The sequence below is a fragment of the Eulemur rufifrons genome, chromosome 7, assembly GCF_041146395.1.
Source record: "Eulemur rufifrons isolate Redbay chromosome 7, OSU_ERuf_1, whole genome shotgun sequence".
NCBI lineage: Eukaryota > Metazoa > Chordata > Mammalia > Primates > Lemuridae > Eulemur > Eulemur rufifrons.
The window spans coordinates 127632730-127776908 of NC_090989.1; the positions used below are offsets into that span (position 1 = coordinate 127632730).

At 36.4% G+C, this 144179-nt stretch overlaps 1 protein-coding gene across 3 annotated transcripts; it reads right to left on the reverse strand.

The window, feature by feature from the left end:
- Window positions 1-26011: 26011 nt before the first annotated feature.
- On the reverse strand, window positions 26012-100129 carry SATB1 (SATB homeobox 1). 3 transcript variants are annotated; one of them, XM_069473282.1, is made up of 12 exons: window positions 100044-100129; window positions 97189-97423; window positions 93324-93500; window positions 92425-92551; window positions 91555-91678; window positions 73551-73662; window positions 70756-71210; window positions 63009-63221; window positions 55034-55189; window positions 29472-29675; window positions 28793-28888; window positions 26012-27175 (listed from the first exon to the last, which is right to left on the reverse strand). In XM_069473282.1, the coding sequence occupies exons 2-12, from the start codon at window positions 97397-97399 to the stop codon at window positions 26663-26665; spliced, it is 2388 nt and encodes a 795-aa protein (XP_069329383.1). In that variant the 5' UTR covers window positions 97400-97423; window positions 100044-100129; the 3' UTR covers window positions 26012-26662. The 3 variants fall into 3 exon arrangements, with proteins under 3 accessions (XP_069329383.1, XP_069329385.1, XP_069329384.1); XM_069473284.1 differs by lacking the exon at window positions 28793-28888; XM_069473283.1 differs by lacking the exon at window positions 28793-28888 and having other exon boundaries at window positions 26012-27178.
- Between the last annotated feature and the right edge of the window lie 44050 nt (window positions 100130-144179).

Below are 144179 nucleotides of genomic sequence, written 5' to 3' on the forward strand. Positions count from 1 at the left end.
GTTCTCCTGGACAGAGTTGGAACCCATTCTACTAAGTGAAGTATCCCAAGAATGGAAAAATAAGCACCACATGTACTCACCATCAGATTGGTTTCACTGGTCATCACCTAAGAGTACATTTAGGAATAACATTAATCAGGGGTCGGGCAGATGTGGCGGGGGGGAGAGGATGGGTGTATACATACATAATGAGTGCGATGCGCACTGTCTAGGAGATGGACACGCTTGAAGCTCTGATTCGGGGCAGGGGGGGCATGGGCAATATACATAACCTAAACTTTTGTACCCCCATAATATGCTGAAATAAAAAAAAAGAATGCCCCCACCTAGTTCCTTGGTAGATAACAAAATCATTGACCTTTTTGAGCTTTCACTCTGTATCAGATATTGCACAAGACTTTATATGACTTACCGTGTTTGTTCTTCCATCAAATCGATGGTACAGGTATTATAATTATTCCTGCTTACAGAAGAGAGATCTGGGACAGAGAGGCCACTTACAAAAAAATAAAAAATAAATAAAAAATAAAGATTCAAACACGTAGTTGATGAATGATAAGCTTATGGAAGCCATCCGTACAACTGTTCATCTTCAAACCAAACCTGATGAGAGGTTTTGAGGAAGCATGCCTTTGTTGTAGTATAATTAAACAAGCAACTACAGGAGTCAGTATCTTAATATCAAATTAGAGAAATTGACAATTACTGCTGCTCATAAAATAATATATTTTGGTGCTATAATCATAATATAAGTTTATATTGAAGAAAATTCCCAGTAAGGAGTAAAATTACTTTTAGGCTATGTTTTAATTTTTTGAGTATTTCTTTTAGCATGGCCACTTACAAAAACCAGAGTAAAAATCATATGAGTTACCACAGTTCATTGATACATTGATTTAATACATGAAATCAGCTTTGGATTGTCACTACTTTTTAATCTTAGAAATATTTCAGCTCTACTGATTGGGACTTCACAATTTATTTGAAAGACTGTATCATATCTGATTACTTAAAGAGACTTTTTGCAATATAATTTGACCAATATTATTAAAGTTTTTAATTGAATGTGGCTGCTCACCCATCAGTGTTCCCATTCTTTCATAGAATCCATGTTTTGAAACTGGAAATGTCAAAGGTCATATTTTTGTTGCAGCTCTCAATCTGAAGGCCTAGGCCTATCACTTAAATTCCTGTCATTTGGAACAAAAATGAAAGGTACTGGTGCCTTTTTGCTATGTGGAATTAAGAAGGAATTCATTGCTCAGTAAAGATAGAAGAGTCTACGTTGTCAACAGGTAATGCTTTCGGTAAATACCCAAGATATAGCTATTTCAATATAAATGCTCCAGATGGCTTCATCCCAGTTTCCCACCCCTCCACACTCTCCATTGTTACTTATACAAGTCTTTTTATACACACTAATATACACATTTATACCTCCAAGGGCTGATGCTTTTTGATAATCGTGAAGGAGTATTTTTCTGACTTGACTTGGGATCCAGAGGGCAACTGGTGGGAATAACTCTCACTCCCAAGCCACCACCAGTATCAGGTGGCATTCACTGATATTCATGGGAATTTTCCTTTTGTGACTATTAGAAAATGGGCAAATTGTTTGAGGGAAGAATTCACAAAATGTGGAGAGGAGTGAGTACTCTGGCAGAGATTATGAAGCACTAAGACCTGCCTAGCTCTCAGGGGCTGGGTTTGGGTCTGTCTGGTGGAGTATCTGAGGACCACATGGCTCCTTTCATGAGTAACTTCATGAAGCTCTGGACAGAAGCAAATGTGCTTTACGGTATAGGTGACAAAGTGTGTCATGGAGTTAGGGCAAGAGTCATTTTCCCTTTCTTTGCAAAGTCTGTCATGACACGTCAAAAGACTGGTCATGGAGCATAGAAGTTGGACTTTTTCAAAGTCATCTACACTGGCAATGGCAAGAATGAAATTTGAGAGTGGTTCTTTGAGAGATGGGAAGCTCCCTGTGCAAAGTGGGTAGGAGGAGAAACAGGGTCAATAGTTATGCATAGCAAATAACCTAGTTTGTCAGCACATATGGGGGATCAAGGCAAAATATTTACCAACCTGTACAGCATGACACCATGACAGCCAATTAGACTAGAAGCCAGCTGTAAATAACTGATGTCCCCAGTATGTGCCAGATAAAGTTCAGCCTTTTGGAGATTCCCAGAAACAGAGATTTTGACAAAGAGGAGGGTTCTAGTCTGGGCAGACAGGGGCACGGATGAGAACTTTGAGTTCTTGAAAACTCATTTGCATATACAAACTGATGAGGTCATATTAGCATGACATATGGATCAAGTCTTAAGCTAAAAGAAATACAGACTTAACTTTGGGAATATTGTGTGCCATTCTGATGATTAGGGAAGGAATACTTTTGTCTTTTTTTAACAAGCAGAAATAACCCTTAACCCATATCATTTAGGTAGCAGTGCTTTGGGCTTAGACATTACTAATGGAGTGCCCCTAGATAACATTAGTATGTGAGCTGGTAGAATAGTTAATAAAGAACTATATGTGAGACCAAGAATGTATTCCTTTATAATATAGTGGGATTTCATCAACCAATACTGGTAAGCATACCAGGTATTTTGTAGAGTTTCAGAATCAAAATTAAAGCATTATAGAACTAAGAAAAACCCGTTCTTTCACTAGAACCATTCCTTTCCTTGTGAGTTATGGTCTATTGCAGAAATGTAATAGTGTTATTTTAGGACATGTAGAAATAACACCAAAAAATGGAATTTTTTCTTCAAAGTGTTCCCGGTGTAGTTTCTCAATAGCAGTGTTTTGTTTTCCATGGCACAAAACTTATTAACAATTTGCATGCATCTACATTTATGCAGGCATTGATTTGCTACCATCTTCTCCAGGGCTCTGAGTTTCCAGGCCTCATTCAGTCAATATATTTCCCAAGGTTTGTCACTCCATCTGCTACACTTCATTTTTCTCTAAGGTCAAAGGGGGCTTCCATTTGTACTATTGACTCAACAGAAGGATATTATCATGTAGAATATGTTCATGAAATTGTCAATAGCTGAGAATTTTTGGTAGCAGTGAGAGCCGATTTTAGCCAAAATAGTAAATATGCTACTTACTATAGAATAAAGAGATTTTGGTAGAAGTTCTATTTCTGGAAATGTATTTAAAATTCTGGTCTGAATTCTATCACAAATTAGCTGCAAATGTTAAGTCTTAATTAATCTCTCTGGGCCTCAGTTTCCTGATAGAGAAATTGATCTAAATAGTGTTTTGTAAAGCACAAATTATGTGAAACGCAAATCCTACGAGATGCTCCTTTTCAAAAGGAGCCTCCAATCAAATAGGTTTAGAAAATATCAACACTCATTCTTCAAGTCTATGTGACCATTATCACAAATCAACAAACTTATTTAATCATGAAATCCTTTTTCCAGGTTAACACTTATTAAAATTTAGATAAAACACCTTAAGAAAGGATGTATTAAATGCTCCATATGACTATTTCCAGTTATGAGAATTCTTTTAAAATAATATTTTTAGGCTTTATAAAAATTATTACTAAACAAGAAAATCAGAAAGCAAAATTATAATTAACCTAAGACTTCAATAAATAAATATTTATATGAACCAATAGTAAAGGAAGAAACAACATATATTAGGATTAGGCTTTTATCTTTCAAAATAACTTTTTGTCAATACATTATTTTTATAATTAAAATAACTTTGTACAGAAATTAAATTTTTCTCTATGTGTCTGGCAAATAATGTCATTCTAGCAAATAATGTCATTCTGTTAATTTCTAGAATACTCTATCAAGCTTTTGGCTATGTTTAGTGGAGTGTAGCTAACATAAGTAAATAGACATTTCAAACTTTCGGTGACTGTTGCTTCAAGACATAGCCATTACCCTATGGGAGCATGAAAACATTACAAACACACACATGCTTGTGTGTGTGTCTTGCACTTGTACCAACTTCCTTGGGGTGCTTGGTCAAACCATTCAACCACTGTGTGGCTTTGTCCACTGAACTAGAAAAGAACACTACTGATCTTATCATGGTAACCCATATTCATACTCCGTCCTGCCTGCCATGGCCAGATTGATTTGTACACCCACATGGATGTACTGATACAATTTTTCTGGTTCCCCTTTGCTTAGCAAACTTTAGACAGAGAGATGGGTTTTAGATTGTGCCTTCAGATACAATTTGTTGAAAATGAAAAGAGTTTATATTGGCTTAATTTCCGTTTTAAATGATGTCAACATAGTTCTCTGACTAAAACTTTAGCTGTTTGATGAGTTGTTCTTTGGAAGAGCCCTAATCTCTATGATTAAAAAAGCTAAAAGAAGACTATTGTCCCAATGAACCAAGCAGAGGTTTTCCTCTCTAAAGTAATAATTCTTCATTGATCCAAATAAAATTTATGTCAGGATACAAATTAGATCCCAAACATCAGAATAATATAAAGCAAGAGTTTAAATGTCCTATTTTGTGTCCATTGCATCTGAGAAGAGAAATTTCTTTCATTCTGGTGGTGAGCCCAGTGTGATAATAAGAGGAAGTGCTGTCTTTTTTTGTCTCTTCCATTAGGATAATTCAATCAGTATGGTCACCATTGGCAATACCTTTTGCCTCCAAAACATTTTTCTTCCCCTACTGTCTTTGATAGCCAGAAAGCTTTACCTTCTGCCAGAGGGACCACGTCTGGGAGTCTGTCTACCATTTTTTATACTAATTTTGAGCTTGTTTCAGAAATGTCTTCAACCTGTTGACTGCATGTTTTCATCACACCCAGTTCCAAAAAGTTCCAGCATCCTGTTAACCCTTTTTTTATATTTCAGGGTATTGACTGGAGGATATTGATTTCCTTGTTATCCCTAGATTAGTGGAACCTCCTGCTGCTTGAAAAGCATCTGAGTTTAAAAAATAACAACAATAAAAATAAAGGAGAGAAGACAAAAACAGACAAAGAAAAAGAAAGAAAGAAGGGAAAGGAAGGAGGGAAGGAAGGAAGGAGGGAAGGAAGGAAAGAGGGAAGGAAGGAAGGAGGGAAGGAAGGAAGGAGGGAAGGAAGGAAAGAAGGAAGGAAGGAAGGAGGGAAGGAAGGAAGGAGGGAAGGAAGGAAGGAAAAAGACAGTAACAGTTGTGGGCCAGATAGCTGGTAGCGGTGGTAAAGAAAAGTAGTTGTCTATTTTTAAAAATCAACAGTAATGATACAAAGTTGACATAAATTAAAATGCACCCATTTTAAGTGGAACAATTTCCATTTATATCAGTTTACCCACCACGACAACTGATAGAACACTTCCATCACCCCAAAACATTCCCTCCTGCCCCCTTCTAGCCAATCCTGCCCACGCCTGCCCCAGGCAACCACTAACCTGCTTTGTGTCACTGTAGATTCATTTTGTTTCTTGTATAATTACATATAAATGGAATCATACAGTGTATACTCTTTTGGATCTGGCTTCTTTTATTCAGTGTGATGTTTTATGATTCATCCACACTGTAATGTAGATCTGTAACTCATCCACTTTTGTGCTGAGTAGTATTCCACAGTATGGATATGCCAAACTTGTTTACCCTTCACCAGGTGATGGTCATTTAGGTTGCTTACAGTTTGGGGAAATCATAATTAAAGCTGCTATGAACATTTGGGTTATAAGTCTTTGTGTGGACATATGTTTTCATTTCTCTTAGGTGAATACCTAGGAGTAAAGTGACTGGATCACATGCTCCCTGCTTTTCAAAAGCCAGTGACTGTTCTCTAAATCATTGTTTCTTCTGTTTTATGTTGTCTATTGAGCTGATCAGCACCCCCAAAAGGTACCTGCCAGCACAACGTAAATAGGACGGCCTGAAGAAAGGGGAAAGGAGGCAAAGCAGTTTATCCCATTGTGCAGATGGTGCCGGACCCACCTCACCAGGAGAAAGCCCCAGAACACCCCAAGCAGTCTGTTGATCTCAGCTATGCTTTCATTGGCACAACAATCCCATCTCTTGTTCATGTTTTCATACTATCTTAGCTCCCAAATTTTGTCCTTGAGGGGCAAAAAGATTTCTTCTGGATTTACAGGCTTCTCATAGTCCTGGCATTTTTAATCTCCTAAAGAGAATGCTCTATTTTTTCTAGACATCGCCTTAATCACCAAAGATCTTATGTAAAAACATTTCCACTCTCTTTGGTGATTTTAGTGCGAAAAAATGTCATTCATATACTACATCAAGGTAAGTTGATAAAAAAATTAGAAATAAATGTATGATATTTCATTACTTATACTACATAGTTTTAAATTAAAGAAGTGGGGGAAGCTCTAAACATCAGTTAGTGGCCGGGCATGGTGGCTCACTCCTATAATCCTAGCACTCTGGGAGGCCAAGGCAGGAGGATCGCTTGAGCTCAGGAGTTCGAAACCAGCCTGAGCAAGAGCAAGACCCCATCTCTACTAAAAATAGAAAAAATTAGCCAGGCGTGGTGGCGAGTGCCTGTAGTCCCAGATACTTGGGAGGCTGAGGCAGGAGGATTGCTTGAGGTCAGGAGTTTGAAACCAGTCTCAGCAAGAGTGAGACCCCCTTCTCTACTAAAAATAGAAGGAAATTAGCCAGGCAATTAAAAATAGAAAAAAATTAACCAGGTGTGGTGGCTCAAGCCTGTAGTCCCAGCTACTCGGGAGGCTGAAGCAGGAGGTTCTCTTGAGCCTGGGAGTTTGAGGTTGCTGTGAGCTAGGCTGACGCCACGGCACTCTAGCCTGGGCAACAAAGCAAGACTCTGTCTCAAAATAAATAAATAAACAAATAAAATAAGCATCAGTTAGTGATAATGTTTCATGTACAGATTTTAAATACACATAACAAACTATGACATCTGTTTTCTGGAAGGTAAGATATTAATTTGATCAATAATGAGATATTGGGGGTTAATATTTTTACTTTAATTATGAAGAACTAGTAAGTTAGTTTAGTTCCAGTGCTTCTAACATTTCCAGGCTTTGGTGGTGATGGTGGCTGTGGGGAGGTGAGGAGGCAGGTGATGAAATACTGGCCTTTACCACTACTTTGAAAATCTCCCCTCACATGAATAGAGAATATTGACCTTTTTATCTCATTTGAAAACATTTGACATTAAGTGAAAGTAAATGTGTCTTTTTGGAAGAGTCCCAGGAACAAGAGTAGAAATTTCATAAATACTCAGGGACGTGCAGTATTCTTAATGTTTGAATTTGCAGATTGTAGCTATGTGAGTTCAAATTCATAAGCATTTGAAGGTCTACAAGTCATCGATTATTAGTTAGTCAATGTAGGAAGAGCCACAGAATATAAGTTTTATATACTGTAATCAGGAGAGGGCAGCTCTACATAAGGACTTTGCCTCCCTTAACCCTTTTAAAATTACATTTAAAATTTTTATTCTTTAAATTATCACACAGAAAAATGACTTTTGTTCTTTTTTAATATGCGGTGTATGGATTTAACACATGTACAGGTTCCTGTGTTCACCACCATGGTGAAGACACAGCAGTTCCCTGTTCTCAGAAATCGTCCTTGTGCTGTTCCTTTGTCACCACATCTACCCCACACACTTCCACGGAACCGCTGGTCTGTTTGCCATCCCTACAGTTTAGCCTTTTCAGAATGTCATGTGTAGTCAATTCTTGTTATTTTCAGTAGTTACCTTCTATGAAGTTGCTGTGAGCACTGAATTAGTAAATACTGAACCACTGTACCAGGGAAAAACAGAGTTAGGTTCCAGTGAGCCTCTGGTCACAACATATTCATCAACTGATCACTACATAATCTTGTTTTATATGTTTTTCTGTTTAGATACTTTATTCAGTATATAATCGTCCCGTGGTGTCTGGGGGGATTGGTCCCCGGACTTCCCTCAGATACCAAAATCCGTGGACTCTCAAGTCCCTAATATAAAATGGCTATTATTTGCATATAACCTATGCATATTCTTCAATATACTTTAAATCATCTATAGATTACTTATGATACCTACTACAATGTAAATGCTATGTAAGTAGTTGTATTCTTGAGGGAATAATGGCAAAAAGTCTGGACATGTTTAGTGCACGTGCAATTTTTTCTGAATATTTTTGATCTGTGGTTGGTTGAAACCATGGATTTGGAACCCATGGATACAAAGGGCCGACTGTATATAGTTGATTCATTAACATTGAACTCAAGCCAGTAGCACTGCAACTCATGCCTGGATGAAGCTTATCTAACATACGTATTTTCTCTGTAAGGCACATCACAGCCTTCTTGCATTTAGGAACACTAGACACCATTTCAGCACTATGCTTCAGGGCCAATTTAAACAGCAAAATCACCAACAGAATGCATGAAAACGTGAAAATCTTGGCACTAAATATGCTTTGAAAAGGGCACTTGTTCAAGATATGAGAGCTGAAACAAGAAAGCAGAATATTGTCTTATTCTACCTCAGCTAGCAATGTGCTCTCCGCACATGTCCACAAATGACCTTGCTAATACCCCAAGTATTTATTTTGGGGTTACAAATAACTTTAGCAAGTAGGTGAATTTGCAAATAAAGAATTCATGAATAATGAGGATCAACTGTAAATAGACTCATACAGAATGTAACCTTTTTGAGACTGGCTTTATTCACTCAGTATAATGCTTTTGTGATACACTCAACTTGTTTTATTTATCAAAATTTCATTCTTTTTAATTATTTAATAGTAGTCTCTTGTATGAATTTACTAGTTTGAAGGACATCTGGATTGTTTCCAGTTTTTGACAATTATGAATAGAGCACCTATAAACATCTGTGTACAGATTTTTGTGTGGACATAAATTTTCATTTCATTAAGGTAGATATTTAGTAGTAGTACTGTCAGATCAGAAGGTGTGCATATATTTAAATATATAAGAAACTGACAGCCACTTTTGCAAAGTGACTGTATCATTTTGCATTTCCACCATCAATGTATCAGAGTTCCAGTTGCTCCTCTCCAGCACTTGATATTTTCAGTATATTTTATATTTGCTATTTTAATGGAGGTAGCACCGTGTCTCATTGTGATTTCAATTAGTATTTCCCTGATGGAGAATGATGTTGAACTTCCTTTCAACATGCTGGTGTACTATTTCTTGAAGTGTCTGTTCATATCTTTTGCTCTTTTTAAAAAATTGGGTTGCTTATTTTCTTGTTGAGTTTTGAGCATTCATATATTCTGGATACAAATCTTTTGTTGAATATGTGCTTTATGAATATTTTCAATCAATCTGTAGCTTGTCTTTTCTGAACAGTATCTTTTGTAGAAAAAAATTTTTAATTTTAATTTTATTTTTTAACCATTATAAGGATTGTTTAAATTTTAAAAAAAATTTTTCCTATGTCCAATTTATTATTTTTCTTTTATGGTTTGTGGTTTTGGTACCATCCTCATTGCCACCATTGGGTTTCTTATTGCCAAAACCAAGATCACATAGATTTTCTCTTCTTTTTTTCCTAACACTTGTATAATTTTACATGTTCCATTTTGGATTAATTTTATAAAAGGTGTGAGGTTTAGGTTGAGGTTAATATTTTTTGCCTATGGATATTTAATTGTTCCAACACCATTTTTTGAAAAGGGTATATTTTCTTCATTGAATTGCTTTTATACATTTATCAAAAATCAGTTGATCATATTTGTGCAAGTCTACTATTTATGACATCTTTGATTTCTTTAATTAGTGTTTTATAGTTTTTAGTATATGAATCCTGAACATATTTTGATAAATATGCACCTAAGTATTTTATTTTTTGAAGCAATTGTAAATAGTATCATTTTTTAAAATTTCAGTTTCCAATTTTACATTGTTATTTGCAGAAATATGATTGATTTTTGTTTGTTGACCTTTATACCTGTGACCTTGCTAATTTTACTTACTTTTCCTAGAAGTTTGAAGCAGATTCCTTAGAGTTTTCTACATAAAAATCGTATCTGCAAGTAGGGATAGTTTAACCTTTTCATTCCCAAACTGTTTGCCTTTTTTTTTTTTCTTGCCCTATTACAAAAAATAGGGGTGGTGAGAGTGGACATCCTTGCTTTTTTCCTGATCTTAAATGGAAAGCGTTCAGCCTTTCCACATTTCCATATGAGTTGCAAGGTTTTTTGGTAGACGCCCTTTATTAGGTTGAGTAAGTACTTCTATTTCTAGTTTGCTGACAGTAGAATTTTTTCAAATGTTTTTCTGCATTGATACGATCATATGAGTTTTCTTCTTTTGATTGCTAATATAGTAGATTGCATTTTTTAAGTCCCAAATGTTGAACCAGTGTTGCATTATCTGGACAAACCTCACTTGTTTATAATGTATTATTCTTTTTATATGCTGCTGAATTCCATTTGCTCTTTTTTTTTTTTTTTGAGGATTTTTGTGTCTGTGTTTTTTAGAGAGATACTTGTTCTTAGTTTTCTTTTAATGTCTTCAGTTTTATATGAGGATAATGCTAGCCTCCTAAAAGGAGTGAGAAGTATCTCCTCCTCTTCCATTTTGTGAAAATGGTTGTGTAGATTTAGTATTATTTATTTTTTAAATGTTTGGTAGAATTCACCAATGAAATCACTTGAGCCTAGAGATTTCCTTTTAGAATTTTTTTAAAACCCTGAATTAATTTCTTTAGTAGTTACAGGGCTATTCAGGTTACCCTATTCATGTTAGGGTGAGTTTTGGTAGCTTGTGGATTTTGAAAAGTTAGTCCACTTCTTTATAGTTTTTGAATTTATGTGTTCAGAGTTGTTGATAGCATTCCTTTATTATCCTTTTACCATCTGCTGGGTCTGTACTAATATTCCCTCTTTTGTTCCTGATATGCTTAATTTGTTTTTTTTTTTTCCTTTGTCATTTTTGCTAAAGGTTTATCAATTTTATTGATATTTTCAAAGAATATGCTTTTGGTTTTATTTTTCTATTTTTTTGTTTTTATTTTTTATTTCTGTTCATTATTTTCTTCCTCAGTTCAGCTGGGTTTATTTTGTTCTACTTTTTCTACTATAGTTAACTTAGGTTATTTCTTTGAAACTTTCTTCTTTTCTAATTTAAGTGTTTAATGCTATACATTTTTTTCTAAGCACTGCTTTATCTGCAGTGTATTAATTTTTGTTCACGTCAAAATATTTTCTAATGTCCTTTGAGATTTCCTCACTCACCCACGGACACTTTATATGTTGTTTAACTCTTTTTCAGAGACTTTCCTATTATCTTTCTGTTGCTGGTTCTATAGTTTAATTCTATTATGTCTGAAGACATACTCCGTATAATTTTGATTCTCTTAAATTTAGGCCTTCTTAACTTTTCAACTTGTCACCTAACTAGCAATCTCTACTCCAGCAAAACAAATGTTCTGAATGTGGAAATATACACTGGAATAGATTAAAATCAGGTCAATATGATACTTAAGTCCCACTGGTAAAGATGCTTTCCCAGCATATGTTTGTAATTAAAGTGAGCTTGTTTTGTATGCTTATCTTCAATTGAAATATTTGAATGAAAATTTTCAAATATAAGAGGCTTATTGTTTGAAGAGTCATATGGATGATGCACTTTGGTTTGTGAATAGAATTTCCATTCTGCCCTACCTTCAACCTATTACATAATAGAAAGGGAAAAGGAACTTCATAATAACATTTTAGAAACAAATCATGTGAAACCATCTGAGGAATAAAGGTTTGTGGTGAATGTCCTGGAGAGATATTTTTTCTCTGTATTATGGTGGTATTTTCCTCACATAGGCTTTTGTACTGGTGATTTATTTGGCATCAGCTTTAAGATGTCCTTGCAAGTTCTCTATACTGTTCCAAAACCCATGCAGTTGTTGGGGACAATAGAATAGAATGAAAGATATAGAGATATGTGTGGGTGGGAATTCAGTCTGGAAATTAGTAGACTCTCATATACATTTTTTCTAGAATGAGAAAATAATCTTTCTCCAATGTCCTACACATACCCTGTCAATAGACTATTTCTTCAGGGGCTGAGGCATCCCAAAGCATAGCTCTTAAATTTCAGTTTAAATGAATCTCCTGACATTTCGTTGATATGAGAGTCACCATCAGAGATTTAGGAATCTACATTTCTAAGAAGCACCAAGGGCATTCTCCTCTGGACTACACTATGAAAGGCATGGCTTAATCAACATGTGGATTATTAATACTCCTACGTAGTGGTTATCTGGAATATGTTCTGTTAGCCTGTCCCACCCCAATCACATTTCTAGTATTTCTTGTTGAAGTTGGCAACTCTTTGTCAACAAAGTTATATTAGGAATAACTACCGTAGTGATAGAGATTTAATAAACCCAGAGGCATCTCACCACCAGTAAAGGTAGAAATCAGCGGATAAATACCCACGCCTTTCCATCTCTAGAAGGGCAATTCTGGTCTTCATTCTACATGGCTACCAAGTGTCTTCAGTGAGATTCAGCCCAGGTTTCTTCCCCATGCAAGGAAAGAGAGCTTCGTCCTTTCTGGGTATACCTTAGTAGTGTTTCATGGCTGTTTTCAAGGTAATCTCAGTCTATAGTCAGAATTTTGACTATAACGTGTCTCGGTGCAGATTTCTTTGGGTTTATTGTGTTTATGTTTTGCTCAGCTTATTGAATCTGTACTTTTATGTCTTTTGCTAAATCTGGGAAGTTTTCAGCCATTATTTCTTTAAGTACTTTTTCAGCCTTCCCTTCTTTGCCTTTTTTCTAGGACACAGATGACATGCTTTTATTATAGTCTCACAGATCTCTGAAGCTTTGTTTGTTGATTTGTTTTGAGGGTAGTGTTTTTCTCCCTGTTGCTCAGAATTGGTGACATATATTGTTCTATCTTCCCATACATTGATTTTTTCCCTCTTTTGTTTTCTCTAGTCTGCTATTGGACCCATCTGCTCAGTTTTTTTCTATTTCAGTTTTTGTACTTTTCAGTTCTAAAATTTCCATTTAGTTCTTGTTTATATCTTCTATTCCTTTGCTGAGACTTTCCATTTCTTCATTCGTTTTAAACATGTCTATAATTGCTCACTGAAGCCATTTTTGTGACTGCTTCAAAATCTTTGTTGGATAATTCTAACAGGTCTGTAATCTCAATGTTCATATATATCAACTGCCTTTTTCATGCTTAATATTAGTATGTTTATTTTATAAAGATGGTCTTTTCAAAAGCAATACATAATTTCTTTTCTATTTCAATCTTTTTTCTAAAAGTTGGTAGATAAAGTAAATATATCCTGTATGTCTTGATTTCATTGTGGAATATAGCAATGGTCTATATATTTTTCAATCGAAAACATTGTTCATTGTTTCCCACAGTTGTGAAAACTTTATCTCCTGGCAAGTTATATTAACTAAATAAATAATACTTAGGTTTTTAAAAGAATGTAATGGACTTTATTTTGTAGAGCAGTTTTAGGTTCACAGCAAAATTGAGTGGAAGGTACAGAGCTTTTCCATATACCTTGCCCTCATTATCACTCATGCACAGCCTCATCATTATCAACTCCCCCATGAGAGTGGTACACTTGATGGACCTACACTGACACATTGTCACCATCCAGAGTCCATCGTTTATATTAGAGTTTATTCTAGATCTTGCACATTTTATGGGTTTGGACAAATTTATAATGACACGTATCCACCATTACGGTATCATATGGAGTAGTTTTACTGCCCTAGGAATCCTCTGCGCTCCACTGATTCATCCTTCCCTCTCCCTTAACCCCTATTGATTTCCTTTTTATATCAGTTTGAGATTTTCCTGGGTTTAAGTGTGATTATCTTTGTTTCATTTTGAAAAGCAAATATTTTTAGTAGTATGTTATGAGACTTTGGATCTTATTTAAATCCTGTATTTTAGCTATCATTTTTTGACACTGGCTCTGGGAAGGGAAGTGGGGATGCCATCTTTTTACTATTAAGTGGAGGTAGGAGTCCTAGTTCCCCATGACGACTCCAGTGATATTTCCCTGGCTGGTTGTCAGTGGCCTCCGCTGACAGCATTGGTGGCATGGCTTTGTCACAACTAAGTAGTGATGTAAGTCTTGACTGTCCACTAGGCCTCCTCTGACACCACCCTCTGGGAATGCTGGAGAACCTTGTTATGGTCTGTTGAGGGTAGTAATCTAGGCTCTCCACTCAGCTTTCCCACGCTGCGTAGGAATAGGGCCACAGTTTTTCTGTGGTGTTTGGCTGAAGTAGAGGAGTGATTGTCTAAAGGTTTTCTGTCTTGCTAGGCTGTCCCTTCTTTCCCTTAAGCTAGAGAGAATAGGATTTGGGGCACTTTTTGTGTTTGTAGCCATTGGTATTTCTGGATTTCTGGCCTCTTTGGCTTCAAGTCTGGGATATATGAGGCACAAAGAAAACTCAGGGATCTTACCACTATGTTTTTCCTTGTGTCCTGAGGTCCTTACCTGGTCTGCCTCCTTCTTGCCCACTTTCAGAGATTAGTGTTTGTTTTTATATAATGTCCAGAGTTTTTACTTATACTTAGCAGGAGGAATAAAGAAAAGTATGTCTACTCCATTTTCTCAGAAGTGGAAGTCTCAAAAATTTTTGAGAATGTAAAGAAATTCTAAGACCAAAATGTTTGAGAACTGCTGGTCAAATTCAAGGGTTATTACTTTTTAGATTTCATAAATATGTAAAACAAAATAAAATAAAAGATTTTTTTTTGCCAGACAGAGTCTTGCTCTGTTATCCAGGCTAGAGTGCAACGGTGTCATCATAGCTCACTGCAACCTCAGACTCCTCGGCTAAGTGATCCTCCTGCCTCAGCCTCCCGAGTAGCTGGGACCACAGACATGTGCCACCAGGCCTGGCTAAGTTTTCTATTTTTTTGTAGAGACGGGGTCTCACTGTGTTGCTCAGGTCGGTCATAAAATAAAATATTTTTAAAGGTGGTGTCAAAAAGGTTACTTTCTACTTATTGCACCACATAAAGACAGTAGAAAATAAGGTCTTCTCATAATTTATTACCATTTTTTCACAAAAGAGGAATTTCACCACAAAAAGAAAGAAACCAAAAATCTCAGAGGAAGTTGCTGTCCTTTCAAATGTACAAATTTAGTATTGTAAAATATTTTACCTCCATTTAAAAAAATGTTTTTCTTACCTTTTTCTGGTCCAGTGAAAACTCAACTTTATATAAACACCCATGAAAAGACAAGCATGTGAGAACTCCTAGTTTACCTTTCTGGCAATGGGGATTTTAAACTAACACTATGTTCTCCCATAGAAAGGAGAATGTAAAATTTTGTTACATGGAATACTTTCCAGATTCACTTTGTAGGGCTTGTAGAGAAAGGTATCTTTTCATATTTGATCTGTAAAATCAAGTTGCTTGTTCTGTGCAGGGCACTGCACCACATATGCTCGGATTCTGGAATGATTGTCTACTATGGTGTTATGACAGGTCCATGAGGAGGACTATAAGGGCATAAGTTTCTTGCTATATTTGCATAAAACTTCACTTTTTTTCTTTCTTATGTTTTCCCCATATTTTTTACCCAGAGGCTATTGTGATGGGTGTATTTTTAGCAATAAATAAATAAATATATATAAAAATAAGTAAAATTCAAATAAATATTGGGTCCAATCCAGACAGAATTAGGCAGTGCAGCTGCTTTCCTCTAGACACACTGACAACATTACTCAGTCTCTGCAGGTTTCGTGAGCGACAGAGTTAAGCAAGACGAGAGCAGAGCCCTTTGTTCCTCCTTGGTTTACCAGGGGTCAGGAAAACATTTCTCCAGAACATGGCACCCAACCAATGGGTCGGAAAAAAATAGCCTTTCTCAAATAGTGGAGGTGCTCTGTGTAAGAAGAAATCATTTAAATCTTCATGGTCTTGGTTTACTTCAATGGAACTCTCTCTAGATGGAATCATTTCCCGAAGGGCCATCAAGCCAAGTGCCAATTAAATCTCAAATCCTCAAAGGAAAAGCTTACAGTTGTCAGTGGCATGTCCTTCTCAGGGTGGAAATAAAACAGCTCTAGCTTTCTGCTGGGCCAGGAAGCATTGATTGCAGGAGAGAGCAAATGCTCTCACAGTCTAATCAATCTCACAGAGCAGATGGATACGGCAATTAGTGCAAAAACAATTTTGCCAAGAATATTAACACTTCTAGAGTTTATCAAGAAGGGGTGAAGTTTCTACTCAATAATTTTCTAAATTTATAGAATATTTACTGGTGAGCAACAGGGTGTAGGATCTCTGGTCTTACGCTCTTGGGTAGGCCAAGGTAATTAATAGAAACAAAAGAATTGGATTCTTTATGCACATCAAGTGAAATGTAGAGTTAAGAATGAAAGAGTTTTCTGGTTAATACATGCTCCAACTCTTCTGAAAAATACTGAAATGATTATTTTGTTTTGATACAAGCTATCTAGAAAGTTGCTTTCATTCTTTACCTTTACAAACCTAGGCACAGTTTAATGATCTAGGGTAGAGGTTGACAAACATTTTCTATAAAGGACCAGAGGGTAAATATTTTAGGCTTGGTGGGTCATATGGTCTCTTTTACAATCACTCTCACTTTACTGCTGAAGCACAAAAGCAGCCATAGAGGATATGTAAATGGATGGGCATGGCTGTGTTCCAACAGAACTATGTTTACAAAACAGGTGGCAGGCCAGATTTGGCCCAGGAACCAGAGCTTGCTGATCCCTGATCTAGGGCACTCCTATTATCATTCTATCTCCTCTAACGTTATATAGTTGACCCTGAACAACTTGGGTTTGGACTGTGTAGGTCCACTTATATCTGGATTTTTCCAATATATTGGACACATAGCTTAGAATTATTAATATCAAAAAAATTAAGAAAAATTTAAGTATTTATGAATGAATAAAATATATGTAGAGGCTAGTCTATTTTATCATTTATTACCATAAAATACACACAAATCTATTATAAAAAGTTAAAATGTATCAAAGTTTACACACACAAACACAGGCTATACATGGTGCCATTAACAGTCTAGAGAAATGTAAACAAAGATGCAGTATTATCATAACTGCATAAAATTAACTACAGTACCTACTGTACTACTGTAATAATTTTATAGCCACCTCCTGTTGCTATTGTGGTTACCTCAAGTGTTGCGAGTATCCGAGTATCCACTTAAAATGCCCACCATGTGACACTAATCATCTCCACTGGGGCAGTTTGTCTCTCCAGTAAATTGCATATCACAGTTAAAGGTGATCTCTCAGGATTCTCATGATTTTTCATCAGGTTTACCGCAATACCGTAAACCTTGAATAACATCATGGGAGCCATACAAAGTGCCACTAGTGATGGTGGAAGTGCTTCCAAGAAGCAGGGAAAAATCATGACATTACAAGAAAAAGGTGAATTGCTTAATATGTGCTGTAGATTGAGGTCTGCAGACGTGGCTGCTCACCATTTTAGGCAGACGATTCCTCTTGTAAACAGATGATGTAAACTTATGGTATCAATAAATACAGTGCTGTAAATGTATTTTCTCTTCCTTATGATTTTCTTAATAACATTTGCTTTTCTCTAGCTTACTTTATTGTAAGAGTACCACATATAATACATACAACATTCAAAATATGTGTCAATTGACTGTGAAGTTCATTGTTCAATGATCAATGATCAACTATTTATAGAAATACATATTTTTTCCAAAATTAGGACATTTATTGGAAGCATCAAACTTATAACTAGGTAGTTTCTTAAGAATCATTAAAAGAAGTCAGTTTTCCATGTGGTTCCCAGAGTTATTTTTACTCATAATATGGACATATGCAGAAAGTATGCTTCCCCTCTGAGTAATCTCACTAGCCAAAGTCTAGGAAGATTAGGAAGTCTAGAAGATAGAAATCTTCTCCTCAACATATCCTTTCTCTTCCTGTGTCCCTCTTCCTTCTTCTAGTTCTCTTCTCCTACTCCCTTAATTTTATTCTTTTGTACAATTTTCTTCGTACTCCTTTTTCCATATTTGAATTTCAATTTGGTCAAACAGGATTTTGTAGACTAGGCTGACAACCTAATCAGGAGCTGGGTGTTAAAGCCATGTCCTTTGTGCCGAGTAAGGACAGAGTAGTGAGTGCCAGTGCAAAACTTATGACTGCATTTTGAGAGGTGAAAGATGTATCCACGGGGACCAGTTACATAATCTCTGTGTGCCTTGTTTTTATCATCAATAATATTGTGATAATAATGTATCTACCTTACATGGTTGTGATACAGATTAAGGTTGTATTGTAATAGTCTTAGAACAGTGCTGGCATTAACTTAAGGAACAAAGCAATGATATCTGCTCTATTTCTAGTCAACATTGTACTGAGCATCGTAGAAAATAAAATAAATGAAAGAAAGAAGATATTTAGATAGGAAAGAAGAAATAAAACTGTCTTTATTCATAGATAACATGATTGTCTATGTAGAAAATATAATGATGGAATCTACAATAAAGCTAATAGAACTATTGAATGAATTTAGATTAGGTTGCAGAATAAAAAGATCAATATAAAAAAATTCAATTGTGTTCCTACATACTAGGAACAAACAGTTGGAAATCAAAAATTTAAAAAATACCATTTGCAATGGAACAAAAATACAGAATAATTTAGTATTGATAGCAATATTAAATAAATTTGACAAAGATGTGCTAGAACTATACATGGAAACTGTAAAACATTGCCATGTGAAATTAAAGAAGAGCCAAATAAATGGAGAAATGTATTGTGGATCCAAAGATGCAATATTGTTAATATGCCAGTTCTCCCCAAAATGATCCATGGAGTTTAAGCAACCTCAAGCAAAATTCAGCAGATTTTTTTATTTTTTAGAAATTGACAAGCTGAATCTAAAATTCATAGGGAAATGGACATATCTAGAATTACCCAAACAAATCTCAAGAAGAATAAATTTAGAAGATTTAGACTACTTAATCTAATACTCATTATAAAGTAGATCAGTGGTTTTATGAGGACGGAGATAGAAAAGGATGGGAAGGAAAGGAAGGAGGGATTATTACAAAAGAGCACAAGCAAACTATTGGGATGACGGATATGTTTATTATATTCCTGGTTGTGTGTGTGGGTATTTGTGTGTATACACAAATACTTCATATATATTTTTGACATGTATATGTCAGAACATCAAATTGTATAATTTAAATATATAAAGTTTATTTTATGTTAACCATATCTTGGTAATTTCAGTAGGCACCTCTAATAAATTGTATAGGATCTCATGTATGCATTTCTGTGTGTCAAGCTTACTTTTTAATTTGTGTTATTTTCTTTTATTTTTTTCAGAATATTACAGGGGTACACATGTTTAACTCACATATATTGCCTTTGCCCCACCAGAATCAGAGGTTCAAGTGCATCCATCCCCCAGATGGGGTGCACCATACCGATTAGGTGTGAATATAATCATCCCCCTCCTCCCGACCTGCCCAACACCCGATGAATGTTACTACTATATGTGCACATAAGTGTTGATCAGTTAATACCAATTTGATGGTGAGTACATGTGGTAGTTGTTTTCCATTCTTGTGATACTTCATCTCTCTAATCATCAGGGAAATGCAAATCAAAACCACAATAAGATATCACTTAATTCCAGTGAGAATGGCTCTTATCAAAAAGTCCCAACACAATAAATGTTGGCATGGATGTGAAGATTTAGGAAAACTCATACACTGCTGGTGGGACTGCAAACTAGTATAGCCTCCATGGAAAGTAATATGGAGATACCTCAAAGAGCTACAAGCAGAACTATCATTTGATCCAGCAATCCCATTACGGGGAATCTACCCAAACGAAAAAAAGACATTCTATAAAAAAGACATCCACACTAGAATGTTTATAGCAGCACAATTCACAATTGCAAAGATGTGGAAACAACCCAAGTGCCCATCAATACATAAGTGGGTTAATAAAATGTGGTATATGTATACCATGGAGTTCTACTCAGCCACAAAAAACAATGGTGCTATAGCACCTCTTGCATTATCCTGGATAGAGCTGGAGCCCATTCTACTGAGTGAATTTGTGTTATTTTCTATACAAATTTTGCATTAATTTTATTTTACTTTTCTTTCCTACCCTATGTTATTGTGGTATATATGAAAGTCTTAGCAAATTCTTTTTTAAAAAATATGTACAATGGTATATTTCAACAGGACCATGAGATGTGATATTTTAAATGTTAACAAAAGCCTATTTACCTATGTCAATTTAAAATGCACCACTAAGAGGATTGTCTGTGGGATCATCCCATACTGTACTTTCAACATTTCTTTTACATTGTCTGATCTCATTCATTCATTCATTCATTTGCCAAACATATATTTCTGTGGCAGGATTTGAATAATACAAGTACATGATATTGAATGTACTTGATTTTATATGTTTGATTATAACAGTAGTTTAAGCATTACATGAAAAATTTTAGTCACTAGATAGAAAGTCCTACTGATGTTAGATGTAGAGTTTCATCTCTATAACATTATTTTCTTCTTAGATGCTCAGTAGAATAATTTATTTTCAAAATCATCCTGACACATCCTGACATTTGAGTGGTTTGATTTTATTTGATGTATTACACTTTTAAAAAACATAGGATGAATGCCAAATGCCTCTATGAACTTCTGTATATATAGCACAGAATTATTAATTAAATTTAGCTCTTCATTTGAAAAATAAGTTTACTGGACTGTATCAAGTGGAGTGTGAATTAATCTAATGTAGTTTGAAATATAGGCATTACCAAATCCAGTTAACTTTTATTATGTTTTTTCTATTTCTTGAAGCATGCACCCCTGTTTAGAGATTTTTTTTTCCTCCCCAGGCTAAAAAGATTTCTGTCCTTTTAAATTTAGCCCTCTTGGGCATGTTGCAAATATTCTACCTTGCTATGTTTTTCTATTGTAGTGGAGCCAATGCTTCATTTTCTCTGCTTCTCACCTGTTTCTGTCTATTTATTTGTGTATAAGATGTCAAAGGAAAATGAAAAGTAACACCTCAAAATACCACCTTGAAAAAGAAAATGCCAACAAATTCTTTTCTGCACCTGAAGCTTTTAATTCTTTAATCCACCATGGAATGTTGCTTAATTACATATTTTATTATGCATAACTGAAAATTATGTACTTTAGTTTCAACAATGATATGAAAGCATGTATTGTTTATAAATAGAGGCTGGTTTGTCTCTATTTTTTATATTACAAATATTTGTGGAATTCTCACATGTTCTCTTTCTAAAACTTGGCTATTTGAAAATGCTCAGAGAGCTCTGAGAAAAATTTCAAGTTTTAATGTTTTCTCTAGAAATCATAAAATTCAATACTTTGAAAAAACAAGATGTCACAACATCATCATGGGCAAAAACCATTAAACAGTTTGAATAATTTTATCGAAGTTCTACCTTAATTTTAATGAGTTTCATAAAATATTTAATGGAAAAATGTTACAATTGTTGAAATGGGTGATACACCCTTGTGAGTTCGTGATCTTTCCTTTTTCGTGTATTTGAAAATTTTCATAATAAACTGTTTTTTACAAAATATTTGGTGTGTATAGATCTTATACCTGGACAGTAGAATTTTGAGGTTATTTCATGATCAAATGTTCCATGGACTTGATTTCAAGATGATTACTTAGTAATCAACTTTTTCATATTAGCAAAATATACATTACAATGTATTTCTGAAAACGTTGAACTGCAATTAGGCTTTTTGAGGGTTTGTTTTTTGCATTTGAGAAAGCTTTTATTAAGGAGAAAATAGAGAAAGAAATGTGTAGATAGAAGACCTGGGTTTGATACTAATGTGGCCACCTAGCTGAATAAATCAGTTAACCTATTTGAAAGTGGGAATGTCAGTGCCTGCCTCAAGCCGTCGTAGAGGAGTGGAAAGGTTTAAACAAGATATATCTGTGGCATTCTACAAATGTTTTTGTTATATTTAAATAACATGTTTGAGGGCAATGCTAGGAAGGGGCCTCTGAAGGAGAAAGCCTTTGTGCTAGGTTTAGCAAAACAAATGTTTAGAAATTAAATTTGGAAACAAGGGTGAAGTGAAACCTGTCCCCATATTAAGATGCTGTCCCGGGGGTTTGTACTCTGGAGAAATGCTCCTTTTGCATTACATTGTCACATACTCAAAGAATTAATGGACATATTTTAATATTTGAACATTCTTCAACATTCTCATCAAGGAGGTATTGTTGGTTCTTTTGTGAGTGGGAAATCAGAACAGCACGTGGGACATCATTTTCAGGGGCGGGGGGGTGGATGTAAGGACATGAATTAAAGACTCAGTCACCATAATGAAAACTTATTTGCATACCACAAAAAGTATTTCAGATTGAACTCAGAGTAAAAAATGTTAATATTTAACTTGGTACAAAATATGTCACTTTTAGAGTTTGTGTGTACGTTGCAAGGCAACAAATATACTGTTGTGCCACATTCCCTCATCAACCACTGTCAGAGAGAACAGGGCCCAAGTCAAGTGCTTTTGATCACAGTGGGTATATCAGCAGCTGAAAATAATTTGACAAGAAAAGGTGACTTAGTACCCAACCTTGGTACAAGACAAGAAGTTGTAACTGCATTTTGGTATTGTTCTTTTGATAAATTTTGAGACATATATGTTCCACATAAGTAGGGTAATGTAAGAAAGTCTTAAAAATGTTGCTCATCTTTTAAACATTAATTTCAAACTATTTTTATTTAACATTTGTTAAACAGGTATGGTATTCTGGACATACACCTTCCATCACATTTCTTTAATTAGGGTACTTTATATTTTATTAAAAATGTGCATATTAATAGATTGTAGTTTAGCCTTTGTCAAAAGACATGCAAGTATTTAGTATTTACATTAAAAGGATTGCCTCAGAAGAAACACTGAATCCATCATATGCCCCCTTAAAAAGTAAAAATTATTTATTTATAAGGTAGACTATAGTATAGATATTTTCTGATATTTTAGATATAATTAGTATTTTTGGACCTCCATTGGTTTTCACACTATCATGCAAATTTCCAACTTTCTTTAACACAGTAGCCCTAGTTCTATGAACTGTATTATAGGAAATACACATTTGAATTACTCCTTTTTGAAAATATCAACAGGCAGCTCAGAATATCTCATTTATTGAGAATATTGTGACAATCAAGGATCTTAATCAGCCAGATGCTAACAATTGGGAATAGGGCAGAATTTAATAGTGGAATGTATAGGATTCTCATTTTAGTCAATCTTGAACCATTTGAAAATGTTTTCTAGTCAAGCTATGTATCTTTAGATAAACACATATATAGATATCACTACTTTGGGAAAAAAAAACCTACTTCTTTTAAGCTCAGAATTTCTTAGTACTAAATGCTAATCAATAAACATTTTATACATACTATGTACAGACTTTGTTATCAAGTGCCACACAACTAGGGCACACATATTAGTTACCTTGGTTTTCAAAGGTTATGTGTCAACTCTGCATATTGTGTGGCAAAGAGATACTATCAACATTATTTTTTGCATAATGTGCAAGTGTTATATGGCCACAGAGTGTAATGCAAATTAGTGGCAAAGTGCTGAGTGAAGGAATCCATGTCAGATTCAGATGCACAAGGTTGACTATTACCCGTAAACTACCTGACTCTGCTAAGGTCTTAACAGCACAAAGCGCTATGTCATGCCCAGCTTTTAAGTCTCTGAAATACTTGGACACAACGGAGCTTTTTACAGGAATTTTACCATAGCCACAGGCAATAAGAGGAGGACAGGCATGAGCAATAAATGACTTTGGGGGAGTGATATGGAAGATCACCTGGGCAAGTCTTTCAAAAACGTGCTATCTTTCCTGAAAACAGTTTTGCTCACTCCATCACATATGCTGGGGTTAGGGCAAGAGGGGTTAAAATATCAAATTACCAAACCATGCTGGCTTTAACAAGTTAAAAGATCTAAATGAGAATTCTGTTGACATTGTTGTTGGTTTCCAACACACATTTATCGTTTCATCAAAAACATTATTTCAAAAGAATTTAGGAGGTTATTAGGAATGAAAAATCTTTTTTGCAACCCAATTTCTCCTTCCAAAAAAATTACTAAATTTCATACCTATTTGACACCTTATGTTAAGTGTTAGGCTGGTTAAAAAAAAAGACATTAATTCTACACTCTGCTGTACCTAGTCTTTTCCCTGAGTCTTGGGGAAAAGGAAGAGGAAGATACTTTTTATTTTAACTTAATGGTATACTAGTTTCTATTTTATTTTCTATTTTTTTAATACATGAAATCTGGTTTCTATTTTCTTACTTCAAATTCCTTTGGCTGAAATAATTACTTTTTTGAACTCTAGCGAGCAAGAACATTTAAAAAATTGTTTCCTAGTTTAATAGAAAGAATTGGGAACTTTTTCAATACAATTTTAAGTTTGCAACAAACCAGCTGCCTTCAGAGCAGCTCAGCTATGCTTCAAAAGTAAATGCAACTTTAAAGCTTTATTGGGAGTTTTCAATGATCCCATTTCAATTTCTTAAGCAAAAGTTCAATACTAAAGCTGCCCCATTGCCTACCAATGAGCTCATGGGGCCTGAGGAAAGGGTAGGCAGAAAGAAAAAAAACAATTACAGAAACACATCTTAAGGAACCCAGATACTCACCCCTATTAACATCTACGAAAACTTACAAAGAGGAAGCAAAAGATAAAGTGAATAAAATACCAAAAAAAAAATAAAATAAAATAAAATAAAATAATCCAAAACTGCAACATTGGCCTCAATCCTTTCTGTGATCAGTAGCACACTTCATTTTATATCCAGGTGTTTATTAAGTTTCATGTTGCAAGAATTCTGAAAACTGTGTTTAAATTCCAGGTGTGTTTTCTTCATGTAGTCTTTAAAAGTTATACACAACCAAATGAGCTCAGAGTTATTAACTTATTCCATCTATAACTTGTTAAAAAAAAACGATGCTTACTAGGGGGTTTTTATACAGAAGGTTCATTTTCTCCCTACTTATTTTCTGTTACTATTAATGGCCTTTAAAAATATTTGTACATTAGCCTAACAAAAAGTGTTGCCAAAATTGAAGTATTGTGAAATAAATGCAGATGAATCCATTCTAAGCATGTAACTGCTAGAGACTGGATTTATGTTGTTGTTGGAGTCTTTTGACCATCCTATCTCTGTTTATTAAGGAAAACGTTAACCAAAAACAGGTTATCTTCACTGTGAAATTTCATACCTATTTAAAAATGAGCATGTGTTTGTGAATTAAATTTACAGTGTTAAGTGACTTTTCAGTTGCTCTTTTTAAAATCAGCAAAATATCATCAAGTTAAGCATTAACATGCACCTACACGAGAGGGCCATCCTTCGACTCTTCTTTAAAGTTATTTCACATAAGCAGACAAACCCTACTATGTCATACCATACAAACAATTTTAATTGTGTAGTTACAGTCAATAACCACTCCTAATCAGAACATTTCTGCATAAAGAAAATTGTGATACACTTATAAAAACAGCCAGCTGTAACAAAATAGCTGGTGTTTTCATAGCCATAAACTCATAAAAAAGAAATACACCTTTATACAGAAATTTTATACAGATGTAGCTTTAAAATTGATTGTAAACCAAAGGAAGACACATTGCAAACATCAATTATTTTCACATTAATTGCATAATTTTCTAAGGTGATCTATTAGTTTTATTTACCTAAGCTTATTTGCATGATAGTAAAAATTGCATACAACAATAAGAGTGAAGCTTATAGTATGAATTGCTTGGATAACATAGAGCACTTTTTATAGGCAACTGTGTAAAGCACATTTTCTCTATTTAAAACTTTTAAGACACTTTGTTTTACTGCCCATCAAAATACATTTATAAATAGAAAAGAATCAGTATGGTAACAAGAGAAGCAATATTACATTTAACGGAAACTTCCAAAAAATTAATTACAACATGATGCTGCTGGATCTACAAATAAATAATGAGGACTAAATTGTGTTTCACATTTTCTTTTCCATTTTTTTTTTAAAAAAATCATGTAACAATGAGAATGAAAAAAAATTACAGTGAACTTTTATTTCCAAAATAAAAACAAATTTGAATTACGGCAGTGCCATATAATACAAGGCATTTGTTGGCATATGTCATCTTTAAACTGCATTCCACAGTCTATAGTTCTTTTGTAACATACAATAGAGTAACAAACTCTTTTTTTCTTTTTTTTTTTTTAAAATAAGGGGCAAGTTTCCAAAGATCAGTGTGGAGTGCTACAGAAATAATTAAAGGAGAGGAAATCATAATCACAGAAATTATAATGCTTGTTTGAGGCTCCAGAATAATAATAATTAAAAAAAAAATCACTGGTTTCATGCTTACGGGGTACACACCTTGGTGCATCCCGTGAACACAAATTTTAATACCAAACAATCCTCGATGCTTCACCTGGGGCTGCCAAGCAGTTTGTAAAACAGAGTAAAACATTTAGTGCAGTCTGTATTATCCTTTCCCAACTTTTCTGTTTGTGCAAGTTTCTGAAGATTCATTGGCCAAACAATGAACAACAAAGGTTTTCTGAGAGAATACAAGGTGGACTTTTCATTTTGTTAGTAAATACCAGTGGCACTGTTGAATGAAAATAATACTTTTATCTCAGTCTTTCAAATCAGCATTAATGTCTGTATTTCCTTCCACTGACAGCTCCTCTTCTAGTTTTACCGAAAAAAGGGTGTTAGCATTTTTATCTTGGACACTCTCTTCTAAATCCTTAAGCAACTCCTCTTCTTTATACTCTGCCACATCCACCTCCAAACCGGAGTTGTCCTTCAGTTTGCCATGGTGCTTGAGATAGTACCGCTGGTTCTGAAAGAACTTGATGATGGTGTACTTGGGAAGGTCAAGCTGGGCGGACAGAGTCTGGATGGCCTCTTCGTCCGGGTACAGGCCTACATCTTGTATGAAACTCTGAAGGATTCCCAGGGCTTCCACGGAAATTTTTGTTCGTGGCCGGGTCTTCTGCCGGTTCTCCTCGTCTGACTCTGCGGACGAGGCCACGGTGGGTTGCCGTGGGGGGAGCCGGGGGCCAGCCTGTGGCTGCTGCGGTGGCTGTGGCGGTGGCGGCGCCTGCTGCTGCTGCTGCTGCTGCTGCTGTTGCTGCTGCTGCTGCTGCTGCAAAGAAACAAGCAGACAATCAGAGCTCGGCTTTCTCGGAGTGCCACACAAAGCCGTCTAGAATTAGAACACATGTGGTTACGAATCCCACATATAGCTTCTGGGATGGGGACAGAGATGCAGAAGGAAAAGCCAGGCCAGCTAAAAGGCCCGCAGCATTTAGAAAAAAATCAAAATGATATGAACTAGGGAGCTATGAATTAAGATAGCTTTGGGGGGCTACTGTGCTTACTTATCAGGGATCAGTGGAGGAAGAGAGAACTCAGCGCTCTGAAAACGTAAGCCATAAACTTCACCAAAAGGACACGCATCAAAAGCGAAGACAGCAAATCAAATTATGATGTAAATAATTAACAAAGATTTAAAACGAAGATTGAGAAGCAGAGATTTCAAAGACATTTTAGAAAGGTGAGCCACAGAGCAGTGGGGAAAGAAATCTGCGTTCTGCTCCCTTTCGTCGGATGGCTAAAACATGGACCAAGAATAGAACATAAGTGTCTGCTCTTACTCAGTTTTATCTCTTATAGTCCGGAGGATTTTTGAGATTTTTACATTTGTGAATTTTCTATCAAACACTTCCAATTTAATACACACATATTTTTTTTTTTTTTTTTTTACCAAACTGCACTAGGCTGACACTGCAAGTTTTTTTCTTACCCAAAAATAAAGGTTCAATCCACTATATGACGGCTAGTGAATTGTTTTCTCTACAGCAAACTCAGATGTGATTAGGATTTAAATTTAGTGTATACAGACATTTTTTCATAATTAGTATCTGTATATGTGCTGTAATTTCCATACACAATTATACATAACAAATGTGTGACACAGGCACATACTGTATACTTGATATCCATAATTCTTACCAGCAGAGCAAATCAACCTAAGTCGCAAAATATTAGAACACTTATACTGTGCCTAAGCATTTCCTTTTATCCCCCTAAGAAGCAATTTTATTAAAAATAATTTACATTTTCAAACAAGTACTATTTTTTATTACTTAACATATATCTTTCTCTTTCTTGTTTTTGCTAAACAGTGAGTTTTTCAGGCTTTCACGATTATTTTAGTGCTTGATATCCTAAAGGGATGCTCTTTGTCAATTTGTTTTATCTTTAATACACACTCGATGATGTTTTTGTCCTGGTGGATGAATAACTCTATTATTGTTTTTAGCTATATATATATATATTTTTTCATGTTAATATCAAGATATAATGCAGGTGATGCAATAAAGGTAGAATTTTAGGACTCTGGAAGGCAACGGCATTTTACTTGCAAGGAGAAAGCTAAAAACATCCCCTTAGATTTAACAGAAATAAGTTATACAGCACAAGTTCACTTCCTAAGCAGTCGAGGCCATAAGAACACCAATAAACCACCTGATCCCAGAATTTTCCAATCTAAATTCACAGGGGAGTTCTTTCAGGAGATGCACAGTGACATGACAAACCAATTCAAGGCTGAATCTGATGGCCAGTGGTCTTTGGCCACAGCCAAGGTTAGTACGTCCTTTCCAAGTCTGAAAATCCTGACCCAGGGAGCTGGTCTTTACGCCACCCCCTCTGTGTCTCCCTTTCTTGCTGGCATAGGTAACTTGTGCCCGCTCACCTGAGGAGCAGCACCGAGCCATGGTGCAGGGGTCGGCAGGCCTGGTAAGAAAACGCCTCTAGACTCTCCTTTCCCAAGGGTGGTGGGAGAGGGGCTCTAAAGGAAAGACAAACAGATATGACTCACCCCTAACCTGCGTTCCGTGAGGGTGTGGGGAGACAGCTACAAGGCGAAGGAAGGGCCACCAAGGAGTATATAGCAAGATTCCAAACAGGCATCCCTCCCCTCCACTTTTTGGACAGAAACCAAGGCGTAAAATTGTGATTCTACAAACTTCCTCTACAGCAACAGCAGTAATTCTTTTCCTCAGGGGGCAGTAAGGTATTAATTAAAAAATAGGTGGGATTTTAAATTCTGAATTTTAAAAAACACACAAAAATGTTAAGCTCTCACACACAAAACCCAATACTAACAAAGACACACTTACCAAGCAAGAAATGTAAAAAGGGGGTTCCTGTCACCCTGGGAGCAGGGACATGAGAGGAGAGGAACAATGCATACTCTGGAAAAGGTATGTTGATTTTCCTTTTATCCCCCTGAGCAAGATGGCAGTGTATTGTTATCTCTTGCTAAAAAGCCTATGTTTAGACTGGCAGGAAGAAGAGAAACGCTAATTTCTCTGCTAAGTTTAAAGCTTTATTTACTTATTGCTATATTGAATTGGCCAAGGTAAACGAACCTGAATCTGCTCTGCTGGAACATGGATAATGTGGGGCGGCCTGTCGCCATGGTGATGCACCGCGTTGCTCTCCTGTTCATAAATGGCATCACGTTCTGGCTGAGGAAGACTGAGGAACCTTCGGATCATGGAGAGGTTCTCCCACAGGGTCCTGTTTTCTGGAGAAGGATCTTCTTTCCAGCGTAACAGCTCGCACAACCATCCCTTAGAGATAAGGGCATAATAGGTCAGTTCCTGGCTATTAGGGTGGCTGGCATTTTCCATTAGGAGCCAAAAAGGAAAGACCCTATGAATTAACTTTTTCATAAACTCAAAGCACTCCAATCTGCTTTAAATAATTTTTTTTTAACCTGTTAAGAGAGGATAGCTGTGGCTGTTGAGGAGGCAGCCTCCATTTCTAATAAATGTTCTGATTTGCATCTTAAAGGAGGGCCTTATTTTTCAGACTCCAAGGGCCAGAGAACATTTATCATGGACTTTGCAATATATGAAATAGAAGAAAAACAAAGTTGAGTGTGCTTCTAGTCTTACCTAACTTTCTTGTCTGATGAGTGGCCATCGGAGGGTACTGAAGGTACTTAAGAAGTAGGACAGATTTTAGAAATACATTTTTTTCTTTCCTAAGCTTAAAATTTTTGTATCAGGAAGAACACTATGTGTGAGTATTTCAGTACGTGTGTGTATGAAACAGACAGGACATGTTCAGTTGTGTCAGCAAGAACGTTGTCCAGTATAAGGTACAATAATAAGAATGAGCATTAGAAGAATTCTCTAGGAGAGAATATTCCAAAAAAAAAAAAAAAAAAAGATTCTGGAGTCCTATTTTTCTGCATACTGCAGTGTGAGCACATGATTTGTCAGGCAAGAATTTTAATAGGTTTCCTGTATTAAGAGGCAAAGAAATGTCCTCCCCAGGCCCAGTTTTTGACCCTGGTATTATCTATCAAGAACTGAGTGGTCCATTGGAGTACATTCTCTAGCCATCATCTCAAACCTTCATCTTGGCTGCCATGATGGACACTATTAAGCAACAGGGTGGGGAGGAAGAGTGAGGGTGTCCCACTCAGACTCCCCCAGCCAAGGCAGCCGCCTCTCAGCTGTTCTCTGCTCTGGAGAAATGTCTGGGAGCCATCTTACCTGGAGATACTTAAAAGGTTATACCACCTCCTCACTGACCCCCTCACTCCAGGTGGCCAGTGATTGGCTAACCCAGGGGTACAAAGTCCCTGCTCCCTTTTCTCAAAGTGGACAACTGACTCTACCCTTCAATTTACTCTCTAGAGAAGGTTATTGCCATTCTTCTTACTCCCTTGCTCATCAATCTAGGGCTAGACTTCACCTGAAGCCACATTCTTACCAGACCCCTTCCTTTACCCCACCCTCCCCCACTCCTTCCAGGGAGACCTGATTCCCCATCTTAGGCTCTGCTATTACGGGTCCTGACCTAAGACAAAGGGGTTTCTTGGAAATTTCAAGCAAATAGGTTGGATAGGAATGAAAATAGTACAGTTTCTTTATTATTTGATTTTTAGATCTAGCCAAGGAGGGTTTTGTCATGTTATTGGGGGTAAAACCGGAGGATGGCATGACTTTCTTTCTTTTCTCAAACTGAATCATTAGACAGAAAGTTGTTCTTCTGATTGCCATATACAGTGAAAAGAAGCGAGGCCTGGTCTCCCCAAAATGGCCTAGTGGAGATATTTTAAAAGAAAAGATAAAGAACTGATACATTAGCTTCCCGAGACCTACCTATTAACCAGCCAACGGTGAACTGCTGCTAAATCTCATGAGATCTACTCATTTTTCTGAGAGTTTTGATTCTCTACTCAGTAGGTCTTTTAATTAAGCAGATATATACATGGGATGGCCATGTAATCGTGCACTCGTTCGATGCCACTCAATACATAATTCAAGGTTGAGAGTAGGCAATAAACTGAAGATTTACCTGAAAGAATATTTGCTAAATAAAACATAATCATCATTGTGACTACTGTGTCACTGAACATGCTTCTAACCATGGCAATTCTATGCTTATTTCCAAAATACTATAATATAGCATATTTCAGCTGTATTTATGTGACTATAATATTAACTGTAAACCAGTATTGAGTATTTGAAGTATTTCAGACCCACTTGCATATGGTGCCCTGGGGATGTTGACTTATCTCTTACTGGTAAATATTTACTATCTGGATTAAGCCATAAAAATATTATACTTTTTCCTACATCTAAGCTATTTCTTTACATTTTACCTCTAAATTTTGTTGCCATGTAGGTTTTAAATATGTATATTTCTATAGGCTTGAATATTAACTGTGGCTAAAATTACTTTCCCTCTCCCCTTGTCTGCCTCCTTCAGCTATAGCAATTGACAGGACACCTATTCTTCAACACGGCAAATCACACAATTTTATTTACCTTTCAAGAGAAGCCAAGAGGTTCATAAAGAACAGAGCAGAAAACATTTTAAACTTAATGAGTATTCTACTATTGCAATAAGTGCTAAACATTGAGCATTTAAGGATTTTTTTTTTTTTAGAAATAAATGCTTGTAACTAAAAATTGCTAAAAGTTAAATTAAGAATGATTCATGTAAGAAAAGCTTCTTGGAGAGCACTGGAAAACTCCAGTGATTTTTCACATCCTTTAGAAACTTTTTAAAGTAATGCAGAGATCAGTTAGCACTTGGATATATGTGAAAAAACATGTGGATCACAGATGTTCTTTGGAAAAGAAAATCATTAGTTCTTTTAAAATGGCTAATAATGATAGCTAATTCCCAAACAATCACACTCATGCTGGTTTAACAAATATTTCAGAAAGAGCCCTGACTCATTCAACAAATATTTTGCTCATATTGTCACTTCTGTGTCTCTAGACTTACGAGATGGATCTTTATTTTTATTAATTGCCCATGACTAACATAACATTTCCAGTAGTTTGCTATTAACCTCTGCCCTTAAATAATACTTCTAATTCCTTATCTAAAAATAATTTGATGAATTATAAGTTGAAGCATGCCTCCGCTAGCCTTTCAAGAGACACGATGATTTTAAGAGACTGAAATCAGATGCTTCTTAGAAAAATATTTAACGGTGCAGCTGGGAACTGTTAGCTCTACAAGGGTATTTCAAAAAAACAAAAAGGGGGGGGAGGTACTGCTTTTCTTGATGTGCTTATCTCTTAAGAAATAATGGAAAACAGACACTTTGACATGTTAGTTCTTTGTCGGTGTAGAGACAAATTGGCTCATTCCCAATTTACACTGGCAAAAATAAGATTAATTTATTCTAATACTATTTAAATACCTTGGAATATTTTGACTACCTCAAATCCTATTGATTGTGACTCTATTAATGATGACAGTAATCTGATCTCTGTTTTGCAAAACGTGACTAAAGAAGCCAAATGCTTTCTAATTCCCCAATACCTCTTTCCAGGTCAGTTTTCCAGAAGTGATATTGTTTGAGCAAATAAACTTGGGAAGACAATGAATATGTCAGAGTATTTTCAATATTTGACAAATAAAAATAATCATTCCCCAAAGTGCTGTACTGGCTTTTAAATGATAACCGTATAGATTTACTTGGGAAAAGAGAGATGAGGAATGAAATGCAGTGTTTTGTTGCAAAATGTGAACATAATTACGTTTTTAAGAGAGGTCCCTGGGACTTGATATATTATAGGACCATAGGGCAGGAATAGGGAACTACTCTCAAATTAAATTAGATCACAACTGTTTTGAACAGAAGAGGGGACGAACAGCCTTAAAATAATGAGACCGATCCATCCTCAGAAAACTAAAATGGTACAAGGAACAACCTAAACTTTAAATGTAGTAAATTTGCCAAGCAACATTACGCTGCATATAAAAAGGGCAAAATATAAACAGTAGCCACATGTAAATAAATTAGTAAAACTTTCAGGATGTTACTACTTTTCAAACTGACAAAGTTTAATTTGACACCTTCTGTTCTAAACCCTTTGTTTCTATTCAAAATCACGCCTTGAGCTGTTGCTATCAATCACAGCGCTCCCCTATTACTTAAAAAAACTGGCATGGACCCTGAATAAGCTGAAAATGCCATGCAGATGAATTCTGAGATAATATGTTCAAACCTGTTATATACAACACAAATCCTGTAAAGTTATGTATTGTAAACCTACATTTATTGAGAACTAAAAGTCTTAAATCCATCTGCCACAAAGGAAATACTGTTATGTACTTTATAGTAACCAAGAACCATCTGCAAATGTCTTGCTACCGTAAGCAAGAAAATGGTGCAAAAGATGCTAAACCTAAGATGCATGAAATAAATAACATTCTTTTGACTGGTTTTGGTTAGAGATCTATTAAAGAAATGTAAGATTGGAGGGAGGAAAAAAAAAAAAAAAAACAGGAAAAGAGAAAACGCAGAACAACTGCCAAACCAGTACTGCAAAAAAAGCAAAACAAACTCAATGACAACACAATGGCAATTTATTATGGTCCATGAAACACATGACTGTATGCTCATTTTAAAGGAAAAATTAGCAGTTCTAAACTCAATATTCTAATGATGTGCTTCACTGACAGAATCTTGTTGTACCACATTTAAATAAAAATCCTGGCACCTTCATCTCTCAGCTGCTAATTTCCAACCAAACTCAATCTCTGATTTCCACTCCACTCTTTTTAGAACAGTTAATTCAAGTCAATTCACTTCGAACATTTTAACAGATAAGGGGTACACAATGATTTTAATTGAGTCAGGAAAGGAACCTCCTTTCACGAATGAATTTATTGTACCTATAAAGTCTCCCACACGTAAAAAGAGAATTCTTACGAGCCAGGTCTGTGATAAAGCTGGGGGTACGTAATGGAACTAGTTTTCCAGAAGAAAACAGACTTCAGTATTCTCTGAGAAAAAAAGTCATTTAATGCAATATACATATATGTATATATTATCATTACGTACATATACATTTTAAAACTAAGAGCTATAAAAAGAGAAAGAAAATGACAAATAATTCTTGCTGCAACTAAGAAGGAAAAATACATTTTAAAAAAATAGAATGGTAATTTGAGTTCTAAAAAGCAAAACATTTTATAGACTGTATTTATTCCCCCTCACCCTCATCTCTTATGTGTTATTTGCAGGAGTATTTTGTTCCAATCTCTGGGGCATATAGTATAATAATATATAATATTAAAAGAAATCAATCTAAATAGGAAAGTATTTGATACAAACATTTTAGTGGAAAGCATGAATTACATTCTAGCAAGTAATAGGAAGAAGGATTAAGTACATAATCCATTAAATAGTACTTCTAACAAAAAATTCAGTATTGCAGACTGAACTACACCAGGCATTTTGAATGAGTACATTTTCAACAACTAACTATAAAGCTAGCAATTTATCATTCAGCAAATAATTTTCTACTTTTAAAAGAATTCGTAAGTATTACTTATGCTAATGAAGACAGTTTTTAATCTGCCCACAAACATGCTAACAGAGGGCATTTTTTTTTTATTTACAAAGCTGTCGGCACTCAAGGGTAATTTCATATCAGTGTTCCATAAGCCGGGGGAAAATGGGTTCTAATTGTCAGAGCTACTGAATCCCTCACCTTTAGCGTAAAGGTTTAAAGATATCACAAAAGATGCAAAGTGACTAATGATGTTTTAAACCACCTCTTTTTCTGTGTGGAAAAAAAAAAAAAACTCACCCATTTAGGATTAGAGAAGGGTTCCATTTTCATACCTTTTATGCTTTATACACACACTGCCACAAATGTATTTAAAACATATTACTTTTTAGGGAGCCCTAACGCAGAGACATTCAAGACCTAATGGAGATACAACACCACTTCTAGGTGTGAGGCCTGAATGCTTCACATACCAACTTCCAACCGTTTTTTCATGAACAATCATAACACTCTGAATAGTGAGAAACAAAACAGTGGCAAAGCAATACTGAAAGCATTTTAAATTATTTACTAGGTTAAAAGGGTGAAATGATACTTTAAATACATCAAATTTCATCATCTAGGCCATTTCTTGGTGGCAAAGTGGTATTGATCTTTCCAAATGCTTAAAATTAACTATTTTCCAGAAGGTCATTATTTGATTAAAGGCATTAAAGTTGAGGGCAAGAAGTGATGCACTTTTTCTTCTTCCTCATTCAAATCATCATATAATTTAATAAAAACCATCCCATCATGTCCTGTAATAAAAACGCTTGTCTTAAGATATTGTTCTTTACCTAACATATTAACCTTTAAATGTTATGAAGTTCTTTAGAAGAAAAACCTTTGCTAAAGCAGATTGTTCTATAACATAATGAGAGGCCCCCACCATTAACATTAATAAAGATACATGTTCTCCTCTATGGAATTAGTAGGAAATGCATTAATCTTTCCCCCAGCTTAATAACATCTACTTTGTGCAAAGTGAAGGGAATCTCAGCAGACACTATGAGTAACTTTTCCTGTTAACATTGTTCTTATTAAAGAAAACATGAAAAATAAATTCAAACAGAGATGTATTAGTAAATGCATTTTCCATTCTAAAAGTAGCACATTACATATACTTCATTCAAAGATAGGTTTGAAAAAGAAATATATTTTTAGAGGCATTTGTGTTTGTGTATATATCTCACAATATATTTATTGTCAAGGTGTGTTTTCTGATACTAGTATTTGCTGCAAAGAAAAGCAATCATAATTATGTTTTAAACGGTTGTATTTTTAAAATCCAAAACTGTTACTGTTTTTAAATTCTCTCCAGACCCTCCATCTTAGTGAAAAATTTGTGGGTTTCCATTTTGGGGTAATAATAGGACATAAAATGGATATCAAGATATTTTTCACTTGAGTAAATTTCTGCCACTTTGTCATTACAGGCTAAACATCTCTAGCAGAGTTTCTAGAGGTTTATTATTAGCATAAAGAAATAATGTTTATACAATCTGGGGGAAAGTTTCTGTTAAAATTTAGTGAATTTAGAAGGAATACTCAGAATCACTACTAAATGATATTTATTTTTTCAATTTTATTTAAAATCTAATCAGATAAAATAGTGAAAATCATTTGTTTTCTAAGGTTTTTTATGTTTACCTCTTTTCTACTTTCTCAAAGTCACTGACTTTAGGACATATATAAATATGGTGGTTTTATGTGTGGTTTATTGCTACAAATTGTTTGGTCTATAACAAGATTATCAGATGACAACCAGGCCAGAGGAGATAATGATTCTTACTGAAAAAGGCCGTCAGGCAAGGAGATCTCACATTTTAAAGAACATTTTCAGAGGGAGAATCTGAGAAAGGGAAAAAGAGAAATGAAGATAAAAGTACAAAATTCTAGATAACCTATTAAACTAGTTAGCAAGAAGACTATCTCTTAATTTGATTGAACTAGAGAATTTCCAAAGAAGGCCTGAATTTATTTTTGAAACATTAGATTTGGAAAATACCTCATTTAAAAGTTTAATTTTTACAGATACTTTAAACTTGCTTTCAGGATAGTTTCTTCAAAGTGGAAAACAAAAATTTGGCTTATACGTTTGATACTTAAATAAGGACTCTGAAAAAGAATTTCCTACCATTTTTTTTAACCCCTTAGCCTAAAATAAATTTTTGGCATTACATAAATTTCAGTGATATGATCTGGCTCCTGTTTAACACTTAAGCTCTCTTTCTTCAAATCTTAAATTTTAATTTTCTCCTCATTCTTCACAGCTAGTGTCATTTAAAAACAGAAAACTGAATACTTCCTTTTCATTAATGTTAGTCTCTGCTTCTATCATAAAGAATGGGCCACTCCCTTCTAGTCTCCCCAACACTGGTCAGAGCTGGGGCATCTCTTCCTTGAATTACTCTCTTAGACAATAAACATTCTTTTTAATTACTTCCAATGGACAACTGTTTTGATTTATGAACAAAAAATTTTTAAATAACCATTCCTTTTCTTCTCTTAACTAAGGGGGAAAAGTACATCAATGATGATCAGAGCTTTGATGAAGAATAGAGAATCACTGTTATCATACAGAGTTGATGTGATTCCTATAACAAGCAAATTAATCTGGTTTAATTTAGCCTATGGAACTCCCTGATAGAAAAACATACAGATTTCATCAAGCTTTCTTAAATATCCTTACCGATCTTTGTGATGCCCTTGGAAATGGAATCTCACAATGAAAATTATTGCACTGGTCTTCTACTTTCAAACTGCCCACAGCTATCCAGTTATCCTACCACTCAATATAACCTTCAATGACTTCCCTATACAGGGGAAAAGTTCACATTCCTGAGGGCTGCATTCAAGGTTCCTCCCAATCATACTCATATTCTAATTTGTTGGACTGTTTATTGGCTATAGCCTAACACTGCCGCACATTCTATTCTCCACGCCGCATAGGATTCTCTCTAATGGGGAAGCCCTTTCTCCTGTTTTTTTGCCCATCCAAATATTACTCCTCATGCTCAAGCACTTCTGTATACCAATAAAGGGTTACATCCTGTAGAGGCATTTACCTAAGCGAATTTGAGCAAATTACCTTCCTGGGCCTCAGATTCCTCCTCTACAAAATGCAGATAATAATGGCATTAATCTCACCGGATATCGGCTGGTACACACGATATACAAAACATTCAGCCCAATGCCTGGTCCAAGATAACTACAGAAAGGTCGGATGAACTTAAATGGAAGCACTTGCCTTAAATGGCTCTTAGTATTTTCAAAGAGACCTGGCATTCAAAGATAACTATCAATGCAAGGCAGCATGTGATAAAGGTCACTGATGGGCAGACATCAAGTTGGATCCAAGTGGAGAGGAAGAAGAGAAGGGGTGGGGTAGTCAATAAAGTCTTCACTGATGAAGAGTGATACCGGCTTGGGTTTGAAGAATGGGGAATGTTTAAAGAATTAGGAAGAATAATGAATAAAAAACCGGATGAATTAGCAGAATGCTGGGAACAACAGGTAGACCAGTTGCTTTTGAATTGACTGCCTATCATCCTTTTGCTAACTCCTTAGCATACTTTCTAGGTAATATAATTTAGTTACTATAACCTCATCTCCTCTATAGACTGTACTTCTAAGATCTGTTAAGAAACCTGGGTTTTAATTTAAATACATATTCTACCAATTATCAGCCCTGTAACCTTGGATAGGTTAAGGAAATTATAACTAAAGATATGTACAAATATTTAACTACAATAATGTTTAAATTCACATTATTTGTAATAGCAAAATTTAAATATAACCCAAATACACCTCAATAAGGAATTAAATGGTATGTATAAAATACCAATGAATGTAAGACATACATGGCATACGCACACATATGTATACATACATATAGATACATGTGCCTATAAAGAACACAAATCAGGATATTAGAATTGGCTATCTCTAGGTAATTAGAATTATGGATATTTTTATGTTCTTCCTTTTGTTTATGTTTTCTAATTTTTCTATAGCTCTATGTACTGCTTTTGTAATAAAAAAAAAAAAAAAAACAGCAATCAGCTTTAGCTAAAAATCTAATTTTTCTTGTCTGTTTCTTCCACATCCAAACAGTCAGGAATTCCTGTCAATTCTACCCACTCAGGCATCTCTTGAATTTATTCCCTCTTTTCCACTCTGGCTGCTCTGGTTCCCACAGCCTTGCTTCCATGATCTAATACTGATGGGTTTCTTTATTCCAGTTTAAGTCTAACTCTGCTATCTGAGTTACATTTATCACAAACAAATGTGAACACTAATAGCCCTTTGAGTGGCAAACTCTTCACTTTCCTTTACCCAAAGGGCCTGGAAATACCCTGAGTCTCACATTTTAATGAGTAAGTGTAAAAATGTGGCAAAGATTTAGCACAACAAACTAAAGTGGCAGTAAATTGAGAAGACAGAGAAAGATATAAAAATGGCCCAATCTGGGCCATTTAGTTAGTGGTAAGAAACTGCGCACACCTCTGTAATTCCTGAGGGCTCATGGATAGTAGCAAAGTCCAACAATTTATATTCATAATGATGTTGCTGTATTTCAAAGAAATAAAGTTCAAACTGAGCTTAGTATACTAGGTTTAAAAAGGCAGAGAACCATCATGAAAGGCTTTTGTCAAAGACAAATACATTTGGTCCTTTAAAAAAGCAGCTTATAATAGGAAACTTCACTTTTCCCAAACCTCTCAACCCAAATGAATACGTGTTCTTATATTACAATGTTACTAGGTAAATTTCTTATTATATTGTTTCCAAAAGTCACTTAAAAATTTACAATATTTATTTTCCTGCTAAACATAATGAAGATCATTAAGGAAAAAAAATGTTACTGAATATCTGTATATGCCATGTGCAGAAAAAAAAAAAAAGCCAAATAAAAATAAGAACTTGTAAAATGAATAATTTTAAGGTGATGATTTACCTGACAGGGTGGTTTATTTGCTTACAAAAGTAATTTACTATGAGGTTGTCGTAAACAAATATTTCTGCCACTGCATTTTTAATTGATTTATATAAAACTTTTCAACACTGCAGATATCTCCTAAAATGAGCTATATTCCCTATTATGCATATTTAGGGGCTGGGAATTAAAAATTTAAATCTTCCTTCTATGATGTTCTAAGAGAGATAAAGAATTTTTAAAACCAGGGTAAGGCAGTTTGGGATTGTAAAAGTTATGGGAATCATATTCTAAGATGAACAATCAAGCGAACAGGGTCATTATGAGCTCCCAACTTGCTTATGATTTTGCTGATAAAGTATCACCCATTTTGTGGCCTAAACCACAGCATTTTACCCATTATGCCAACCTGCTAATCAGAAGTTGGCTTAATTTGAGAGACCCAAATCTTGTGATTCTCAAGTAGGCATTAAAAAAAGCAAGCATAAATATTTCTAGAAACATCATATGGGTCCCAGGGACAATGGCTGGGTTATAATTTTACCAATAAAAGGAGACGAGGGAGGCTGGGGCTCTGCAGAGGCTGTCTCAGTCCTCTGATCCCCTTTTACATCTGGGGGAAGCAACCTCAGACAAGGCTCCAGGGAGACAGGCTGGAGCGAAGCATGACCCTACTTTATCCTTCTGAGTACACTCCCGTTCCTTCTCCCAGCGCCCCACACCAAGTCCCTCGGGAATACGCTGGATTTTTGTGAGGGCAAAATTGTGAGCAGAAGAAATTTGCTTCTGAATCATTCCATCCTTCCACAAATAATTCCTGAGTGCCATCTATGTGCCGGCTACCATGCAGGCTAAGAGGAGATGTGGGAACAGATACAACGGAGATTTATTTCTCCCAGAATACTAAAGGTGTAGTCTGATTGGCAAAACCTTTCTAATCTAGAGGCAGACACATTCTCTCACAAAGGCCAGCACTATATGTGGGCATCCGAATGCTGGAGAAAATGTTGTTCACCAGGTTTTGTTTTTTGTTGTTTTAAATGTTACTGCAATTATTGCAACCTCTGCTTAGGTGCTTTGGAGCAAAGGCCACTTGAAAAATAAGCATTCTAAACATCAATAAAAAATAAATGTTTCCCAGGTAAAGTCAAGAATTTCTCAGTTAATGTGTTCTAAAAAATATATTTTCCTCCTTCTGCACAATTTATCTAATCACTGAGCTCATCTCTTTTGTGCCATGGACCCTTTTGGCAGTCTGGTGAGGCCCATGAATGAGGCCTTTCAGAACACTGTTTTTATGTTCCTGAAATAAAATGCATAAGATTACAAACAAAACTAATTACACTGAAATATAGCTATCAAAAATTTGTGATATAGTAATATATGTGCTTCTTTATTAACACACTAAATAACAAGATCTAGCAACAGATCTAATAACTACTGTAATTTTATAGTGATGAGCATAAATGATATTTTAAGATATCTGCAACAACTTAAGGAGATATGAAAATATTTGTGATTTTTATTAGTGACAAATTCATAATTGTTGCTAATACTACTGTGATTTGTTGCCTATATTGATAATTGAATAAAATGCCAACGTTCAGCAAGAGGTTAGAAAAAATAAAGACATTTTATTTTCCGTCCAAGTTCATGGTCCACTTAGGGAAGGTGGGCCACAGGTTAAGGACCCCTATATAAGATGCCTCTCTGCTCTCCCACATGTGTATATGTGTGTGTGTGTATGTGTGCGTGCATATACATACATACATATATACCAAATATACACACACACATATGTACTCACATTTTAAACATTGTTCCAGAATTATCTTAAATAAGTTCCTAGATTAGAAAACTTTAGTATTTATGGGTTTGTTAAACAAATTTCCTTATCATGTCTTTTTGGCACTAAAGGATCATGCCTCTTAGAAATGGGTTAGAGGAAAACAGTTAACCACTACCACAGTGGTACCTAGACTGTGTCCTGAGGAGCCCTGAGTTCTCCTCCAGCAGTACCCTGGTTGTGTATGTATAGGGTAGGGGGTTGATAAAAAGGTCCCTGCCCCAAACCAATTCTCAGGTCAATCAAAATGGGAAAAGACTTTTATTTGATTTATGTTTCAGTTCTGGATGAGATTACATTCATTAATGGTTCTACAGCTTAGCATTTTTTGGGTGATAACTGCACTAGTACATACATACCTCATTGTTTTCCTAGTCCTGTTACAACCTCAGAGAATGTGTTTGCAATCTCTGAATAAAGCAACTGAATTCTAACTTGGTTATTAACTCCAAACCATCCAAGTAACTTTAAAGGTAAGTAAGATTAGCAGAGTATCCTTTCAAAAATGTCTACCTGCCAAGAGAGGAACACTACTAGTAAGTTTTTCCAAAGACACAGGGGTTTCCCAAATACAAGGAGATAATGAAGCAGGGCAGATACAGGATGGGAGGCAGAGTCAGGAATGGAACAGTGGCATGGGCATTCCATGTGCGGGTGGAGGGAGGGAGGTGGCTCTGCAAATGCTAGGAAACCAGCCCCCATCAAATACTGGTCCTTGTTCTCATCACCACTTGACAAAGAGCAAATGGCTATAAAGTATTTGCCTGTCAGACTGGAGGACAAAGCAGAAGGCAGCTAGTCAAATGGAGGAAGAAAGAAGGAAAAGAAAGTGAGTAGGAAAGATGGTAAGGGGAGAGATAGGTAGAAAATAACTGAGCACAGAACTTTACAATATATGCTAAATTTACACAGAAATATAAACACAACCTTCTGTCTAGAAATTAAGCTTGATGGATAAGACTTTAGCTCTTATGGTTATTCAGGGTCCAAGTTATTTAGTCTCTTTAATCAAAATACTAAAATAAAATCATTACCCATTAGGCTATTACCCTGCCCCCAATCTCCAAACATACAAGCAAAAATTAATTGCAAGCCAGGAAGAAAGAAGGCAATTTAAACAGTAACAGCTTGGCATGGACTGAGCTGGATTTCCTAATAGCATTTGTCTGTTTGTGGATGTATACTTTATTTACAGCCTTCACTTCCGTGACCTTATTGAAAGTAATTTATTTTTACCTAATCTGCATTTCATTTAAACCACCAAATACTCTATCAACAAACCAGTCAAATAGCACCAATGACGAGCAGCGCACTTGTGTTGGTACCGTAAGTAAAATGGGTAAACATTTACAGGAGACATTTGGGGATGAACACTTCTCAGCAGCTATTAGATGTTACAGGTGCCAATTTATAAACTTGCAAATATGAGTCTCAAGATATTCTCTCAAATGAACTGTCATTCCCTGCTTCCCTTTTCTTTGTGTTTACTTCATATTTCCCTAACCTCTCCCAAACCTATGATTTCTCATGGATCTAGTATTCTCACAATGTCCCATTTTTTTCCTCTTTAATGTGCTATTGAAGTTTTTAATGTGCCAGGAAAACTTCTATTAATCAAAACATTTAAAAAATAGTTAAGGGTGGACCTTCAGGCATCAGTTAAAAAACAAAAAAGACATATTTAAGGAAGAGATTCTTTAGCAACCTTCGAATTGTACCATGCTGGCCATCATTGCCCCACCACAAATTAAGCCAAGCCCACTTCCCAACTGAGTTCAGCTCATCTTATACCCTATACTGTAGCGACTCTGCTAGGTCCTTGGATGATAAAAGGGAGATCTTCCAGTCATCTATTATCAAGTCCAGATGAAGAACATATCAATTCTGAGCTCATTTCACAGTGTGTAACATGGAATTCAAACCCTGGATTCCAACAATCAATTCTACTAACTATATACCATCCATAAATAAACTTTCTTGGCTATGGACCCCAAAATAGCACTTTGCCACAGCCCCAAACTAAGCCCTTCCATTATTCAAAACCTTACCTCCTCTGTGACTCATTCTCAGACTAAAACACCTGTCAGCAGTACCTTCAATCAAAATAGCATCCTCTTTCGTACTTGTGCACCTGTCTCAGGCACAAATTCATAGAACCTGGAACTGCAAGGAATGTCAGACTAATATGACCCAATCTATTTTACTTGCCTGAAGGGGAAGTTCAAAGTCTAAGAGGTTAAAACAATTTGCCTGGGGCTACACAGAGTGTTAACAGAGAAACTGGGACCACGACTCTGCAATTCTCAATGTTTTCTCTGAAAAATGTAGTATATGCACAAGTTGTTAGGTAAATCATCTGTGAGGTTGTAAATTAGCTACCATTACCCTATTTCTATCTGCTGTAGATAATCAGGAGCCATGCCCTCTAATTCCTTTCAGCTTGCAACAAAAACGTGAGCTACACTATAAATGATATTGATGACTTCAACAATGATGATGAAAAATGAAGACAGTGGGACCAGAAGAATGAAGTGTATTAAAGGGAACCACTTTTCCTCCTGTACATTTTCATGAGGATCTGAGAGCACTGGAGAAGCGCAGTAGCAGAATGCCTGAGGACAGCGGATAGAGTTGGGGCAGGATAAAATTTGTGAACTACACTTCTATGGAATCCTTACCTGTGACTTGTTAACAGACACATGAACAGTGTCCGCTTATTAAACAGGGACCTTGCAGGGTCCATAAATAAAATTAAAATATTTTATTTGGAAAGTAGGATTTTTGTAGTCTAATAAAATTTAATGAAAATATGTGTTCTTCCCTTGTACTCAGAATATTGAATATGCTCAAATTCCATATATACCACAGCATTCCTAAACAGCAACTCTTTTGGCCCTGTTTTCTGCTCCCTTTTGTATCAACAGGTGTACTACGCACAAAGACATCCAAACACACAAACTAGCTTGCAAACATGAAAAACTAGGGGATGATTTTTCACCCTGTAAGTGAAATCTTTCATTTGCAAAGGAATAACTCAGGGCTATTTTTAATGTCAAGCTTTATCAGTGATCACAAAATGTGATTCAACTTGCATGCTGGCCCCATCCCTAAGATATCTTGAAGTAGCTGTGCAAAAACTCTGGGGTTATTAAAGCAAGGGAAGTAATAATGAAGTCACAAGCTTTATTTACTGCCACTTTTCTTATTTCTTAGACTCATCGCCACACAATTATACTATGGATAGCAAATCCCATCTTGGGAATCCTAAAATACAAGTGACCGTGGTAGAGATGGCTTTATCTCACTGACGAACGAGGAGTATCTTCGTTTCTGGATTAGGAAGGATTCTGTGGTGATACCTGTACTCTGCAGGAGAGTGTTGTGATAGATGTGGGGATTGAATCAAATCTTTGACAGTAACTGCATCTTGTAAAATGACTGCAAAGTTAGATTAAGACTGTGTTAAATTAAAAAAAAGACCTAAATTACCATGTGTACTTTTAGCAGCTTAGATGGAAGAAGGGTTTTAACTAAAAGGCAAATACAGTACTTTATTTTCCCATTAAAGTGATATTCAAGGCAAAAGAAAGAAAGAATAGGCAGAAAAATGTTAGATTTTAAAATTGGAAAGTATCATGCAATAAACATAAAACACATGAAAAATAGCTGGGCTGAGACAGAAGAAAGTTCCAGAGAAAAATTAGGAAGCAAATATAGGAAAAAAAAAAAAAAGAACAGGAGGAAATTACTAAGCAAGAGGGAAAATGAATAAAGGAAACAAAAGAAAAAACCCACTATTCTTTGGAAAATTGTACCTCTCATCAGATAATAGGAATCACCACAGAATTCTAGGAAGCTTCTGAGCTAGGTTCATAACTGAAGTAGTAAAACAAAAATAAAGATAAAAAGAAAAAGATTGTATTTTATTTGGCATTAAAAGACACTAGGCCATGTCTATGTTTTAAATGTTCTCTAAAGTAGATTGTTGTGATTCTTCTCCAGAGGTATGATTCTAAATCACCACTGATCCTGACTCTTTCTCCTCTCTTAGCATTAGTTTTCCACCAGCTTATTTACCTTATTATGGCTCTAATACTTTAATTTTTTTTATGACTGGAGTCTTCTGAGGCTGATGATAACTTTGACCTTATACACTTACCTACTGTGCCCACACATTCTTCCAGGTCTCTCCAACATTTCTATAAACACAGAACTCAGTGGTTTTTAACTCTACCTTTCAAAATGATTCTGCAAATCAGCAAACCTCACTATGAAACAAAGTTCCTAACTGGGGTCATTTTTGTTTTTGGATTGCCTGGTATCTGACTATAAAGCCTAAAGTAAGGACTTTTCATTAAAAAAAAAAAATAAGGGGAACTGTCCTTTAGAAAACTACACATGCCCAATCTTAGAAATCCTTTCAGAATTTATGTTCAAATAAAAGACATAACACTGAAAAAATAAAAAGACATAGGGTCAAAGGGACATGATGCCCTCTACCAAAAAGAAAAAAAAAGGAAAAAAGAAATTCTTACAGAAAAAAATGGAAAGCTCAGTGGAGAATACAGTCTTTTTCCCATTTGAATTTTGGTAAACATGCAAAAATGGAATTTGATGAAGGTTTTGATAAAAGAACCTGGAAAAAACTAGGCAACTTCTCCATTTTTCTAGACACTTAATTTCTTTTGATTGCATTTTATTTTTATTTAAGCACATCTTACACACACATACATACCCCAACCCTTAAAAAAAAAAAAAAGGGCCCGAAATTTTAGTTACACCACATGTGGTTTTCATTTGTGAAAAATGAACAAGCTGTTTGTGGTTAAACTGTCTAATCGCCTGTTATCAATCTAGCACTGCATTCAAGATTTACAGGATACATCAGCTTCTGTGCCACATTAGCTGTAAAAAGGGGGGGGGGTGGGAGGAAAAAGGAGGAGGAGAGAGTTTATCCTGAGGAATAATATTTCCAATGCAGCCACACTCGCACTACATCTGGTTGTGCTGGTAGCGGCAGTTAAATTGAAATATTTCACAGCGTGTGTCAGAAACATGCAGAATGGTAATTATGACAGATCTGATTAAGCCGGAGTGCCACAAGCTCCCTGGCCAGCGCCGGTTGTGCAGGTGTGACCTTGTGCGTGCCTGCGTGTGTAAATAAAATTAATTACAAGCGAGAGGGTGAAGGCTTCAGTGACATCACAAAGCGGAGAAACTCCCAAGGGGGAGACCTAATGGAATATTTTCCCTCAGTCTAATAATACAGTTCATATTGACTTGAGGTAATTAGTGGGATCATTAAAGCAGTTTTCCCGGCGTATTTGGCTGCCTGATCAGATTAGTGAAAATGTTCTTCAGAACAAGCCCTGTGTGGTCTGCCAGAGAGGAGGAAATAAAAAGCAACAAAGCATATTTTGGAATGATAAGCAGCACTGGACTTTTACTCCAGCAAAAAATCTCTACTTCTCTCTGGAGCCTACAGATCTAACTGTCCTGTCCATTTTAATTCTTCTATTCAACTTGTGTATTCTTATACGCATTCTGAACTATTTCTTACGTTTCTCCTTTCCTTCTGTTAAATCAGACTGCTTTATCACTAAGAACCATCCCCAACTCCCCAACAAATCTCTTCTAAATAAGGCAATTTTAAAATTGGGGAAAAGTATCTGAAATGACTGCTTTACTGTTAACTGACGATATGGGACAATTGGGAGAGGCAAAAACGAAAAAACAGGGGAAGGAATGCCACTTGAAAGTCACCTGCTAAACAAAAGATTCCTCTCTTATGTAACACATAACATAGATTTAAGTATTTATTCCAATTTGGATCTCAAAATGGCTTTAGCATAGGACAAAGTTGGGACATATATTATTCCAGTGGAACAGAAAACAGAGCCCTCGTCAAGAAAAGGGCCATTTGTTTGAAAATACTCTATTGAGCATGCTCTACCTTGCCACTGGAATATGCCAAGCGCTGTCACAGATGGCAGGCTCTGACAGTTCCCATCCGTAGCGTCGATACTCGACAGTTCAGCACAAGATCAGTGACATTCTGTCTCATTAGAACCACGCTAATTATCACAGCTAGTTTCAGGGGAAACCATGTGTTGCAATGGTCAATTTGAAGGAGTCTGTGCATCAACAAACTGGTAATAAGGATCAGACACCTTATTATATGACAGCATGCTGCCTATGATCTGATTTACGGAATCAGAGGCACTGAGGCGGCCGAGGAGGCTGGCAGTTTATGAAACAGTGTGTTTAAACCCAATTCCTGAAGCATACTGGTTGAAAAGGGAATTGTTAAAAAAAAAAAAAAAATACACAAAGGCAACTGGAATAGTTGAATCACGAAATCAAAGGAGAATAGATTTTCTATTAGCATACAACAGAAGTAGATTAAGACTTAGGAAAAAAACCAACTTCATCAATTCGACAATTGTACGCCAACTCCACAAATGGTCTGGAACTTGTATTTTTACAAGATATTTAATTATAAATTAGAGAGTAGTTATATGTCTACTAATCTCTAAAATACAGATATATATTTTTAAATGGGTGGTCTATGATTTAATTGTATCATTTTGCTAAGCAAAAGAATTGCATGCTTAAAAGCATAACAAGTATACTTAGAAAAATGAATAATCTCTAACATTATTTTTTAAGATACTGAAGGTACTCTTGGCAGGGCAGAAAAAAATCTACACTAGTTTTGTATTACCAACATAAGTTCTTCCATCCTTCTAGCACCTTTCATTGATGTGAAATTTTAATGGTACAGTTTCTTCCAGAGATATTTTTCTATTTTCATTTTGCATAAATGCATTTTCATAGCTCATTCCATTTCATAAGGTCTTTATTTTCATTCCTCATGTGAGGAAAAAAGAAGATAAAGTTAAAATAAAACCTACCTTCATTATCAAAAACATAAACAGCAACTATTGAGACTTCTGAGAAAACACTTTGTCTTTTAACTGGATAGACTGTTAAAGGATTATATCAATGTTATAGTTCTGTGCTAAGTCTAACTGAATGACATTCAGTTTTAAGAATAATTCCTATTAAGAATAAAACCCTGTTGGTTTGCTTTCTACTCCCATTTTTGTTGATACCTTATCCTGTCCTGAAGAACTAACTCTTCAATTGTCAACACTGAATACAGAAGAACTTGCAAACAGAGAAACCTTCGTAGAATGTTCTTAGTTTATACTTTTCAGCTTATGCTAATATTTTAGGACAAAAGGTGGTCTCAGATTAAAGCAGATTTTATCAATACATAATTGGTATACCCATGTGTCAGAACATATACGCTGACTGAACTGCTGTAAAGTGACCACTCCTGTAGTGACCTTCCTTGCCTGTCCTCACATGGTGACCCTCTTTAAAGAATTAGCCCAATATTCACACATTGATTCCCTTCGAATCTTGTCTGAAATTTTTCTTGTGACATTTACTAAAGATGGAGAAACTAGGTTTCATGAGTTATGACTATATTTGTAACAGTTAAATTTATTAAGTGAGTCGAAGAGAAAAATGCATTTATGACTTTCAGTTAATCAATTTTTAATTTGGGGGAAAAAGTGAAAATTTTAAATTATTTGACAGTAGTAAAAAGATAATCAAAGATCTTCTGTTGAACTGATTAAAGCAGATAATACCAAGTGTCTAGGGGATAAAACATTTCTTTGCGTGACCTTTTAGCCAAAAATATGGTGGGCAAGTGTTCTATTTAGTAATTCTGGACCTTCTTGATCAAACCCTAGATTTTTCTAAAAAACATACACTTATTTTTAGAATGTAGAAATCTGAAAAGGACTTATATTCACGAAGATCCACAAATTTAACTAGCTCTTAAAAAATCATATAACACAATCATGTACCTTCAAACTATTAGATTATGTCAATATTTAAAGCCACTAATTTTAATAGTCCTGTCTGGCATTCACCTAAAAATATAAAGACAGGTCAACATTTTAGAAAACTGAATCCAATATGGATCCCCAACATTAAGACATAGAGATTTTGAGAGATGGCTACTAATACAGAATACCTTAAAATAGAAGAACAATTAATTTTACAACTTTCTCACTCAAGAATATAGCACATGGGCCTCCAAAAAGGTATGTTAAACTTAACACGGACAGAGGACAGATTGCTGAGATAAAGGGGTACACTCTGGGCTGTCTTACCTTTCTTCTCTTTCTCCCTACAAATGCTCCTCTTACCAACTCAGGCAAGCAGATTCAAGGGAAACCTAAGCTGTATCCCTTCCTCATGGTCTCCTCTACTAAGCTTAGAAAAACAAAAAAGAAGGAAAAGGACCCACTGGAGAAGGCGAAAGGGACAGCTCTCTCTTCATACCTGGCTGAAGAAACCCTTGTTTGCCCAAGAGAAGGGGCTCTGAGGTCACAATGTAAAGATCTTTCCACAGACTGCTACAAAAGGATGTGGCACCAGGAATAACAGAAACCGTGACTCTCAAATCTGCACAGGAGTGCCTTAAATAGGAAGGTACACAGGTGAAATCCTGTTGCAGCAAAGTCTGTTACATGAACCTTCCAAAAGAATGAATCAGCAGAGAGCTTCAAACTGTAGCTTCCATGAAGTGTAATTTAATTCTAACAAAATAAAAGATGCCTTCGCTAACATGCTAGAAATACAGAATGCAATGTCACTGCTTTCGTGATTTTATTCCTGGATTTTGTCACTATAGATTCCTATTGCCAGCAATGAAAATCACATTTTTAGCCCTATTTCTAGCCACATTGATTTGTGACATATGTCTTACTTGTATTTAAGACATCCAATTACCATCTAAGAATTTGAAAACCTAAAGGTCAGAATGACGCTTTTTTTAACCTACAAACCCAAGGAGCACTGAAATGTTCTTTTTCTGTTTATTTCCCTCTTTCTCTCTCATCCTAGAGGGCCTGAATCTCAATGACAAAAGGGAAAAGTAGATGGAAGAAAGAAAAAGGCTTTTAAGTTATTTACTGTCTTCTACTAGTTGTGCTCTTTTTGCAGAGTCAGAAATCCTCTTTTTTTAGTGTTGAAAACCCTACCTATCAATCAGTTGAAGTTGCAGCAGCCAAAGTGTCCTCTAACTCGTAGAGACTGCAAACAATTATACTGAAAGTACGTTCAGTCAAATAGAATTTTCATCATCTAGCTGCTTTACCTAACAGAAATACCCTGTTCAATAAAGCACTAGAGAGAAATCATTTTCTAAACACAAGTGGTGATGCGGTGCAGCTCTGTAAAAGCCCTTTACTCTCTCACTGCACTACTGTATCTGCAAGCTCCACCTATGCAAACACGAAAATCAATGTAACAATTCGATATACAAGGCAAGGCCTACAGCACTGCTAATGTCCCCTTGCTGGACACACACCTTAAGTCTCAAAGCTCTCAAGGGGTTTGCTGTGGAATAAAATTAGATTCCAACATCTGCCACCATTAAGGAAAAAATTCCATTTCCATCTCCCATATGAAAACACTATAACCAATGAACAGTAACTGAACCTTGATACCGTAATGGTTATTACCGAAATCAACTATTTTTTTTAAACAGTAAAATTAGCAAATTCTGCTCTCATAATTATTTGAATGTTATCAGACTAAATGTTTGATAAAATTCCAATATGATTCACTTGGAAAAACTGCTGCTTATTTGAATACCCAGAATATAAAGTGTATTCATTTGGAGCTATTCACATTATGTTTAAAGCGTATCATCTTTTTAAAGTTTGCATTAGCTTGCTTTCCTAACCAAGCACAAAAAGTAGCCTACCTTCAGGTTTTACTTGCATATTTTATTCAGACGTTTCTATTAGAGTTAAAAACAATCTCATATCTATTATTCATTGAAGAGAAGAGATAATATAATACATGTGAAATGGTGGAATCTACATGAGTTGGTTTCTTTTACTGAAAATACTGTGTGCATTAGTCACTGCAGGCACGCTTTACCTTTTAAAATGAAAGGTATTTTAGATACATAAATACATGATAAATAAATCACCCTTACCCATGTGGAGGACCGAACATCTTGCTTAGCACTTTATAAAATGTTACTATTTGTATATAGTGCTGTATAACTTAAAAGCTCTTTTGCAAACGTTACAGCATGTGATCTCCTCCCATCATGAAAGCCTCTTGGGTTCAAAAAAGTTACATTTTCTTAATATTACAGCGTCAGCGACAGACCCTGGGATATAGCTAGCCTCCTCTGATTTCTCCACCACATACACCCACCTCTGTCAGGCATAAAGCCTGGACTCTGAGGGCTCTGTGTTGGTGAGAACCTGTGTTCCATGACCACGTCACTGTAGACGGGAAAGCCCTCACTGTTTCTCTGTTTCTATCAATTAGTCCAGCAATCCTAATTCCTCTTTCCTGGAGCAGGGTATAACCTCACTACTGATACTGCCTTGAACCCTGAAGAAATACTAAAATAGGAGGGAAATGCAGAGAATTTGGAGTTGGCTTAAGTATTTATTAGTTGAATGACCCTCGTGTAAAATGAGAAATATAATGATAGGGTTACCAAATTAAATGTAGATAACATATAATGCATGATAGGGTCTAGCATGAAAAAGCTGATGGTTAAGCCAACCCAGACAACCAGGGTGAGACACAGAAGCAGCTGGAGGTAGATGGGCTGAGACAGAAGCGACTCTGGTTCCTCCCGCTGCACCCGCACTTCCTCCTGGGGGGCGGCGGCTGCATTCTGACAAGCCCTGGTACACGTATCTGAGGCGTCAATAACCATTTTAGAATTTTGACCATGAAAAGGGTCAGTCAGATTTGAAGATTTTCGTGTTTTTTCTGTTTCCTTCACAAATGTCATGGCAGGAGAACAGAACTTAAGTCAATGAGCACCTTTCCTTATTAAGCCAGGTTTCCTCTGTTAGTAATACATACAGGTTTTAGACTGTCTCCTTGTTAAGTAATCGCCAATCTTTGTACACATTCTCAAAAACAGCGTAGTGCTAACATCTACACTGAACAACTAAAGAAGACTACAAAAATGCTCTGCCAGGAAGTTAGAGTCAATGAGAATTTAGGAAAAACTGTCCAGAGGGATGAAAGTTAACAGTCTGCCTGACTCACAGCCTACAACTGACCCCTTTTGGATTCTCTCTCGACCACTGAGGGGATCAGCTAAAAGCTTTCAGGGTTTTGGGAAACACACCATCACAGCAGATGCTTAGAAGCTGCCCTTGACACTGTGACACAGAGCCTCAGGAGTGGCTGTGCAGGACAGGGTACAAAGAGCAAGGATATTTAAAAACTCCTCAGAACATCACTTACATGACATTATCAGCCAACCGCTGCTACGGTCTGGATAGTTCCAAAATCAGTAATTCAGCCCAGGTGGGGAGAATCTGGGGTATCATTTAAAAGAATGAATTCAAAGGTAGCAAAGGAGCTGTTAACCACAGGGAGCTATGCTACAGTCAGAAAGAAAAATGGGGACAGGGGATTGGTCGAATTAAATGACAGATGACAGGCAACTAAATGACAATTACTGAAAAGTTTTAATATTAAATTTGTTTGTTTTAAGGCTGACCCTTATCATAATAATATACATGTCTAGTTTCTCCATTTTGTAGATTTGGGGAAAGTGTCTGGTCCTTGCAGGAATACAATCTGTTAGTTCTTGATAATTGGACAGGTCAGGGGAAAAAAAGATGTAGGATCAGAAAGAAAGGCAAGATAATATATATTTAAATATGAGATCCTCATCATAATTAGACTAAATAGCCCAAACAAGAATGTGCGGGGTGGGTGGGTAGGTGGGGGGGTAAAGTGAGAACAGGACATTTCTCCTTAATGCATAGTCTTGGCATGTAAATGAAGACATCTGAAGAAGCACACAGGTTTAAAGCGGCTCTAACATTCTATCATAATTAGAAACATTTCAAGAGCCCTGTAATTTCCAATCAAAATTACAGTAATTTCCGATATACAAGCCATGATTCATGACAGAATTTTACATTCCATGAGAGATTACGGTGGCCTGATGTATGACACGCTGAGTACAGCACTAACATAAACAATTCAGTTTAATGTTTAAACAGCACTTGATGTTTAGAATCTCACAATAAAAGAAACATATTATTGTAGAAATTATCACTTTGACAGTGATTGAAGGGTAGGCAGGCATGTGGCCTATAAAGCTATAATTTTTACAGTCCACAGCTTGAGTTTAATCATTTTTATATAACATTTCCAAGATATCCCTTAAGTATTTCATCCAGCCTATAACTTAAACAAGAACAACATTTTCCTAAAGCAAAACTCCCATCAAGTAACACTATTAACATTGACAGAGTAAAATTTTAGGAAAAGCCAAAAAGGTATTATATCATAACTACCTCATATCGTAAATACTCCCAGGATTATATATTTTGTCAGAAGTTCACAACAGCCAGGCTGTTTTATAAAAGAAGTTTCATTAATGATAATGAAAATACACTTGTGTAAAATTCCAAGTTGTTAAAATCTCACCTGGAGCCCTTGATTGCCTCTAAATCTCACCTTGAGAGTATTATCAAATCCTTTTTGAAGGGGAAGAGAATTTAGTGTTCTTCTGGACGTTTAAAAAGTATTCTTGGCTTTGGAGAAGGGTTTATAGATAATTGTAACTTTGTTCACATAGATGATTCTACTTCTGATGAACATAAATTATCAAAATATGATGATTATGCTGATAAAAGACTACATTATCTATCCTTTGTTTTTATCTTGTTTTGTAGAAATTTGCAACTTTTCCAATTCAAGTTTATTCAGTTATAATTCATCAGAGTTGGACAACTTTTCTAATTGTAATTCAATTTTTGTGTCTTACAGAAAAACTAAAATCATTACTATGCAAAGATACGTGTGTGTATGCCAGTTTGTTAGTAAGTGTACCTAGTAGCTTCATATAGCCAAGTTGGAACACAAGAAACTCTATGTTTGTAGTACTTTAGAATGGAAATCCAGGCCATCTAAATAATAATGAAACAATATTAATTCAAGTTATCTATTCTATTACAATGACCAGAGTGAGAAACTTTCTAAACATTATAATATCCTTCTTCTGAAACAACTATTTAATTGATTCAGGGATTTACTGAGAAATCCTTGGTTTGAGGAGTGGCTATTGACCAAATATCTATGACCTGAATTTGAATACTGTTCCATTTTAGAGCTCTGTAAATAATCCTGGAGATAGTGGCCTCTTAGTTGTAAGTTCATATTGAAAATAGATACTTTTTTTAATGAAAATTCCAATGGCATCACAGATAAACATTCTCAATGCCTAACAGAGGCTCTTACCTGGCTTTTGGTTGCTGCAACCTTTGCAAACAGTGCTTGGGACACTTTAGCGCGCTTCATTTCCTGCTGAATCTCATCATAAATGGAAGCATTAATGTTCATGGTATTGTTCTCTGGTTTCCCATTCCTCTCAGTGGCAATAGTAGCTGTTTTCACCTACAAAACATTTTGAACATGGCTGTCATTTTTCATTGGCCAAATTGTTTTGAAGCTTCTCAGGCTCAGCATCCAAACTGGACATTGTTGCTCCTTTTATGATCAAGGTGATCAACAGTGCAGTCATTCAACATTAGTTATTGCCCTGAGATCAGATTGCTTAAGTTAAGGAAGTCACATTGTCACAGGTGATTGCATCCGTAATATGACAGCAACTGCCAGCTGACAACCAGGAATTATAATGCCATAAAGTAAGTTTTCTGGAAAACAGAATAGTTTCAAAGACTTGAAAACCCTAAACTAATTGTCTCCCAATTACCCTGCATTGCAATCCTAACAAAGGAAATTCACAATTAAAATTATAATGCACAGTACTGTATCTTCGCTGGGTACCCAGTGCCTAACAGACAATTGCATCACCAATAGCTATTACATACTATGGCCTTTTTAATTTTAGACTCTTTTTTATGCCTTTTCCTCTTATGTTTCATTTTAAAAATCTTCCATAACAAAGCCATTTGCGGAACTGCATATTTAAATCTTCTATCCATCCATGAAACAGGTACAGCGCCTTGCTTAATTATCATAAAGGCTGGTTGCATTTTACACGTGCATGTCCAAGCTGTTCTGTATAATTATGTCATCTTTTCCTGGCACCCCTGTATATAACTATTTCCTTTTGACTTGTGGAATCAGACAATAAGAAAATGTTTCACAATATTTAATAGAACAATACTGTAAGTTACACAAAATATATAATCAGTGACTTTACAAATATATTCAAAATGTATAATCTTGAGTGAAAAATTAATATCAGTGCCTTTGGTAATAATGATAAGCAGATAACAGCAGGAAAATGCCACAAAATTTTAGGGGAAAAATAAAATCAACCTCAAAATTTATTAATTTTTAAAATTATTATTAATTTTTAAAACTCCAAATTTAATTTTTATTATTCAGTGTATGAACCAGCCTGGAAAACTTACATATGAACTATGTAGCTAATTTTTTACTGGGAAATCGATGAAAATATAAATGAAAAATTACTACAGATAGAGAACCATGTTTCTTTCAGCAAAATGCTCGAATCAAGGACCTCATTTCTTTGGGTACTTTACAGAACTCAGGTGTTTTGTCCTCTAGAAACTTACCATCCTGGACAGCTTCTCACATAAACTATGAACAATAGAAAATGAACTGCATTTTAGGATAAACAAATAAGTTTTTGGCATTAAATGACATACCCTTCTAGTCAAGCCACAAGTCTTCCAAGTTTATTTCACCCTGTCCCCAAAATATTTGGTATGAAAAGAGGGGCAAACATTACTCTATTCAATTCTCTATACTTAGAGGGTAAATATGAGTCCCCTTTAAAATGTACCTTCTAAACCCCTTTAACTTCTAGCCGGTTAGCAAAATAATTCACCTCTTGGTTATCTTGAGAAGGGAGGTAATTTCCTCCACCATGACACTACCCTTCTAAGCGTTGAAAAGACAATCCCATGAACTGGCTGGACCACAGGCCTGAAGAGGACACAGCAGGTGAGGCAGGACCAACCCATGAGGCCTCCACTGCCTCCCTTAAACTACCAACCGGAGACAGGAACAAGGCAAGAGTTTAGGCTAGATCTCCAGGGTTCCCTTGCTCGCTCTGTGACTGTAGTAAGCAAGGGCACTCACAGAGGTGTATTAATGACTGGAGGCCACGAAGAACACACATAGGGCTTTGAAGCAATAATCTGCTAAACACCACTTTAGGAGCCAGAAGAGTTACCGCATTACCATAAATTGCCCACAAAGTTGCTTTGGTGAGATTCGAAACTTTGCTCTGGGGTGGTCTTGCTTTGAGGCAGAGGGATAAATTTGATCACACCATGGGGTCCCTTTTAATACCTATTTTTCTCACTGCTTAAATGAAAGAGAAAAGAAAAGCCATTTCAATTGCTTTGAAAATTGAATGTTATGGAAATGGGGGCACCAAGTCCAGTGCCTTGGAAGAAAACAGTTCCTTGGTAGCAATCTGCTTAGCAATAGCTAAGAGCAGCAGGCTTTGGGGACTTGGTGTTTCGGTCTGCTTTTAAAATAATTTTCATTCTTTTGTAAAAACTATGTTGAAGAATTTATCTTTGAGGTGGGCTATAATCATTTGTCTTAACCCTGTGATCTCCTTTCCAAAAATTTCTTTGGTTAATTTTTTTATTATAAACAATTATAACTTGAGCCAAAAAGCAAGAATTCTGAATCATAAAAAAAATCAAATAATCATTTCCTAATAGCCCACACTGTCAAAACAGAAGTGGAAAACAAGTACATATGAAAACTTTAAAAACTATAAAGTTAAAAAGTCTCTCTGTATTACTCATTTTAAAAATATTTAAAAAGCTCTTCTTTACCATCTTGTTGGCCCAGATATGCATCTTATCAAAGATAAGCTATTAGAATTCTGGAATCACATTTTTTTCCTAAACACAAGCTATTGCTTAAGGGGAACTGACTTGGATAGCTTTTCAAAAATATGAAAGCTGAATTTTTCCCCAGGTAAAAAATGGAAACAAAAATCTTTTATACCTCACTCTACTAAGTACTATTTTAGCATAGTACAAAAAAAATCTTCTTTAATCCTGGTTTAGCTTTTAATATTATATCACACATTAAAATTCATAAAGTAGTTCATTCCAGGCAAAACAAACTACTCTTCAGTTCTTCTCCGCAAATAGCTCAAGAGGTAAAATAAATGCAGTTGCTTTCAGAATAGCTTTTATCAAGGTAGGGTGTACTACTCCATTATTAAGGTGGCGCCAGAGAAGCAGTTAAGAATTGGAGCTTCTACTATTTATCCTTCCATGTGGGGAGAGGGTGCAGCACCAGGGTCTGCTTTTTATTTCGCTGAAATTCTGCAGTAGAACACAAATCTTGCATGAAAATTCTTTTGCTTCTTCATGGGTTGCTAAAAGCACCAAATCAAACTTTTAGGTTACAAAAGATGAACTCTTCTCTGGCCTTGATTGGTCAATGTGCTACTCACTGATGCATGAGGAAATGCCTGCAAGCACACTGCTCTCAAATGTACGAAATTAAAGTTTTATGTAGTTTCAATAATTATGATAATGAAGGCTGACATTTATTAGTTGTTTATTATGTGCTGGGCATTGTGTTAATGTATGTTAACTTCTTAACCTGCATAACAACCCTAAGTAGGTACTATGATTGCCCTATTTTAAAATTGAGAAACTCTTAAAACAAAGAGGTTAAATAATTTGTCCATGGGGTAAGGCTGAGATCTGAACTTAAGTTTGTCTGATGCTAGTGCTTAGAAACCACAGAGTTGTACCGAGCTCATGATGTTATACAGGCCTTCTTTACTTGGAAAAAATTCTTACTTTTCAAAATAGGCTGGATTTGCTTTTTGGTGGTCCTTTGGTAAATCTAGCTCATTAATGTCTAATTTTTAATTAAGATCCAACCTAAATTTATTTTCCAAGGTATGCAAACTATAATTGTTTTCTTAGTAATGTTGTGTAAGAAATGTTGTATTCTCTGGATGTTTATTGGTGATGGAAAATATTTTCCACTCTCAAATATTTATATATTAATATTGTCTATAGGGCCATGGTTTAATCTTCTTAGAGATTTCTTTATTCTTTAGGAACAATAATAATTTTCCAAATCTAGACTTTAGAAGTCCTCTAGGTTTTAAAAGATGACTATTAATGGGAAGCATTTCACAAGCACATAAGTGAGATCTTAAAATGATATTGTTCAAAGGATTCATAATAAATAAAACTTTTATCAAGTGTGAAGTTCCTGCCTGTAACTGAATCTGAAATCAAGATGAACCTATGTTTCATTATAATATAAAGGGATTTGTTGTAAAGAGATGGAACAGTGCAACTATCAGATAGTGTATTCCTTACATGACCTTTATAAATTTTCTAAAGCATTTGTTGTAAAACAACGTATCTCACTTTAGAAGGAACTAAAGATATAAAGAGATGTAAAAAATGAAGGAAAAAAAAGAATGGTATAATTCATGTGAAAATTCTAACTTGATAGTTATATGCTTTCAAACAGTCTTATGGTAACAGAAATTGTTAAATTAATTTAACTCCAAAAGTCATACATATTAAAATACACAAAACCAAGATAAGCATACAGCTAAGGTAGAAATCATCACTTAAAACTGAACTGTTGTGTACAACAGATCATTTTCAGAAAATAATCATTAATTATTATTAATAAAATTCTTCTAATAAACTCATCAGGAAAGTTTGCAAAGCATAGTCAGAAAAGAAACCTTTTAGAAAACCAGGGAACCTTGCAGGGGTGGGTGGTTCTCCCAGATATTTTTATATGAACAAAGTTTGGAAGGGGCTATTTCATCCACAACCTCAGAAACACCATTGTCCAGCGTCTTCCCAAGTGAATCTTTTGTTAAACATTTATTTCATCAGGACAATGTTCTCCTATCTGTTCCTCTTCCCAATGTAACAATAAAACTTCCTATCCTCTATGACAAACAGAAAAAAATCCCCAAGTTCCATTTCCCCCTTGCTAAAGCAGATTTGTTTGTATTTTGAGGAGGTTGTTTGAGATAGAGGAAAGAGCAACAGATCTAACAGAGGATTTCAAAACTTGTACTAAACCCTAGACTTGGTTTTCTCATTTTTCTCCTAGCAAAAGGCTGGGATGAGAATTCAGCAAATGAATGTATGTAAAGGTGCTTAGAAAACTGTGAACCATTATCAAGTGCAAGATATTCTTACTGCTCAAATTAGAGCATGTAAAGTTGTGAAAATATGCTTTTAGCAAACAGGTCTGGCCCAGAGCCTACTGCCTCAGGCAGAGGACAAAACACATGGCATGGCTGCCCCTACTGGGGTACAAACAAGGGATACCTCTGCATAAGCAGCATCTCACCTGGGCTGGACCAGCCAAGAGCTCTGGTGTTTTCTGAAGCTGGTCTAGGTGTGCCCAGGTGAGGTATTCCTGGAACTATAACTGGGGCCTGAATAGCCAGGGAAGTCCCTTTTTGAAGATGACTTAGAATCCAAGCCTCTCAATAGCTGGGGTCCTTAGTCTGGTATGCCCGGGGGCATTCCAAAATCACCTTATATATGATTTACACTCTACAAGGAGCTGGAAGTCTCCCAGGCCTAAAGGTGGCCTGGGTTTTCTGTGAACTACTAAGAGCCTCTGTCTTTAACATGGCAGTTTTTTAGAAAGAAATCAGGGTTAAAATCGAACCGAAGCTCAAGATTTGTCTCAAAGTATGTTTCAAATCTTTTCATTTTGGGGGAAATACAATGCATAGTAATTTCATATAGATTCCTCCATGGTAAAATATAAAATTAAGACAAAATTTTGCAGTCTGTTTCTGTATCTGTGATTTCCTCCATTTTTCCCCTTCATTTTAGTTATTTGTAATAAGCATATTAAAATCTTATGTGTGATATATTGGTTCCAGTTTAAGCATTTGATTTCAACTGCTGAAAAATACTACTAATTCAACTGCTCTATAAAATGTTTTTCCAAATCTAAAGTACTCATTTTGCATTGACAATACCTTTAATACATTAGAATTTCTTGAAATTTAATTCACCAAATTATTGTTAAATGGTAAAATGTGAACAAACTGGTAATTAGTTCTATTATAATAATATTAAATAATGCAAAGAGATTCTCTGTGAGGCGAATAAGATACCTTAAAGATTTATATTACAGTAGTGAAATAAAACAAACACACATCAGATAATCATTTTGGAATTTGGTTAGATGGCCAATAATATGGCATTAATAGAAACAATTTCTTTGAAAGTTTCACTAAAAAATCTATAATATCTACATACTGTATATGTTCATCACTGCCAGGATACTCATAGCTTTGGTCTCAGCTCTTCCTGAGAACAAACAAGTGAGGCTAAAGGTGGCTCAACCAGTTAATCAATAATCTGAGCTAAAATAAATTATATACATTTTCTATCCCAACTTACTAGCCAATAAGGCCTTTAAACATATTCATAGAAAACCTACGGTATATGAAGGAGATATCAATTAATCAGAATCAGCATAACTTTGGCTCAAGAAAAAATCTGATGAATAAGGATAGCAGAACTATGTTTGGAAAACAAAACCATTAAAATTCTAGAAAAATTAGAAAACAAAAGCTGTATTAAGGAACCACTAAGTCAAATATTTAGCTAGATTTAAAAAAAAAAAAAAGTTCAACGTTGCAGTTCACATTGGTCTTAAATTAGCAATTCTTTTATTAGTATTGCAGATTAGTAAGTAAAATAACTCTTTGCCGAAAGGCCCTGTCAGTGATGACTTCAGGAGCAAAGTTAACTAATAAAGGTGTGTGTATTAACACTAAACACTGCAGAAAAAATACTAAACCAAATCCAAAGTATACTATTTTCTGTTTAATCACTGTTACAAGTCACACACACACATATATATAAAGAGTTCCGCATTCTTTATCTTAGGAAATATCTTATTGGAGGCTTTACAGATCAAACTCAATAACCGTGTGTGTGTGTGTGTGCAGGCAGGCAGACGTGTATATGTATATAGATGCCATTCTTTTCTCCTAAAGAAACATGACTTTCTTATGCATAATTACAACAATGATTTCCTTATAGTCTGCTCCTATAGATATCAAGACCAGATTGATTTTCATCAAATAAAATGAAGAAAATGGATTTTTGTGACGTTTCTGAAAAATAATCATTTCAGAACACTATGATAAGCAGTTTAAGACCCTCAACAAGTGGCTGAATATCTATTTCTTATTTTTGGAATAATCTGTAGCAGTTTCTTTCTTTAGTGTTGAATAGGATTTTTCTAGATTTCTATACTTAGAAATGCATGATTAGTTTTTACCATTGATGAAAAGAAATTAACATCAAGATATAATTTCATTATGACATTATGGTATATGAATACTTTGAATTTGTTTTCTATATATTCAATCTTTATCCAGTTTTAACTGACCTTACTTTTTTAAGAGTTGTGCATGCCATAAATTAAACATTTAAGAAAATATATTTGCTTGTGGATTTTGAGTCTTATCTACTAACTACCTAACTTTTATCTAATAGTTCATACCGAAAATTAATTTCTTGAATTCTCATAATAGTTATGAGGCTACTCTTTAAACTTCATTTAAAGAATAACAATACAGACACACATACAAATTACCTGGAAGGTGACTTTTTTCCTTCCTAAAAAGTTTAAAATTTGGAGAAACAGAAAATGTGCCCATTTCTGGGACTATGGACAGAATTCCTTATCAGCCCCATTTAAAGCTGTCTTCAAGGATTGTATTAAACTTAATTATGAAAGATTACAAATGAGATGATGTGTAATTGGTACCAGCTGCAGTTTGTATTGGAAAGCACACATACAAATGCAATTATTTATTTTTATTTATTTACTATTCAAATGGCAGTTCTAAAACTGGCCGTGATAAAACTGACTTTATTCTGTTTTTTTAATTTCTATTGAGTTTAAAATAGTTCTTTACTTAATAACAGAAGTAGAGACAAATATCCCATTTAAAGACTACTTTCACCCCCAAAGAACCCAAGGAATGAAGCAACACAAAGTAATTTTCTTTCTTCTATCTAATTAGTAGCTTATTGTTTTTATATCAGAATTCGTGATTTGAGATGAAATTCTCCTCAAGCAACTCTATGAATTTTTTTTTAATCTAAATCTATATATCTATCTAATTTCTTGTTAATATTCTTTCTCAAACGTTAAAAAAAAAAAAAAAAAAAGCATAACAGAGAAGAATGGCAAGAGGAAGAGGAGACTGCACCTGGGGAGGGCGGCTGGGTGGTGTGCTTATCAGGGGGGCAGGTCCCATGGCTGAGGCAGCATTCAAGCTCCTTTCCCTTTCGTCCTGGTATATTCGGTCTCTTTCAGCTTCTGGTAACTGCAAGAAATTCTGCATAGCCCGAAGGTTTACCAGCAAAGACTGGGATGCAGTCTTGGGGTCCTCTTCCTTTCGGAGGATTTCTGAAAGCAAGCCCTGCGGGGAATGAAAGGCACAGGGTGAGCTTGCTTCCCTTTTCTTCTCCACTCCGTTTAGAAAATGAACAGTCAGAGGCATTAATTCTGCATAGGAATATATTAGTTACAATTGAAGTGGTGGAGAAGAGAGCCTCAATTGTATTCTTAATTTTATTAAGCATCTGCTTTACATATAACATAAACTGAAACTGCCTAATTGGTCTCCTTCCTTTGAGTAGCTTAACTTGCCATGAAATCTTTCACAGAGATCCGGGGAAGTTAGGAATAAATGAAATCCTCATAATACAACAGCATTGAACTGTATAGTTCTCAAGCTGCCTAAACAAAGGCAGGGGAATGCCAGCAGCCCAATATATAAAGATACGAAGCCATTTCTAGAGAAGTAGAACTTTCAAAGAAAATACCAGAAAATGAATTGTAACATATTGGAAAAAGAAGAAAATTACCAAAGCATTACCTAAGATTTATGCTACACTTTCACAGGCAATGTTTTAAGTTATTCCTTAATCTTCAAATTATCAAAGTAAATGACACCAGGTGACCCTTTCAATTTACCATTTAAAGGGAACCACACTGACTATTCCCAAATGATTCTAAATACTATATTGTTATATGATACTGCTGGGTAACAGGTTAAAACTTTGGATACCAGAAACCATACATAAATCTGAAATACATAACCACTTTTCCTCACTGCAGAAATCCATCATAGCATGCCAAGGAAAAGAATATTATCAAATTCTGTAAGTATCGTATTTCTTAAGGAATAAAAATTATTAGTGATAGAAATTTACAAATCATTAGAAAACCTTTTTAAGGTATCTTTCCCCAAAATAATAAAGCATTCGCTTTCAACTAATTTTTTTTTAACTTTTAGAAGAACTCTTTCAAAAATGGGTGGTTTTCCCCACCATGTTTAGGAGATAATATGAAACAAAAATACTAGAAAATTTTTCTGTCCATTTTATAAGAGCTAAGCAGCCCTTATCTATTCAACCTTGTACATGAAATAACGCTTGGAATACCAAGACACGTTTGGCTTCTTAGCCAAAATATCAGCTTCTCACAATATAACTCATGATAAAATTTTGTCAAAATTTCTACATAATTTGCAAATCCACTTTCCAATAACCTGCAGAAACGGTTAAAGGGTACCCTGGGGAAGAAAGGTAGGGTGTGTCATGTCAAAACAACAGAGCCCCACGGCTGTAACAGTTGGGTTTTCTTCATGGTTTCCTAGAACCTGGCTTTGTTTCCAATTCCTCAAGGATAATGTAACATATTGCCTAAATATAACAGTTGGGTGCAGATAATATAAAAGCACTGTCCACCTGTTAAAATGATTTATAAACTGGTATTTAAAAAGAACCTCCAACATGAGCAGGAGGCTTAATAGTCAATTTTAAAGTTGTATCTCTCTTGGTTTATTGAAACCAAAGCTTGGAAATTGGACCTGAACTTTTGGTTTTACCCTAAGAAACGTGACTGAAGAATGAAGGGCACATGCCCTTTCACTCACAGTACTAACGAGAAATGCTGCAACTGTGTCCACACAAGAGCAAAACATTGAGTCAATTTAACTAAAACTCAGTCAAACAGGCAGTCAATCATTCAGTTATTTAATTTGCACAAGGCCAACTAATTAGATTGACTGTGTTCCTGATGTGTCATATTGGAACCAAAACATACAGGTCTTAAAAAAAATTTTGAAAATGGGTATAATTAAATAGCCCTTGCTCTCCAGCCTTCTGTACCAAACATTATGCATTAAAAAATGCTCTTGGCAAAGCAATACATATCAAATACACAGAAATAGGAAGATAGGTACAAACATTCATTATACATAAATACAATCTTATAAATTCATTGAGTATAATCTAATATTCATTTTGTCGTCCCAGCACAATGCCTACCACAAAAATGTTTGATAACTGTTCACTAAATAGATTATGTGTATTGAACCACAAAAGGAAAAATTCACAAACAGGGGAAGATCTATTACCCCATGAGTAAATTCTAACGGTAACTATTAGCATCATGGTGGGCCTTCAGTGAAAAGTTATGTGGCATTTTATAAAATATTCATCTACACTAATTGGTTAACAATTAAAAAAAATAGATGAGGGTCAAATATAGCCTATAAATACTTAGGATGTTATTATGTTTGGGAAACTTGAAATAAGGTATTTGAAAATCCTAAATAACATAGTAATATATCACATATTTCTATCAAAAATATTTCCTGAGGCAGCAAAGACCTATACATGAAAAAATACACAATAATATTCTTTCTCAAGTCTTGCTAACATGAAACTAAGTCATTCCCTGTACGGCTTACAGTAGAAGATAGCATGTCCCTTAGGAGAGAGTTTTATAAGTTCTCTATCCACATTTCCATGTTGGTGTGACCTTCCATTTGAGCATACGAGTGTTTTAGGGGCAAAGCATTTTATTTCCACTTAAATTAATTATTCTACTGGAACAAGTGCAGTTTTTCTGCCTGAAATATGTTGATGTTCTGAAGCAATGTTTCAAATCCTGGAACACTCAAAGAGCTTTAAAGTAGCCAGTGTACACAGTCTCAGGTATTTTTAAAAACCTTCCGGTTTTTTTTTTTTTTTTCTTTTGGCCCAGAGCTTTCAATGAGGGGAGTGCCCCCTGGTGGAAATGCTTGAAAATATTGTTAGAAAACACTTTGATCTGTGTTAATTACCAAAAAAAAAAAAAAAAAAAATTCAGTCACTTTAGAATAATTCTGGTTGCAAAATGACTGCTTTCAGAACCCAGATCTGGGAATGTATGTTCCTTTCCTGTTCGGGTCATTATTATTTGAATTGCCGCATTTATGGATTCAAGATGTGTGTGGCCCCCGCTTCCTATTTCCTCCTATAGTTGAATGTATAGTACTGAATTGCTAAGGTCATTTGTAGTAATCTCCCATAATGCATAGTAAGAGGGGCCTCTTATCAAACTTTCTTCATGCTAAAAAATAGTATGTCAAGGCCATCACGTACCTTACTTGTCATGTCATAAAATATACTGAAACACGAGGACTAAAACATATCAATATTTTCCATCATAGGCGCTCAATAAATTTGAATTAAATTTAACAAAATTGTTAGTCACTCTTAAAGTTTCTGAAAAGAACCTGAAAACTTGTATGTTATGCAGGAAGTTACTAGCGTATCATGAATATTAATTTTATTGGAAATAAGAAGCTGCCTTTCACTGTGACTTCACATCTTAGAAATAATTATATGTGTGCTGTGTGCTATATATATGAAAATTTAAAATTATTCTGCATTGTTATTACATAGTGGTTAAGTGAGAATTCTCATTTTTTTCAATTAAAGAATGAATTTACTGATGAATTCCTAGCTTGTTTTACATTCCAAAAAGAGTTTACAAGTTATTACAAGTAAAATTCATTAGTAATTGTAAAAGAAAGAAAAAACCTTCAATAAATATTATCAGTACTTCCAAAAGCTAATTATGAATTTTTTAAAACAGCAGATAAGCCAGAGACTGCCAATCTGAACAAAAAGCCTGTCTGGCCTCCCGTTTGTCTCCTCTTTGAACATAATCACTGATTCAAATAGATTTTATCAGCTTCATGGAACTTCAAAGCCTTCAGAAAGAAAATACGATTTGATGAAACCTCCCTCCAAAAAAGAAAATACATAGAACACTCTTCAAGGCTACCTGCCTCTGTTGTTTGGTGAATTTTTAATCACATGTTCAGGTAAAAGACGATTTTCAAACTCCACCCACTACCTTGGAGTCGTGCCAAATAAGTTGTAAGTAGGCACATTTATCTCTGTTGCTTGGTAGGCTAATCGAGAGCTGTCATGTTGGGGTAATAGCACCTTTTTACCTTTTATTCAATAGTGATATGGATAGTGGACTTTTCTTAAATTACACTGTGAAGAATTATAGGAACACAGTAGCAATTTCTGTTATACTTAAGCAGGCAAATTTCTCTCCACCACGTAATTTACAGAACTCAAATTCAATAAAACATTACATGATGGTCCATTACTGTTATCAGTTTTGAATGATCCATCTTCATTCTTTATTTTACTGGAAAATAAAGTGTGCCAAACACAAGAGGAGGGAGGAGAAAAAGGGGGGAAAGCCACAGAGCGGGACCAGAGTTAAACTATGGGTTTTATTTTTTCAAAAGCCAAAGGGCCTAACGAATATATCTTCATTTATCACAACCTTTAAATAGCAATAATACAGAGAGGTGAATTAAAAAGTATAAATCCAGAAGCCTTGGCAATTACTTTTAGCCATAGGTTTCCATTAAAAAGACATCAAGTAGGCATAACTGAATGAATGACATATGCTGAAAGCTGGTATCTTCAATAGCAATTAAAGAACATATGCCCCATCAATTCAGAAGGGGGAAAATTTCTTAAAACAAGTAATTACATAAATTTCACCATAAATTTTCAGAAAAGATAGATTTAAAAAAATAGTCACGTGTGAAAGTCTTGAGAGGGTTATGCTTTAATTTAGCGGCCCCTATTAAGATGATGAGAAAATTCTCAATTAAGAGTTAAAAAATACAAGACACAGCATTTTAAAGTTATATAGAGCTGTCAATGACTAAAATAATTCTCAATTCAAAAATGTGTTACCTATTATTTTAATGTTTTAACATACTGTTCATAAGGTAGAATGTCTTTATCTGACCACATCATATAACTTTGTATGTACACATTTTACATTAATATTTTTAAACTTGGAGTTGGAATTGCACGTTGTAATAAGTGCACACAATGTGTGATGTGCAGTTTAACTCTGCAAAGCTCCTTGTCCATACATATGCATTAGCATGTGTATTTTCGTACTCCACACTCACACCATACTCACTCTGCACCTGCTTTTATTGAAATGCATACACTTTGAAATAAACACACTACATGCATTCATATGAATGCATAATCATTAAAGTAAATGCAGCTGTGTGTGTGGTTAAGTATGACCACTGAAAATACACGCATGCAGGCATGTGCAAAAGCTAGTTCTCAAAGAGTGAACATTTAAATATACATACAAAATTACTCTTATTTAAATCAAACAGCTTCCAATACGGACCAACATCTATTTCTACTGATGAGTGCTAATTATCAATATAAAGGTTTAAAACCAAATCCCTTTATAACCCAGGGTTCTAAATAATTTTTTGGTAATGACTTTTTTCTAAATTGGCTATTATTAATAAAGAGGTAGCTGTATCAAGTTGTAGCAGGTTTTCATTTTCTGCTCACCCTCAGAAAAATGAAGTCTCCGTTTTTGATGTTAACCACAGAGATGACCCTTTTCAAAGAGATTAATATGGTATAAAAAAAGAGAAAATTCTGTCTTTCATTTGCTCAATTTTTAAAATGCTTATCAGTAAACATATACGTCGTTTGTGTCTATGTCAATGTTGTATTTTTGGGCTTTTTTTTTTTTTAAATAAAGAAAGGTTCTTGCTCTGTTGCCCAGGCTAAAGCGCAGTGGGGCATGATCATAGGTCACTGCAGCCTTGAACTCCTGGGCTCAAGCGATCCTCTTGCCTCAGACCCCTGAGTAGCTAGGAATACAGGCAAGTGCCACCACATCCAGCTAATTTTTTAAAATTTTTTGTAGAGATGGGGTCTCGCCATGTTACCCAGGCTTCTCTTAAACTCCTGGGCTCAACTGATCGGCTCAACTGATCCGCCTCCCAAACTGGTGAGATTACAGGTGCGATCCACCACTCCTGGTCTTTTTGGGCTTTTAACTGGATTCAACAAGCATTATTGGACTTTAATATAAAGATCTTTCTTTTTTTTTTTTTTTGCTTAGTGCTGAGAACTACTAGTTACTGTATTAAAAAAATAATAATAATAATGCTACCAGATACAGGAATATCTAGAAAGCTGACTTTTGATTCATTCATTTTTTTTCAATAATTATCCCCCAACTGAATATAGCTGTCATATTAACTTTACCAGCTAATAATGAACACAGCTTTTTAAGCTGTAAAAATATGGAAGTAGGTAAAACCATACAATTTTAACCTGAGGCATAACCTTGTGCAACTGCCTTTTTAAAAATAGACAAGTCATGTACAAAAAACAGATGAAGAAACTGAAAACAAACACTGAATTAAAGGCTTTGTCAGGTCTCCTAACTCCCAATCTAGTTAAGGCAAGCCAAAAATAAGTCACAGCTGGGATTCTCCTAGGTATGGAAACTCTGCCAACAAGGAATTAATACTAGATTATTTTTGCACCAGAATTTTATTCTTATAATCATGTAATAAAAAAAAATAACTTAAATATGAGACGAAAGTATGAGTGAGGCCAAAACCCAAAAATAAATCGACAAAAGAAAGAACAGTGGTAAAACAAGAAAGTTGAAAAGATTTAACGTCTTCATTCTCATCAAAGTTACATGTTCTTTTGTTTCTTGAGTGTGCCTGGCCAAAAATAAACACCATGTAGATCATACTAGTTTGCAAACAAAGAAAAAAAATTCCTCTCATTCACAATTTAACAGAATCAATTTGTTTAGGGCTTCTCAAAAATCTATCTTTATCCTATGACTTCTCTCATATCATGTATCACCTTTTCTGTATGTCCCTCTTTAATTTTAATCTCCCATGCTGATCATATCTTCACAGGAATTTGCCCAGAAGGACAAAGGTATAAACGCTGGGGTTATATGCAGATCTCAGTGATAAGTCTAAAAACGGGTCTGCAAACTAAGACTGGCAGGCCAGACCTACCCCAGCCTGTTGTGTAAATAGTTTTATTGAAATCTCACCATACCTACACCCATTTATTTATTGTCTGTGGCTGCTTATTACTCCACAGTGTGACAGAAGAATTTATGTCCCTCAAAGCCTAAAATATTTATTATCTGGTCTATTACAGAACAAAGTTTATTGATCCCTGGTCTAGAGAATCTGGTTTGGAAGAACACTAACAATAACATGAGGGATAAAGCTAAGAAACATTTTATGTTATAAGCCATATAATATTTGCAAAATGGCTGCTTAAAATTAAATGCCACAAATTGCTTTCCAAGGTGTTAAAAAACAAAGCTGTAGAAGAACTTCAACAGGGGACATTTATATACTTTTGACAGGGTGGTAACATGAAAAAGACATTAGGCTAGAAGCCTGGAATCCCTGCCAATGGCCTTGCCCAAGGCATGAAGCTTTTCTTAACCTTCTACTACTAACAGTTTATGATTCCATTATATAAAAGCGTAAGTGATGTCAGTTTGAAACATTTTTTATATTTATTTTTTCAATGCTCCTGAATTGGGATCAATATGTACATAGCTGTCCCTTGATATAGGAGGTGTATCACAGAGAAAGGAGTAATAAACTTGAGACACCACCAGAAACAGGCCATATGATCCCATAAAGAGAAAGATAAAAATGTTAGTACAGAGCAAAAGAATGAACATTAGTATGGATGGGACTAAGAAAAGAAGAGAGGGAAGAGAGAAAAGAGAGCAAAACCATTTACAAATAGAAAAAAACTGACCTGAGTTCTGTTAAAAGCCACGCGTGCAAATACTGCCTGGGAGATTCCTGCTCGTTTCAGTTCATCACGTACCCACTGGTAGATTTCGGAAGACACCTCTGTGTTGGTTGAAACCTGTTGCTCCAAAGGTTTATTCATAGATCTACTGACAGGGGGAGGGTGGTTCAAGTATTGTTGGTTTAAGGACTGCTGGGCTAAAAGTCTATTCACTGCATACTGCTGGTTCAGCAGCTGAGCCATCACCAGCTGCTGGTTGACCAATTGAGGACTGATAGGCGTTGATACAAGCCCAGGGTGCAGGTTTGGAAGAGGGGTCCGGACAGAGGGCTGGCTGCCATGGGAGAGCTGTGCGGGGGACGGAGGCTGCTCAGCTGTGTTCCCTGGGACCGGCTGCTGGCCAAAATTGACGTGGTTGGCACCTTGCTGGGATAGTTCAGACAGACTATCCATTTCAACTAAAGTGGACAAAAAGTAAAATAGTATTCAGCCAACAATGGTGGGCATTGATAAGGATTGCTGATCATTTCCTAAATAAAAAGTGATAGTACAGTAGACATAGGGCACACCAAAGATCCAATGAAACCAAGACCATTTAAAGATGGAACTCACCAGGCTTTTTGTTTTCCTCTTCTGAACAATTCCACAAACTTTGACAGTAGGACAACACCTTTGATTTCATTTTTTAAAATGTGGTTTAAATTTAAGACATAAAATCAATTATATTCAAATTCTTTGTGTTTAGTTATTCACTCTCACTTATTACCCCGAGAAGGCTCATAAGCAATGATGTTTATTTTAAAATGGCTGCTCGAAGAATGTCATTTGCTTAATGGCAACAAGAAACGATGAGTTAAGAAAATAAGCTTATGATAATAAGCAACTAAAGAAATTTACAAATATTTTCTCATGATATATATTAACTTCAGTACTCTAGGCAAAAGGTGTGAAAGAAAAAAGGTGACATAAAATGTTCTACATTCAATTTTTACCTAGCAGTGAATATAAAGATGTAGTCAATATAATAAAGAAATAAAAAAAAATGGGCATAACGATAAGTAATAATAACTGAGTGTATACTGAATGCTGTGCTGAGTATCTTATATGGTTTGTTTCATTTAAGTCTAACCATCATGGGTGGTAGGTGTATCTGCAAATATTTTTTCTAATAAAGCAAATAGATTTATTATACGATAAGCCAGTATACCCAGAGTATACCCAGCGTTGCTAAGACCCAAATATTTTTTCAAGAAGCTATGGCTATTACCAGATACTAAAGACAATCTTGCAAGTAAGGGGTGGAGAACTGTGCTGGTACAATGATGATGCTGTCAAGATTTTGCAATTTACTCCCACCTACCCAGGATGAATGCTTCTCCCTTAGCTAGATCCCTCAGGTGGATCGGCTGAACGTCAGCTCTAAGGGTGCAAATGCTTTGCTGCTATGAGAAGGAAAACTGGCTTGATGCTCTTGACTGACAAGGCTGAGCACGGAGCTGCATGTGTTTAGGTCTTTCCAAATTGACACTGACTTCCCATGTATAGACTCTGATTTGATTTTAATCATCATTTCTCTTACCATTAAATATGCAGGTTTTATATTTAGAGAAACTTATCATATTGCTATCGTCACTGATATATGCAGAATATAACTAAGAATTGGGGAAGAAACCTTCCATTTCTACCCGTGATATCAGCCCAAGTGGGCCATTCACATAGAATAGTAATTCAAGCAATTATTCCAAAAATGATGCATTGTCTTCATTACAGCCCTAAGCTATAAAAGGCAAAGAATCTGTTTTGGTAGATGGATGGTTTTTCTTCAAATATTAAAAGCTAAAACATGCGCAAAATTCGGCTTCTCTTGTTTCTTAAAATCTTTAGGAAAAATTATTGTTGTTATTATTAAATGAATGTAATGGCGGTAAACAGAAATAGATTTAAAACAGGCCATAATGCTATGCATATTAAACATCCCATTCCTATATTATTTTAAAATATGGAAGCTACAAGTATGTGAAAAAAAACATTAATAGAAATTAAAACATTAACCTTAATCACAGTGCTTGCTTTTGTGAACACTAACAATCTCAATTATGAGAAAATGCCATAATCTAAATGCTTAGGTACAACATACAACTTTTATCTGTCATTTTACACTGCAGATCATTTTAATGTATTTCCTGCATAACACATATTGACCTAAAGTTACCTGTTAAGATAGGATGCTACACTGGAATTAAAAGTTTAGAAACGATGTACTGATTTTTCTGGTATGGACGGTAAAGCAGTGTACTCACCAAAGTGCCTATCTATGGGGGCTAGGGGAGACAGCCACAAAAATCACTTGATCTCAACTGTGGAGACTATAAATACAGTTTAATTTAGTAAGTTTAATACAGCTGAGTTTCCTTAAAAATAGGCACTTTCTCTTTCTCTCAAACAAAAACCGAAAACCTAAAAGCATGATTTATCTCTGAGAGAAATCACAGCTAATATTAGTTATTCAAGGCCTGGTTAGGTCTTCACTGAGATGTTAAAAAATGACAGCTCCCCTCCTCACACCTCGATTTCCTGCATGTCTGACAACCAAGTCAGTTTGGCTGATTTAAACACAAACATTTATTGAATTTAATTATCTCATTATAGTCATACCCACTCCCCACCCCCAAAGAAACATTCCAAATTGATCTCTAATTGGGCAATCAAAAGACCTGGCTTTAGATGTGACTTTGATAAACCCCCAAATGACACGTAATGGTATGTAGCCACCACCGCTGCAACGGTTTTTTGCTTACCCATCATATCTTTTGTCTTCTTGAAATGTTTGTACCACCTTCCAAATTCTTGACATTTTGCTGCTGAGACATTTGCATAGTAAGTGCTGTTCACAATGGAAGAGATCATACTCTGCATGAAGGGGGGGAAAGAACATTTGTAATACATAGCTGCACAAGATGGAACACAGAAATGATTTCGATTATGGAAACTGTATTTTTTAAAACAACTGAGTACATTGCTACATTTTTCCCACGTTAGCCTAAAGCCTCAATTTCTTAAAATTCATTAAGTACATCATCAAAATCTTATTTAAGTAGAAATCAACAGCCCACTGAGACCAGTACAAAGCTATCAAACCCACAGCCTTCATTCTAGCGTTTGTTGAATCCCCATCAATGTCATCTATTTCTTGGCTGACAAACTTTCACTGATCCCAATAAACCCAAATACGTGAAAATGACTTTATAATTGGAATTCACAAATATATGTTACTTTGTGGTTTAGTGACCGGACTCTACATCCTTGCTGCTCAATGTATGGTCCAGAGACCAGCAATACAGGCATCACCTGGAAGCTTGTTAGAAACACAGAACCTTGGGCCCTACCCCAGACCGAGGCAATCAGTGCCTGCATTTTTACCGAGATTCTCAGGGAATATATATGCACATTAAAGTTTGAGAAATACCACTTGCACTTTCCAGCCTATTATTAGGATTTCAACTGGAGGAGCATTAACACTGTTCAAAGGTAAACTGACCATATTTGAGAAGAAACTATTCACAGAGATCCTCTATCAGGAGAAAAACATTCTACAATCTTATTGCTGGCTTCCTCTTCAGTAAAGCTTGAGTTCTGAATCTCAAACTGACCATAAAATTTTTAAAAATACACACTTCATGCTTACTAAATTTCTGAAGGATACCACAAAAAAGAAAATGACCTATTTTGTCACTTTTCTTCATCCCGCTTTTCAAAAAAGCCTTGAAAACAGAGTCAACCATGTAACATACAAAAATAAAGCCATAATTTTAATGTATTGCTAGGAAGAGGGGTTTATAAAAACTCGTTTTCAACAAAGAAAAATGTTTACTCTCCAGCAAATTTTGGTTATGGTCATTTCAACAACTTAATTCACAATCCTTTTTAACCCTAACACCCATATTCTCTAGTAGCAGCTACATTTTCTATTGAGTCTTGGGAATAATTAAACTTCGCAGCACCAATTCGTCCCTCACCTCTATGTGTAGAAACATGAGAACTTACATTTCAGACTTCGTCAGTCTACAGTGAAATAGTTTATAGAAGGCAGCATTGTTCGGAGGCAGTGAGAAAAGCCAGTTTGGGGACAAAAGTATTTTTACATCATTATCTTCTTTAAGCTACTTCTAATATAAAAAGCTCTTTTGGTTATTATTAATCCTCTCAACATCCATTATCAGTGTTAATTTTGTAGCATGAACACATTTCCGTAATATGTAAATCTGGGAGATCTCTGAAGAACCTTCAGAGAAGACTAAGCTAGAGTCGCATTATTTATGTAAAATATGGCTATCTTTCCTAAGAGGCACTACGATGAAATCTTTTTTTTGACACTTTCTACTTTATAGTCATTTTCACATTTTACTTCTGTAAAAAGACATTCTTAATGTGCTCATGATGCTCTGCCATTAATCCAACAGCTTGCAATTTCACTAAGAGCCTCCCACAGTCCACAAAGACACTTAGCAAGGTTGCCAAAACCAGAGCCAGATTACCTGATCCAGTTAACAATCCGTCAGCTTCAATCTCACTTACTCGATTGTAATAAAGGATCAATAAAGTCAGACACTAATAAAACTATTGAGATCGCTGATGGATAATGGTGATTCTGCAAATGGATGACAGCTGATGTTCTACTTTGGTCCAATTTTTAAAAAATTATTATTTTTTACCTAGACATTCTGGCAGTTTCTTAAACATCAGTATAATAGTACATGTATGTTTTAGACATCATTTATGTCTTACTTTTTAGAAATAAATGGGATATCTAAATTTTGCTGAAGTTTTTGACAAACATCCAATCTACTTCAGTTTTGCCAATAGTTCCTACATATGAAAATTTGCTCTTTACTGCACACTTACTATGTGCCTGGCTGGTACTAAGGACACAAAGATGGACAGGACACAGCCTCTGCCTATAAAAAATTTACCATCTATTAGGAAGATAGATATGTAAACAGACCATTTCAATTTAATGTGATTCAGTGCACCAACAGTGCAAAATACATGGAGGTGGGGAGAAAAATCTATAGTATGTGTGAGATAAATGTCTGAAATATTTTTATAAAACTAGAGTCAACATGTGGTAGTGCTATGTAGTTCATTACTATCCACATGTGATAAATAATATCTATATGTATATCATCATCAAAGCTTCCCCCTGCCCTTGTTTAACCCTAAATTGGTAAGCTCTGCCCTTATGTGATTTTTCTGGATATTTTCTACTCTGTCCTGTGGTATGTGCTTAGGAAAACTATGATTAATGTAAATATTTGCCTAATGAAGACATAAATCAAAAGGCTAATAATCCACAGGTTATAATGCATGCCAAAGCAACTTTTTGGATTCCATATCTTTTGGTGTTTTGGGGGGTCTGGAAAATAATCCATAATTCAGGTAACTTGGGGTCACCTCTGTTTTTATTGTAACAGTATGCAGTAACCTGTACAATTAAATTGCTCACACAGCCACTTCATGATGGTTTCTTTTTCTGGTGGTAAAATCCCTATGGAGGGCTTGGGCATGGTATCGCAGTAGACTAGTGAGTTTCAATGGCAGGTAAGAGAGATGGCAGAATCTTGTGCATGTGGCATTTGAAAGATCATATTCAATATCGTAATATTAAACCTGGAAAATCAGGAAAAACCTATTGTTTTGATAGTGCAAATAACAGAAAGTCAAGATTAGGAATATTTTTCTAGGTGGTAGGGATAGATAGACAGTAGTCCAAGTTCCATGTTTTAAAGGAGAAAGGCTTAGGATTCTTATTTCAATCAAAAGGAGCACTAGCTTAAAAAAGATTGCACTGAACTTGGAGGTCATGCAGGTCTGGGGCTCCATATTATTTTCCAGCCCAATGCCTGCCATAGATTAAATACACTAAATGTTCATTTGACAAAATAGAATAGAAATAAATCTGCATTCAAGTGCAGGATGTGTCATATACTGGTAGTATGACCTTGGGTCAATTAATTGATCATTCTATCACAATTTCCCATGCTAAATGGGAATGATAGTAGCATTCACCTCATGAGGTTGTTCCACTTATTCACATGTTACTTTTCATTAATTCACCACATATTTATTGAACTCCTACTATGTGCCAAGCACTGGGCAAGTCACTGGAAAAATAATGACTTGAAGAGACTTACTATCTACCCGCAGACAGACAATAAAAAAAATAATGGATATGATGCAATTAGCACAGAGCCTGGAACATATCAAGTATGAACTTAAGAGATGTTAATTACTATGACAACCCTCTGCCTCCTCCTCCTCCTCCTCCTCCTCATTGGGCTTCTATTATATGATCACATTTCACATCAGTCAACTATGCTTTAAGTAACCAGAGACTATCAGATACAATTTTTAAATGATATACAGTATCTTCAGTCAAATAAATTTTTTTTATGTAGAACAAAGAGTATATTAATTAAATTATTAAGTTACAAGTCAGGTCAAGGAATAACAAGAGGAAACACCAAAAAAAAAGTATTTCTATTTTTTGTGATATTCCAGCTTGGCAGTATTTTCTGGAGCCGGCCTGTATCTGGCAGAAGGCATCAGGAAGGCACACCACTCCTCTGACGTGGACGGCTGACCCATGCCCTCTCCCATCTCTAGCTGACAGCTGCTCATCCTTCAGGGTACAGCTCAGGTATCCCCACTTCGGTGAGGCCTTTCCTAACTTCCCAAACATCCCGCACGTGCTGCCACCTTAGTGCTTGCCCTGTTGTCATGCTGTTTATTTTCTACTAGACTGTGAGTCTTAGGTATTATTTCAGTACAGCCTGGACTCATCACAGGGTTGGACATATATTAGGTGAACAATAAAAAATAAAAAAGGTCAATGAAACAAGTTGTTAGCGCAGGCCACCAGAAAATCCTCTTCCCTTTTTATCCCTTAAAGGTCAAAGGTAACAGCAGCTTAATTGTCACATGAATCTTTAAAATCCATCACTTTTAGCTGTCATGATAGAAATCGTAGTTTCAAGAACCTTTGTTCATTAATTTGCAAGAGATCCCTTCCCAGGTTTTTCAAAATACATCCACACAGATGTCTCGGAAGTTGCAGCGCTCGGTGGTTATGTTATTCCAGTTCTCTCTCAGTGTCTATTTATATGAGCTCTCCAAAGCACTTTGAAAAAGACACAACTTATATGGCAAGTTTCCTATTCAGTGGCTGGTCTGTATAAAACATCAATGTTCAGGGAATAAAATAATCCAACTAACAAAACTCAGTCAGTTGAAATCCCAAATTCAAATGCTACACATTATACCAACCAATAAATAGGCCACAGCTTCCAATGTTGGGAAATACAATTTCAAAGTCGGCAGAAATTGGCTGTGGCTCTCATAACCCCGGTGTGACACAATATTCTCATCCTAGGAGCCAAGTTGTAAGCTTTTCTAAGATCCATAAAGCACATGTCTACCCCTACGAGGAGCTTCGGTTCTTTCTGAGAGTCTGCTGAAGTTCCGATCTGAAAGAATGCCATCTTCACAGAAACCCCGGTACTCTAGAATGATACCATCTGCCACAGGCTGAGCTTCCTTTTCAGCCAAATACATTATTTATAACCTTTCTAATTGTGAAAAGGTAAGGGTGGAATTTTTCTAAAGCCTAACTTAGATATAGTTAGAACATTCTGAACCTTTGCTCTAAAATACTGCAGGTCTCTTAAATTTTAAAAACAAACAAAAAAGGCAAGAAATTGATTGAGGTTATACGCTTTTTAAAAATATTATTTTCTTTCAAACCCCTGCTGGGATATCATATACACTGTAGGTATATATTTATAACACATTTAGAAAATGAAGGAAGATAGTTTTATTTTTCTACTTGGTCATCTTAGTAGTCAATGAAGAGGTTTTAGAAGAGGTGAGGCCTTCTCAAAAAAAGATTCATCAGCTTAGGGAAAGGCAGTGATCTGATTACCCTTAAAATTGCTTTGTTGTGCCTTTAACAACAACCAAAAAAACCCACCCCAAAACAATGCTAATCAGGTTATTCAATCATTTAAACCAAAACTGTTCATGCTTTTCTGCCAAATCAACCAACCACAGCAAAATCTGTTATCTCTGATTGCTCAGCTTCCAGTCAAAAAACAGTTAACCCCCACTATACCAAAAGTTTTCCAAAATACCCTCGGAGCTCTGCGTGCTCGTGGAGAATAAAGAGAAAACCATGTCAGCTTTAAAGGGTAATTGGAGTGCTGTACCATATTTGCATATTACAATATACTCTAATAAACTAAACAGCCTGTACCGGAAGCCAGCAGCTCCCTAGTATTTCATATGATCTCTATACTGGCTTTTTGTGCGTTACTTTTTTTTTTTAAGCAAGACTGTGATATCACGATCAGAACTTACCGAGGACTTGCTGATGGTTTAACTGAGGTGGGAGGAGGTAGCAACAGCATCTACAAAATGGTGGTTCACCCATGTTTAAAGCTTTCAGGCTCCACCAGCAGAGAGGGCAAGGGCTACAACATCTTATTTACACAATTATCTAAATACGATTAAACAGCTGATGGACAAATATTAAACTGGAAAATGTATAGTCATTTCAGCTTAATGTAATCCTCTTTCTGTAAACACCCAAGATGATTTTTTTCAACCAGAACAGTCCTGACATCTCATAAGCCTAAGGGTGAATAGCAAGAGATTGTTTTTGATAGTTATAAATATTCAAAAGACATGCAGACCATCTGCTTTCATAATACAGGTAAAGCAAGACTGAAATGGTGACTGCTGTATAAAAATGATTCTTTTAACAAAGTCTTCCTCTCCTCGAAAACTATAAAGACAGATGTCAAAAACTGTTTACACAGAGCAATCAGGAGCGTGCAAAATGTAATATTCCTTTTACACACAGTGCTTGCTAAAGAGATTTTTTTTTTCTTTTTCTTCCCATCTGTGTGTTGCAACACATTTCTACAAGTTAAAAACATTTTTTTCAAACAGAGATCTCATGAATACCCAAAAACATGCTATCTGGTTTCTGAATGCTAATTAATTTCAACTAAGGAATCTGAATATCTTTTTCTGTAGGAAGGAATGTATGTTTTGAATTGAAATACTCTAGAGAGACAGCAAGAGAAATAATCTTGCACAGGTTTAATTCTACAAGGCAAATTTCATGGTTCTACCTTATTCATAATATATATCTGTTAAGTCCACGTTTTAAATGAAAGCACATCATTGCTTATGTCTTTGGGATAAAGTCTAAAATAATTGTTTTGTGAAATAAATGCCCACACAATGCAAGATATATTAACATATACATATATATATATATAAAACCTTTAACTTCTCAGTCTATGCAGAGTGATATACAATGTCCTATAGTTAATTTTCAGGGATGGAACACTAATCTTGACAGTAACCTTTTGATTTATTGTATTAATGGCACGGAGGCATTAACACCTTTTTATAATTTTCAATAAAATGAGCATTTACTGAACAATCTGTCAAACTACTGGCTTTTATTATTTTATATTTTTATTTTTTGAAAAGTACAAATTTATACACTCTGATCTCCCCTCTCCTTTGTGCATGTCTTGACTACCTATGGCTTGAATTTTTATAGCAGTTTTTTATGTGCCTGTGGAAAATTCAAAGGTCAAACTTTAACTTCAGATCAACTCCACATTCAAATACAATTTTAGCAGGGATGCTCCATAAATTGGGTTTTCTTTTAATCCCAAAGGACACCAAACATTACAAACAAACTCTAACAGGCATCATATGAGACAACTACATGAAACGAATTTGCTGAAAATTAACAGGTAGTCCCCATCTGGTATTTGGGGGTGGGAAGGACGGGAAATGGGTTTCAATTTATGAGAGCGAATGGTAGGATTTCTAAGTGTAATATTCTGTTTGTGCTTGTTAGCTTATGTTTCCCAAATCTTTCCCTCTGGATCCTCTATTGCTTTCTAAGCTATTCTCTTGGGAGATACAACCGGGGCATATTTGGAATCTCAATTTGTTGAGAAGAGACTAATCACTTCTAAATTTTACTTAAACTCCAGTTGTCATAGTTATGGCTCTTGCCATCTTGATCAATCCTAGCGCCTGAAAATGGCATTTTCACACAAAGTCACCCTGGCACATCACTAAAAGTGGAAACTCAGTACAAAGCTTCAAAGAAATACAAAAGGAAGCACAAAGAGAACACATCCAATTCTGTTTTAATTTTCCCACTAAATTTCTCAAAGATGAAAATGCGATCATTTCAAAACAGGCATTTTATTTGATTATTTAAATACTCAATTCATAACTTTTAAAGAAAATGTTAGCTTACAGTTTATAAGGTTCTTCTATGGAACTAATTTTATATAATGCCCAGATAGTGTTTCAACCAGATTCTCTATTCTGTCCTTTTGTATAAGCACCTACCTAGATCTTTCTTACCACAATGAATCTTCTTACTCAAAACAATTGAACATGTTAGCAAAGGGTTTAAATTACAAAATATTTGTTAAAAGGCGTATTATTACAAGGGCACATAATATTTCAAATTAACTCTGCACAGAGTCTATATGAAGAGAATTGAACTACATGATCTCCATCTCCATCCAATGTTCCTTCTAACAACTTTAAGATTCTATGAAAGCTATATGTCTTTCCAAAAAGAGTGACAAAGAAGATTCGATTACAACACATATCATTCATTGTAAGGCACTCACTGTGCAAACATCCAACTAGAGTTTTATTTTTAGGAATGTTAAAGCCCCTTTGGCATCTGGCTTATAATATGATTATTTAAAATATATTCATTATTAAGTTAAGCGTTATGCTAATCCAAATGGAATTTTCACAAGTTTTCCATTAGATAAAACCGAATCCAAGGGTTCCGTGTAATTTTATAGCAAAAAGTGTTTCCTAACATTCTAAATCCTAGGCACTCTATACCAACGTACACATTTGGGGAATGCTTGCTTACTCTTTCTCTGATGCCCTTCTGTGGTTAAATCTCTTATCCTCGCTAGAGATTAAAATTTGTGGTATCTGTGCTTAGACATAGAAGGGAAAAGATACCAAATTTGTGTTAATTCCAGAGGTCTTAATCAGAGAATTTTGAAAAAACTTTAAACTACAGAGTGAAAACAAGAACTGAAGTACTTTGAACAATTCATTTTTACAAAAGCAAATTACGCTCTAACTCTTTACAGGAGAGTTTATATAACCTCTTTGCATTCCTTCTTTATATGAACACTATTAGATTTTAAGCCACAGTACCTAAAAATTGGGGGGGAAACACAGTCTTGTCTTTTAGCCTTTTATGGGGCCACAGAACTCCCTTTGGGAATCTCATGAAAGCTACAGAAACTCTCCCCCATACATTCCACAACAGGCCTGTAAGGTCAAGGTCTACACAAAATCTTGGAAGCCCATAGTGGGGTCCCACCCCACTTAGATCTGATCCAAGACTTCATAGGAGACTAAGGCTATGATTTCTGCATTTGATTCATCACTGTTAGCTTTTAACTAAGACTTCCCATGTCTACTAGATAACTACAGATGAATGTAGTCTGTGGATTAGGTCATAAAGAAAAATCAAATTAATCTGGCTTCATCTCTATCAATATTATAAAAATCCTTCAGTTTAGGAAAATGCCACCCACTGGTAATCATCTCTTTAGAAGTTATGGTGAAATGGCAAAAGTAAATTGGGGTGGGTTGCACATCATGAAATAAAGAGCTCTGTCCACCCCTAGATGTGTGTGCTCTAGGCTGAGCTGGTGCTCATGCATAAGAGTGGACAAACCAAGTCCCTGAGGCCCACTCTGGAATGGCTGAACAGTTATCTACATTTGCAGCGCTCTCTAAATTCAGGTGATTCTGGGCCTTTATACAGCTGAGTTTAAAACATTACATGTTTATAGCCCTAAATGGAGTCTCCAAGGCCAAATGTGGACTTCAGAACCTCAACTGAGGAACGGACACTGTGAGCAAACGTGGGGTGATACTGACTGTTAACACTTCCATATTGGCGGCATCAGCACCCTTGGCTATAAATCATTTGGCCTTGTTACTGAAATGTTCCTTCCTTATTTTACTCTTAGAAATGAGAAGAAAATGGACAAATAAAAGTGACAGTAAAAAAGTGTGGTTCTCAAACATAACACAATTGAGACAAAATGAAAATTATTAGCCATGATGAAATACATATATAATTATGGAAGGAAAATATAAAATATGCACAAAAATGCTAGAAATATGTTTTTAAAAAACTTTTGCTTAACTATGATGTATAATTAGGTCTTTTGTTTGTTTTTAGCATTTTTCAGATCTCTGGGTCCCTTGTACCTTCCAAGACTATTATTCTGCTTAGAAACATGTGAGTTTTGTACAAATATTCAAGAACGTTATAAAATATACAACAGCATGAGACAGCTTAGAATATCAGTAGGTTTTCTTGAAAAATCCATGAATTTGGTCTTTGTCAGATAAGCTAAAAATGCAGAATATAATAGGAAAATATTTTGTAATGTAGGATATTAGAGATAAGAATATCTATAAAGTACCACTAATAAAATTACTGACATAGTGTATTGGTTCATAAAATAAACATGGTGCAAATCCTATGAGGTTGTTTCAGTTTAACAAATATTCCTGAGTTCCTTCTATGTGCCAGAGTCTATGACTGTGAAAACAAATAAAATTTAGTTCTTTTGGAACAGTCAATTACAGTGTACACAGATAGCCTAGTTAGTCCACAGATAATTTCAGGACAAGGTGTAAAGTGCTATGATGGGCACATACATGGAGGACAGAGCTTGGGCGCTCGGGAGTAGCGGTGAAGGTTGTTAATAAAAAAGACATTGGGAAAAGCTCACATCCTGATGACAGTCCCTTGAGACATCTTTATTCTGTTTGACGTTATCTAGTCTAAGGTATCGTATTTGCTAAGCTTGCAAAAGAATTTATTTAAAGCACAAATCTTGAATCTTCCCCCACTTCCACATTAAAATACATCAGATCTGTATAATGATTGTAAAGGTAGTGCTAAAAGTGTTCCTTAAAAGGTGAGAATCAGTTATAATATGGTCCTTTAATTTTTTCACAAATGAAAAGTTTTTGGTTGTTTCCACTAAAAATGAAGCTTGCATTAAAATCTTCCATGTAGCCACAAAGGTTCTGAGACCATGTGGCATGCACAAGTGTAATGTCAAACTCTCAACACCCATATTTTTGAAAAACAACTAAAGATATTACACATTTTAGAACTGAGAACTCTTGTGAATGTTTTATAAGTATTAAGTCATTTAATTCTCATGACAGTACTGAGAAATTGGTACTATTATCTCCCTATTTACAGATAAGAAAACTGAGGCATGGAGTCAGTCTCCCAAGCTCATACAGCTGGTTACGACAGAGCTCACGTTCCTGACTCTTACGATGCTAGGAGCTCACAAATTAAAGTGATGGTAAATACCAATGACACACAAAAACACACGCAAAAAGTAATGGAATGAAATTGTTGAAGGAATACATTACTCCAAGAAATAATCCCATTACAAAATAAAAAGAAAATGAAATCGAACTCTGTCATATTTGTTAACATAACCCAGGAGTTTCAATACAAGGGAAATTCCCATTGTGACATCTCACAAAGTTAATACTTGTTTTGGTTTAGTTCCACATTTTGGAACCACCTTGAAACAACTGCCAGACTGACAGTAAAATGAGACAAGCCTGGGATAGTCGGTGGTCCCCGATAATGAAGTACCATGTCTTGTTATCCAGGTAAGAATGTGATCTCAAATGGCACTAGCAATTAAAGCTTTCACCTTTTCTTAACTTCCAATATATCATTTGGTTTGCATCTTTAACCCATCTGACTAAACTAGATTAGCATTTTTATGGGAAATATTACAATTCTAAATAATCAATATTTTTTAAAAGAAAATGATGATGACTAAAGAGAATAAAGCTTTAGAGTAAGAATGAGGGAAAGAAAAAAGACTGCTAAAGGAAATCAGCCACCTTCTCTACAATCAGGGATTCTGCAACCTTATGAATTGTCCATGATGAAACTCTAGCACCCCATAATAATACTGCATATTGGAACACAATACAATCTTATATTTCTGTAGCGCCCTTCATGCAAGCATCCCAGGGTGCTTTACAATCATTATGAGTTAAAATTAAAACTGAAGCACATACAATTCCCAGTAGAATCATTTTAAAAATGCTAAACAGAACAAATAACTTTTAAGCCTAGATTTAAAAGTCCCAGCAGCCAAAGCGTTCCTTACTTCAATTGGCAACGAGCTGCAGAACTCGGGCTGCGGCGCTTTCCTGTTATGTTAAAGGCTCTCTTATGTTTTTTATACTCAGAGCATGTTATAATCAAGCAGTTTCCAATGAAAGAGGGAAAAATTGGGTTCGTGTATCCATTTGTTTTGATTATCTGAATTTCGGAGGGTTTTGTTTGTTTATGAGTTTGTTTGGGGCCCAAATCTGGCATGAATTATAGCAGAACTAAAAAGCAAATCCAGAAAGAGCCCAACTCGAAATTTAAGTAGTAACTGAGGAAAAAAAAAAAACAATCATAAAACACTCTAAAACTAGTTCTGTTTTAGCAAGAAAATCAGTTTGATTAGCATGATTTGGTTAACTTTTTTAAAAAACAATTAGAAAATAGCATTTACTGGGCTTTCTCTCAGGCCATGTCCACTCCTAAGCCTTGGGAATATTTATTACTCTATGCATTAGAAGAAAAAAGCAGGGAAATACTCTCATGATATGGTAATTTTCCTTGCATTAGTGATTCTGAGGTCAAAGGAAACCTGTTCAGATCTAAAACAAGGCACAGGTAAAAATCTATTAAGTGAAAATAAAGTACTTACACATCATTAAGCACTCTCTAAATTGGCATGGCTTAAACTCTTTTATGTTTTACTATTCTGAAAAGATAGTGGTTATAAAATATTTGAGATCAATCCACTTTACGTTAGATGCTTTATTAAGTTTGGCTTTTTTTGATTAATATATCTGAAAGGTTATAGGGAGCTAACATCAAGCTACAATAAAATCCTTATGTATCTAAGTCAGCTAAAAATGAGCCAATATATTAGATTTTAAAAAGGAAAACTTGCAATTTGAAGAACACTTCCATTGTAGATTATGTATATCATAATATTAACACAAAGCAGACATCTCACTAACTTGAAAAAGGAACTAGAATGATGTCATGACTGCTTTGGAAAAGGAGGCAAAATAAAACTATTTGGTACAAGTTTTGCAATTCATGCAACTACCCATATAAGACTGGTTTGCCTTTTCCTTTATGGATCCCGCCACTGCAGTAATACAATTGCTGAAAGTAGTAATAATATTCCATTAGTATCAAGTACTTCAGTGCCTGGTAAGGCAGATATTCATAACGTAGGATTTCCACAGTCAGTAGGGTAAGGAATGGGGAAAGTTTCATAATTCTAAAAAGGAAAGAAGATTCTCTATAGAGCTTTTCCTCAAAATGTACGGTGTTCAACCAATTTATAATTTTATACTGGGAAGAGGCAAGTACAAAATCCTCCACACACATCTCAAACAGGAAACTTTCTATTTTTAAGTGGAGCTGCCAGTTATAGCCTCGTCTATCACATCAGGCCAGTCTGATGACTAAGGTCTGTACTTTCAAATAGGCCTGAGAAATTCAACTGCCCACTATTTCCAGTGAAAATGTCTAACATTACGTTGGGGTTCCAAACAAAGGGCTAGTAGCTCAATTATACCTACTGGTCTTGAGGGTGTAAGGGGACAGGAAAGAGGTGTGACTGCACAGAAGTGACTGTGTTATGCAGTCAAATCTTCTGGAACCTCCTAAATGCCAGATTATCCCAGCAGTCAGTCCCTATGGTCTAGATCACCCCATCAGGGGCATGAAATGATCGTACCGTAGTTTTAAAACAAGTCAGTACACAAACAACAAATCCAAGGCACAAAACCAAAACAGTTCTGTTAAAGAAAATTTCCAGTAGTGAGTATAAAAACAATATTAAAAACTAAAGCAGTCATCAGTACTTCAGAGAAATCAAAGCATATTATGAAACCCATCAAATTAATGTGAGAATGACTTTAATTTTTTTTTTTAAAACCTCTTTTGTCCATGTATGTGACCAAGAAGGACACTTGATTATGCTTACAGGCTCTGGGTATGAAATCTAACCCCCTCCATCTACTTTAGCAGCTACGTAGCCATGGACACTCATTTAAACATTCTGTGCCTTAGGGTCCTCATTTGAAAATGGGAATATAAAACTATCAACTACTTAGGGAGATAGAAGCATTCTTTATACATCGAAGCACTAAATGAAAGTTAAATATTATTTCAACTATGAAGATGTGTTATCCTTATTACTACATAGGAAATGGGATGCCTGGCACACAGCAGACTGTCAATACATATTTTTGAGTTAGTAACTATATGAATATGTGAATAAACTTCATAGGTCAGACTCTCATATGAAGTACAATATGTGAATACTGATGCTAGATATTCTCATGAGAGAATGTGATTATTAATGTTTATTAAAAATTTTAAGAAATGTCATTTCAGTCCAAAAATTACACAGCAAGTATAGTTTTTTAAAAAAACATTTCTGTAACATAATAGATTTTCTAATTTTTGCACAAGTGTTACTTGTAATACAGACTGAAAATCAACTGAACACATCATACCTATGGAAGTGACTGTCAAGTTTCAGAGAATCATTATGGCTAAATGCTAAGCTTCAGGAGGGCAAGACAATTTCTTTTTTAAACCTGTTTTGCCAGTAATTAATAAAAAGTCTAACATACATTAGAACCTCAGATGTCGTGAGAAAAAGGAGAGTTGAAAAATCTTTCTCAATATTGCTTTTAAATGGAATATTAACATTTATTTATTTTATATATATTTTGCTACTTGAAAATAAAACAATAACAATTCTCACATTTTTGACCTGGCTTGGACATACCTTTTCCACGTGAGAAATAAAATAGAAAACAATCCAATGCCTTAACAATGTCAAAGGCGTGCAGTGACTGTGTGTTGTATGTGCATGCACTCATGGGTGTGGTGAGGGCAGGGAGGCAATAATGCGCATGACAGATTCAAATCTCTCAGGAATATCTGACTTAAACGTTTTTAGAAAGAAGACATTAGGCTGGTAGAAGTAATAGTTGACCTTTTACTTATGGCGCTTTTAACAAAATGAGTCTATCCCTATATCAGAATGTATATATATTCATCCAATATTTAACTCCTAAAACTCCAGGGAAAACTAGTACCAAAATGTAATGTTTCATTTCAAAATGTTTAATTCCCAATTTACCTCCCAAATCCATACCCTCAAAAGTTTCACAACTACAGGCTTTCTTGTCCCCAGTCAGACTTTATTCTCTCCTCCTTGGTTGCAGTTCAGAATGCAACATCCAACTTTCCTAACCACATCCACTGAAAAAAGCAAAAGTTAACAACAAAACACCTAACCTAAGATCTATAATGAGCTAAGCATTTTTTATGTCTTAAAATATTTTCCAAAAATGAACATGTGATACAAAGAACTTAATAAATGACCAATCTATTTGGGCAAATTTATGATAAGAAAGAAGTAACAGAAATAAAGTTATGAGTTGTAAATCAAACCACATGCCCACTTACGGAATTTCTGCAGCTGGAGAAAACCTTACAAATATTATCAAAGAAAACATTTTTGCACCAAAATGTTAAGTATTCATTTTAAAATCAATACTTACTTTAAAATTTATCACTAGACACGGACACAGGCTAAGCAAGTCAGGACTTTTGGGTCAGTCATTAACCACCATCTATCTTGACATTTATCTCTAGGGACACTGGCTCCTTCATTTGTCAAAGGAGGAGCCTGGGAAGGATAATCCCTTCTAGTTCTAAGAATCCAAGTCCAAATGAACATTAGCTTAGCAAGTATCAGACAATCCTCCTAAGAGCACTGGATGCAGAGCTTGTCAAACACCGCAGACAAATTCCCAGTGGCTTCCTAGTCCCATTCCTCTAGCCTCTACTGTGCAAAGGGGTCTCCTTGCCCACTGGGGTGGGGCGTGGCAGGGTGGGGGGGGGACTTTCTGCTAAGCAAAATATTTAGAAACCCTGTAGCCATACTTACTACTGGTTTATTATTATCATATTAAACAAAACAAAATCTTTAATGTACAGTAAAACATAGATGTTGAATTGTACGCTAAAAGTTCTCACATGGAAGTAAAGCCTTTAACGCTTAGCATTTCTTGGTGTTAGGTCCCATTTTATAGAAGGCTGAGGCAGCATTTATTTGCTAGCTTTTTCACCATAACATCTCCATCACCAAATCTCAACCACAAAAGAAAGAAAGAGTAGCTTTGTCAAATTCAGCATATATTTTGGGCATAGGTTTTAGGGAGCCTGCATCTCTCATCTTTAATAATATTAGATATTAAAAAAATAAAGAAGTATACATAAAATAGTTCACATTGAAAACATTCTGAGTAGAATATCAGATTCATGTATTCACTCTATAGAAAGAAATAAATGATGCACAAAATATAAAATTCCTTAAGTTAATTTTTTCATATTAAAGATAAATTAATTTCAAATATTTGCTGCCACTGCTAAATTATGCGTAATTTTTTTCAAAAGATTTTTTTTAAAGAAAGGAAGACTATAATCATAACTGATGTTGAAATTACAGCCTAGTCCCATCCCTTAATGATTACAGTGGGGTCTCCAGCTACACAAGGCCATGTGTTGTTCTGAAGACCTCTGCAGAAATTCACCAACGTATGACTCTAAAACCAAGTCCCGAATTTCATTTTGTCATTCTATTTAATGTTATAATTGTCTGTATTCAATTCATTTTCCATGATAACATTAAGTAAATTCACAATTATATTTATAAGCTACAGTGAGGTGGAGTTTATTGGCTGAATGTTGATGTCATTTAGCAATTAGTTCTCACGACTCTATCAATAAATATTTGTACTATCATCCTCTTCTCCAGCTCACAGTGAATGCCTTAAGTCTTTGAATTTACTTCCAAAATCAATGGGACATTTAGTAACATGAAGGTACATGGCAGAGTCCTATACTGGGTATTTATATTATAGTTTAACTGAGCAAAAAAAATTATTTCTATGTCATTTCAAATTTTCAAATACTGGTAACCAAGTAACATGTTACCTGGAATTGTCTACAAAACACAAAGTCCCAGAAGAGTTGCCTTGCTTTATTATATCATCCTATTGATTTAACTGTGTTTAATTAATTTAAATTACTTTTATTCAATGGTTATAAATTCATAACCTCTTTATTCCAAGTGTGAGAGAGAAAAGGAGATTAGCTAAAGGTATAACTGAAATGACAAAAAAGGTTTGCTCTGAATTGCAAGAAATGGACACAACAGAGAATATTTAACCTGTGGCTATAGCTTCCCTTAGAAAAATATAGAAAGCCATTAATTATAAACTTAATTCATTTTCTTTGTTCCTAAAATTGCTAAAGCAAACATCAAAGTAAAAATGTTGGACTGCAATATAGTAAACCTGAAATGCACCGTGTTTCTATCAAACAGTAGCACAAAAGCCCACAAGTTTCCTTCCAAAGGTTCCCAGTAATCTTCATGAGCCTCACCTTAGAAATACATTTTAAGAATGTCTACTGCTCAAAATACAGTAGAAATACACTTTGAGAATCTCTCAATTGTAGAAATGTTTATAGCAAAGTCATACAGTTCATGCTCAAATGACTGACAAATACTCAGAAAGAATTACATTTAAAAAGAGAAAACTTTAAAAATTTAGTAAAAATCTAGTTAGACCAGCACTACAATGATACTGTATCATGGAATGGCTTTAAAATGGCTTTGGGCACTGAGGGGACAGCATTATAACACATTTACATGGTATCCACATGAGCAGCCCATTAGAGTACGTTCACAGCATCCGTTTTCTTTCTTTTTTATTTAAAATCAGCTGAGCTTTATCTAAAATGGTGTTTGGTTTTAAATTTAGAAACAGGTAGGCAGTCTCTATGTAGAGTTTTAGTCGCCCTCCACCAAAATTCATTCTAAAAAACCTAGAACAATTACAATAAATCTATGTCTCATTTCAAAAATCCCTGATGGTATGACAGGCCTCTCAGAGGAAAAAGGTAAGATTCCACTTTAAAAGAAGAAATGAGAACCAATGCCACAAAACTGGTTACAAAATCCAAACAAACAATAACTATTCAACCTTTAGTGATGGGTAAGGGATTATTTTTATAATTATTTTCACTAAACACTTTTCGATTTTTTGGGTAATGAATAAAGTATCCAAGAACAGTATTCCTATTTTATTAGATAGCATGCTGAAATTTTGCATGTTAAGAACGACACTGCCATTCCCACTCACCGAAGCTTTGTGGAAGGAGAACCACCTTGACTCTTAAATAAGGGCATTCAATAGAATGTAGCTACCATGCTCAGAACACTCAACCAAGGAGTATAAAATTAGCCAGTGAGTCTTCTGCTGAACTATTTTCCCTGTAAACAGTCCTTTGCCTCTTTCCCCAAGGGAGAAAAAGTGTATAGGTTCTGTTCAGAATGAATCGGGCATATTTTCGAAGGTCACACCAGTGGTCAAGTCATTATGCATTTTTGGCAGATTCTTGCTTCAGATACCAGTTCCATTAAACTAGGGAGCCCCATCAAACCTCGAATCGGGGCTGCCCATGATGTCGTATTATTTATTACATGCTATGCTAAGTACCTGTGAAAGGGGGCACTCCTTGGCCAAAGAACTCTGATTCATATCTTTCAGTAAGTCCTTCAGAGCATTCCTCACTGTGGTGTGCGACCATTGTTCGGGAGGCAAGTCTTCTAGTTTGGGGCAACTATTGGAGACATAGATTAGAAAGGGGATTATTACAAGATTGCATCCCGCTGCAGAACATTCCTTTAAGACAGACAGATTTCATTTTGCGCATCAAACAGATGCATCTGGAGATTGCTCTCGGTCTCCTGATTGTTCCGATTAGTTAATTACTTTATACAACACATCTGCTGTATCGATGCATGAATTATACATCAGCTGCCTGTGGTGGCTATTTTTTCATGTTACTTCTACCTTCCTGCTCTGATGCGCTTGGGAAGACAATTTAAGGTGTACTGCTTTCTCACGAGCCATCGTGAAAAGCATTAACTATTAACTGATTTCCTTTCACTACTCTGTTCATACGAATTAAAATGGCAAAAAAAATATATAAATAAATAAGATCGTGGCAAGAGTGAATAAGACATTCTTTCAGAAAATGTACACAGATGGCAATGTTCATGATATGCAAAAATATTTTTTTCTTAAGTAAACTTTATGTAAAATGCCTTCTCATAATGCATCATTTAATTGACTAAATGTAAAAAGTCTTGTCTTTTGATAACCTGCATAAACCTACAAATTTGGTGTAGGGGAGTTGCTTTTAAATTATACATTAAAAGCAAAAGGGATAAGGTAACAAAATTGATTTGGATTAATCTTTCTGAAACACAGGGTAAATAAAAATTGACGGTTGACGAGAGATGCTTTATTTCAAAAGACCAGGTAAGAAGAACATTTTTGCATAGAATTGCTGTCTTGACTCACCTGTGTAACTGAATTTTCAGTGTGACCACATGATACACGTCTTGAAGCATATCTGCTACTGTAGCATCAGGGGCATCTGTCACATAAGACAGTGGAACTGGATTCCACTTTCCAACCTGGATTAGCCCTATTCCAGATACAGAGAATATGTCACTAAATATTTTAGCCTCAGATGAATATATCTAGTAGAAAGTTTTGTTTTTTTTTTTTTCTATTGCCCCCACCACAAGCAATATTGTTATTTCTGTTTGAATGATTCCCTTCCCTCTAAAAGGCAGGTCAATGAAAATATTCACAGCTTAGCTTTCCAAATTGTGAAATTATGTAAATGACTGTAGGGTTGTTTATTATTTTGGAAATAAAACCCCATCAATAAAACCTATGCATAAGGCCACATTTTCCTAACTTACAGGAAGTTCTAATAAGACATAGCTGAACCAGTTCTAAATGGCTTTACGATTTAGATAAGATTCTCTATTGCAGTGGGAATCAGCATTGAAAAATACTTTACAGCCCATAAAACCATCAGAAACAGAATAAAAGAAACAGAACTAGATATTCAGTCATAAATGCAAATTGACTCTCAACAGTCCATCTGCTCAAATACGCTCCTCACTTCCTTGTGGGTCCTCAGTGGAGCAGATTATTAAGGTCAATAAGCATACTAATGATTCAGCTGAAGTAATTTAAAAAAAAAATCTACCTCGACATTCCACATGAGCAAAATGTGTGTTAACTAAACCAAACTGAATTAAGCCAATTTTTTAAAGCCACAGTCTATAAGGAACCAATGTAATACACGGGCTACAGTTCTTTGAATAAAAATATTCAGTGCTTTCTCTGCAAGGTAAACAAAGAATGCCAAGCAATTTTTCCAACCCCACATATGCATTATTTACCTTTGGCCTGGGCAGCAGAGCTATGCGAATAACCTAGAGACAGCAATGCCATTTCTATCAGCTGGTTGAAAAGCATATCCTTTCTCACCAACACAAATTCCGCATGTTCCTCCTTGCAATCATATTCAATGGCGTTTTCATAATGTTCTACCACGCAGAAAACTGGTAGCATGGTTCCTATCAAAAAGACGGAGAAAAAGAGATGGAAAACCAACAATCTTCAGAAATACAGTCTAGGGGGAGAGAAAACTAAGCCATGAAAATAAATCTTCACAAGAGTGAGATAAGGGGAGACTATGTTTCCAAGGCAGACTGGGTATAGAAATACAGGCACAGGCACACAAACATACACATTATTTTTTTATTTTATACAGTTGTAAGAGAAATACTTAAATAGAATATGAACTTGGTCCTAAGGTAACTTGGGCTCTGCTCTAATATTAACAGTGCATTTCCCAAACGCAATGAAAACAGAATTGCCTCTCTGATCAAATAAGGCTGACGAGAGAGAAATAAGTGAGTGTTCTCTGATTTGCTGTGAGTAGTATACAGTATGCAAACATAACTCACTACAGTTGTCTTAAGAACCCACTTTCCTGCTGCCTATACAATCTGGTTAATAATAAACTTTTCTTGTTTGTGTCCAAACAATTTATATTTGACTATAAAATGATCATTTTCTTACTTTTTTAGATATTTACTCTAATTGGTTCCATAAAAGAAACATAAAACTTAACCAAACTGATGCCCATAATAATTTCAATATGTACCTAATGTAGATCAATAACATTTCGGTTTGTGACTACTCATTTAATCTACCCGACTAAAGAGATATCACAGGAACCTTAAGTCTTTAAAATCAACAATCTTTGTTACAGTAAATGAGATAAAAATGAGAGAGAGAAAAGGAAAGTGGCCTCATCAGGACATATTAGGATAAAGGAGTCTGTATAGATTTGATATATTCTCTCTTTATTTACGTTAATCCAACATAATAACTCAGTAGCTAGATGATTAATAAGCACAGGCCACACCACAATTAGAAAGAGGCTTCTTTCAGAAACTGAAATCACGGAATGCTGTGGTACTCAAGGTGTTTACGCAGCGCACTGTCAGATTTCTAATGATAGCAGAAAAGGGTTAAAAGCAGATGCATCTGAATTATACTGTGGCAAACTGCCAGGAGGGTATCATCTTTAGCATAAATGATGACAAGGGTTACTTTAACAGGGCACCCAGGATCCCCAATTAGTCCTACAGCATTAATGCCTCTATAAGCTCTGCCCTCCGGATTCACAGAATCCTAACAACTTCTGAAGATGTCCAGTGCATACCAACCGTAGCTAAAATTCAGGATTTCCTACTGATACCAGAGAGGACCTTTAAAAATTCTCTGTTTGCTTGTTTCTGGTGAACAAAAGCCGGCAATAAAACAGCTACATTTTTCTACATGTGTGTCTTCACCAAAGCTTCAGTGAATTGTTCACAAGAGATTCTAGCTCTGACAAATAAACCCCTTTAGGTTTACTTAGAAAAGCTCACAAACTCATTCAGAGGTACCAACAGGCTAGGCATGAAAAACAAGCCGCAGAGCTTGCCAATATTTTTGTCATTCATTCAGCTGTTTTATACCAGAGAGAGAACCCGTCAGGGATCAGAAGACGACTTGGGGAGACCACAGCAAAAATAGCAATATGCAAACTGGTGATTTCTTCCTTGGCTTGAAGGTATTTTGGCAAAATTTCCTAAACAAATAAAAACATTCAACCCCCTTTTCTTAGTAGTGCTTTCTCATCTCAGCCACAATTTTTATCTAGCACCTGTCAAACAGAAACCATGCACATAAAAAATAAGAAAAAAAAAAAACCCACCAAAACGCTTTAGTAGTTTTGTTGTTTGGAGTAAGCAGAGGCCTTTTTACAATTAAACTGCATTTTTAGAATAAGTCACTATGAACACAATACATCAAATTAAAAAAAAAAAAAAGCATTTGAGCAGGAAGTGAAATTACTGTGCTTTGGTTCCTCCTCCCCCATCTTGATGTCTTCAAAGAGTTGGGTTAGTACAACAAAAACATACACATTGATTTTTCCTCTTATAGGATGAAACAGATGTGTTCTACTATATGTTGCTCCTTGGACCTGTGAAATAACTCTAGGCTTTTCAAAATATTGAAATATATTGGATTTATTTTGGACTTTATTGATCAAATTTACAGGTAGTCTAAAGGTAATAAAGGTGGCTATAAAGTAACAACTGTATCATCTAATTACAAATTTAGTTGCTACATTTCTAGCAAACTGTTGCCGATTGCCCTCCTGTTACTAAAGAGTAATGCTGAACAGAAGCCTTCTCTGAACTGTCTGATTATTCCTGCTGGTGTTTGGCGAGACTTCCAACTATAGCAACTTCATAACCTTCCAGCATTTAAAGGGGAGAGCACTGGTCACTGCTGAATGCTAAAAATATCACATGATTTAAACCTGAAGGCAGTCTTAGAAGCTTTTGCTGAAGGTTTATGAGCCTGTGTAAACAGCACGTCTGCCATAAGGAGCAGTGAAGTCTGTAGAATCCTTGTCTAAAACTGTCCTGGCATTAAAGTTTGCTGTGCAAATATCACATAATACCAGAGACAGCTGAAATCTCCTATTTAGGAATTTATGGAACTTATATGTTTGCAGGCGTCAGAAAGTCTTTTTTATAGAGCCCCAGTGCTTCACAGTACAATATTAATGCACTCTGTTTGAAAAGCCATAATAAATTATATTTTTAATGCTCTTATCCTGGCTTTCTTAAGATGCATACATTCTTGGCAAACAATCAATAAATAGGGTAATCATGAGTAGAGGCCAAAGAATTTGCTGAAGTGCTGTTTTTCCATTTTTAATAGATAAAGATCTAACAATACGGACTGCTGTGTCTGTTCATTTCAGGATCAATATATTCTTTGTTTTCGCCAAACCAAGGAAAAAATAAATGATTGTATGATAAATGTTATGCATCAAACACAATGAAATTCCTCTGCCTTCTAACTTTATCTACTTAATATTCTTGGTCGCTAAATATGGCATTTTTACCCATTGCTTAGCAAATCTAAGGAAAATCTGATTCCTATCCAAGTTATTCAGAGACAAAATAAAGCCCCTTATGAGGCACATGCATTATACCCAGGATAGGCACTGCTCTATGAAACGACAGTGTCAAACACAAAGTTGTTAAACTTCATCAATATTGGTAGAAAAGAGTCACACAGTTACACATTTTCCTCTTATAAACTTGCCTAAATCTGCTCTTCCTTTATTAAAAATATCCAATTATAGCAAAAATTAAAACTAAACTCATCATATTTTTCACTGTTAGCTGATAAATTTGCCCTTAAGAAAATAAACCACAAAAAAATGACATCACAACACTTCTACATCATTTCATATAAGATTTCCATAATCTCTGAAACTGCCTTCCACCTAATAATCTCACAAAAAAAGCTAGAGCATTTCTCAAACAATCTAAATGTCTTATTCTTAATCAGGGTGAGTTTAAGCAGCAGCCACCTACATATCTTCTACTACAATAATACCTTATGAATGGACCCCTGCATAAAGTAAGACCATTATACTTAATTCAGTCCTTATTTTCCAAAAAATCCAATGAGTACAGTCTATAGTAAAGATGCTCCACCCAAGAAGGAAGTCTATACTTTCAAAATGTGATTGATACTAACAACTTAGAATGTAACTAATTTCAGATCAAAAAGAGAAGGAAAAGAATACACAAATCATGTTCTGCCACTCCACCCTCACACAGTGTGGCCTTGGGTAGACACCAGGGCTTGCAGCTTTCCAGGATTTGGCTCAGAAGTATTTACCTTTCCTAAGGTTGGTTTTCATCAGATGGCCCGAGTGTTTTAAAGGCACTCCCTGCATTTTTGCACCTGTACTCCCAAGCCTTCCTCTTCCTAGCGGGCTCCCGTTCTGCTCCAGGCGGGCAATCTTGGCTGGTGGACCCTTCGGATCGCTCACATTGTTAGACATTTCTGAATGTTCTTTCCCCTGAGTTGCCTCGTTCAAATGATCCATACTCAGTCACTGTCTAAAGATCACCTGCCAGAATTTAAAAAGACGACATGTTATAATTGGGTGGGGATCTATATCTACATGTGTCCCTTGTAAATGTTTTACCTCCAGATATCTTTCCACAAATATCATGTATTTGTAAAATTGCATAACTAGATATATTACAGATGTTACTATATTTCTAGATAAGAGCACCACATTTTTATTCAAGTTAACAGAATTTATGGAAACTGTACCAATACATATGAATAAAAAGGTAATTTTTCATCTACAAACAAAACAAAGTGGGAAGAAATGGGGTTACTTTTAGAACAAGAATTACCACAAGTACAGCTAAAATGAAAATAAATTATATTTATGTATCCCCATTTTTAAAAATGAGAAACTCATTATAGAATACAATAGTAACACTTTAATAAAGGATGAAAAGATTATCATAGCCCAAAATATTAGTTAAATATAATGGATGTGTTTACATTTTTACATATATTTTAATTCTTACGAGAAAAAAATGCATAAAACAACTCAAAGGAAGGTGACATACATTTACCTGCTTTTTAAATTCCCCATTGACTTTCTTAAGTTAATGCACAGAAAAAGTTTTCTACTATCAAAGTTTCAACAGTTATGTGATCTGTTAAAGATCTAGTCAAGTCTTGGGTCAAACATGTGATTGGATCATTTCACCCCTAAGCAAACAGGAAGAAGTGGAGGGTTTCTTCAAATATCTCAGGTGCCGAGGCATTACAGCTCATGTGTTTTAGAGTTAATATTCAGGTGTCCATTAGTAATAGAATGCTGTTGACAATTTAAATAGCAAAAAACTCATACATACTTCACGATATGCACATTAGGTTGAAGTGCCAGGCTCACTTCTAAAAAGAAATCTTGATGATACTGATAAAACACAATCTCCAGTATTCAAAAATAATCTCAGTATGCAATGAAGTCAACATGGTAATTAACTTCAGAAAAAATTGTTTTCAGTTATATTATATACTAGACATTAGTTGTCATACTGTTTATTATAAAGTAATTAATACAATATCAAAGTCACTTCTAAAATATAGTTTTAACTAGAACTGATATGAACAAGTAAGAATTATTTTATGAACTTTCATGGTACTTGAGATATTGAGCTTACCAAACTAAGGGGATCATATTTTAAAAAATCGGAGAAAGTATGATAATTACCATTTCTTCCAGTTGCCTAGTAATTTGACATAGCTTGTGTTTTTAAAAAATTATTATACCAAATACGGATTTGAATTTATTAAAAGCCAGTTTGTAATAGCACGGCTTTTCTGTAAACACTTTTTTCTTCTGTTTAACCATAGACTACTTCTTTCCATATAATCAAGAAAAGAGGGGTAGCAATGTTAAATCCGGAGGTTTAAAAGCAACCTTAAGAATGCCAACCGAAGAACTATAAAGTTTGAGAAATAATAATGGCTATTTATCTTTGTACTCCAGAGTGGCACACTGAGAACTAAAGGTTTACCGCTGATCGAGGTCCCATCTGTTTTTGGTTATGAGGTTCATTAAGAATAAATGTGCCTTTTTTAACCACTTTTTATCAAGATTACTCTTTTCCATTATATTAAACTACAGTGTAAAGCCAAAATTAGAGAGCAATGATTATTAACTCATTCAAAACACTCTTTACGATGTTTCATGTGGATTGTAATACAGAGCTGCTTTTTCTGAAATTGGTTGCTTTATCCTAGAGCAGAAGATGAATTTTAAAACATACAATTTGAAAAGAAAATCTTTAACCCTTGGAGCAATTTAAGAGGAAAAAAAGGAGGAAAAAAGTAAACCACAGCATCAAAGTTAATGCTATAAAACATATTAAGTAATCATGACGCTTAACAGCACTATAAACTGTACAGCAAATTAAAGTGGTAGATATAATTTAATGTATTGACAATCAAAATATCATATAGGTCATGCAAAATTGTCCTTTGAATACCCACTTATAAGCATCTATTAAACACTAAGTCATCCCGTAAAAAGCTTTACATTATAAAGCAAAATTACATGCACATAAAACACCCAATTTCCTCATTTAAACTCCATGCCCAAGGCTAAAGTTCACCAAACCTCAGTTTGGGATTGAAAAGAGCAACCTTCAACAGGCCTGCCTGGACTGACAGCAGCGGGAACTAACTATGGTCTCAACACACGCCAGCTGAAGAGTTTCTTTTGAATTACACATGTTAAAACCTATTTTAGTGTAACGTCTGGTTGGCATACAGAATACAATCTACTTTCTAAAAATCCCATTTTCCTGCCCATAAACTAAGACCATATATGATAATTACTGAATAAGACAGTGAACTCAGTCACAGCAATTATTTCCTTTAAAAAGAAAGAAAGAAAAGCACGAAATTCCGGCTTCAAGAACCTATTTTTTGCAATGTGGGATCCTTTTCAATGAGTTCCTAGCTAGAACGCCTCCCTCGCCCCCACAGAACCCTATAATCACATTTTAAGATTGTGCCCTTATCCATTCCATATGGCCGGCACGATCCAGGCCAAGCTTTCACTGTGACCTTTTAAAGAGACAAAGAAGCAAAGTACTATCTAGAAACAGAAACACTGCAGTTTTACTGAGTGAAATTAGCAAAACCGACCTGAAACTCACCACTTCAAAACTTGACAGCATATAAATAACAAAAACAAAGGAGATTTCCTTTGCAGCCCGGTTCTTGAAGAGAAGTTCAAGACTGATGTTTTCTATGTCCTTTTTTTTTTTAATTAAAAAAAAAAAAAAAAAAAAAGGCAGCAGACCTGAAGGCGACTTCCCCTGAAATTGTATTATTTTCTCTTCCCCTACCCCCGCCCCCCTAAGCGGGGGAAGGGCAGAAATAACCGTCTGGAAGAGTAGCCATGGGAGAGGGGGTTTAAAAAAAAAAAAAATCACAATTCGCACAACATATATGGGTTTGTAAAATGTCTAACCTCAGAGAACGGGGTTTTCGATGGGGAGGAGGGGAGAGTGGGAAGCCGGGAGGAGGAAGAAGATAAAATTGATCTGACAAGTGATTCGTTGGGGGGAAATCGTAAAAACAAAGCAAAACCCGTTATGAGCTGTACACTGTGGTGGTGCCGGGGAAACGAGGTGGTGACTGAGAATTCTCTTAAAAAGAAAAAAAAAAAAAATCACTGCGGACAAGGTCTCCAAAAAGGAAATAAAAAGGTCCGCTCGCCTCCCTCCCTCCCTGCTGCTCGCTCGGGTTCTTCGGTGTGAGGGCAGAAAGTCTACTTCTGGCTGTCACTTGCAATATTATTCTCCAATAACCCCGGAGAACGCAGAGAGGGCAAGGCCACCTCGCCTCCCTTCCAATCACCCCCACCCCCTCCCCAACAATTGCGACTAATATTAACAAACCTTAAACTTTTCCCCACAGCCTCGCACCCCTAACGAGGGCATCTACCGGGGGACAGCGAGGGTGGGGAGCAGAGAGTCGCGAAAAAAGCCCCGGAAAAACACTAAAATGCCACTTTTGATTCCGCCCTCGCTGACAACAGCCCCAAGGACCCTCTCCCTGCCCATTGACGCGGGGCTGTGAGCGTCTGGGGTCCCAGTGAGTGAGGAAGAGAAAGAGGGATGGGGGGAGGGGGAGGAGGAAGATCAGAAGGCACCCCCAGCCACCTCTACCGCCTCGGCAGCGACAAACTCCCCGCCCCCTCCCCCCAAAAGTCGCCAAGCTCTCACTCAGCCGGAGTCCGAGGTAAACAACGAGCACCACAATGGCACTAGGACTTGGGGAAAAAAGAAACCCAGAAACCCCAACAAAACTGATCAGGAGTTTCCCGAAATGAACGAGGGGGGCGGAAAGCGTCCTCTGGAGTCGCCCTGGCTTTATGCTGGGTCCCCGGGCAGGCTAGAGGGCGGCTGTTGCTGTTGTTGTTGTGACGAGGCCGGTTGTTGCTGGGTGGCACAGGGAGAGGTGTGTGTCTGTTTGTGTGTGTGTGTGCGTGTGTGTGAGCGCGAGTCCCCGGACGGGGCTGTTTCTCTCTCTGTCTCCCCCTCGCTCGCTCTCCCCCTCGCTGCCGGCTCTGCCCCCATTAAATTATTAGTTGACTCATCCCGGCCGCTGTCGCCGCCGCCGCCGTGCCCAGCTCGGCTCCGCGCGTCCGCCCGAGCTGCAGCCCTCTACGCCGCTGCTCCTGCTGCTGCTGTTGCCGCCGCTGCCGCCGCCGCTGTGGGTGCCTCTTCTTCCTCCTCCTCATTTTAATACAAAATCACCCCGCTCGCAGCCCCAGCCCCGAGCACCCAGCCTCCTCCCGGCCGCCCGCCGCCGCCCGCCGCCGCCCGGAGCCTTCCCCAGCGGGGCCGGCTCATCCGCCGCGTCCGGGGAACGGGAGCGAGCGAGAAAGTGGCGGCGGCGGCGGCGGCGGAGGGGGGAGGGAGAGGAGGAGGAAGGGGGTGCGGAGCAGAGGAGGAAGGCGACGGGGGGGGGAGGTGCAGGGTGCACGGAGAAGGCGGAAAAGGGATGGGGATTAAAACCCGGGCTGGAGGGCCGGGATTGGGGGAGGGGGCGGGGGCGGCGAGTTAAAAAGCCGAAAGACAAGTAACTAGTGAATGAGTGAGGGAAGGGGGGGAGCGCACGATTTCCGGCCCCGGGCGCGCAAGAATTTGTAATGAGCTTGATTAGAGTGAGGCGGCCCGACATTTATTACACACAATACCCAGAATAACAGGGCGCTGCGCGAGGGCTAGCGCCGGCCGCCGCCAGACGCGCCAGGGAGGGCGCAGAGGGGAGGAGGAGAGGGGGCTTCCCTGGCAGCGTCCGCCGCGCGGGGAGGGGAGCGCGCGGCGCGCGGGCGGCAGGGGCAGGTGTGCGAGTGAGAGCGGGGAGGGAGGAGGGGCAGGACTGGCACGAGAGGCGGGGGGAATGAAAGTGATGGGGAGGAGGGGGCGAGGGCCAGGGGGAAAAACTAACCAAACACCCACACACCACAAAACCCACAAAAAGGAATACGCTGGGAGCGTCGCAGGCGGGCACCCGAGGGACAGGCGAGGCGGGGGGAGGAGGAACACCGGCCCCGCGGGAGAGGGGCCCAGGCATGCAGGTGACAGGCGCCAGGACTGAAGTAGGGAGACTTCAGGAAGTGGCTAACGGGGTAGTCGGAAGGTAGATCTCTCCGGAGAAGCGCCAAAGCTGCAGAAACATTTGTAGAGCAATAAAGGCCAGGAGCCTTGAAACGCTCTCCTGAATATCCTCAAAGGAGAGTGTCTCTAAACTATTGAAAGCCAACATTAAAAAGAACTTGGGTAAGAGCTTTCTGTAGTAGTCAGACTTTGGTTCAAAACGCCCTCACTTCTGAGCCATAGAACACTTTGGAGGAAGAAATACGTGGCCGAGTTAAACAAAATGTGGGTCACTTGAAAAGAGACCTGACTTGTTATTATAAAGGAAAAGATGCCATCATTCTAAAAATAATTTACACTGGGCAAAACTGAAAAGTTTGGGTTGGTAAATACATCTGATGTAGCAATAAATACTTACACTGTAATCTAGGGTAAGTTACCCAGTTAGATAAATGGTCATTAGCACATAAGTATGATCCTCTTATTTAGATAAACTATTAAATATAGTTCATATAAAAATAAAGAACATTACAATCTCACCCAAAATAGAAATGTACCATTTATCGTTTAGGTTTTAGTATTACCACTTTGGCACATTGAAGACAGTTAATCATTAAACAACAAAAAATGTTACAAGAGTTATTTTTTCAGAATACACTGGTAGGGAAAAGAGAAAAATCAGTCAGATAAACATTTTCTTACAGATAAAAAAGCAACAAGTTCGCACAAGTTACTGAGATGAGAGGGAAATATGCAAATTAAGCTCTTTAAAGCTACCAATACACTCTTAGACACACTATTTACATTAAAAATCTAAGAAAAGCAAAAGGTAAAGCAGAAGGTAAAGTATAGGAAATGATGGCTTCCTGGGGGAGGACAAGTTTAGGAGAAAAACAATGAAAATATAGCACCCTAATAGCACCCAAGTTTCACCCACAAACCAGAAAGGTTAGTCAAAATTCGAGGAAGGCAACCTTGAATGTTGGCACACAAGTCCAAGCCTTGAGCAAAAGAAAGAACATGTGATAATTAAACACAAAACAGCATCAAAAATAAGAAATGAAATTTAAGGCAATCTTTAGTAAAAAGCTCTCATGATACTAAATTTTTAAAAGTTGAAATGTGAGGAAATACGGATGAGGCTGTTTAAAGTATAAGAAATATAATCAATAAGGAAATATACAAATATGGCAAAATGGAGCACTTGTGTCAGAGTAGTGTGGATGGAGGTACTTAAAACTTATTTTAAAAAGGTATTTGATATTTAAAAGAAAAAACAATTATCTCAATGACAATGATTTTTACAATATAATAGGTTAAATTTGAAATTTCTAATATGGATAGTTTATTAGTTGCTTCAAACTGGCAATGCCTGACATGTTTCCTTGAAACCTGCTTTGTTTTCAGTAGGGACTCTAGTATCATGTTGTACAAATTTGCAAACAATAGCAAAATTTAAAAATAAAGAAAAATTATACTGGACCACAAAAAAAAGTCATGTGCCCATGCAACTTCACCTTATTCTGAATGTTGAAAAAGAAAAAAAAGCCGTTTTACAAAATTTGAGCTAAGAGAAAAGAATACTAAACAAAGATTATTGAAGATATCAATATTAAGATACACTGGAATAAAATATTATAAATATTTATCCCATCATTTTACACAAATAAATAAGACAAAATGCATCCTGACTACTTTAGCTTCCTAATGACCTGGTAAATGCTAATGTAACATGGGAAGTAATATGGTAACTTTAAATTTGAATGGCACCTTTTATCCAGGAATCATAAACCTATTCATAACACAAAACATGAAAGTATGTACTAAGGACTGACGTGGCCTTGGAAAATGATAAACAGAATAAATGAGCATAATGGCATCTAATAATGGCTTTATCATAAATAACAATATAGTACAATTATGAATGTATTAATCACATATACATATTAATTTTCCCTCAAGCATATTTTCCCCAGAACTGTATGATTATAAGAAATGATATAAGTAAAATGGCACATAGAGGCTTATGCCCTAGTGGTGTACTACACTGATGAACTTAATTACTATATATTATTTACCCCTTTAGGATATTCATTATAGCCATTGAGTATTGGCCACATAAACCCATATCAAAATACAGAAGATAAAAAGAAAGATAATTGTCTTAATCTGTTTTCTGTTGCCTATAACATAATACCAGAAAATGGGTAATTTAGAAAGAAAAATTATTTATCTCTTACAGTTATGAAGGCTGAGGTGTTCAAGGTTGGGGGGACTTATCTGGTGAGGGCCTTCTTGCTGGTGGGAACTCTCTGCAGAGTCCCAAGGTGGCACAGGGCATCACATGGTGCCCTGAGTGTGCTGGCTCAGGTCTCTCTTCCTCTTCTTATAAAGCCACCAGTCCTACTCCCATGATAACCCATTAATCCATTAACCCATTAATCCATGAATGGATTAATCTATTCACGAGGACAGAGCCCTCATGACCCAATCACCTCTTAAAGGCCCCACCTCTCAATACTGCTACATTGGGGATTAAATTTCAACATGAGTTTTGGAGGGGACAAATACTCAAACCATAGCAGTAGTTAAGAAAATATCACCTTGATAGCATATCAGAGCATAAACTATCATGGTGAGAGGAAAAAACATCAACTGATTCTACACAGGCATCTTATGTTTAGCAATAAGATGCAAGTAGGTATTGAAAAAAGTTAAAACAAAATAAAATTTATAAACTTTGCTATCAAAATAGAAAAATCTCAAGAACATAAATTATTGCAACTCAAATACATGAACTATTATCTAACATGTGGACATACATTTAAAACAGAGTGTATCCATTTTCTATCACATGAGGAGAAGGCATTATACTGGCTACCCACAAGATTTTTTAAAACTTAATGAATGGACTACTGCATGTTTCAGATGGCAATGTATTAAGATAAATATGCAGGCAGATATCCGAAAGCATTAAAACACATTCAGAGTTCTGAATAGCACATACATTTGTAATAAACAGAGAAAGCATTTAGAATTCGAATGCTTTTAAGATGTGGCAACTCCGCCAGTGACTATGTTAGCAAAGCAATGCTTACCACCATAACACTTTCTAAGGACATGGTTTTTTTTTTCATCTTTTTTAATTCAAATATAGTTGGCTATCTCTCTGCACTTTTAAAGCAGCACAATTTATGTAACATATTGCTCTTTTTGTCATGTCAACTCTTTGTTTTTTGGCTTTAGCTGCAGGTGGTGTTTTCCATATATGAATTTCTGGGAATATGGTCTGTGTTGGCCATATAAGGATGTCTATTCGAGCCATATGTTTTGCTGTCATGTGTCTCATTTTGTCTGTCTTGGATGTCAGGACTGATTTCCATATCGTTTCTTGAATGGACCAAATACCAATTTGTAAGAGCAGAGAGGAAAAACTGGGGCTGCAGCCCAAACAACTTTGTCAAAATATGTACCAGAAAGGAAATGCAATATCCTGTAAACATTTGCACCCTTCTTCTCACGTATTATCTGTGACCAACATCATCACAACTGCATACGGTTTAGGAAAGAATCGACTTGCTCAAGTTCCCAAGTTTGCAGCGTATGTGTGTGCACGCAGCTTAATCAGATTAAGATCCCACGTCTTAAACAGATCCCACGTCTTTGGAGGTCATGGCATGGCACATGCTAGCTGCCCTACTCTGAAAGATGTGGGTCCTGCAGCCAACCTGACCTAGCCTTGAACTTGGGGGGCGGGGGTGGGGAGAGAAGCTGCCGCATGCTTTTCTTGTTAATAATCAGAACTCTGATTAAACTCTCTAATTATACAAGTTCTGGCCCCCATTATATACTTTCATAGCATCTTGTAGCTCTCCTTTGTAACAGTCATCACAGTCTTAATCAATCAACAATTTGGATAATTATTGGTTTAATAAATGTCTCCCTTATTAGGCTATAATCCCTATGAGAGCAGAGACTTTGTCTTGCTCACTGGCACATTACCAGGAACTTATACAGTGTCCTTGTAATATTTATATTAACAATAAATAAATGGGAACAAAAAGCTCGCAGTGTCGCTTGCAACCAATTTCCACTACTAATTGTATTGACAATTTTTTTTTTTTACAGATTGTAGGAGGAGGGAACATTGGAAAAGGTGGCTATATCATTTAAATTTGAATTAATAAAAATTAAATAAAATTTATAATTTAATTCCTCAGTCACATTTCCAGTGCCCAATAGCCTCATGTGGGTAGCTGCCATCATAAGAGACAGCGTAGATTATAGAACACTCAACGGTCGCAGAAAGTTCCACGGGACAGCGCTTACCTACAGAACTCCTATAAAAGGTGACTAAGGGAATCCAAGATTTGGCCAGGAGTCTTAGAGGTGCTAAATGGCTTTGAGACATTCTAATGATGTCTCAATCGAGATAATTTTCCATTTTAGAATTAGCCCGTAGATCTGTAAAGCTTCATGGAATGAGACTTGTCTACTGCTGAATACAAATTTAAGACAACTTCATAGACATGTCTGTAACTTGAAAGAGTTCTGTAATACATTTGGAATAATATGCATTTACTCCAAAAGCTGCTTTCCATGAACATTTAAGTATCTCATAGGTGAAGTTCAAAACCACAGTTATTCCCCACCCTTACCTACATTAAATAAGCATACCTGCCTTTAGAAATGGCTCTTTTGGAAGCCTTAATGTAGATACCTTCTCAAACTAGGAGGGCATCCAGATACCAAAAAAATAATAGTGTACTGCAGAAAATAATGGCAAAAGGCTTCAAAATGTTGCAGGGGAGATAAAAGAATAATGATAATGCACTGTAAATATAGGACTTAAAATTTTTTGGTTTTCTTTTCTTCCCCGAATAAGTTGGGGAAATAAGTTCAGTTACAGCCAGACTAATAGTGATCAAAAGTTGTTTTCTAAAATTAGTTTTGGGTGATGTAAATACCCAGTGGTGATTTATAACATAGTTTTAATAGACAAAGGTCATTATTATAGCTGAGCAAAAAGAAAGCCAATATTTACATTAGTTTTGGGAGATCTGGTTAAAGAAAATGAGCAGCCATTGTAGTTGGCATTTAGAAACTGATAGGATATCCAGGCCTTTTACCCAGAAATATTACTGTTTTATTAGCAAAAATTTATTTGAAAAAAAATTTTAAAGTTACCTTTCCTTCCATAGATGTCAGTATGGATCATTTCTTTGACGTGGCACAATGATGATAACTCCATCAAAATTGGTATCTCTATCTAGACACAGATCCAAAATTGAGTAGGGAGCAGGAAGGATTTCTGCAAATGCCATTGAGTCTGCCAGGATACCTCATTTTTCCCCCATGGCTCCTGGAGTGCCCTTCCTGCCCCTTCTTATGTGGGGTCCTCCCTTCTCCCATCTCCTTTAATGATTGATTTCACCTCTTCTATCCAAAGCATTCTCCAGCTGTTAGTTATTTCCTTCTCGATGCTCCATCACACTACCTGTCCTGCATGCAACATGACATTCCATATTTATATGTCTGCCCCTCCAAACTTCAATATTGTAAGCACTTGAAGGTTTACTTATATATACACATATATATACATATGTGTGTGTGTATATATATGTATATATTCCCCCCCCCCAGGAGTCTCTCACTGTGCCTGCAACCGGGGGAGGAAATCCAATAACTTTTTTTGATGAGTGAGTGTTCCTAAGAATGCTTATTGACGGTCTTAAGAAGTAAAACCAGGTGGTGGGATCACAATCCAGATGTCCATTAAATTAGAATGGCTGAGGTGAGGGCCAGGCATTTAGTTTTTTGAAGCTCCCAAGGTGATTCTATATACAGCCAGGTTTGGCATTTACTGGCTTAGGTAATGTTTTGGATACAGGGAATCAAATATGCCTGCTAGGACACTCCAGAGGTGAAGTTCTTAACCCAATCCCAGGATCACTTGGAAAAGTTAAGGTTGTTCTAAGAACCAGCAATGGCCCCAAATTTAAAAAATGTATGTGCAGGCAAACCACTTGTTTCAAACAAACAAACAAAATAGAGTAAAAATGGAAGTAGGATAAGCTATTAGATCATTGATTTGGCAAATAATAGGTATGCTATTTGAGGAACCATAATAAATTAGCATTTGGGCACTTGCGAGAGATTTACTGGGGTGCCAGAAATCCTGTGCAGGTATGTGATTCATCATCACAGACATAAGCAACTAACCACAAAATTACACATGGAAGTACAGTTCTAAAACCAGTGTATTATTTACTGGAGCCAGAACCATCTGAGTTTCCTCTAATTCTTTTTTCAATATAGTTGAGCTTGATTTTTCTCCCAAAAAAACTGTTCAACCTTGAATGGGCTTCTTAAACAGCTGAAAACCGTTCAACTTATTTCCAGACCAAGTCATTGCACTTAAGCAGAACCAAAGTATTCAGATTGACCATGCCAAGGAGACAATTGCAGGGCATTCTCAGTCCTAGCTACTGTGCCTTTAATACTCTCAGGAAGCTCAGGGTAAAATCCCCTGATTTTTAATTTCAGTGAAGTCAAACAGCAACTGTTCCCAATCAAGCTTTAGCCAAGATGTACGTATCATCCAAATTTCCTTAGCGATGTGAAAGTTATTGCTAATCTTTCCTAGCATAATTGGAGGGACAAAGAGTTTGAGGTTAGGATATGCCTGACTCCTAATCCAGGTCATTTTTGTGGAAACATCAGCCAAAGGCAATATCTGGTATTATGCTGCTATGCCCATTGCCATGAGGCACTGGACCAGGGCTTGTCCATTGGGAAGGAAAGCTACCATTAGAAATAAATGCTCCACACCTGGACAATGATCAAATATCACCATTACTCTTGAAATTTGTTGAATCGAAGGGGAAGTTTAATTCAAAACTAAAGTACATTCTATTTGGGCTGATGGAAAAGAGTTGGAAGCAGATTGTGGTGATCATTGCACAACAGTGTGAATGTAATTAATGTCACTGAATTTTACACTTTAAAAATTGTCAAAATGGCATACTTTATGTTATATATATTTTACCACAATAAAACATTTTTAAAAACAAAAGATCTGAGGCAAAACAATTCTTTCATCTATTCCTAAGATTGGTAGATATTGTCATGAAAATATTGTGCCAAGCTTCAGAAAAATAATGAGCTACAATCCATTGAACAAACCCATCTCCACCCACAACCTTCCATTGCTTTGTCCTTACCTGCTAACAGCTACAGTCCAGTCTATGCTTAATAATTAATTCATATTATAAATACCTGACCCAAGGATAATTAACATGGATTGGTAATTAGAGATCAAGATCCCACCCAATTTGAGGGTCCTCCAATGTAAGAAAATGGTTCTCTTTTCAGGTTTTATTTGATATAATATCTTAGCAGAAAGAGATAAAGAAGTATAGACAAAAACAAGCAAATAAGAGTACCTTAAGTCCAAAAATGCTTTTTGGATGTTTTTCAAAACAGTAAAAATTAACTAGATTCATGAAATAGTAGACTCTTTCAGTTGAACAGTACTCAGAGTGTCACACACATGTAGCACAGCTGCAACTGCAACAATTGTATAAGCTAATAATTTACAAATTGTCTACATATAAAGACTTCAGATTCTATTTTTTTAAATAAAAGAAAATAATTTTTGTTGCAAAAATCAAAAGGCTTTCAAATTTAATTTTGTGAGTTACTTTTTGTGATAGTAATAAGGATTAAAGTATTTACTTCTATATATAATAACTTGAAAGATCATCTTTTCCTACAATATACTGTTCTATATTCTGTTTTATATTCTCTGTTCCTACTGATTTTATATTAAGGGCTTTTATATTAATAATGGAGTTTTTAATGAATTGGAAATTCATGTATAAATCATATTTTATTAAAGTTCATACCTACATATATGCATTTTTTTCTGATATGCATGATTAAGGAATATTAATACATAGCGAAGCCACATTAAGAAGACATATTTATTATGTGTAAAAGCATTAAATAAAATACAAAAAAATATCTTATAGCTGCAGCTAAAGCATAGCCGGTTACCTATCTTGCAGGTGCCTTTTTCTTTATTAGCGTGTTTATTGTGAAATTTAATTCATTAGATAACTAAGATGGACTATAAAAATGCATGCAAATTTCCAGCTGATATGAAGCAAAAACTTGATAAATAATGCTACAGTATAACTTTTAAAAAAGAACTAGAGAGCCTCGAGGCTATTTTTTTAATCATTTCATTTCATTTATTTTGTAAAGACTATTTTCATTTGTATTTTTTTATACATAAATACATTTGGGAGAGAAACAAACAGCATATTTATGAAAAATTTTTGATGGGTACCAGCTTGTAACTGTTTTGAAACTATTGCTTTAAAGATGGTCAATACCCACTGTTCTTTTATTACTTTAACAGTTGAAGAAATACCACATATTCACATTATATTTAATGAAAATTAAACTCCTTATCTTTCCTTGGAGGTAACAAGGCTCTCAAAAATAACTTACTTCACTTTGCACAAAGGAATTTTGTCACTAAAAATTTACAACACTGCAAGCAAGTGTAAATGCATCTTCAAGGCTGGCATATGCTGCAGTTTAGGATGTAAAACCAATCTTTGGCATTCTCAATAGTAAGAAATCCAATTGTTTGGCCAACATCCAAGTATGAATAAATGTATGTATAATATACATATAGTATAACATGATATATGTACAAAGATAATATTTGCATGTCATGCAAGAGAGTATTACACAATTTAAAACTAGTCTACCACGGTTTTCATTAGAAAGCCTTTATAATCCAGAGTTAGCGTCAATACCCCATTATAAAGCAACTCCCACAAAAGAGAGGATGAAGGGCATAGTGGGAAAAGTAGTGGAGAAAAGATAGGGAAGCTAGATTTGGGTCTTGCCTCTTCTTACTCTACTTGCTAGCTGAGTGATCATTCATTAGTTAAGCAAGATCAGGTTCCGTAACTATAAAATTGTGAGTCCGAATCTAATAATCTTTAAGACCACATAAAAATTCTCTGTTTTTAAATTTAATTTAAAAAATTAAGTTCACTTTAAAGAGAAAATAAAAATATAAGGAAATTTCTTACATACTATGTTAGATGTTTATCTCTATATAAGAGACAGGTGTCAAACAAACAAATTAAAAAAAAAAAACCACTAAGGCAAAGAGAAACTTTAACTCACCAGATTCCATCTGTTACATCTCAGTTCATGCATAATTGATTATCCATGACTGGTAAGTTCTTTTCTCACTAGCCGACCACAGTTTTCTAAACGTTATGTATTAAATCACTACTAAAGTAAACTGCATTTGAGAAACAGCAAGGGGCAGAATAAGAAAATTTTAAATGAAAAATTACATGCCGGTTAATAATAATACAGCTGACCTATGTTTAAGGGAGAGAAATTTTAATCATGTGCATATTAAATATTAATAACCTATTCTGTTATTGTTATAATAAGGTTAAGTAGGCTTCTCCATGCTTACGGAAAGAAGGAGAAGTAGGAATGCATAATAGTGCAAAAAGATACAGAGACACAGAGACGGGAGACAGACATAAGGAAAATGTGTCAACAATAAACAAGAGGAAATGAGAAAGAAGGAAAAGATGAAGGTGGAAACTAATCTCTATGTGTCATTATGACTGCCAGAGTACTGGCAAAGAAGCAGCATCCTTTTATTTCAATTTTAATCATTTCTGAATTTTAATACCCGTCTCCTTTTGTAATTCTCCTGGCATTCCCCATATGCTTCCATCCCAGCCAAAACACCAGTGTAAATTAAATGGCAGGCAACCACACCACTGACGTAGCCTCCCCAAAGAACCTACCAGGTGACCAAAAGCAAAAAAGGTATGTCTACCTTATGTCCCTGAGGACCTCTAGCCAATTAACTGGCTGAATGTTTTCTACTTTCTTTAATTTTAAAAAGAAGGACAGTGGTTAGGTAATCTACAGATAGAGAATCATTAAAAAAAATAAAGCAAGCCAGTAGTAATACAATAATCAGTGACCATCAAGGCCTGGAAAAATGAGTTTGCTCTCACTGGCACTAAGGAGCATCACATGATTATTTAATTACAGCTCTAATTTTTTTCTCGTGGATGGCAACATATCAACAATTAATAGGGCAAATAGAGGAGACTGTTTTTAAAGAGACAGAATGTGCATGATAATGTAATAGGTCACACAGCAGCGCACTACTTAAGGAATACTTTCTTTTGTGTAACTAAATAGGACTGTCTTGCACATAGCCCCACACACATTTTAAAAAGAAAATAAATTTTAAAAGGAAGTGTCTTTTTTAGATAACTTTCATAGAATACCCCAAACTTTTCAGAATGTTTTAGATGTAGATAACATAACCTTATTGCAACTCTAGTGTTAGCTTTAAGGAATGGAGGGAAATCTTCATTAATATAAACACCCGAACTTAGACTATTTTTTAAAGTGTATATAGCTACAATGGAAAATGCCTTTTTATGCCATAAACATGGTCGATATTTATTCAATAGTATCCTGAAAAAAAATCACCATCGCAGGAAAGAAACAGAGGTCAATCAGCCTTGAGCCACTATTAGTGCATAGCATTTTTGGTTCTGGAATATCAGAAAGACCTCTAATGGCTGCTAAACTGCAAGGAACTCAGGGGAGTGCTCTGTGTTGACTGCAATATAGTTTGTTACCACAACCAAACACCAAAGAACCATGAACCTCAACAGAGATACTTAATCTAATACTGAAGGTCAGACAAGGAGGATAAAGCAGAGACTCCAGTGCTATTGTCAAAAAAAAAAAAAAAAAGTACATAGTTAAAAAAAAAAAAAAAATTATCCAGCAAACGGGGGCATGTATAGACTAAGTGTTCAGGTAACCACAGTAAAGACAGCAAATTTGGAAGAAAAGTCTCCGTTTCCAATAAATCTTTCTCAGCACAAGCTAGATTTAATATTTTATCATTAATTTAGCAATTATTGAGCGCTTACTATGTGCAAGGCACAGAATACTGTGAAGTTCCTACTATTTCATATAACACAGACATGTACCTTATAATTAATTTCTTCTCTTAGTTTAACACCTTGTAGAAATACATAAGAGCAGCACTTACAAACTTCAGAAAGTGGGAATACTAGTGCATTTTTAAATGCCATATTACAAGGTTACAAGGTCTACAAATTCAAATTAACTACGGGAATTTAAATAGTTAACCAATCTGTTAGAAATCTGTAAGTAAGGCTAAGTCCAGCTTGAAATCTCTCATTGTTTTGCCCTGCCAGAGCCAAAAGTCAGGTTTGAGATTTGGATAATGAAATAATCTTAGAACTACCACTGTGATCAACTGCTGAAATGTATTTTAAAATTAGGTTATATAGAATTTTAAGTAAACATAATTTGGCTAAAGAAACAGCAACTAAAATGATTCCACAAAAAGAAGTATAAAGAGGTGCTAAATCGACTCAATAAGCTTTTAATGGTTTATGTTGGACAGTCATCAAAAGACAAGAAAACGTGGGCATCTCAAAATATGATATAGCAAAGCTAAAACCGCTGAGAGGCAACAATTTTCTAATGACACTGGCAAAAAGTATCAAGGCAACATTAATTGCAAAGGAAAAAAAAGAGAAAAATTTTATAACTCAGTGAAAAGTTTTAAAATTAAGTTGTTTTAGTAGAAAACCTTTGATGATTCTGGACCAAAAGTCAGACTCCATACATTCTAAAATAAATTTTTTAAAGAGTCCAGCAAGCAGCAGCTTGCATGTAAGAGTATACATCATTCTTTTTTAATATGATTGGTAAAATATAGTTAACATGTCTCAGAAAAGGCTGTAATTAACTGTCTACTGCTCTAATAACACCAATAAGCATACAGTGTTATTAAAATATAATACCTCAATACAAACTGAGGCTGTCATTTTTAAACTTTTAAGACAATGTTCTAAATTGTTTCAAGTCCTCTTAAACCACCCAAAAGGGAGCCCATCTCTAAGAAAAAAAATTTTTTAAAAGAAGCATGGTTATTAAAACATTGTTCTTTCCTCCCACAGTCTGGAGAAATCTGTCTACCATTAAATAGAACATGTAAGTATCATTTCTGTTGGTGAAAATACAATGAAAAACATTTGGATTATTTTATCAATTCTACAGATAGATTTCTTAAAATTTAAAACGGCAAGCATTTTAATTTATTAAAAGCATTAATTCAGTACTTCATTCACTGATAAAATATTTTCTGGGAGAAAGAAAGGCTTGTTATATCAAGAATAACATAGCCCTTTTGTTAATCCTCAATGATTTCCATTGTCTGGTTCACTACAGGAAAACTCAATTGCATTCAATATCAAACAGCTAATTATGGATACGGTATATTCAAGACTATCTCCATTTCAAAGACATCTGCATATACTAGGTTCTATTTTATTTATAATAATTATTACAATAAAATATTTATAACATAAAACCTCTTTTACCTTAAAATCCTTAGCATTATAAACATTAAAAGTCCAAATTGTCATTTACATGCTCTTAACGGCATATTAGAAACCATTGAATAAGACTACAGAGGAATTTCTAGCAATCAACTCTACTACACACCTTGCTTCCAGGAAAATTGCATCTAAGGAAGTCCCCCTCACGCAGATTTACTGACTACTTTTTCTTTAAATATCGCAAGGAAAGAAGGTCTAATAATTTCCCCTGGGAGCTAGCTTGCTACCATAGCCAAAAAAGAATGCCCACTGAAGAATTTTTCTTGGTATCTGGTCCCAAATCATCTATGGCTGAGAAAAAGCAATATCCCAACAGAAAGACCTCCCCGGAACACTAAACGCCTATCTTTCACTGTGGCTGAAGCCCTGATTCTCTGTATGGAACTGACTGTAGAAACTTTCTGGCACTTACCTTCCAAATACCAGAGGCTGCTCTCTGAATCCAGCCCTACAGGAGAGGTCTGAAAAAGTAGTCTTTGATGAGGTGACAATGATGAAGTTCTCTCTGGCACTGCTAGCAAGGCAGAATCATCCCCAAATGAGGTGGTTACCAGTTGCCTGTGAAGCAGCTGGACCATTACTGCAGTTCTGAGGGTGCGTCACAAATCAGGTCATAGCTCTGGGTAGAGTCCACCCACTTCACCCAGTATAACGCCCTCTACTTCCTGCACACCTGGGGGGAAGGGGTGCAGAGAAGGGGGCCAGCTTAGGGCCACAGTCTTACTAGTAAAGGCACAACCAGGTGCAACCTGACATCTGCTTCCTCTGCAAGCATTTCAGCCTCATTTGGGGGACCTGCACCCCTAGGTACTCAAAAATGCATGGAACAATAAGCAAGCTCTAAAATGAGTGATGAGTGTAATAAAATATTGCACAGTTAAATGTTTTATCCAGCAAGATCTTTCCTCCATTGGAAACTGAACCAACTCAATTTTTTATTACAAGACACTTCTCTACCAAATGTCAAATAACTGGACTGGATAAATTTCGGAAGAAACTAGGGACATAAATCCTGAAGTACCCGTTAACTAATTTTCATCTCTTGTAACTAAACTAGATCACCGCATAAACTGAATTACCTCCTTGAAAGTCCATTGAAAGAGGTGATTAGAATTTCTATTATGAACTTTCAGACAGCAACAACTGTGGAAATGATACAGAATAACTTGAAAGAATAAAAATAGGCCAATATGCTGGAGAATTGCTACACTACTAAATCTCACCCTGAATATATATACACACAATCTGTATCTATTTACTCTGAAATGAAATATCTGATCTTAAAAAAGACTTTTAAAAAAATAAACAGCACAAGGTACCATTGGCATAAGTTCAAAAGTACAAAATAATGTGTGTTAATGTGTTGATCACACTCTATGAAGACATCAAGTTTAAATAGACTTACCATTGAGAACAGCAGTTAGAAATGAAATATAAATTACCATAGTAGACACTTTTTCTTTGGTATAGTGAAGGAGAAGAATCTTGTGTAACAGATTTGATTTATATGTTGTACTAAGACCATATTCTACTCTGATGTCAGCAGAATATATGATTAGAGATTGACAACTGTGTATGGACAATGAGTGCGAGAGATTTTTAGATAATTTAAGTAAACACAAACATTTTCTCAAGTTAATAATGAGTTTTGGAACTCATCTTTATCAGTATTTTGACATTTTAAGGGGGTCTTGAAAGAGAGGGACTTTTAAAAGAAAACAACAAATATATTTAGTATTATAAGTAGAAATCTCCCTTACCTTGAGGATGTCAGGTTAGCAAGAAGACAAATAAAAGAGGCAAGAATACTTCCAGAGAAAAGATAGGATAATCAATCAATCAATAAAACAATGAGCCCCCTTTGTATTCATTTTCAGAACTCCATTAAAAACTCAAACATTCCATCCAAGACTTGGAAAGGAAGACACTTCGTTGAGGTTATTACCTAAGGAATCAAATAGTATAATCTATTTGAAACTTTGTAGAAAGTTAATTTAGCAAACACACACTTGAATGTGTTTGAACATATTTGTCCTGAGGTTGCTTTAAGATGACTATTTTAAGTGGCATGCTGATTTTTTCGGGCTTTTGATGTTATAGTTGAGGTGTGCAAAGTAAAAGTGTATAACATTTCTTTCAACTGGTTCTCACATGACAGAAAAGAGACGATGAAAATTACTCTTCTTTCAAGTTTTGCCACTGGGAAATAAGAAAAACTCCTCTAGACCCCTATCCCCAACCAGGAAGAGTCTGAAGCCTTGGATTATAGCACAGGTAGATATTAAAACGGAGACAGAGCCGTTATTTAGTGGTGACAGGAATATAAATACGTGCACTAACCTATAAACTGGTATTTACTTCAGGAAGGTAAGTAATATTTTTCCTCTGATTGCTGAGCTGTCAGTTTAATGCAGCGTAAATAAACAGTAGGTGCCTGCTAGCTCGAAGTAGGAAGTGTTCATTCCATACGAGGAACAGATTACTGAAGCCTGATGCTCATCATGCTGAAACATAACTTTCATTTTACCAGAAAATATACCCTACTGTGGATGATTTTTCGTGCCTGATCGATTAATTAACTTAACTCTGTTCTGTCAAAATGTAAACCAATTTGTAAAAATCATCACAGAGTTTTGGAGTTTGAAAACCAAATCAATTTGAAAAGCAAGAGTAATGACTATTCTGTAATCTGATCACAAATGCTAAAAATGAATACTTAACATAATAAGCATAAACTATACAAAACCAAAAAGACAAAAGCATATTTAAATAACATAAAATTTAATAATCTAAGTTATCTAATTTACTCAAAATCTTCCTCATTTGCTAATTAAAAGCAACTGGCACCTTTAATATTTTGCAACCTTGTGCTAGTTTAATCTTTTCAATATGTATGCTTATTCTGCTCTCTGAAATACCTAAAAGTAAACCATTCATAAAAATAAAACCACACTCTTTAATTCTAATAGAAATATTGCTGAACTCTCCTGAGAGAAGCAGCAAGTTTAGAGATCAAATGATGATACCCTTCCTAACAGCATTCATGTAAAATGTATTTTTGTCTATTTTATGTGTGCCATAAAGCTATGACACTATATAGCAACTAATTTTCTTTTTATTTATGAGTACTGAGCAAAATATTTCATGGCATCATTTAAAATGGGAACTCATCTAAGAAATACAAAAGGCAATTTGAGGAAGTTTCTATTTAAAACACAAACAAAATTCTAATAATCAATATATTCTAAAGGAAAAAGAAGGGTTTAAAAAGAATATTTTTGCATTTGAATATAATGTGTCTAGACATAGTCTGAAGATTGATTTAGTCATAAGCATTTATTTTATATACTTCATCAATTCCAAACACTAATATAATATTAGTTACAGTCATCCAAGATAACACGAATGGAAGAAACGATGTATTTGTGTAAAGGGCATATCTATATATGGCCCTTATGAAAATTTAGAGAGCAGATGAAAAACCACTAGAGTGCTATATAGAGTCCCTGCTGTATATCCATGTTGTGTTTAGCTTAATAGTGTTTGTAACCAAAAGATTTTTACAATAATGAGGAACAGGTGCCTGTCACCTGACCTTTTAGGCCTAATTTACAATCCACAACCTGTCACATGAAAAAATAATTGAAATTCTCCTCCAGATATTTCAGTCTTTACTAATTTAATGTAGTATTTCTTAACCATCATGCAGCACATCATATCTTATTCAATCACAGGTTCATATAGCTGGCAACAGATTTGTTTGCAGAAATAAACCAATATTCATTTTGTTGTTCTTGTTAAAGATGCTGGGATACAAAAGAACTACTTTTGTAGATTATCAACCAAAGAATATATTAATTTATTACAACAACTGAACAAAAGGCATTCCTTTTGAATACTTTTACATACAAAGCACTATTATTTATTACATATTTCAGCTTGTGGGAAAGTGAGGAATGCATTGATTCTGGAAATAACTATTCAGTCTTTTGGAAGTTCTTTAGGTCTTCTTTCTCTGTCTCTTCCCCCACTACCCTCTACCCCCCACACACATTTTAAGGAGCTAGTACTTTAGGAGGGAAATCCCTATATGTTCTTTTTTTATCCATCATTTGTATTCATAATTCAGAAAGGAATACAAAATTGAGTAGTGATTTTATTTGTCTTGTATAATCTTGTTACATGTAGCCATATTCAAATTTAACAATGCTTTGTATTTTATAGCTACTGTTTACATATTATGTATTACATATGACTGAACAATTCTACATTTAAAATATTGTTTCCACTATAAAAAATATGAAGTAATAAGTGTCAAATGAAGATGAAGAATAAACATAGTTGGCATATTTATAAAATGTATAGTCATTTAAAATGTGCAAAAATAGGATACATATTTTGCTACTATTACATTTTATATACTATGCCATTGTCTAAAGTGTATTTAATAATGTGCTTAACCAAGTTAATTAAAGTATTTATGTCTGGTGATTGTGTTAAACACTTGGAGAGGTAGTGAAAGATACAGCCAGTTACTTCTGCTAACTAAAGTTGAAATTATGCACTTATTATAACCTTTTCTAACAATGTGAGAAAAACAGAGTAAATATATTAAATTTGTTTCACAACAGATGCTTAGGTTGTTAATATTTAAGATGCCTATTCATGCTATTCCTGTCTGCACATTTGTCAAAAATGTAAGCTTGAATGCTAATGTTTGCCAGCAGACTGGAGCAGCCAGTATATCAATGTACTACTGTTCTACCAAAATAATATGCAATAGAAATAAAGGACTGCTGCTAAATCATAGCACTAGTACTGCACACGAGATTAAAGGTTTTTAGTGCAAACACCTCAACCTTACTTTCTCCATACTTAAAGTGTGTGTTTTTGTTTTTGTTTTTTTGCAGCCACATTTGACTATAGAATAAATCTCACATTCCTGACATCTCAGAAAAATCCACTTTAGATAGGGTGTAAATTTCAATTAAGTTCCAACGGGATGAGCTACTCTGTCGGCAGCACAAACACTGTAAATTTCAGGGATTGCTTAGGACAAAACCTGACAGGAGCAGTCGCATTTTACTCATTCTTACCCCCTTCCTCTGTCCTCTTAAGAAAGTCAGGTCCCCTGGCCTCCAAGGATGCAAGCATGGAACTTCAGTCAGTCAGGGCAGAAAGGTTCTCTCCCGGGAAGAGGGTGTCTTTCTGTTTTCCCTGTCTCTTTTACAATCATGTGGAGTCCAAGTCATACAACATTTGCCTGGAAATCCACATAGCCGCTGAGAAAGTTCGCTGAGGAAGGGCGCAGAGGTCAAAGTTGCCAACCAGGACACTTTGAGAGACGACCCGGTGGCTGACACTTGTAAGTGAAATTTGTAACGCCCTAGGGAAGGCCAGAGCCAAAACCTCCAACAACAGCCCTCCACTCCTCTCCCCTCTCGGTCTTCTGGGGTCATCCTAAGAGGGTTCTGCTCAATGCGTTTCCCCAGTACGCACGTGGCACACCCCAGACCTGCCACCTACCTGCTTTGTCCCTTTCGTCACGGTTTCCCAAACCCCGGTTCCGCCGCCCCGGGAGCCTTGGCGTGGGAGCTCTCGGAGAAGGCCACCGCACTCGGGTCTGGACCGCAGGAGGGAAATGCGGTGCGGACCCCGAGGCTGCACCTGTGATGTCCCGGCCTTCGCTAAGAAGGCCGCCCTTCCTTCTGCCTCCAGCCCAACTCCAAAGGCACAGTCACGCCAGCACCGACCTCGCTCGAGCCGGCGAAGTCTCGAAACGCGGAGCGCCGCCGCTTGCAAACTCCGGGCTCCAACTTGAGCGCCTCGGCGCCCGAGTCGCTCCGGGATGGAGAAGTTGCCACAAACTTCCCAGGCCCCTCTCCGCAGACGCTTCCAACCAGCCGCGCCGGCGGGGAGCGGAGGAAGGCGGGGATGGACAGGGGAAGGATGCTGAGCGGACTCGCGACCCGGCGGGGGAGCGTTTCCACTCCCCCACCCGCTCCGCCGGGCACTTCACTGAACGCCCGGCTCCGGGGCACACAGACAGGCTCCCCCTTTCCCCATTTGCTTCTTTCGGTCATTTCCACTCCCCTTTTCTCTTCTAAAAGGGGCCATACCGATGCCCAGAAAGAGTTTGTTCAGCCAGGGACTGTTGGGCAGGTGTGCCAATGTGTTCATACAGTGACAGAGAACGAATGGCTTATTCGAGTCCCCCATCCCGACCGCTCTCCCTCACTCTATCACCCCACTCCTCTGAGACCGGTCTGAGTGCGAGAGAAGGGGCTTGGAAGACCCCTGCCGCCAGGCGCCCACGAGAGGGGAGCCAACGAGGAGCGCAGGGTGGGTGCTACAGAGAAGTTTGGAAGGATTCCGGGGAAAGAGAGAGATGGAGATAAAAGAGCAAGAGTAGCAGGGGGGAAGGAGAGGCAAAAGAGCAGAACTTACTCAGGCATGGGCGTTGGTGGCGGCAGTGGCTGTCGAGTGCGGGCCGTAGACCAGGAACGGCTCCCCGGGCGGGCGCGCCGGCGTCGGACTTCCCAGGCGGCGGCTTCTGTCTCTTCTGCCGCCGCCGCCGGAGCTGCGGCTGCCGCGGAAGTTAATTGCAACTTGACTTCAAGTTGTCTTCTTTCCCCATCCGAAGTGGGCGTTTAAAGGGGAGAGCGAGGCGAGGAGCGAGCGATCGAGCGCGCGGGGCCGAGGGAAGGAAGAGAAGGAGGGGGAGGGAGGAGATGTTAGCGGGGGGGAGGGGGAGGAGGAGGGGGCGGCGGGGGCGGGAGGGGGAAGGGGCCGGCGGGAGCTGCTCTCCGCTCGGCGGTCGCCGCGCCCGCAGTCTAGAGGCGCACCGGAGCGGCCGGGGCGCCCCCCGCGGGAGCCCGCAGCCACCCGGGGCGCGCATCCAGCCGCGGCGCCTCGGGCCGGGCACGCTGCGCCCGGGGGCTCAGCAGACCCCGCGCCGCCGCCGCTTCAGAGGTTGTGCGGCGCGGGCTGGCTGGCGGGGCGGCCAGGGCCGGGCCCGCCTCCCCAGCGCCCGTCCGGCTTCTCCCCCTGGCGGTGGGAGCCTCGGCGGCCGCCGGCGACACTAAGCGCACTGGAGCCCGAGCCGAGCCGAGCCCGAGCCGCTGCCGCCACCGCCGCCGCTGCGCGCTGCTCCCGGGCTCCCTCTCTGCGTGCCGGCCCGGGTGTGGAGGGCGGCGGGCCGGAGGGGCGAGGGTGGGCGAGGGGGCGCGCACAGGGGTTGGCGCCGAAGACCGGACTCTCAGACGCGAGGGGTAAGTGTGGGCGCTTGGGGGTGCGCCGGGGGTGTGCGGCGCGGTTCTCGACGCCCGCCAACCCTGCCCCCTCACCTCTCCGGGGCCCCCACCACGCGCACCCCTCCTCTTGCTGCCTGCGGCTTCCTCTTGTTGTTCGTTGTTTGGCTGGGTTTTTGAGGGGGGGCGGTGGATAGAGAGGGTGACTGTAGTGTGTGTGCCAGCGGAGGAGGAAGTCAGGTGAGAGGCCTCGAAGCACCCCCCACCCCAACCTAGCCTACGTGGGGTGTTTCGCCCCCCACTAGGGGCATGTGGGCCAATTTCTTTTCGTCCTCAGTGTTCGGTTGAGATGTTCTTTCCTAGAGGGCCTCCTTCCCTCACAGCCTGGTGTGTCCATCTCCTTCATCCCACCCTCGTCCCTCTTAAACCCCATCTAGGAGCGCTGCACCCCAACGAAGGAGCACGTGGAGGAAGGAGGGGGGTCCTCTCTTGAAGACCCTCATGCTGTGACCCAGCCCAGTTGTTTCAATATTTATTCCCATGTCAGCAGCTGTACTTCTTTCAGCCCACTGGGAGTGAGACGCCTAATCTGAGGTCCAGTTTCCCCCAAAAAACGGGGTGCAAAGAGGGGAAGAGATGAGGATTTCAATGACAGGGGAGAGAAGAGCCCAGAGAACCTTTCCAAAGGGAGACCGAAACTCCAAAAACCTCTACAAGGGCAGGGTGGCTGGAGGTTCAGGACCCCAGGCTAAGCAGAAACTGGAACTCGATCAACTTTATTCCTCTCCCCCTGCCATTCCTGCCCCCAGCTCTGAGGAAGCTAACAGGTCTTTTGTTTCGTGTCGTGTTGCCTTTGGGAAATTTGCATTGAGTATGACAACGGAAAATCATTACTCTTTACTCAAAGTTAAGGGGATTGCAGAAAGAGAAAACAGTTTTTACTTTTTGTTGTGTGTGTGTGTGTGTGTGTGTATTTGGCAAGAGTAGTTAGGTTCATGGCATGAACTGCAAAACGTCAGGTGTAACAACAAGGACGGTAGAGCTGCCTAGGTGTATTTTTAGAAGCTGCACTTTCTTGAGTTCCTTTCACACCAGGCTTGCTCTCTCATTAAGTCGCCATAAATAATTGTATTTAGGGAGGAGGAAACTATGGAAGCAGGAGGGAGATTGCTAAGATTTCCATCCTGCCAGCACAGAGCTCTGTTTACAGGGAAGTTCCTGGAAAGTAACTGTGGGCTGAGAATTCAGTTTTTCCTAAAAGCTCTGTTAGGTCCTCTTCTGTCAGATGGCTGTGAATAAAGCACGCTGGGAAAATCCTGATATCCATGCAGTCTTATTTTATCTATTACACAGTGGTTGATTTGACTTTGAAGCCCTGGTAACAAACATCAACTGTGCTGTATTTTTGTGTGGTTTTTCTAAATAAAGGAGAATTGCATACTTATCCATGCTTCTCTCTGATATGCCCTTTTTTCCTTCTGTCAATGGATATTGAATTCACTGGAATTTATCCATCTTTTTCAGTTGATCATCATTTTATGCAAACAATTCCAAAGACACAAGAATATAAAGCATTTATGGGTTAGTGTTCTTTTAGGAAACTAACCTTGCTTTTTTACAACACAAGTGGCTACCTCAACTCTTAGTTCTGTAAAGCAAAGCAAAAAATACAGATACTTGTAATGGGCAAAACAAAGGAAAACACAAATTTTACTTCCAGGATCACTTTCTGTCCCAATAGTTCCCAGGAGACATCAAATCCTCCTGCCTCAGTTTACCAAAATGCTGAGTCGCCTAACCAGTACCAGTATCTCCATCTGAGAAAGGCATCAGGTTTGAAATGGAAAAATGCATTCTCAGTCTTTAATTACTGCTTAATAGTAATTTCTTGTAGCAGGCAGCTGATTCTCCAATTCTGAATGCCTGAAATGAAGCTTATCAGAAATTTGATATTTAAAAAAAGGATTACTGTTTCTTCCTTACACACTTATTTACTGATCTGGTTTCCCAAGTTATCAGCTAAGCCCCCAGAATTTAAGGTTCCCTGTGCTCCCCTGAGTTGAACCAAGAGAACATTTTGCCCCCAACCTTTTGAATTTACTTTTTTTCTCCCAAATAGTCTTTTACAGAGAGCCCAGGCTCTATTTTAATACAGAATTATGTAATTCTGGGTGCAGTGCATTAAATGACATAGTTTGGTAAGCTCTTATGTGAGCTTTACTCCTAGCACGTAGTAGGAATTCATTAAATATTAAGATATTAATAAAATAGTGTGGTTGGCCACAAATTTAATAGCACAAGGCTAAGACCATTTTTCAGAAGAAAAGGGCATTTTGCCTGAAAGTAAATCAGTTAATTCCTATGGTTTGAGTGTTGATGTTCCCCCAAAATTCATGTGTTAGAACCTAATATCCAATGTGATAGTATTAAAAGGTAGGGCCTTTGGGAAGTGACTGAGTCATGAGGGTGCCACCTGCACAAATGGGATTAGTGCCTTTATAAAAGAAGCTTGAGCTGTCTACCTTGTCCCTTCCACCATGTGAGGACACAGCAACAGGGCACCATCTATGAAGCAGAAAGCAAGCCTTCACCGTACACTGAATCTGCTGGTTCCTTGATCTTGGACTTCCCAGCCTCCAGAACTGTTAGCAATAAATTTATTTTCTTTATAATACCCAGTCTGGGCCGGGCGCGGTGGCTCATGCCTGTAATCCTAGCACTCTGGGAGGCCGAGGCGGGAGGATCACTCGAGGTTAGGAGTTCGAGACCAGCCTGAGCAAGAGTGAGACCCCGTCTCTACTAAAAAATAGAAAGAAATTATCTGGACAACTAAAAATATATAGGAAAAATTAGCCAGGCGTGGTGGCACATGCCTATAGTCCCAGCTACTCGGGAGGCTGAGGCAGGAGGATTGCTTGAGCCCAGGAGTTTGAGGTTCCTGTAAGTGAGGCTGACGCCACGGCACTCTAGCCCAGGCAACAGAGTGAGACTCTGTCTCCAACAAAAAAAAAAAAAAAAAAAATCCATAAAATACCCAGTCTGAGATACTTTGTTATAGCATCCAGAATGAACTAAGGCAGTAATACATTTGTGCTGCTATATTTTTTAACAAGTCCAAATCTAGCTGAAATGGCTGAAAGACAAATCTGAAACATACCAAATGGTCAATAATAGTATCAAAAGCTACACTGATTATTTCCCTAAAACATAGACAATAAAATATTGCCTACAAAATCACAGGAGAAAGATGTAATGGTAGGGGATAAATCAGTACTGGTCTTCAAGGAACTTATTTGCTGGGAAAATGACATTAAAATGTGAAAAGACAATTCAATATATCAGTAAGTGATTTGAAATACTTGAGAAAGGAATACTTGAGAAAATAGATTTTCTTTCTCTTTTTAGACCAGAGGGAGTAGGGATCCTGAAGCTCTGGGTTGAAAGGTATTGCTAAAGTTAATTTGTCCGGTCAAACTGACCTTTAAGTGCCATTCAGATATCTTGGGTAAGGGCCATTCAAGGCAGACGTCTTGGGTGAAGAGGAACTCACCACTTACCTCCATTAAGTCAGGGATTTTATCTACAGAATGCTTACCACAGAGTAGTTAAATATGTATTGTGTGAATGAATGAATACTTTCCAAAGCAGTTCATTCCATCTTTGTACACTTTATTACTTTTTTTTCTTATATTACACAGACTTGATCTTCCTGAAACTTCCAACCCTTAGTCTTAGATCTGTCATTTGCAACCAAACATATCCATCAGGATAGGCTACATTGTGCTGAATAACAGACAATTTCAATGTTTAGTGGCCTAATACAGCAAAAGTTGTTTTTTTGGTTGTGCTAGGAGTTGATTGCAGGTCAGCTGGTCTGTTCCATGTCTCTCATTCCAGATTCCTGGCTAATGGAAGAATCACCATTTTGAATATTTCATGTTGCTATGGAAAAATAAAGATCACTGTAGAGGGTTTCATGCTAACATTTAAATGTTATGGCCCGGAAATGATATATGTCCTTTGGGCTCACAACTAGAACTAGTTGTGTAGCTCTAAAGAATCATCACAAGGAGATCAGGTAGTGCAGCCTATCTTGTGCTCAAGGTTAGAGAGCTGACTACTATACTGGTAGTAATCCGTGTCCATATGATACCCTGCCAGCTAAACAATCCCTTCTTGCCACTCTATGGCCCAAGTCTTCCATTTTTTAGGGTAAACCCTGCCAGAGTGGCCACCAGCTTAAATGCCGACACGATATGACTTCTTTCACCATCTTCTCTCTCTTTGAATGCAGCTCTACAACACCCCCCCCAAAAGTGTAGCACTCCTTCAATTTTTAAGTGCACTCTTTTATATTTACTAATATTATATAGATTTTATTTTCTCAAGGCTTGTTTTCCTGGCAAGGGTATAATAAACAGGAACTTTAACAACTAATATCTGAAAATAGCATGATTATTACCAAAATTTGAAATGTGGTCTTGAGTAGTTACTTCTCTTATTGTAAAGATCAAATGCATTTTATAATCTTGTAACACAAGTTTTAAAAATTCATTCATTCATTCATTTATCCTACTTGTTCATTCAATGAATATTCATTGCATACCTAGTAGATGCCAGGCACTCTGTTAAGGACTGAGGATATGGAGATGATTAAGAGTTTTTCTCTTCATGAAACATATTTTCCAATTGGGCAAACAGACATAAAAAGTCATTACAATGCTAATAGAGGCAGAAAGTATTGTGGGAACACTTAGGAAGAAGCAAATAACTAGCTGGCAGGATTTAGGAAAGTTCCATAGAAGAACTGACACTAGAACTAAGTCTTGAGGATAAGTGAGACTTCTTTAGGCAGAAAGGGAAGATGGAGGGAGGATATTTTAAGCAGGGAGACCAGCATGGACAAAGGCACTGAGGGTGGCAAAGCTTGTTGACGGAACTCTAAGGAATCCAGTGAGACTGGAACATGGAGTCTTTGTAAAGGCTGACAAGTGTGAAGGACCTTGCAGACATTCTCTGGAGTTTGGACGTTATCCCGTTCATCAGGGATTGCAAACTCTCATGTATGCCTTGGGCCAGGCATGGATGTATGTGACCAAGCAGAGCAAGTAAAGACTATAAGCAGTGATGAGGACTATGGCAATCTGAAGAATATATTCTCTGTCTAAATGGGATAGTAAATGCCAGTGATATCAAATGTCAGATCTCCAATTTCAAGAGAAAGGCTAAAAATTCAGATTTATATGAAAAATTGAATATTAAATGTGGATGACTTACCCACATTTTAAAGTATGCCTCTAGTCCTTAAGCTGATTTTGGCCTGCAGACATGTTTGGTATAGCTCATGTATGTATATTTCTAGTGAAGGCCAAAATATTTATTAATACCCATCAGAATATGGTAGGTCCCCCTTTATCCATGAAGGATATGTTCTAAGACTCCCAGTGGATGACCTATATATACTGTTTTTTGCTGTACATATATACCTATGATAAGGTTTAATTTGTAAATTAGGCACAGTAGGATATTAATATCAATAACTAATAAAATTGAACAATTATGCTATAATAAAAGTTATGTGAATGTGGGGTCTCTCTCTCTCTCTCTATCTCTCTTTCAAAATATCTTATTGTACTGCACTCACCTATTTTCAGATCATGGTTGACCTCGGGTAACTAAAACCCTGGAAAGCAAAACTATAGATACAGGAGGACTACTGTACATTTTAGCTCAGTCTACCCATTAGCCAGGTACCATGCCAGGTGTCTTGAGGATATTTAATTTTTGTTGTTGTTTTAAAAATGGAGTCCACTAATTGCTTATTCTTCTAGCTCCTCTCTTGCTTTGACACCTCTCTTGCTTGCCACTCAACGGTCAGAAGTATGCAACATCCCACACTCTCCTATAAACTTTAAAATGTTGGAAACACTAGGTATCCTCTCATAAGGCATGCGGACCATTTTCTTGTAGGTTTGGTCCCATGGGTACATCCATATTCTTAAAGTCATTCAATTCACTGGACCATCAGGTCTTTAAATTCTTAACAACTTGGCTTGACAGGTTGTAAATTTTTATTCAACTTTCTTGACTAAAGGAAAATCAACTTTCTTGACTTTTATTATATAATTTATATACAGTAAAACTCCTCCATTTTATGTGTTACATGAGTTTTGAATATGAAGGGGCAGCATGAGCAAATTATATTTTAAGTAAACTTCAGAGTAAATAATGTACACAGAGCAGCCTTAAGGGTCTAACTGCCTGGATTCTAATCCTGGTTAAGCTAGTTACTGCTTGCATGACCTTGAGCAAGTCTCCTAATTTCTTTCTGCCTCAATTTCCTCATCCATGTGATAGGGATATTAATAGTACCCACCTCTCAGAGTTAGTAGATGCACAGTTCTTCAACATGGGGTTAATAATAAAGACCAACAATTGTTTCTATTGTTATTATTAATACTGTTGTCATTATTGTTCTAATAAAAAAGATCTCCTGGGATATAAACAAGAAGAAAAAAATGAATTTACTGGGATAAGTAAGTACTCCTGGATGACTAGATGTGCTGGAGGTGCACAAGCCAAAGGATAGTGATGACCTCTATTTCTGGAATATTTATTTTTTTACTTAAAGGTTTTAAAAGAAACTATTTTTCTATTAAAGCAGTTACACATATAATGGAATTGACTGCAACACTGTGCATGAATTTTTAACAAAAACAAGAGTCTATGAAGACCTTTGGCTATTTGAGACTTTGGGGGGAAGGGTGGGTACTGCATCTGCTTCCTTCTGCTGCTTTCTCTCCTCTACCACTTTGGTGGAAATGTTTGTGAATACCAGACCATGTACACTGGTAACATTTACCTTACAATTGTGAAAGTACCTTTTATTTTTATGTACTATGAATACTACCCAAATGTGGAATCTTTGCTATTAGTACATGTTCAGATTTTAAACCAGAAACATTTTGGTGTAAGGAAGAAAAGTATTAGAGCATGACCTTGGGGAAATCAAGTCACCACAAAGAAAAGAGCTGAACTGAATGCTAGGTCCTGTTCTGCTACTTGCCAGTGGGCTTGTTATTGTCCAGGAGGGCAGGAATCCTTGTTGTTTTCACTGGGAATCCCTATGCACCTAGAATAAACAGATGTTGGTGAATGACCTTGGGAAAAACACTTAGTCTTTTATAAGTCTCAGTTTCCTTAGGCATAAAACAAAGAGGTTGGATCAGTTGATCTCAGACTTTAGTGTATATAGGAATTAGATGAAGTGCTTGTTAAAAAAATGCAAATTCCTTGGCTCCATGCCAGAAATTCAGATTTGATAGAACCAGGAGGATTCAATAATCCACAAGGATTTGGGAGACTTGGATTTTAAGGAGCAGAAATCCAACTCATAAAGGAAAGTTTTAGGCCGGGCGCAGTGGCTCACGCCTGTAATCCTAGCACTCTGGGAGGCCGAGGTGGGCGGATCGTTTGAGCTCAGGAGTTCGAGACCAGCCTGAGCAAGAGCGAGACCCCATCTCTACTAAAAATAGAAAGAAATTATATGGACAGCTAAAAATGTATATAGAAAAAATTAGCCGGGCATGGTGGTGCATGCCTGTAGTCCCAGCTACTCGGGAGGCTGAGACAGGAGGATCCCTTGAGCTCAGGAGTTTGAGGTTGCTGTGAGCTAGGCTGACGCCACGGCACTCACGCTAGCCTGGGCAACAGAGTGAGACTCTGTCTCAAAAAAAAAAAAAAAAAAAAAAAAAAGGAAAGTTTTATTTTTGATTTGGCTTCACTTTTTGTCCTACTTCTCCTCTCCTTCCAACACATAAACTGGAAAATATAATGTAAGGACTGCTTCAGGCATAATTAGTTCTAGCTGCTCAAATAATGTCACTAATCATCTCTTGGTTCTTCTTTCTTCTGTGTTAACTCCTGTTTTAACTTCATTCTTAGTCTGGCTTTCCTCCTGGCTTCCGTAGACACCTTAGCACAAAGAGCGTTCTTGTTTCTCAGAATTTCCAGCTAAGGAACCATGCCTGATTGTGCCTGCATCAGACGGTATCATGTACCCATACCTGCAGTCATCACAATGGTCAGCACCTGTGATTCTCTAACTCTGCAGCCTTGGGTCAAATGCCCTCCCTTGGATTTGGGGGTATAGTCACCCTACACAAATCATGTAGGCTGAGAGTGAGAAAGGGATGGTTATCCAAGATAAATTGCAGGTAATTTTTCCAGAAATAAGGAATATGGATGCTTGTTAGCCAAAACTATAGATCTGCATCCACTACTGTGCAATAGATTATAGGACTAAATGTAGAAACAAAAACAAAAATATAAATATTTTAGAGGAAAACATAATGTAACTTGTAGACAAAGATTTCGTTGATAAGCCATAGAAAACAATAACCATAAAAGAAAAAAATGGGTAAATTACAGGTTGAAATTAAAAATTTATGTTTATCTAAAGAAAAACAGAGTGAGGAGCAAAGACTGGAAATCCCTGATTAAACAAACTATCATTACTGCCAGAAGGATTTCCTCTCTTATGCATTTAGTTCAAGTTATTTTGACCTAGAAGTGACAGGTGCTGGGTCTGTAATCTTAAGAAAAACAGGGATTTTCAGCCTGAGAAACATAGCAAAACCCCATCTCTACAAAAAATAAGAAAATTAGCTTGATGTGGTGATGTGTGTCTGTGGTTCCAGCTATTTGGGAGGCTGAGCCAGGAGGATTGCTTGAGCCCAAGAGTTGGAGGCCTGCAGTGAGCTATGAGGATTCCACTGCACTCCAGCCCAGGCAAGAGATCAAGACCCTGTCTCAGAAAAAAAAGGAGGGGAGGGGGATTTTCTTGTAATCCAAAGTCAAGGATGCAAAGGGACCTCAGGAATAGAAGTATTTAACCACCATTGGGAAGCAAGTCAAGCCTTTTTCTCCATATCTTATCTTTTTCTTCCTCATGGTAGTCCAGCTCTCCTCTGTCCTCAGTTCACACAGAAAATCATGGTTTCCAGTTGTTTTTGAGTCATGGATGTTCCAGTCAAGCTACGCAGAGAAAGGACCATCTTTCTATCTTTCACAATTCTCAGGGAAGAGTCTGATTGGCCCACTTGGGTCCAGTGACCACCCTTAGTCCAATAAACTGTGACCAGAGGCAGGACAATATTTAAAGAAACATAGCAGTTTCTTTCATCCATGGGAATGTAGGGTGAAAAGAAATTGCATCCCAGTTAATGCCCACTCTACATTTCCTCTTCATTAGACATGAGAGGGAGTTCATGAAAATTTTGTGCTTGGGCACAGTTTTTAGTGGCTCCACTTTTTGATGTGTTAATATACTATCTCTAATTATCTAATATCAGCATCTCTTCTATGAATTCTACATGTCAACTAATGTATATTAAGTGCTATAAACAAAAATGTTCATTTTACAAATGGGTACATTTATTTGTAAATTATTAGCCAAGATCTGTTCAAATGCAGACATGCTTTGTTCTAGTCTGGATATACAATAAAATTAATTTAAATAACTTTAATCAACTTCAAAAACAGCAAATTCCAAGACAATTAGGTTAACTTTAAGAACTCGTATTTATTGAGTTAGCAGATGGTAAATTAAAAAACAATGAAGCTAATTTTTAAAATCATTCATTGAATTAAAAAACAGACTTATTTAACAAAACTGTTTTTAAGCTGGCTTTTCATCCCTATATTCATATTTTAAGATTCCAATTTGGGGAACTTCTGGAAAGACACCAAGTGAGTTGTAGTGTGTGAATACTTTTCCACATACTACTTCTTAAAAAGCTTTAGAACCATCTGAAAAAAATTTAACAACAAAAAGAAACAAGAATATTCTACTTATTAGAAGCAATGAATGGTCTGCTTCTTCAAATCCAAATTGCTCTTGTGGTCTTCTATGTTGCTGATCTGACATACCTTGGGAATTTCCTATGCTAGCAAAATGAAAGTTGCTCCTGGCTAGAACTTTATTTCTGCATTTTAATGGTCAAAGATTCCTCCTCTGATACCTTCTTGAGCCTTGTGTACCAGTGACGTGAAATAGGTTAGCACCACAAAAGTATGTTTTTCTTTGGTCTTTTGTTTTATCCTTTGCTTTCCGGTTGTAAGTGCTGGAAGCTGACTCTGTGAGCTTATGGGAAAAGGGATATTTTGTGGAAGCACGCCAAAAGCACAGGGCTTTTCCTCTTGGGTTTCTACTGAGTTGTGTCTTCTTGCAGTTTCTGGAAATGGAGCAGTTAACATTCCCCAATACATGAAGTTTACCAGAAACTGTTTTTTTTCCGTATGAGAGTTCAATCACTTCTACTTCCTGAGATTTTTATAAATGAAATAGGAGATAACACCATTGATATATTAAAATACATCATTTGCATTGTACCAGCTATTACTAGTTTTAACATGATGGCATAGTTAGAACTAGAACCACTGATATAGAAATTAAGTTCTGGCTGAGCGTGGTGGCACACATCTGTAATCCTTTCACTTTGGGAGGCAGAGGTGGGAGGATCAGAGTAATAGTGAGACCCTGTCTCTACAAAAAATAGGAAAATTAGCCAGGTGTTGTAGTGCACACCTGTAGTCCCAGATACTGGGGAGGTTGCGGCAGGAGGATTGCTTGAACCCAGGAGTTTGAGGTTGCAGTGAGCTATGATGACACCACCACACTCTAGCCCAGGCAACAGAGTGAGACCCTGTCTCAAAAAAAAAATGAAAAAACAAAAGTGAAGTTCTTCTGTTAAAAAATTTGGAATTGACTTGTTTGAATGGCTGGTTACTCAATTAGTGTTATACTCTTTTCTTTACCATGGGCAGTTGCAAACTGTGATGTAATTTATTTATGTTATGGTCCTAGAAACTGCTTGTCTAAGACTTAATCTTACTTTACATTGTATTACATTACTTGATCAGTAATATTTACTGGTTTTGATAGACCAATTTATCAGTTGTAATTTGAGTTAAAAACAGAGATATAAAAACACATTTATTATTAAGATTAATGTAGCAAAAATTATCTTATGTTGTCCATTTGAAACTATTTAGTCCCATCCCCTACTCCCTTTGAAATAATTATTTTTATAATAACCTTTTGATAATATCAGTCTTCTCAGGAATGTAATTTTAACAAATGATAGGACAGACTATATTGTTTTTAATTAAACAAGAATGGTTAAAAATAAAATGGTTCATGGCTAATGAAAAAATACAATAGGTGAAATTTCTGTTTTGCAGAAATATAAATCAGAGATACAGAGGAAAAACTTCATAACTAGTCTAAACATCTAAAGAAATGAATAGGAGTTAAATGGGTAAGAAGAAATTAAATAGAGAAATTGTAGAGTAACGTAGAATGTAAGCTCCTGAAGGGCAATAAACATCTTATTGTAACCCTACTCCTAATGGAGGGCTTAACATATATACTACAGTATTAAATAAACATTTCTTGAATTTATAAATAAAATTATAAGTGTTATTCTAAAAAATAAAGTAGATAGATCAGAAGTAAAAATCAAAGTTATAACAGAAGAAAACTTTCCATATATAAAAACTACATTGTAAAGTAGTAGTAAAGTTTCTTTTGAGCAAAAATTAAGGAACAGATATAAATGCCAGCCATAGATTAGTAAATTTTTAAATTTCTAGGACAAAGAAAATGTCTTCCTGTATATATGAAGGAAAAAATATGTGCTTTTATAGATTGCCGTCATATTTCTTATGTAGAACAAGAGCTTTTTAAAGAACACAGGTAGATTTCTCCATAATTTTTAAGAGAAACAAGTTTGAAGTATACCAGAAACTCTGGTTGTTTCCATATGAGAGTTCAATAACTTCTCCTACTTGCTGAGGTTTTATAGATAGAATTGCAGATAATACCGCTGATACATTAAGACAAATCATTTGCATTGTACCAGCCATTAGTAGTTTTCATATGATGGCACATTTAGACCTACAGGTATTTATGTAGAAATAAAGTTGTTTCATAAAATGTTTTATGCCTACCCAATCATTGGCTTATGTGTAAAAGAAACAGAATAACAAAATCTTTCAGGTATCAGAAAATATAACAACCAAGAGTCTTTTCTGCAAAAATTGCAGAGATATACATCCAGATCATTTAAAGGTGAGGCAGCATAAAAACTCAAGCATAAGAAATTTCAATGAAAAAGATAAGTGCTAAACATTGAAGATAAAAATAATAAATGAATACAGTATAGTGAAATCAAAGTAATTAAGAATCAATGCTGATAGCTAAATACTTTTTTACTAAAGGAGCAGTATTTTCAATAAAATTTCTAAAAAGGAAGGTTTTACATTTTTAAATAAAGTATCTGTACCTAATGATCATAATATGGAAAGAGGAGATGAAGGAAACAAAAGGTTTGAAGATAAAGGACTGTTGCTTTATTTTCAAATCATTAGATAAGTATGCATTTCAGGATAGTTGTGGACAATTTAATATAGGCACTAGTTGAATTGGAAACAGGATATGTATTTTCTAAATAATTGTCAAAGATAAAAAGTAAACAAAACAGTCCATGCAAAAGACAAAATGGAAAGGAAACAATGAGAAGAAGAAAGTATAAAATAAGTCCAATTAAGCTTAAAAATTATGACAAGTATAAATGGCTTAAATTCTCCAGTTCAAATGGAAAGATCCTCATATTAAATTAAAATGAAAGTCTAATGATTTGGTGGTGCTTAAGAGTCATACTTAAAGAAAAATGACACTGAAATACATTTTCATGGCAAAGATTTTTCCAGCCTAACATGTTCACATCCAAATCAGACATAGCAATGTGAATGTCAAACCAGGCAGAATTTTTTGTTAAAAACAGTAAACATAACAAAAGGGACTGTTTTATAAGCAGTAGTGTAATGCTCCTGGAGGAACAATAGTACTCAAAGATTATGTATTGAATAACTTTATTTTTTTTTTTTTTTTTTTTTTTTTTTTTTTTTTTTTTTGGAGACAGAGTCTCACTTTGTTGCCCAGGCTAGAGTGAGTGCCGTGGCGTCAGCTCACAGCAACCTCAAACTCCTGAGCTCAAGGGATCCTCCTGTCTCAGCCTCCCGAGTAGTTGGGACTACAGGCATGCACCACCATGCCCGGCTAATTTTTCTATATATATTTTTAGCTGTCCATATAATTTCTTTCTATTTTTAGTAGAGATGGGGTCTCGCTCTTGCTCAGGCTGGTCTCGAACTCCTGAGCTCAAACGATCCGCCCACCTCGGCCTCCCAGAGTGCTAGGATTACAGGCGTGAGCCACCGCGCCCGGCCTTGAATAACTTTAAATGAAAAATAATTTGTGTACTCTGTTTTTTGATATAGAACTCACCACAGCAAAACCATGTGTATCCAAGCAGTACAAAAGCTTACAAAATTAGAAACTATACAAATGAATTACTTAATGTTAGTAGGTTAAATACCTCAAAAAGTAAATTATTAATTTAATAGGTTGTTTTTAAAAATACTAGATAAAATGTAATAATTCTTCCTGATAAAGTGGTAAAAATAGAAAAAATAAGATATTTCTTCAATATGATAATAAATATTTTATACTTATCAACATTAAAAATATCAAATACTAAAAATACACATATTTTAAAACAGGGTGGGATGAAGGTGCTATAACGGTTTTGCCTTAATAATGTTATTTAATAATATTTTAAAAACTCTGATTAATGTAGTAAAATATACTAAAGAAAGAGGAGCTATGAAGAGTGGAAAAGAGCCAGACATGGTGGTACATACCTGCTGTAACCACAGCTACCTGAGAGGCTGAGACAGGAGGATTGCTTAAGTCCAAGAGTTTGAGGCAGCAGTGAGCTATGATCATGCTCCTGTACTCCAGCCTGGGCGAGAGTGAGACTCTGTCTCAAAAGAAAAAAAAAAAAAGCAAGAATGAGAAAAAGAAAACACATTATCATTATGCACTGGAAAAATATTTTTATCGTTTGAAAACCCAGAAGAGTCAATGAAAACATAAATAAACATAATAAATTAGTAAAATATTAGAAGACACATAAACATTAACATAAATCAACAGTATTTCTAAATATCAGCAACCATTAACTCAAACATAAACTTTTAAAAGATTCATTTTAGGCCGGGTGAGGTGGCTCACGCCTGTAATCCTAGCACTCTGGGAGGCCGAGATGGGCGGATCGTTTGAGCTCAGGAGTTCGAGACCAGCCTGAGCAAGAGCGAGACCCCATCTCTACTAAAAATGGAAAGAAATTATATGGACAGCTAAAAATATATATAGAAAAAATTAGCCGGGCATGGTGGTGCATGCCTGTAGTCCCAGCTACTCGGGAGGCTGAGGCAGGAGGATCCCTTGAGCTCAGGAGTTTGAGGTTGCTGTGAGCTAGGCTGACGCCACGGCACTCACTCTAGCCTGGGCAACAGAGTGAGACTCTGTCTCAAAAAAAAAAAAAAAAAAAAAAGGATTCATTTTACAAGAGCAACAAAATATATAAAGCTATATGATTGATTTTAACCAGAAAAATGACCTATCTAAACAAAACTTTTTGAGAGCTATAAAAATCTTAATCAAAAGACTGCTTTCAAATTTAAAATATAACATTTTTACATTGTTAATTCTTTTCAAAGTGTAAGTTTAATGGCAATCTGATAACAATCCCTCTTTTGTTTTTTATATTTTGAGGAAGTCATGAGGGGAACTTGATTTTAACATAAATCTGGAAGAAAAAATAGGCCAGAATAGCAAAATTCAGTTTTGAGAAAGAAGAGTAATGAGGAGAGACTAGTCTTATCAAATATCAAAATATATTATAAAGTTACAGTAATTAAAACCACATGAAACAGGCACCAAAATAGATTAATGAGGCAAAATATATGGTTAAAACATGTTATATATAAAATGAAATATTTGATAATGGCAGTAGCACAAATCAATGAAGAGGAAAATATTTTGCAGTATAGGGACTGAGTAACAGTTTGGAGAAAAAAATTAACTTTTACACTCATTATATACATAATAAATAAAACTTAAATCATAGGAAGTCTAAAGGGATTTTATTTTATTGTAACAAATTGTACAGTGAATAATAAAATAGATTTGGTTATATTAAAACAACAATATAACAAGCAAACAGTAGCCTAGGTGCAATTATTTGAACTTACTAACAGAGAGAGTTAGTATTGTTATTTCACAGATACTCATACAAACTCATAATAACACCCAACCCACATATGAAATAACAATAGAATCACATTTAACCAATACATGAAATGAGAATAGAATCACATTTCACAAAAGATGAAATACAACACATTTGCAAACATATAAAACATCTAGCCTTAATAATAATCAAATGAATATACACTAAAACAAAAATAAATTATATTTAGATTTAGTCAATTATTTGAAATTAATGTCAAAGACTTACACTCCCAGCTATTACATTTAGATCAATACACCCTCCAAGGACAAGTAGAAAACCTGGATAGCTGGGTGTGGTTGTGCTTGCCCATAGTCCTAGCTACTCAGGAGGCTGAAGCAGGAGGATCACTTGAGCCCAGGAGTTGGAGGCTGTAGTGCACGATGACTGTGCCTGTGACTAGCCACTGCACTTCAGTCTGGGCAACATAGTGAGACCTTGTTTTTATTTTGAACAAAAAGGAAAGAAAAGGTGGATAAAACCTAGCAAAGATTTGTTTAAAAGCATTGGAGAGCACCAAGGTGGAGCGGGCCTGAAAGCAGGGAATTCAAGAGAAATCTCACCTAACCACCTGTCAGAAGCTAAAGTAAAATATCACCTGATGAAGATAGCATCTTCCATAGGCTCAAGTTACTTCACAGTTTTTTATATGCAATGTTTAGCGTTCAATATAATTACCAGGCATACTAGAAAACAAAATGACTGAAAACAGAGCTACAGGAGATTCAGATATAGGAGTAACAGACTTTAAAATATGTATGATTGATAAGTTAAAAAATTAGATGAGAAGATAGAAAATTTCAGCAGGTAACTATGATAGACAATCAAATAGAAAGTCCGGAACTGAGAAACAAGCTGATGGAAATCAAAGCTTACTAGATGGATATCAGAGCAGATTAGAAACAGTTGAAGAACATATTTATGAATTGAAAGTCAAAGCAATAGAAAATATTATGTAAATACCTAATGAACTCAAAAAGGGTGCTTTGAAAAATGGTTTCTTCTTACACCACTGGTGATATATAAATCTATATAACACTTTTTGGAAATACTTTGGCAACATGAATAAATAATTTGAACAAAAAAGATTTATATTTTTTGATGCAGTAATCTTATCTCTGGGACTATGCCATAAGAAAGTAATTTTTTAGGACAGGTGCGGTGGCTCACACCTAAATCCTAGCATTCTGGAAGGCCGAGGCAGGAGGATTGCTTGAGGTCAGGAGTTCAAGACCAGCCTCAGCAAGAGCAAGACCCCATCTCTACTAAAAATAGAAAGAAATTAGCTGGGCAACTAAAAATAGAAAAAGTAATTTTTAAAATATACATTGCCTCATTTATAAAAATATTGACTACAGACTTATTTATGATAATAATAAGTGTCTGTAGACAATGTTTTAAGTGATTTATTTCAATTAATGTAGTTAATCCTCACAACAATCCAAGGAGGTAGTTACTATTACTATCCTCATTCTACAGATGAGAAAACTGAAACATTGAAAGGTGAAGTAACTTGCTCAACATTATATAGCAAGGATTTTAACCAGGCTGTCTGTTTCTACATGCACTTTAACCTGCTTTAGGCTTTTGGAAGCAACCTAAATAACTAACACTAGAGACATACTAAATAAGTACAGTATATCTGGTCTCTGCAATATTTTGCAGGTATTAAAAATGAACATTCTGAACACTTTAGCAACATGAGAAATACTTCTATTATAATGTGAAGAGAAAAAATCAAAATCACAGAACTATAGTGAATGGAAAAATATGCATATACATATAATTAAAAGCAAATATCCCAAAAGACTAACAGCAATTATGTGAGGTTAGTAGCATAATAGTTTTTTTCTCATGTTCTCAAGTTTTTGTAATGTGTGTTTCTTATGTTGAAAAATACATTATCTATATATAAAAAGCAGTAGGGTATATTGGATAAGAACATGGGCTCAGAAGCTAGACTGCCTATGTCACCCCTTATTAGGTGTATGACCTTGGACAAGTTATTGACCTTTTGTTTCTGTAAGTTTCCAAGTTTACCCTATAAAATGAGGATAGATATAGTAACAATCTAATAAGGTGATTGTGAGTATTAAATATGCTTTAAAATGTTATTTAGAACAGTATTTGGTCCTTGGAAAATATGCAACCACAAGCTCTTCTATGTTATTGTTATTTCACAACCAAACCTCATTGTTTTAGAGCCCCTAGGTAACCAGGCAAAATGACAGTTCCCTCCAGCTGGTTCCCAGATAGGCACACCCATTAGCAATGAATTTCGTTTCTCTGTGTGGATCTTAATTAGTCCTTACAATGAATTCCCCAATACAGAGGTTTCTAGGAATCTACCTGTTATTGGTTGAGGAGTTGCTTCTGAACTCTTTCCCAGAAGCAGTGACAAAATTAAAATAACTGATGTGTTTTTTACTTTCAAGAAGCTCAGGCTCCCTGCTTCTGTCACATGTCTGAACATACTATATGAGTGATTGAAACTGCCCATTGAAGCCAATATTACATTAACATCTTCAGCACTTATTAGATAAAATGTTTGTTTACTTTACCAATTCCACCTGTCTCGAGATCCGTGACTTTTTATCTAACAGACTGAATAACAATAGAAAACTATTTAAGAAAAAGAACATTTGCTATGAAGGGATTTTTCTGAATTAAAGCCCCCTCTTGCCGGGCGTGGTGGCTCACGCCTGTAATCCTAGCACTCTGGGAGGCCGAGGCGGGTGGATCGCTCGAGCTCAGGAGTTCAAGACCAGCCTGAGCAAGAGTGAAACCCCGTCTCTACTAAAAATAGAAAGAAATTATATGGACAACTAAAAATATATATATACAAAAAATTAGCCGGGCATGGTGGCGCATGCCTGTAGTCCCAGCTACTCGGGAGGCTGAGGCAGTAGGATCGCTTAAGCCCAGGAGTATGAGGTTGCTGTGAGCTAGACTGACGCCACGGCACTCACTCTAGCCCGGGCAACAGAGTGAGACTCTGTCTCAAAAAAAAAAAAAAAAAAGCCCCCTCTTCCCGGGAGCCTGAAAATGTGCTTTAAAACTTTTTTCCACATGGCAGATTCAAAAAATTTGGAAGCTTTTGGTTGAATTTCCTCATTACTTGAAACAGTTTCATTAAAATTGTAAAAAGAAAAAAAAATGTATTTTTAAAAAATATGTTAAGGTACCAAGATTTATGGTTAGCCATCTTAATGGCTAATGAAATGATAAGAACTTTTTAATAATCCCTGCCAATTAAACTGAAAAGTTTTCACCAGGTAGGAAACTGCAATACCTATCAGAGGAAAAGATACAAACTGACATTTTATACATTTGTGAGAACAATCACCTTTGATGTGTCTATTTGTTTTTCAGGATGTTGCAGGCTCTGTTCTCGTAGGAGTTTAGCTGCAGAACCCTCGTGCGAATCCTCCTAGGTGAGTGCGCCATTTCATGACTGCTGTCAGCCTCGTACCTGCCTCTGTCAAGTCCATCTGACATTCACTGACTAAGTCCTTTGGTTAAACGCCCTGATAATTCTCTGCTCTATTATATAGTAAATGATACACATTATTTAGCGTATGAGTTTTCCATTTTTGGTAAAGTTATTATTCCTTTCAGCCTTATTCCTGAAGGCATTTCTGGGTTTATCCCCCACCCCATGCCAGGATTTACCCCAAACTGTCTACATTCTCTTTTCTAACAGGCATGTTACGTTATGACACAATACTGCTCCTTAAGGCGGATTTACCATCTAAGTCTCAAGCTAGTGTTTCACAACCAGTGAGAAATGGCCACCAGAAGAACTAGAAGAGTATGGCAATAGTGACATTCCTTTTCCCTCTTGAAAAAACAGATTAAAGGATTCAACCAGCAAGTGGTAAATCAATGAAAAGCAGTAACAAGGTGAGAAACAATGTTACTGAAAGGTGATCTCAATATTGTCTTATGTAGGTAGCTACTGGACTGTTTCTTATTGTCTAGTATAATTTGATGCAATTTCATGTGTTCTTGTTGCCACATGAGGTTAAATGCAATTGGATGTGGTCCCCTCTAACATGCCTTCAGTGTCTAAAATTAGCAAGTTTCTAAACAGTTCTGGGCTTCAGTACCTCCACTTGAAAATTGGAATAATAGTATTTATCTATGATTTATCTATTAGGTTATGAGGGAAAAAATGTCATAACTTAAAACAACTGTCATCCAGCAAGTACTTAATTCTAGTTCTCCCCATCCCTATTTATGGAGATAGAAAGAAAAGAGTTAACAGACAACTCCACTTTTATTTTCAAATATTTAGGTTATTAAGTATGAAATGTCCGATTTCCTTAAGTATTCAGTTTGACAGTTGAAATCTCTGATATTTCACTCTGACACTTCTTATCTTATGTTTATTGCAAAGCTACATCCCCATTCTTTCAAAAGTATGGCTTGGCTTGTGATTATCTTTCAAATTTTTCTAGAGCACTTTTTGTGAAATCATGGGTAAGTCAAAAACTCATGTTATATTTGAATATGAGTTCCATCGTGGAACCAGCGCAGCACAGACAGCTTGAAATATCAACAAAGTGTTTGGGAAGGATGTGGCTAATGAACACACAGTATGGCAATGGTTTGAGAAGTTCCATTCTGGTGATTTTAATCTTGAAAATGAGGCATGTGGGTGACCTGAGACCAAGGTGGATAATGATAAGCTGAAAGCTGTAGTGGAAGTGAATCCATCTCAACCTACGTGGAAATTAGCAGCAAGGTTTCATGCTCCTATTCCAATAATATTGGACCATTTGAAATAAATCAGCAAGGTAAAGAAGCTGGATAGGTGGGTACCGCATGAATTAAATGAGCCTCAGAAGAGAAATCATCTTGAAGCTTGCCTTTCTTTACTGTCACAACAGAAAGGCAAACCATTTTTATACTGTATTGTTACACGTGATGAAAAATAGATTCTTTTTGACAATTGCAAGCATTCGGCACAATGGTTGGATAAAGATGAAGTGCTGAAACACAGTGCAAAACCAAATATTCATCAAAAAAAGTTAATGGTGTCAGTTTGGTGGTCCAGCACTGGTATTATCCACTACAGCTTCATGAAACCTGGTCAATTGATTACAGCAGATGTCTGCTACAACCAGTTGGATGAAATGATGAGGCTGCTTCTGATTAAGCAGCAAAGATTGGTCAATAGGGACAGGCCAATCCTCTTTCAAGACATCACTTGACCACATGTCACACAAACAATGCTGCTCAAACTACAGCAGCTGGACTTGGAAACTCTCTGTCATCCACCGTATTCACCAAACTTTGCACCAACTGACTACCACTTCTTCCAGGCTTTGGACCACTTCTTATAAGGAAAAATAATCAATTCTCTACAAGCTGTGGAAAACACCTTTGAGATTTCATTGCCACTCACTCTCCAGGCTTCTTCATTGCTGTCATAAACAAGCTACAATTAAGATGGCAAAACTGTATCAATAGTTTAGGTTAATACTTTGATTGTACTGCTTCTTGTTTGAGATATAATAAACTAAACTTTTGATGTGTTTCATTAAGTATGAAATAAACATTTCATTAAATATGAAATAATGACCTGATATATTCTTTGTTGACTATCTTATGCATAAAACTCAGAAAACAGGTGAAATTCTCATCTCTTCATCTTTCATTTCTCAGTACTTTATAAAGATTCTACTATAAACTAAGAACTGGGTGCTGTAGGAGAGACAAAACGAGTCGATCCTATTTTCAAGAAGATTGGTGCCTAGAAAGGGAGGTTATTAAAAAAAAAAAACAGTAGAGAGACAAAATAAAGTACTGTCATAGTTTATAAGCGGGAAAATTATTTTAACTGGGGTTACCAGGGAAGGTTTCAGGGAGGAGGTAGTGTTCGATTGGGCTTTAAAGAAAGGGTACAATTGGGACAGCAAGGAGAGAGGAAGTACAATGAGCCGGGACTGAAGTCCGGTTGACCCTTAACAACACAGGTTTGAACTGGGCAAGTCCACTTATAGCAGATGGAAAATACAGTGTTCTCAGACACAAATCCCGCATATAGAGAGGACCAACTTTTTGTATATGTGGCTTCACAAGACTGACTGAGGGACTTCAGTATACTTGGATTTTGGTATACTGTGAGGGTCCTGGAACCAATTCCCCGTGGTTACCAAGGGAAGGGATGATTGTATTGTGTCTGGGTGGAAAAACATTGTCCTGGGTGGAAGATGGGTTGGCATTACCTTGGATGAACCCCTTCCCCTCCTTGACCTTCAGTTTCTTCACTTGTGAGAGGTTAAAATAATCCCTGCCCTCTGTCTTTCAGGGCTCCGGAGAAGATCAAATGGGAGCTTGCAAGTGGAAGTCCTTTGGAAACCATGAAGCACTCTGAATGAAAAAGATGTGTTTTCTTCCTTTTCTCCCTTACACCTTAAACTTCATGGTGGCACTTGACAGAGCCAGACACTGTGATATTTAAAAAATGAATGATGAAATAATAAATCATTGAGTGAATGAGTGAATAAATAAATAAACAAAGGCCTGGAGTGGGAAGGCATACTATATGAACAGGGAACAAGGGGTTCTCTTTGGAAGCATGAACTAGAACTGCGTGTTAGCAATGTGACTGTGGCTAGTTGGAACGGGTGCCCTAGGCCAGTGGTTCTCACTATGTGGTTTGTGGACCAGGAGAGCCACCTGGGAACTTGTTAGAAATGCAAAAGCCTG

Bases quoted from the DNA above. Each gene is read 5' to 3' on its own strand.
- SATB1 (XM_069473282.1), bottom strand. From the start codon at position 97,399: ATGGATCATTTGAACGAGGCAACTCAGGGGAAAGAACATTCAGAAATG. The intron at 91,679-92,424 runs GTGAGTCAAGAC...TGTCTCCAATAG, and splicing joins CTGAAAATTCAGTTACACAG to TTGCCCCAAACTAGAAGACT. The intron at 73,663-91,554 runs GTACTTAGCATA...CCCTTCATGCAG, and splicing joins AGGAGTGCCCCCTTTCACAG to AGTATGATCTCTTCCATTGT.